Here is a 144179-nt window from a genome sequence, read left to right on the forward strand (position 1 = left end):
CACAGATGTTTCCGTAGATCTCACATCTACTTTGAGTAAAATTATCTATCTGGAAGAACTTAAGTCAAACTGTTTTTACGTCACTGACAAAATCCACTCATTCCTGAAACATGTAGACTGTTATAGGGGGGGTTGGAGGGTGTGGTCAACCTCAGGGCAGAAGTCACAGGACAATATGGATATAAACATAGATAAAAGCGAGTAAACTGATCTTTGTTTTGAGATCATTTCTGCCTGACAGCAGGTTAGAGACATGAGGCCAGAGGAGTGGAGAGTAAGTGTGAGGAAAGAATGGAGGTAAGAGAGAAAGGAAAGGATGGAAATCAAAGAGGAGAGAGGGGATGAGAGAGTGGAGGAAAACAGACAACGAGGGTAGGGGGGGGGGAGAGGAGATGATGGGAGATGTGGAAAGGGGAGAGGGAAGAGATGATGGAATATCTTGGGGAAAGGAGAACACATGAGATGAAGAGAGAGGAGAAAAACTAGAAGACAAAAAGGCCAGGTTGCTAGACAAGGAGAAGAAAAAAAAAGAAAGGAGAGATTGCAGCTGGCTCAGATAGAGGGGGGAGAAAAGGTGGAGGGGGTGGGGGAGAAAGGGGAGGAGACGCCCAGTCCGGCGCCCTCAGGGGTTATTGGGTCGTGGACAGCCAATCTCTCTCAGCTTAATCAACAGCAGCAGAGGTGATTGCAACACCGCAGGGGACTGCTGGGAAAAAAGATGGAGGGAAGGGGGGAGAAAGAGAGGTGAAAGGGGGATAGAACCAAATTGGAATGAATGGGAAGGTGTGGAGGGAAGAGGAGGGGGGGAAGAGAGCTGGAAGATGAGGAGAAGATTGGAAAAGGAGGAAAACGGGGGTGAGAAAGGGGGAGGAAACACGATGGGGGAAGATAAGAAGGAGGAAAGGGAGAAAAATAGGAGGGATACAGAGGGAAAAGGAAGAGGTGGGGAAAGTATGGGATGAGAGGAGGAGAAAAAGGGTGAGGGGGAAAAAGATTCACAATACACAAACAGCAGTAACACCCCTAGTGGCAAACAGGAGAATTGCATTTAATTAAACGTGAATAAATATACGAACATTTGGTGAAAAATAATAAGAACTACACTTGATTGCTGGCTCGATTTAAAGCCTGAATGCATGATTTGATTCTGTAAGGGTCATGGGGTCAATGACTGTGGTTTTAACAAGTTTCAATTAAGAAATGTTGGTCTTCTCATCCCCTCAAATCCCTTTACATAGTCCACCCATTCATACCTCATTCATGCAGAGCAGTACCACTTAGCTCTTAGTTCTAGGGAAGCTAACACACACACACACACACACCCCGTTAGCCATCGGGAGCAACTCAGGGTTCAGTATCTTGCCCAAGGATACATCCACATGTTAACCGCATTGTCTGGGATCGAACCCGCAACCTTCTGGTGGAAAGGCGACCGCACTCCCTTGCATCCACAGACACATTTTGGCTAAATTATTAGCTTATTAAGGCTCAACTTCCAAAACTCCAACAAGGGTTCAGATCACTATTTTTGAGATCCATGAATGTCGAAACAGGCTTTGCATGAAGAAACCAATCGAAAAAGATCTTACACAACTTTCTTTTTCAAATTGTATTTATTTGAAAGGAAGACTTGTTGTTATGCGTCGTCACACTGCTAATATTACACCTTCAGCATATAAAAAAACAAAAACACAGATGTTTTGTCACACAGCAGAGACAGAAGGATTTGTGCGGCTATAAACACAATCAAAGGAACAACATAAATCATTTTCAAAAAGTACTTTAGAGGTTACTACACAGCTGTAGCATCGTTGTGAAGTATTACGTACAACGCAATCACAGAAAACCACATAGCAAAACTCGACATCACACTGAATTGTCAAAATAAATACGCAAAAATAAATGAGATAACATGTTGGTTGAGAACAACCCCATTCATCAGACAATCATCCTGATGGGACCTGAAAATATTGCCATTTCTGCACAAATTAGCCACACGTTTGTGTCTTGACTGCAGCAACATTAGGTTAGTTAGCTCGTTGTCGCTGGGATAAGCTAGCAGCTCTGCAGAAAAGATGACCAATGGTTTCAAACATTTTCAATAAAGGGTTAGACATGCCGAGTGCTGGAAAGGAAGTCCACTTAATGCAAATGATCTAGATCAACTTTAATCCTTGGACTGCAGTTACACAAATTGATGAGCTAACTAGCAAGGAAGCAAGAACTAGTGTGCTAGTTAACAAGCCAGCAAGGGAGCCTTGTTGTTTGCACAGCATCTAAAATATTCAGATCCATCTACCGTCCTTTAATATCTATTCATATAAAACTCCTCGGGATGAAGACTTTTTCAGAAATGATGCTTTCTGTTTGCTGACACTTAGCTAGCTAGCCCTTCCTCATCAATTAGCTTGCTTTCTTCTTGCACATGTAGTTGGAAGAAATCCTGACCAAGATCACAGCAGGAGAAGTTCAAATTTGAGGAGGATTTTTACTCCATGTCAAAACATACAGAAAGCACAAGTCCAGTATTTCTTGTTAGCCAGCGAACAAGGCACCTTATCATGGCGTAACAGTAGAGCTGGAACAGGTCAGAGGTAAGGAGTGTTAGCCTGACGGAGACAGCAGACGAGATCAAACCTTTGAAGACATTTTTGGAGCTGCAGCAAAAACATCTAGATAACCTGAACTGTAAACACTTATCTGTGATTCTTCTCAACACAAAACTTGCTGCTCAAGGACAATTAAAGCGCCATCGTAGTTAAAGGTTCCTTAACGGTGTTCCTGCAGAGCATCAAAAAGGACTTCTTCACTTTTCGACTTGATATCTCAAAGTGAAACTGAACGAACGGCTTATAGAAGATATGATTTGATACTGAAGAACCAGAAAGTTTACGAGTAGTATTTTCACATAATTAGCTCAGGGTCTATTTCATCTTAAAGACATCTTAATACACAGCCTTCATTTACATCTGTTTCGGACATCAGCATCTAAAACTCAAGCCTGGTTTGTGCGTTTCCATCGGCAACATATCTGAGACGGCCTGTAAACTTTCGGAAAACAAAGTTTGGAAATGCCTTCATTTCTCTGTGGAAAATCAGGAGCCAGTAGCACTTCCTTCCATCATCATCAATCCATAGCACTTTTAAGCGCCTGATGCATATCCTGTCCTAGTTTTGTAGATGTGTCACCAGGGGACGCTAGATGCGAAGACTATTTCAGCAGGCCAAAAAATAACGAGTATATAAATAAACACTTTAATAAATGTGTATAATAGCTACATCTCACAGCTGGTAAAGCCTCTCTGAGCAGCACCAAGCTCCTCCAATCACATTGCAAGGAATGGTGATGTCTTCATGTCCTACTGTTATCCATTCAGCACCAGAGTGAAGGGAAACAGGGTCTCTGATGGAGTTGTGCAGGGGCTTGGCGAGAGGAATGTTACCAAGCGAGCAAAACATGAAAAACTAAAACAAAAATAGTGCTTTTTTTTTGTGTAACTTTGCGAAAAGCGAGCAGGTTATGCCAAGTGTCAGATTTACGATCAATGCAAATCCTTAAAGGGATGTTTGTTTTAATGCACGGTGCACCGGATCATTCTTGCTCTGAGGTGAGTGTTAAGGTAGATATTAGTCTTTACTGATACTATTCACACGTTTGGAAATCAGATGGTATTGTTTGTAATTTATTATATATATAACAGACTTCTTAAGGTTAAGGTACTTGCTGTGGTTTAACTCCTCCCGTCCAGCATGTAGGTACAATAAAACAAACGTCCATTGCTTCACGTTATTTTACTACAATTATTAACTGACACTGGCTGGAGACCGTGTGTGTTTTGATGCATGTTTGTGTGTGTGAGCTCTCTGTTATTGAAGAAGACTTTCAGTTTCTTTACAGGTACAATTGCAGCAGGATGGGCAACAGTGTGTGTGTGTGTGTGTGTGTGTGTGTGTGTGTTCTATGAGAGTGGCTGGTTGGCGAAGAAGGCCTTGGTTTCTCCGCAGGTGGGGTTGGTGCACATGGGGCAGCGGAGGGTCAGCTGACGGGAACAGGGCATGTTGGACTTCAGGTGGGAGTTGACCAGGTCTGCCAGAGCCTGGACAGGAAGAGAGATTTCATTTTTAAGAAAAGGTAAGAATGTCCTAATGAGGAGCAGCTTAATTAGTAGCTAATTGCACATATTAACGAGGCGATCAAAAAAATAAACCCGACAGTTTTGAGGATTTTTTTCTCCTTCCTGCAGCAGACTGATGCAGCTCACTGAGAAACTAAAACCACACCAAGGAAACCATCCTTCAGTAACTACCAACTAATCATCCTCTGGATATTGATTTACACACACGTGCACACACACACAGGCACACACACACACACACACTCAGAGACTTGGCGAGGGGTCTCTGAGCGCGGCGGGTTTGACCAGCCAGCCAGCCGGGCGGTTCAGTTCTACTGTAGTCAGCTCTAAAGGTTCCCATTGATCTGCCCCTTTCCTTTAATAACCCCCCCCCCCTACACACACACACACACATGCACACACACACATACAGGAGTTGACTGCTGTGAGAAAGGTTGCAGGGTTGAGGAAGGACGGGAAGCAGGGAGGTGGGACGGGAAAAGGAAGGATGGAAGAAAGAAAGGAGGTGAAGGAGAGGAGGAGGAGGAGGAGGGAAGGAAGGAAGGAAAGAAGGAAGTAGGGATCCATTTATTGACCATCTCCAGCCTGGAGTTCACTTACTGCACAGAGCCTTCTGCTGCCGTTTCCTTTTCTATTATTAGCGCCCTGCCTGCCGTCATCCTTTTTATTTCTCCCCTCTTACATCCTGTATCATTATCTTCCTTCTTCTTATCTTACTTTTACTTGATTCAAACCCTCCTTAAGCTGAAATGTGTTGGTAACATCTGTGCATTTGATATGTCCCTACTTCCTGTCTCTATTATCAGCACCTTTCATAACGTCAGTGTGTGTGTGTAACGTACCTGCATGAACAGAGGGTTTCCGTTCAGCGACTCTGCTCTCCTGATGTTCTCCACCCCACACTGAGGACACAACGGAGGGATGTCACGTTTATGTTACCAAACAATATGCACCACAGCTCAAATCCAACCAAATCCAACAGGTTAGGCGTAAATCCATACCTAGTTTATAGACACAAGACACGTAGATCAAATCCTCCTCACTTTGGACGGAGGGGCCATTTTTGGAGAGGAATGGCAAGGTTGAGAAAATCGCCACATTAAGAGTTACGTGTGTGTGTGTGTGTGTGTGTGTGTGTGTGTCTTTGTGGCACCAGTCACATTGATTGGTGGTCACCTCACTGGTGCCCACACACACACACACACACACACACACACACACACACACACACACACACACACACACACACACACACACACACACTTTGTCTTTCTTTAATGAAGTTCTACTTTTTTTTTCACACGTGTCGACATGTTTCTGGATTGCCCCCAGCTGATTCCCTTACCTCCTCCCCCAGCACCTGCCCGTACTCGATGTCCAGCTCGTGCAGAGTCTCGATGTGGTCCGAGGTGAAGGCGATGGGCACCAGCAGGATGTTCTTCTTCCCTCGCTCGCACAGGCCTTTTATCACATCGTCCGTCTGGGGGCCGAGCCACTGCATGGGCCCCACCTGGATGACCCGACAGGACAACACTTTGAGCATATTATGTTACTCTGTTGGCTTATTACAACAGTTTCCCTCCCTTTAAAATATGACAGATGGTTATAGACCCGAGAGGAGGGTCCGTTGTCCACTTAATGACCTCATTACTCCTCCTCTGCATCATACACTACGAACAGCTGAATCATCACGTTGATAGTGTGTGTGTATTGAACACTATGGGGCACTGGTAGAACCCTCTTAGGTTGTGTTTGAAAAGGCAAAAAACAAAACGACTTTCCGTGTATTTTTCGAACCCTTTTTCACTAGACCCTGATAGAAAAACATCATGGGGTCAAGAAAATATGTGAAAGGGAATTAACAAAGACAAGAGAATCCCACTGCACTCTGGTTCCTCACTTCTATATCCCGTTTCTTTTTAACAGCAAAGAACTGGGGGGGTCAGCGTTGTGTCCTTTCCTTCGGTAAAGGATGGTCCAGTGCACCCACGCTAAAGGACACAAGAAAAGGAACCATTGGCTCACCTTTCCTTCCCCCTGCTCTTATCGTGGCTGCCATGTGGAAACGGTGGTGTCACTTCTCTCAGTGAGGTCACTTCCTATCTAAAGCTTGTTCTACCTGAACTCAAATCTGCTTAAATCGTGCTTGTGTGTGTTGTCTCTCTGTTTCCAGGTGTCGCTACAACACACACAATAGTATAACACAAAAGAACATCTCTGGAATTGTCTCTTGTGATTTGCTTCATGCTCAAAAGGAAGCCAGCGACGCCTCTCAGTCCTCTTCTACTCTGAAAAGATGACTGGCTTAAAGAACTGCTCATGATGTGGGATTTTCTTACATGCTGTAAATTAGCTTCAGCTTTAGACGGACAGGTGGCTCCACCTGGTGGCGATCAAAGGAAGTCCTTATTCTGTGACCTCAGCATTAAACTGCACCTACAGCAAGCATCTGTGAATATCAGGGTTGGTATGAACTGTTCTTTCAACCCCTATTCATACCTTTACATGCTTTTTTTGGGATTTTCGGTAAAGTTGGAGTATCAGAATGAGGTTTTGCTGAATATTAGCTTGAAAAATACAGTGTCATTTATCACTGGCTTATATATTTTATTTTATTAGTGCTTTTTTTTACTTTATTATAATTGTTCCTGGTCCAACGATGATAACTTAGCATTTATATTATTTTCTGTACTATGTGTTTTTCAACAGCTAGTCCTAACTCGGTATCTTCATTATATTTTGGAGAGCGTAGCAATGAGGCGTTTCTGGTCGGAGATGCATATATTGCATGTTCAATAGCTTGTTTATCTGTTATAAAAGTGGCTGGATTGCCCCACACTACGTTAATGTACTGCTCTGTGACGATGCAACCTTCTCTTGTTCATTATTAAAAAGAGGGTGAATGAGACGGTGAGAGTCATACGCTCTCAACTATCTTAGAAATAAAAGAAAATCATCATTTCAAACTGGTTTCTCACCCTGGACTGCCACACCAGTCTGTAAGGGTTACAGTGTCCCAGTCTCTCCATGACTCTCTGAACTGTGGCACCGACCTCCTGGGGATATGGGTCGCCTCTGTTGACCACCTGCACACAGGACAAAGGAGAAGTGCTCCTTAGAATCATCACACCGTGACAGTACACGAGTAAAGGTAACGGAGAGTAGCAGCAGCAGGAGTACGGACGGCAGAGGGAGGGAAAGTACGTTTGTAGTTGCGATTTATTTGACTGATAACAGATTGAAGACGCTGCAGGGAATACATACAGCCATCGGGAGCGAGTGAGCAGAGAACAGGATGACCACGTCGTCCCTCTTCTCTTCTGGAAACTTCAGCAGCTCGTTTTTGACGTGTTCTGCAAAACACTACACACACACACACAGAGAACACATGTCTCTTCATTGACTATTGGAGACTGTTTTAAATGAGTTTCTATTTTGTACTGCCTTTTTATAACGACACTCGTTCAGAAAGCACGTATTTATTATTTGTCATTCTTTTGTCTTTATGTTTGTATTTATATCTTGCTGTTATCTTAATTCCTTTCATTTGTATTTAATGTTACTTGTTGCTCTCTCTGTGCTCAGGTCTCATGCGTAAAAGGATGTCAATGCGACTTCCTGATTAAATAAAGTATATATTTTGTATTTTAGGCACTTTTTCAGATATTTCTCTTGTTTTTAAATGGATTTCAGAGGCCTAAAAATACAGTGAGGCGTTTAAGATGCAATGAAAACAAAGTGTGTGTGTGTGTGTCTCACCTCCACCAGCAGAGGGTGTGTGGGCCAACGGTCGATGACACTCCAGCGCATCTTTGGCCTGTCGCCTCTGTTGCTGTAGTAACGGTAGATGGCGTTCAAGCTGCTGCCTGTCGATACAGAAACAAACCGTCAGATTATAAATCACACAACACGCACGCTCCTCAGTCAGTCCCTGGGAGGATGGACATAACGTGCCTTGCTTTACGGCACAAAGAGAGGAAATTAAAGGCGAGATAAGAAAGGAGGCAGCGTTTTATACAAAACTAAAAAGCTTTATATATTAAGGCAGCTTTTTAGGGGGCGTGGCCACTTTGAGTGACAGATGAGTGTCATCTTACTGCATGCTGCCTCATTAGCCACATGTGTGTGAGAGTTAAGTGTGTGTATTTATCAGGAGGGTCACAGGGTGGATGGCAGTTTGGGTGTGGGCACACTACGGGTCAAAAAAGTCACAAATCTTCATCTTTTTTTGCATCAATTACATGTGATAGTTACAGCACACTGTCTCCGCTGGGCGAGCTCTACCTGTGGTGGAGCAGCTGTACTGAGGATACTGCGTGAAGGCCACCGCTCTCTCCACTCCGTCTTTCTCCATCTCCTCGATGGCTTCCTCCGTCAGCGGCTGAACGTACCGGAAACCGATGTAGAACTTGTGAGGAGCTGAAGAGAGAGACAGTCATTACTGCTGATACTGCGGCTGACACGTTCATAGGCATTTGGAAATTAAGGGAAATATCTGAGTATTTAATAAATATAAACGGGTTCTTCTGTTCTGATGAGGTTAGTGATGTCACAGGGTTGGGTCCATTTTCTAACCGGGTGTTGTGTTGTTATCAGTGAGGTGTGTGTGCAGGCGTGACAAGACACTCCTCGCTGTGTCACTATCTTCACTTCACACACACCAGCAAAGACACACAACGGCTGTGTTAGGTTTGGACATTTTATAGCACCCTACAGACAACAGCAGCGCAGTCTGTAGGATTTGGTGCTGAAGGATCTCCGGTTCTAGTCCCAGAATGGACACTTAAAGAGTCAGAACTGAGACTAAAAGCTGCCAGGTCACTTTCTTCCTTCACTAGGAAGGAGGGACTGGATGTGCTGTTTTTCAAATCGTCCATTTCTATTTAAATTGAGTTGATCCTCATTAGCAAGTTAAGGCTCCATCAAGGAGACGACACGAAATAGTTGTGAGCTAAAAGTACTCAGGATGTCTGACGGTGGGGTCGTGGTGTCTCACCCGTCTCAGGACTCATGTCGTCCAGCAGCTTCACCATGCCCTCCCCCTGCATGGAGGTCCAGTGTTTGATGGGCGAGCCTCCCCCGATCTTACTGTACTGCTCCTGGATCTTCGGCGTGCGCCGCTTGGCGATTAACGGGCCGAGCTTACTGTGCAGCAGAGGACAGATGGAAGAGTTACAACTACACTTTATATCACAGAATATTTACTCATAGATTATATATTCATGAACACATAAAACACTAACACCTAAGAATATAAATGAGAGGGAGGTTAAGCAACGAAGAAACATGTATCAGCATGACCAAGCGTTGCTTCAATAATACCCACAAACAGTTTTGAACTGTTCATAGTGAATGTGTATGAGTGAGTGTGTGTGTGTGTGTGTGTGTGTGTGTGTGTGTGTGTGTGTGTGTCCATGGTGCGTACCTCTGTACAGGGAGCTTCATCAGGTCTGTGTCCAAGAAGAGCCGCCGCAGGAAGTCATGAACGTCTGACAGTTTCTCAGGTCCTCCCATGTTCAGCATCAAGATGCCAGTCTTAGGTTTCCTGCAGGCATGGATGACATATCAAACACATTCTGATTATTGAAGCCAAAGGCCAGACATGTTTTAACGATTGTTTGCATAGGCTATAATGGTAGTTAGTGCTAATCAACACACCTCATGCTTATTGTGCAACATATGAAGGTTAGCATCCGGCAGTTTCTATGTGCTGGGGACTGTACTATCCATTTAATAACATAGAGGGATTGGGGGTTCTTAACACACCCTTATCGCAATAGGACTCGACAGACTGTCTGTCGGCTGCAGATGCTCAACAATGTAAGCACTTCAGACCACAGATGGCTGAGTTTTGTCCTGAGTGTGTGAGTGTGTGTTTCACACCTGTTCTCCTGTGTGTCTGGAGTCTGGGCAAAAGCAGCCGCGGTGGAGCGTCTCCTCACACTCAGACTGACGCTGCTCCTGGCAACTGCAGCAGAAGAAGAAAACAGGTTCATCAATTAATCTGTAGTAAACAATATGGAGGACGCACATTGTTATCCATCACATTCATACACTTACTGCATTCACCCTCTGAAATGTTTGGCGTAAGATCAAACCGGTTGTTCGTTTTGTTCTTATTGCAGCAAATTAATAGTTATCATTTATTATAAATACGCAATTTATACCAAGAATACATTCCAACTAAATGTGTACAAAGTTCTGTTCCGTACAAAGTTTGAACAATGTCTAACAAGTTAAATAAGTATGTTAAATAAATATAGTAAAATAATGGGTTCATTATCCTATAATAAGGTAAGTGAACCTAAACATACCTTAATAAATAGTGGGCTGATATCAGAAGCAGTTTGTGGGGGAAAAAAACCAAAACAGATACAACAAGCTGCAGAAGATGCAATATATATAGTGATTTTTGCAAAAGCAGTGTATTAATCTCTCATTTTGTATATACTAACGCTGTATACTTTCATAACCCGAGCTGCAGTACCCCGAGGTGCCACCGGGGGCAGGATTCGATTATACAAGTTCACAACGCTGGAATTGTGTAACAACGTTTAAATGTTTAGTTGTTAAAATTCCCCGTTAAAATTCGGTTGACAACTACGTGCACTACATGGATCCTCTGGTGGATACTACAAGCAGATTGGGATAAGTCCATTCTGTAACATTGACATTTAACTGTAACCTACAGTACAGTTGGGCATGTCAAATCTACGGGCGTTAGCCTAGCTCCGGAAACAGCGCATTTTGTTTATAAAATAAAAGCACATCAACTGCAACCCTCCGGCAAATATTAAGATTTAAAGATTCCAGAATGGCAAACATGTAAAGGCAATACAACATTAGCTTGGTTAAAGCAGAACCACATGGATGTGGATTTGATAACTTCCAATAAAACTAAGAATTTCGCTTTAAATTCACAGCAATCATTTTATGTTGAAGGTTCCGATCGGAAGTTGTACTTCCACATCCTTGCTAGTTTTACGAAATGATGCCAATGTCAGCGTGTTGTTGAGTTTATACCATGTTAAATGAGGACAATCATGACTCGAAAGTTGAGTCTGAATGTATACAGAAAGAAAGCAACACTGACGCACAGTTCACTCTGTGGCAATACATTCTGAGCAATTTAGTAAAACTTGAAAGTATCCATGCACATATTTAACCTGGCTAACTTAGCTCACAGTCACACTCACATTGTATTAAACGACCGGCGCTGCCAAAGACCGCCATCATGATAGTTTCCTGTATCACTGGCAGTAAACGTCTCTATCCCCACTGTGGTGAAGGCCGGATTCTTAGTAACAGTCCACCAGTATTTCCCCACACTGCTGAACTAGCAGCCCGGTGTGTCAGACAGATTCCATCAGCTACTACCTGCTGGCTGTATGGAACCCCCCCATGTCAAGTTTGGTAACGATAGCTTTATTACTTCCGGTTAGAGTTTCAAAGTAAAACTAATAGTGACAAACGTGTGATGATGCAGAAGTTTGATGCATATTGTATCGTTTTCACACGCATTCACAATTATTATTTAATGGTTTTCTGCGTGTTATTGTCATTTCTGTTAATTTTATCAAGTAAGATTCCTACTGTTCAAAGAAATATTTGAATTTTGAAAAATAACCCAAATGTGAATAATTCCATGCTTTTATTTTGGATGTATGTTTGCCACACTTCCGGTCTGAAGCTATCTTAACTCTGGTTGTTTCGGCGCAGAGCCCTAATCTTTGCATGACGTCACATCTACGTTGTCTTTATTTTACCCAACGGCACTGGCCTGCGCGCGTGTGTGTGCGTGTGTGTTTGTGTGCGTGTGTGTGTGTTCTGACAGTTTTTCAGAATATTTAGCATTCACTTAAAAGAAGTGAATGCTAATAATCTTTTGGAGTACTACATGAGATCTGAAAGTGACCACTAATGCAGCTCTTACCTGTTAAACTGTCATCTCAAATAAGATAATGTTTGTGTTTTGAAACTGCTCTATTTTTTTCTAAGACTGAGGTTCCTTCCTCCTTTCAAAACCACACAGAAAACTAAGGAGGAACCAGGAACTGTAAATAAACACGGGGGTTATGGAACACATTACACGCAGCATTGTGAAGTATAATGGCGATTCATTTTCTAGTGCCACTATAAAATACATTTCATAATTAATAAGTTCTTATGTGACATTATAGTGATTTTAAAGTCAATTAAAGGTACGTTTACTTTAACTGGCCCTTTATGGACATTTTCAGTATGACTAGACATTTGTCACTTCATTACTGTGGATTTCTTTATAGAACTGGGTTTTTCACGAGTGTTTTGAATGGATAACGAAGAAAGTCAGTCGTGTTGATTTTAAAACATACATTTTTAGGCTATATTTATATAATACACACTATAAGTCGAAATAAAACCCATTCCTTCCGTTTTATTTCTTAAATTGTTCATACAAAATGTGATGTATAGATGAACTTGGTTGTCTTCACATGAACAGAGGGAGCATCAAAGTTAAATCTGATAATTACAGTAAATATTCAGCTAGTAAGTAGTGTTTTGCTCACTATTGGGAAACAAGTACAAGAGTTAAAAATATATCTACAAACACAGATGTGAAACAACCAAACCTAAAGAAAACCCTCATACAAGCATCCGTTTGAATCACATTTACTTCAGTGCAGTTTATTGAGGGGTATTTTAAATAAAGAGGCAGAGACACAAACATGAGACCTGACAGAGCATCACATTTATAAACCATCAATCCTGAGGCTGCTGCCCGGCTCTTTTTGCCCAAATACATGAAAAGTGCAGGAAAGCAGCGCAATGATGAGTGTGTGTACTTCAGAGGTTCCTACCTTTACTGTTTTTACACCACAACTAACACACATAGGAAACACCAAAATATTTGAGCCACTAAACAACTTATCCAGGTAATTTATTTCTGAACATCTCAAGGTCTGTAACAACTCCTGACATCCAAACAGTTGTTTTTCTACAGAAGCGCTTTGCATTTAAAAAAGACACAATTCAGACACTTTTTTCCAGCACTTGCACACAATCGCAGGAAACTGCAGTATTTATTATTTTTAATTATCCACCAATCAGAGCACGATCAGAAGAAGATCCCATTCAGGTTTCATGTCAGATCAAATTGGAAAAAAGCTTGAGGAGGAGCACAGCATGTGGCATCTCTGGTAAGGAAAAAAGAAAAACAGCCAAGGGACAAAAAAGTAGGATTTGATATCATAAGCAACACATTGCCAGGTCAAGATATCCTAACAGAATGTGTGTGTGTGTGTGTGTGTGTGTGTTCAGGGCCTGCAGCGCTGGATGAAGCGTGGGTACAGGCAGACGTCTCTGATGTGATGTCTGTTCAGCAGCCAGGTGAGGAAACGCTCCAGACCCAGACCGTATCCGCCGTGAGGACATGTGCCGTACTTCCTCTGAAACACACACACACACACACACACACACACACACACACACACGTTATGAACAATACCAGTAACAGACAAAATGAGTTTTATATTTTAACTTCTACCCCTCGCCGACTTATTTATGTTATCTAATCTAGAATCTTTTGTACTGCTCTATCAAAGTCATATCACCGTGAAACACAGTTTGACACACACAGGACCACAGAGGCAGCGCTGGTTTCTGTTACCTGGTCAGTGTACCAGTAGTAGGGGGTGGGGTCGATTCCCTCCCTCTTGTACCCCTCCAGCAGCTCCTCAGAGTCCCAGATACGCATGGAGCCTCCGACGATCTCGCCAACGTTCGGCATCAACACATCGACCTGCAGCGCACACACACACACACACACACACACACCATCAGAGAGAGAAAAATAACTGCAGGGCCTCCACTCACAATCTGTCTGCGCTTGTGGACATTTTTGGATCACACCATTTGAAAGACATGTCCACCACCACTTGTAGTTTGTTAAATAGTATGATACTCATACATGTGGGTGTAGCCCAATCTTTATCTACTTTATCTTTATAAACTTTGCAGAAATACCACTTTAAACGCTATCAAATAACATGAAAAAAAGAAAGCTGCAAATGTCAACGCCCCTCCCCCAGGTTCGTACCGACTCAGTGAGGCGCCTGTCTTCGGCGCAGCGTTGCATGTAGAAGGACTTGATCTCGGTGGGGAACCGGCAGAGGAGGATGGTCTCGTTGATGGCGTCCGTCATCAACCTCTCCGGAGCCTCTGGGATGTCCTGAGAGAGGGACACACACACACATCAAACATCACACAGAAGACAGACAAATACAAAGAGGCATTCTGAAGTGTGTGTGTGTGTGTGTGTGTGTGTGTGTGTGTTCAGCGGTCACCTCTCCAAACTCGTAGAAAGAGCCGTCGTCCTTCTTGATGTCGTGCTCTCGGAGCCACTCGATGGCTTCAGAGTAGTCCATCCTCTTGAACGGCCTCTTGGGGGGTTTGAAGTTCTGGGGGGGGGGGGGGAGATTACTATATTTACTTCCATGTGCTTATGAAGAGCATGTGATGAAACAACTCAGCTACTAAATGGAGTAGTCTGTCGTCAAACTTTAATACATTTTGGATTAACCATCAGATAAAATGCAAGCTGTGATTGAACACACTCCCAGATATTGAGAAAAGAAGCAACGTACGGGGTTGATGTCGTAGAGCAGCTGGGCGGCGGGGGATTTCAGCACTCGGTCCACCACATCACACACCAGATCCTCCAGTCTGTTCAGGAGGTCTTCAAAAGATATGAAGGGACACTCTGCCTCGATGTGAGTGTACCTGAACACAGACAATATTTATTAAATCAGAAGGCAGGAGGACTACAAACTTCTACTTGAAGTCCTACACGGGGCTTATCGAGTGTGTGTTGCTCACTCCGACAGGTGTCTGCGGGTGCGGGACTGCTCCGCCCGGTAGGACTGGGCGATGCAGAAGGTGTCCCCCAGGGCGGGTATGCAGGTCTCCAGGTAGAGCTGAGAGGACTGCGTCAGGTACGCCTGCTCGCCAAAGTAGTTGAGGTTGAACAGCGTGGAGCCGCCCTCTACCTGTGTCTGCACCAGGGTCGGAGGAGTGATCTACACCCAAGAAAACAAACACAAAGAATTATATAAACAGAGTGGGGGCTAAGGGCAGAGGTGGGAGGAAGTACTCAGATATTGTGCTTTAGTAAAACCAGAGTGTAGGAATACTCTGTTACGAGTAAAAGTAGAGCAGCATTATCATCAAAATCTACTTAAAGTACCAAAGGTACTCATTGTGCAGATTGTCCCATTTCGGTATAATACAGTCTGTGTTTTGATTATAAATATTGATAGCAAAGTATTGTATTTGGATCTACTAAATAGTCAATCTAAGATGCTGGGATCGATTGCTTTTGTCTCCACCCACATAGCCAGGGATTTCACGCTGAGGAAACACTCCTCTAACACTTTCTTTACTGATTCATTCTCCCCACTCCTTGGGGTTTGGGCGAGGCGCTCCTCACCTCGTAGTATCCGCGGTTGAAGAAGTGCTCCCTGAAGCACTGTGTGACGGTGGAGCGCACCCGGAGCACCTTGGACACGTTCTCTCCTCTGATCAGCATGTGTCGGTTGTTCAGCTGGACGTCCACTTCCGACTCCTCGTTCAGCAGGTTGTCGGCCCCGCCCGCCGGAGCCAAGCCAATCAGCTCCCAGAAGTCACAGTGCAGCTCGTGGCCCCCGGGCGCCTGGAGGAGGGAGACACAAAGTCACTGACAACATTCTTCCTTTTTTTTGTTTCCAAAACAAACTTTAAGATCCTAGCAGAAACAGAGGCATGGCTATCCCTTCAGTTGTTATTTTCTTTGAATTAAACAAGTAATTATGTGTTTATTCTCTTGTTTCAATATGTCATTTTGTTCAAGCACTAGGCCATCAAAAGGTACCACCAGCCTACTGATGGGATATTAAGACATACTATATCACAAATATTGGGTTCAAAAGGTTCAGTGTATTGAGTATTTGCTAAATGATGAACACCAACTAGCCTATACGAGTGGATCTGATAATTACCAGGTAAATATAGATCATGTAAGCATGTTTGATTTCCTACATAACCTCATTTCTCAAAGCAACACAAACATGTACTGCAGGTTGTGTGTGTTGTGCAGCAGGTGTGTTTACCTGCTTCCCCTCGGGCACTGGAGTGACGGTGCCGTACAGACCGACAGTGCTCTCCGTGGACAACACCAGGCCGTTGTAGCACTGACACTGAGGACAGGAAGGAGGAAACAAGTCAGTGTGAGGAAGCCTCGGAGGGGAGAATACGGCACATGTATTTACAGCATCATGACAACAAATATATCGGCAATTCAAATGAGTCTTACGTTGATATCGATCACTTGTGCTTGAAGTATTTACTCTGGTGATCAAATCAAGCGCTCCCAACAATAACCACAGTTTTTTTTTAAGCACACTAGATGTATTCTATCTCATTTGTGTCAGCTTCAATTATGAAATTACAACACAAAGGAAACAGTACAGCACTTTATTATTTAATATCAATCTAAAGCTGTGTATAAGCGTGTAAAATAAGAAGCTTGTACCAGTTTATCAGACAGGACACACTGGAGGAAACCAGTCCCGTCTCTCAGCACGATGAACATCAGGTTCTTCCCTGTAGGAGAAAACAAATACACGGTGAACAACACGCATCAAACTTTCCCCTCAATCACGTTTAAAAATAAGATGTGTGTGTGTGTCTCCTCACCCTGTCTCCTGAGGCGATGCACCCATCCAAACACTTTGACTCTCTGGCCTCTCTTGGCCTCCAGCTGATGGATTTTAACCTGAAAAACACAGTTTAGCTCATAAGCACAACGGGGTTGAACTGCATTTGGTAGGGTACTTCTTTGGTGCAGATGTGTAGTCTTTATGTATCATTTTTTATTTAGTGGTCGCTGAAGAATTCACTCTTAACAGAGGTAACAAGACGAGCCGGAAATGATTGTTGTTGCGGTGGGTTTTTATCATTATCCAAGTTACTTATCACTATGCTGGTGTCAAAAAGGACCCCCCAGCAACTGTATAGGGTTAATTGAGCAGTCTGAAAATGATTTCGTTATGGAGACGATTGTAATTAGCTAGCAGCGATTGTCAATTCCAGTGGGTGCACAGCAGCCATGTGTGGTTTGAGACACCACACGGTCAAAATTCTGAGAGCGTGACATAGCAGCGTACTAAAGGACGTGTCCGAGTAGAAAGACTATGGCGTACCGCTTCAGGCTCAGGCAGACTGGGGTCGTTGTCGATGGTGATCTTCTTGGCTTCCTCCATGTTCTTCTCTCTCCTCTCGGTGTCCTCCGCCTGCCACGACAGACATGGAGACACACTTCCTGATCGTGTACATGGGTAATAGTTTAAAGCTGTCGTAGGAGCGGATTTAAAGAGAACGCACCTCCTTCTTTTCTTTGGCGTCACACTTGACCTGCTCGCGGTTGAAGGCCTTCTTGGCGTTCTTCATCTGCGTCTTAGAGATCACCGCCCAACGCTGAGGAAGAGGAGAAAGATATATATGAAGAGACAGAAAAATAAATACATGCATCCTATGATGTGTCTCAGTTTCTTATTTGGCAGCGAGACATAGTCGATTACAAGCCACATTTCTTCATTATCTTTTCAAATGCAGTAGATCTAGTCCAGCTGATCTACTGTATGATTCGGACTCGTTCATTATAACTAAAATACTTTATTCCTCCAGGGGGAATTTGGGTTTCCTGACAGTTGCTGCATTTGAAATAAAACAGAAAAAAAGGAATAAACTTTAAAACTATTTAGAAAAAGTTCAATGTGAAATAAAAACATCAAATTAAACTGAATAAATATAAGAAGGTAAAACAAATATTTGTATTAAACATAAATAATAAGAGTAAAAATTGCAATAAAAAATAATTAAATTGAATAAAGAGCTTTAAATAAAATGTTGAATTAAATTAAATAGACATCCATCCATCCAGCTATCCATATATCACTATATTAACCTTCAGATGAAAGAGGATACACTTTTTTAATTAAAGCTAATTCAAAAGTGGAGAAAACAGCAAAAGTGAGGATTATTTTCCAATGTGAAATGAGACAGAATCAGTTCTGGGGTTTGTAGTCTGCAGCTTTGACGAAGATTAAATTCGTTTCGCTCTCGAACCAACCTCTCCCTCCTTCTGTGATTCTACGTAGATGGTCGGGAAGGGCTCCTTCCCCGCAGACATCAGAGCCTGTGAGGATTTAATAACAAACACAGATATATCAACCACTAGAGCCAATATACATTATTTCAGAACCAATTTTATTGCCGAGTTGGTTTCACTGAGCGGTGCAGAAATGTGCAAAATATACGGGAGACATTTCTAGGTTCAGAGCATTTGTTTACAGCTAACAATAAACCTTTTGACATGAAGCATTTCCCGACACATTAATTAAATGATATAACAGAGAAACTGCACGATCATTTACCCCGAGAGGAGTTTTGAAAGGTTTCGCCTCCGTGCCGTCCCCATCTTGGTCGTTGCCACATTTGTCCGACACGTACAGCTCTCCTGTGAAGCAGAGGCGGCATGAGGGTCAGTGGTTCGATTCCCACTCCCTCCATTGCATTTATAATGAAATTAAAAGACAATATCAACTGCTGGGAAGGTTTGCATGAGGAAAGCAGAGAGGGTGCAGATCTCAGGACCACTTCTACTCCACTACAATTCAGAGGTAAATTATGTACTTTTACCCCACTTCATATATTTAATGCCTTTAGTTGCTAGGCAGATTAGGATGAATGATGGTAAATATAATCTCCCTTAAATCAGACTGTAGTTCACCTGCAGTAAATCCAGCAGCTACCCTGCAGTATACAAAGCCATTCAAACTAGCTGCACCTTTACCAGCTCTGAGAACACTTTAATGATCAATCATTATAAAACATATCAGAGATATTATTCTGAAATGGACCAATCAGACAATGACTACTTTTACTGTCGCTACTTTAAGTACATTTAGAGGAGAGTACTTTCTACTTTCACTGGAGGAACATTTAGAATACTTTTACTGTGACAGAGTATTCCTACACTCTGGTACTTCTACTTTACTCAAGTACAAGACCTGAGTACTTCTACTTTACTAAAGTACAAGACCTGAGTACTTCTACTTTACTCAAGTACAAGACCTGAGTACTTCTACTTTTACTCAAGTACAAGACCTGAGTACTTCTACTTTACTCAAGTACAAGATCTGAGTACTTCTACTTTACTCAAGTACAAGATCTGAGTACTTCTACTTTACTCAAGTACAAGATCTGAGTACTTCTACTTTACTCAAGTACAAGATCTGAGTACTTCTACTTTACTCAAGTAAAAGATCTGAGTACTTCTACTTTACTCAAGTAGAAGTACTCAGGTCTTGCTACTTTTACTCAACTAAAATACACAGATCTTGTTCTTGAGTAAGTAGAAGTACTCAGGTCTTGTACTTGAGTAAAGTAGAAGTACTCAGGTCTTGTACTTGAGTAAAGTAGAAGTACCAGAGTGTAGGAATACTCTGTCAGTGAAACGTATTCTAAATGTTCCTCCAGTGAAAGTAGAAAGTACTCTCCTCTAAATGTACTTAAAGTAGCGACAGTAAAAGTAGTCATTGTCTGATTGGTCCATTTCAGAATAATATCTCTGATATGTTTTATAATGATTGATCATTAAAGTGTTCTCAGAGCTGGTAAAGGTGCAGCTAGTTTGAATGGCTTTGTATACTGCAGGGTAGCTGCTGGATTTACTGCAGGTGAACTGAAGTCTGATTTAAGGGAGATTATATTTACCATCATTCATCCAAATCTGTAAAGTAGCTGAAGGTATTTAATAAATATAGTGGAGTAAAGTACACAATTTACCTCGTAGTGGAGTAGAAGTACAAGGTAGCAAAACATTGAAATACTCCAGTAAAGAACAAGTAATTGAGTAAATGTGCTTAATTACTTTACACCACTGGCCGTGCATGTGGTGCCATACTAAAAGACGCAACTGAAACCATCACTAGCGAATCACATATGATTGAATCAACGTAATATGTATGAGGACAGGATCATGTTGATGTTTTACATGTCTGTTGATTAAAAGACATGACAAAAGAAGAACAAGGACCCCGGGTAACATTGATTGCCTGACGCAGCCTATAGCTGCCCGGCAAACTGACAGCTGTCATGGCTAAATATTATCCCAAAGTAGCCTCTATGTGGCTCAAATTCCAACTGCAAATTAATATGAAACCCGAACATAAGTTAAATTACTGTGTGAAACTGCACCATGTAAATTCATATTAAAACCAGAGACGTTTATGTTCAGAAATCAGCGTTAGCTTGAATGCTAACGGCTAGCATCACTGCAACTGATGCAATATGCCAGACACACACATGTCTTTGGGAGCTAGCTAGGTGACTAGCTCTTTTAATTCTTACCCACTGAAACGTTTTCCACACCTGTCGGTATCTCCGTTGCCATGTCTGTCTTACTCCAACGAAAGATAAATAATTGTGTATTGAATTAATGGAAATGAGAGCACAGATGCTATCGTGCGTCGGGGTCTGCTCCTCTGCTGAAATGCAACTTTACATCAGCACAGCCGCAGCTCGATGCAATCTGGTATCGACTGATAGACCTAGTCCGGAGCAGGAAGCGGTGACTTTCTTCGGTTTCAATGGCGGACTACAAACATGGATGTAGAACTACAAAGCATCGTAGAAGGAGCATACCGCCACTTAATTTACTTCCGGTGTAACACCACGACTTTAACACAACTTTTCATGTTACTTTTTAAGAAAACAAGTATTTAAACAGCTCTTATTGAAGAAGTGGTTGCAGCTGGACTTGTTTAAATATTTTTTATTATTATAGGGAGGAATTAGAGATGATATCAGTGTTGAAAAATACCCTAAAATATTGACTGATTCAGAAAAAGTTTTATTATTCATTTCATATTTGGTTTAAATGTTGTGATACAAAGAGGATCTGCACAAGAACAGAAAGAGATGAAATTGTTACAGCAACAATAACAACGTACATTCAACAGAAGAAGTTAGAGTTTCAATAATCCATATCAATCTATTAGGAATACTGGATTTATTCAGATCAGTTATTCATTGCCAAAGATAATGATTTTGATATCCCACACAGCTGATCTTCTATTTACATATCAGGTTTCACATAACCTCTTAGAAAATCAGTTATATACAGACAATAACATAACCACTTTCAGAATATAATCTTAGTACATACATGAAGGACATATCCCAAACCCATACCATATCCCATACTTGACTCTTTAAAATATTAGTTTGTAATATTTTCAGGAAAATGTCCCAAAATAATAATAAAATAAATGTGAAATAAAAGGAAGAAGAGGAAAACTCCCTTCTTGTGAGCAGTGATACCCACCATGGCTGCAAACACTACACCAAATGTGTCCAAACTACGGCCCGGTGGCCATTTTGAATCGGCCCTCAGCAAATTCTGAAAGTATAATGAATATGGCCCACAAATTAAACTTCTGCTTGTCTTATTTTGTACTTCTCAAATATATATGTTCAGATATATTAATGAGCCCAATTTAAATAAATTCAGTCATTTAGAATTTAAAACATTTTCTAACTAATCTTAGTTGATATAAAAAAAAACCCCAATAACTTATTTCTATAACCAGCTTGAAATGTAACCTTCATATTTACTCTTATTATCAGCAATCTGAGGCTTCTGTTTTAAGGAATGAGCTGCCAACAAAATAAATGAAACCCTAAAGACAGACGGGATGTAGGCTGTTCTTTCCTTAAAGCAAGTATTGCGCATTCTTTACCTACATTTGATTTGTTTTGCTAACTTATAACTTAACTTATGAGGCAATATTCACCTCTATAAGTGGCCCAGCTCTCCGTATATCTTTCTGTATGTGGCCCTCGCTGAAGAAAGTTTGGACATCCAGCACTACACGCTTCACTCTGTCCATCTTCAGCCATCGTTCAAGGCTAAAAAAAGCCCCAAATATAAAGTCTGAGAGGAAGAAAAGTTGTTGTTTGGGTTTTTCTCATTTTACGGTTCTGAGTTGTTGTTTTTTTTTATCTTGATAGATTCCAACAGAGTCTGTGTAATGATGCACACCAAACCCAGGACAGATAGGCTCAGTGAACGTGGTGTGGACTCTGTGGAGCAGAGTCATGGTTTCGGAGACGCTGTAGAAGGACAGAACGCCTGCACTGTGATCCAGGTACACCCCTACTCTGGAAGACTGAGGACCTGAGATGGATGTTCTGATTTTGTTATGTCTGAATTCATAACCAACATCTAAACACTCTAATGCCCAAGACTTGTCATTGTTTCCAAGTATACTTTCATCTCCTTTTCGGCTAATACTCTTGTATGCAACTGCTACAATAACTGTCCCTTCTACCTTCACCTCCCAGTAACAACATCCAGTCAGACTCTCTCCACACAACACCTGAGCCCAGTCAGCGAAACTGTCTGGGTGACCATAACAATCACATTCATTAAAGTTGAATTCTACCCCATTGTAGGAATGGATGATATGTTTGTTCTTTGTTCTCCAATCCACTGTAATGTCACATAAATATTTGAGGAATTCGGTCCTCTTCTTGGGCTCTGTCTGTGAGGACTCTGTTATTGACATCGTGGCCCATTCCTCACTAACAACCTCCTGTAGTTTGTCTCTGACCTCTGACACAGCTGCAGTCATGTCCTCAGTGTACCTCAGGGAACGAATAGTGATGCTGGATGAATCTGTAGCTTCACTCTGACGTGATAACCTGCTGTAGTTCTGTAGAAACTGGGTGTGGTCCTCTGTATGTGAAAGTCGATCCAGCTCGGTGTCTTTCCTGCTGAGCTCAGCGATCTCCTCCTGCAGCTTCTCCTGAAGCTGGTTGAGGTGAGCCACTTCAGATTCCTGACGAGATCTGATCTGCTGCTTCACTTCTGTGAAGATCTTCTCGCTGTCCCTCACTGCTTTATCAGCAGAGAGATTGATGGCCTCCAGCTCCTTCTGAAGCAGCTTCACATCTTTTTCTCTGTTCTGGATTCTCTGCTGGATGTTTTGCCGACTCACCACGAGCTCTCCCTGCTTCATGTTCATTTCTGCTGCAGCTGAAACTGTGTCGTGGCCTTTATGTTCATCCATGGAGCAGAGAAAACAGATACACTGCTGATCGGTGTGGCAGAAAATCTTCATCACCTCATTATGACGAGCACAGATGTTCTCCTGAATCTTGTTGGAGGGGTCGACCAGCTTGTGTTTTCCAAAGGCAGGGGATTCATAGTGAGGCTGGAGGTGCTGCTCACAGTAAGAGACCAGACACTGCAGACAGGACTTCAGAGCTCTCAGTTTTCTCCCAGTGCAGAAATCACATCCCACATCTCCAGGTCCAGCATAGCTGTGATCAACTGGACTCGCTTTGACGTCTGTCTTCTTATTCTTCACTTCCTCCACTAAATCTGCCAACATGGTGTTTTTCATCAGGACAGGCCTCGGATCAAAGCTCTGTCTGCACTGAGGACAGCTGTAACTACTCTTCTGATTCTCTTCATCCCAGTAGTTTTTAATACAGCTCAAACAGTAGCTGTGTCCACAGGGAATAGTCACCAGATCCTTCAGTGGATCCAAACAGATGGAACAGCAGAGTTTGTCCTTTTCCAGCTGACTTCCTTGCTGCGCCATTCTCCCTCTCAGAGACAGGACACTGAAAGGGCTGGCCTTGTTTGAGAGCAGGAAGAAGGAGGTCCTGTTAATGTTTAATTTGTTCCAGGAAGAGGAGGGATTTCAACTAGGCAACGTGTGTTCATAGGCTGTTTCTAAAGGCAGTGAATAATATGACACAAACAAGGTCGTCTTGTCAGCCCGTCAGAAATGGAGTTTTCAGTCAGTTGTGAAGGCAGTGTTTACGTTCTTCACAATGACTCTTTTTTTCCACTATTCTTGTGCAACTCTAACCCAATACACAAAGTCAAAGTCAGCAAACACCTTCTCATGGCCCACCTCTCTTTGTGTATTTTCAGATGCAGTTCTGAAAACAATCTTGCACAAAGATATTGCACATTTTTAGTTTGATCTCCTACAAATTACAAGCAACTTTTGCCACGTTCCTTCATTTCATGCACTCAGTCTTTTATAAATAAACTTCTATTCCACCGGAAGCAACTTGGAAAGGATCCAAGTTAGGGTTGCATAACTAAACGTGAAGTACTATGTGACACTAAGGCAGCAAAACTACTTTGTCCGGTTTAGGAGAAGGTTGTGTGATTTGGTCAACAGAAGAATAAAACATAGGTTGCGTAACTTATGTACGGAAATAAAGTGACAAATCAATTAATGCTGACATGAACAGCTGTTGCGTTTGTGTCGTACAACCCCTGAACTTTTATTGAGCTTGTGTCAACCCCAGACCTTATTTCAGATCAAAAACACTTTTACTTTAAGCCAAGGGAACAGGAAGGGGCAAAATGCTCACTAATTACAAGATTTAAGTAGATATTCTTTCACCTATTCGAGAAATTATTCAGAAACAAGGCACATGCCTTTGAAAAAGGATTGTGTTTTATTTACAGTGACTTTCATCAGAATTACAATACAAATCATTTATAGAACCAGTCTCCACATACGGAGAAATCATATCAGAGCTTGAGGAGGTGAGCTGGATGCTGTGTGTGTGTGTGTGTGTGTGTGTGGCAACTTTGGCAGAGGGAAAGTCCTTGGATGTATCTGCAGCCTCCTCTTCCTCTTCTTTTCAGTGACTCTCCCCTTTCTTTCCCACAACCTAGAAGGCAACAGAACAGAATAGAAAGGCCGTCAGCGATTACAACACACTCATGAACGCAGCTGAACAAAAACAAATCCAGTGAGCGCTAACGGGCACGTACCCTCTTAAAATCGCTCATGTTGGTGGCCTGCACTGGAGTCCCGATGAAGGTCAGATAGTTGATTTTTGTCGTCTCCTCGTCTCCTTGGTTTGATTTGATGAACAACTGGTAATGGGGGGAAAAAAAAACCCCATTAGTCAACACACCCTTTAGTACTGAGGTGTTTCCAGGGCCCGTTCGGAGCCGTTTGTTGTGTTTCCAGTATGGCGGCACTGGCTCTCAGCTCCTGAAAACTGGTCCTTACTCCGGCAACGACAATCTGCTCAGCCGGCACCTCAAGAGCCTCATACGTCAGTGGCTGGGACGGAGCAAGATTTTTGTTGCCGAAGCACCATGCATACATGTGACATCATTTTCATCATACTATGAATTCAGACCCATTTACCATCACTGTGTTAGCAAGTACACACATTTAAATGGGGTGTTCCAATATTGGAGGGCATGTTCTGTCCCACCTATTACCTTTTTTAAATAATCCTAACATTTTCAAACATGCTGACTTGTTTTGCTATTATATGTTGGTGTATACATCTGTTGGTAGTGCTCAAAGCAATTTGTTAAATCACAAACGTATTGTAAATAACAGTTATTTTACACGGAAGGCGTGTCCCACAACATGCTAGCGAAACCTTTGAAGCCTGGAAGAGGAAGTGAAAACGGTAAGTCACATGACAGAGGAAATTACACTTTCAAGCTACGTGCTACTGCCATGGGTCGACCACAGTTAAGCCCTCTTTAAGGCACTCGAAACAACCCTGTTACTCATACTATCAGAATAAGATGAGATGATCTGTCTTTAGTTAAATATCTACGTTTGTCCTTGCCTTGAAAGTAGTATTACATTTTGCTACGAGCATTAATTCAGGTAAAAGCTAACATTAGCATTGATTAGCAGCCCTGTTACTGTATTCAAAGCAGTGACCGTTACAGGGTTGCATTTCCTGCAGTTGAATTATTTTTGAGCAGCGCCGGCTACCAGTCCAGCCAATGTATTATTAGTATTAATAAACACAGAAATGTTTCAGTAATGTTGGTAATCCTCCCGTCCTCACCGTCACACTCTGTACATTCTGAAACTTGACGTAGCGCAGAGGAATCAAACCGTCTTCTTTGTAGTCTTCCTCCGACAGCTCCAGAGCCTGAGTGGCTTCGCTCCGCTCGGCGTCGTCGAAACTCATCGACCGAGGGAGGTTAATGAACACCTTCACCACCTTAGGGGCTTGGGCTGAAAGGGGCAAGGGAGTGGAAGGATAGGACGGAAGTTAGCGGGGAATTCTACATATAAATAAATAGAGTTTAGGAATATAAGTGTAAAGCATACTCACCAAAGTCTGAGGAGATTAGCTTCATAGAGAAGAGCTTCACCGGCTGGTTGAACGCGATAGTTATCAGCAGCTAGGTAAGAGTAAAGGACAAAAAGACATATAAGACAAAATACCATAACACTCAATTAACCAGAGGTGGAGTTTGAAGGGTGGAGTATTTTTTAAACCCTTCTGAAAGAGTGCAGCTCATACCTGTTCATCACAGTCAGACTCCATGTAGGAGGAGTCTTTGATTAGGCAGTTATCGAAGCCACAGTCGTCGCTCTCGTTGAGGCACTCGCAGCCCGCTTTGTTGACAAAAGGCATGAGGTCCATCTGATAAAACAAAGACTACAATAACTTCTGGGTTTTTGGTTCTTTTTTAACCAGGAAAATCTGTAGAAACATTGTTGTTGGTTCATTATAGTTTACATTTTACTAGGACTAACAAAATCACGTGTTTGTTACAACACATTGTTTTATTTAGCATGAATAATTGTCTTATTTTGGAGTTTAAGAACCAAGTAAGCAGTAAGCACGGACAAAGCATCGCTCCGGTTAAATGTCTATGCTGGTTTATGGATTTGAACATGGTAATAAGGCCTGTTTGTTTTTAAAGCGCGTTGCAACACAAAGCAATTCAAAGTGCTTTAAGAGCATTTATATAATACATACTCTTATAATTTCATTGTGAATTAACTTTTATAATGCTGCTACGTATTTCTATACCGTGGCTGTGTCCTTATTTGATTTTAATTTCGTTAACGTGTGCTTGTTTTTTTAAATATGATGGTCTGCACGTTTGATTTGCCTTTTATTTGAACTATCCTCTTTGCTGTAACGATGTAAATTTCACTGATTTGGGACGAATAAAGGATTTCTGATTCAGGATTTAAGGGAGGATGTGACTCTAGGTCGGTCTGCCTTTATTAAAAGTCCTTTCTGGGAAACTGACAGATCCAAAATCAATCCAGTTCACATAAACACTGTACGTATTGCCTTCTGCTGTTTCTAAATGTACATATATTGTGTGTTGACTTGATCTGTCTTTGATTTCTGACTCTGGGCTGACGCAGTTCATACCTGGATTGCTACAAAATAATGGCTTTTTCAAGAGTGGGAGTGGAGGAAATGTTGATGGCTTCTTATGAACGGTAATATTGATTCCTGCACACATACAACCAAAAGCCTTCAGGAAAAATCGCCATGACTTACGTATCCCTTTGGAATGTCGGAGTCCTCGCTGTTTCCGGGGTCGTTCTCTGTGTGCTGTTTGATCTTCTCCTCCAGACCTGCGGAGTCCGCCCCCTGGTACTGGTCCACCCGGACCCGGTTCCTGAAGAACAAGAATGTCGGCGTGGCTGAGATGCTGTTGGCTGCGGCTGTTGCCTGAGAGAAAGAAAAAAGGTTTAATAAAAATGTGCCTTGTATATATTCATGCGACAGCGTGCTGGATATCGTGGCGTGCAGCTTTTTTCCCCCCATGGTTCACAAGTCCAACAAGTTTAAATCTCTTTGTCATGATGCGCAGGAAAAACTCATTCTCACTTGAAGTGAAGTGTCTTGAATACAGCCTGAATACATGAGTCAGCACTGTTTTGTTACTGAGGCTTGAATTTTTAACGGCCTCCAAAGTGCTAATAAGTGATTTCAGCAACATCAATCCCAAGTGAGCCAAACAGCCCAAAGTATCTCTCTGCAGAAAACCATCAAACGTCTTTGACTTGAAGTCGACAGCCGCATGCTTTACTAACAGAGCCAGACAGCCTACATGCATTTTGGTTGGTCGGTTATTATTCTGTTTTATTGTATCTAAGATTATCTGAGAGAGGGAAAATCCCAAGAGTTAGGGTGTAGCTTTCATAAGATATATATTCATTGTTCAGCTCTGGTTTGTCACAGCTCAAATAATTATAAAATCATAACATAATAAATGTAAATCCCAACGCTACACCGGGGTTTTTAGGGGAAAGTGAGCGTTCCTCATGAATCATTACTCAACACAGCACTCTGTTGGATAGAAACCATGTGGGGGGTGCACAGATCAGACTTACCTGACAGACATGAACATCTACTTCGAGGAAGACGACTTGTGGGTGCTTGTTACTCAACATGTTGAAAGCCGGCGCTATTCTGACACAGGGCCGACACCTAAGTGGGGGCACGGGAAAGATTCAGTGATCTGATCTCTAAAGATTTGCTGAAGCGATGAGTCAGCTAATCAACAGGTCAACAATCAATAAGCTGTGAAAAAAACATTGGCTGGTTCCAGCTTTTTCTCTTAAGTTATGAATAATAATAATTCATGGCTTAAAAGGGTCTCTACGCTGTTGGTTTCTTTACTGGTTATTAGTTAAAAGATAAGTGACACAAATACAAATGTAATTACAGACACTACCTTTATTTATATAAAATAACTGGTTATAGCCTGACCAATTCTGGAATTTTAAGGAATATTATTACAAAATTGACACTTATATGTTGTCTGATGGTAACTTTATACATCACAACCGAACATAAACATTTCTAAAACAGAAACCTATGACCTAATCAGCTGACCAATACAATATACATCTGCAAATAGCATTGGTGTTTCAAGTTTTTCTTCCAAACTTCCCAAGACCCTATATTTTACATCTTTATTAATAGTGAAGGAAAACAGGACCTACATATTCATACACACAGCAGCTGTCGACACAGTAGGTCTTGCTACTGCGATTCTATTTTTAAATAAACATCCATCCCCCTTTTTTCAGAGCTTAGAAATACAAAGTGTGATTACCTTATTGTTCACACGAATGCCACATGGTATTTAATGTACTAACAGTAGAAACTGAAAAACGTCTCTATTATGTAAACAGAAAAGGGCTCGTTTTGTTTTACACAACTTTCAAAAACCGCCAATGTTTTGATTAACTTTTATATGACGTAAAACATTAACATTAAGACAGAGTTTATTTATACCATAGGACATTTCTTTGTGCCAGAGTTACACAAATAAAAATACACACAAGGATAATATAAAAGTGCTAATTCATAATACAACTGCACATTAATTGTAATGTAAAGAAAGCAAATTAAACAGCAAGCTACCAAACAATTATCTGGTCAAATGATGAATGTAAAAAGTTTGTAAACATTGCTCAGCCCTCCACCATCCAAGTTACAGTAATACTGCTATGTCATTGTAAGCAATAGAGCTAGTTAGCATGCTAACAATAGCATGCTAACCTTGCTTTCCTTGATATGAAACCAACGTTTCATAACGTAGCTGCCGAGGTGGTGTCAGCTTCATAAAACACTTAAACGACGAAGCTTTTAATGTTTTCCATTAAGTTGAAATGATAGACTACATGCTAAGCCTAGCTAGCCGCTTGGCATCGTACTAGTATGTTTAGCTTACCCAGCCATTGTGAACTTAACCACGGCGAGCCTGGAGCCGGCGGCCGCTAGCTCCGGTTGGAAGTCGGGGTCGCTACCAATCACTTTCACACCCACCATTGTAGAGTTTGCAGCTGTGTTGTTAGTGGGTGCGGGTGATGTTCAGGACAGAAAACTTGGTTATTAATTTAAAAAAGTGTTTTGTTTTTAGCTTTCTGTCAGTAAATTAGCTAACTAGCTGTTGTCGGAGCCACACGGCAGTGAGCTGATTCAGGATGTGGACTCCTGATTGGCCAATAGACAACCGGAAAGGTGGGGTTCTTTCTTCTTCTGTTGTTTTAATCGCAGTTGGAAAACAGCTTTTAGGTGCATTTACCGCCACCTTCTGGAGTGGAGAGTGGATCAGCACGGTATAACCCAAAAATCCTTAATACAGTCCTTTTAAAAAAACCTCAGTACTGCTTTGTAAACATGCCCTCGAACTCATTAGCAACATCTCTTTTATATTTAATTCTGATTGGTTTCTTTTAAGAGCTTCCTTCAGTAATAAACGGAACCTTGGCTGGTATATTGGACATTGCATAAAACCGTGCTCAACTGTTTTGTCAATACCACAATATTCACATTTGTCTGATGATTTTTTCGGTATGAATAATATGCTATTTATTACCGTGTGACCGTTTCTCATTCTGGAAATGATGTCTTCTTTTTGTCTTCTGTCGACTTCACCTGTTTCTCCAACTTTCCTTTGGATATTATAAAAATGTCTGCTCTTAACTCCTCTATCCCACTCATTGTGCCATTTCTTTTTCATTTCGGATTAGATTATGCTTTTGATGGGAAGGCAGGGGTTTCCTTCTTCTCCAATATTTGGCAGCTTCGACGATTCTAGCTTTATAGAAACAGTTTATGGTTTGTAGGTGTTTTACTGCCCCACAGGATTACATAAGAGGTCTTGAATTTGGAAAACTGGAAACTCCTAACCTTTGAGACAATAAGGAGTAGACTGGTGACCAATCACAACAGAGCAGGTCAGCTAACCAATCAGAGCAGACTGGGCTCTGGTTTCAGACAGAGGGTGAAAAGAGGTGCTGCAGCACAGGCAGTATGAGAAACATAAAGAGCTTTCTGAACATTAAAGCATGGGGACATGTCCCAGGAGAGACTCTACATACAAATATGAAAAGCATAATACATCATCTTTGGAGACCCCTTAAAAAAAGGCATTATAATAATATATATTACATTATAACATTATAATATCAGTGTCAGTTAAACTATTTCCTTATAAAAACGAATGTATCCTATTCACCTGTGAAATGTCTGCCCTAAACTTTGGATTATTCCTCCATTTGTGTGTGAAAAGTTTCATTTGGCTGTTGAAGTGAATGAAGCAGTCAGTGCAGTCCAGTGGTCATAATATAGGATGTTCTCTCCCTGATCTGTGAACCTTTACATAAACACACTTTTTGGGACCTTCCTCTAATCCCATAATGTGAAATTCTGCATAACACTTTTTTACATTTCTGCACAATACTAGGGCAAGGAGGGGTAACTTTAAAAATGTGTTTTATTCAAATATTTACATGTTATAAAATGTAATCAGTGAACGTATCTTAGTATATTAAATCATTAAGGCAATAAAACCTGATTACTGATTCCCTCAATGTGAATTATTACAAAAAATCTAAATAGAAGAAGAAACCAAGACATTTTTTAACTGAAAATGATTCCTATTCTCAGTGTAGTTTACCACAACAATAAAAATGTGTGCTTTTGTACATACAGACATATCATCATCATCAATTGAATTTAATGTAGCATGCCAATCCTACCAGTTATCCCCATTTTTTAAAATACCAGTAGTCTGGTATGTCTTTTAATGCAACTGTAAGGGAATCCAGTAACCTCATTTAAAAAAACCTGATTATGTAATTCCCATTACATGTAATCTAATACTCCATAAATATATATACTGTATATGATATACACAACTGCAATCAACATGCCGTTTTGTCCTTGGGCAAGACACGTCACCCTAAATTGCTCCTATGGGTATACAGTGGTATGCAAAAGTTTGGGCACCCCTCTGAGATTTCATGACAATTTGCTTTTCCTTTATAATAGAAGATCACAGCAACAACATTTGTTTTCCTACAAAGATGTAGACGTTTTAGTGTTTTCCAGACCAAAATTCTTAGGGTAGCATTACATAGTTTTATTATAATAAAATAAAATGCAAAAAATGGGATGTGCAAAAGTTTGGGCACCCTTATAAATAGCATTCATTTCAACACCTGTACGGATTTATAGCTGACAGGTTGCTGCACAAAATTGCTTTGATTAGCTCATTAGACCTTCAATTACAAAGACAGGTGGAACCAATCATGAAAAAGGCTATTTAACATAGGTAATAGCTGGCTGTGCCTGGCCTAGGTTCTTTCTTAGGGAGTGGCAAGATGGGGACCTCAAAACAACTCTCCACTGACCTGAAAGCTAAGATAATCCAACATTATAAATTAGGAGAAGGGTACAAAAAATTATCTGACAGGTTTAAACTGTCTGTCTCCACAGTCAGAAACGTAGTTGTGAAATGGAAGGCCACAGGAACAGTCCGTGTGAAGGAAAGATGTGGTAGGCCGACAAAAATAGGGGAAAGGCACAGGCGAAGGATGGTGAAAATGGTCACAGAGAAGCCACAGACCACCTCCAGAGAACTACAACAACATCTGGCTGCTGATGGTGTAGTTGTTCACCGTTCCACAATCCAGCGTACTTTGCACCAGGAAGAGCTCATTGGAAGGGTGATGTGCAAAAAGCCTTTCCTGAGTGTTAATCACAAGAAGAGTCGCATGAGGTATGCAAAAGCACATCTGGACAAGCCAGAAGCATTTTGGAACAAAATACTGTGGTCAGATGAGACCAAGATTGAGTTATTTGGTCATAACATGAACAGGTATGCATGGCGAAAAAAACACACTGCATTCAATGAAAAGAACTTGTTGCCCACTGTAAAATTTGGTGGAGGATCTATCATGTTATGGGGCTGTGTGGCTAGCACAGGTACTGGAAAACTTGTTAAAGTTGAGGGCCACATGAATTCCTTACAGTACCAGGAGATTCTTGACAAGAATGTTCTAGAGTCAGTCACAAAGTTGAAGCTACGCCGGGGTTGGATTTTTCAGCAGGACAATGATCCTAAGCACCGATCAAAATCCACCAAGGAATTCATGCAGAAGCACAGGTACAATGTTCTGGAATGGCCATCCCAGTCCCCAGACCTTAACATCATTGAAAATGTATGGATTTATTTGAAGAAGGCTGTCCATGCACGGAGGCCAAGAAACCTGACTGAACTGGAGACGTTTTGTGTGGAAGAATGGGCCAAAATACCACCTGCCAGGCTTAAGGGACTTGTCTGTGGCTACAGGAGGCGTCTACAGGCCGTTATTGCAGCAAAAGGAGGCAATACTAAATATTAATGGAATTATTTCTTAGGGGTGCCCAAATTTATGCACATGCCTATTTTTGTTTGAATGCACATAAACATGTTTCTGTTTGACCAATAAAAGTTATTTCACTACTGAGATGTTTCTGTTACCATAAGGTATAACGTATGTTAAAATGAAGTTGCTGCTTCAAAAGCTCAGCAAGTGACAAACTGATGCAGTGGTTTTCCTAAGGGGTGCCCAAACTTTTGCATACCACTGTATATAGAGTACTCTGGATGAATTTTAGAAATATTGTGGCCCCTGCATCACTGAGGGTAAAGAGTCTCACAGACAACTGGATGAATGTGAATTTAGTCCATTTTGTTAAAGCCCCAAATGCACAATTTAAAGTGAAATATTTTAATTTTACTCCACTACATTATTATTATTAAACATCTTAAGCTACTATTAACGTCTCTAAAAATTAAACGAACTCTTTAAGTCACAAAGAGTTCAAATTATTTAAATATTTTACAAAAATTCATTCAGAACTGTTTGTCTACAAAAGTGAAATGCTTCTTTAGGCAACATTATTATTTAGAAATGTCCCATCTATAAATGTAATTATATACAAACATAAAAGGCATTTTTTCTGCACAATGATGACTTTAAGAAAACATTTTGCTGATAAAACTTTTGTCCTTTAACCTAAAGTAAGATTTTGAATGCAGGCCTTTTTACTATAGTGCACACTTTTACTCAAGGAAAAGAATCTGAATACTTCTTCCACCACTGTTTTTAAGCAGCTAGGGGTCCTGCTTTGTGTGGGAATACATTGGATTTTCATCATTTGACTCACATCCCACACATTTTTAGTCAGTAACCAGCACTGTGAACCAGTACATGTTATTGTGTAACGACCGTGGTGGATCCTGGAAGAGTCAGAAATGGTTTAGACCCCACAACTGTCCAAATCAGTCAAGCAAATTAACTGTTGTAAACGTCAGCTACTTAATGCTAATAAACGCAACCTTAATTGTGCAAATTTCCCAACATATGAAAGAAAGCATCTGGCAGTTTCTACGTGTTTGGGACCCCTACAAAAATAACATATTGAAACTACCTCTGCGCATCCCAGTGAAATGTTCCACATTGTCCCACACAAACGTACTCTTTGTCCCACATGTGGCTTGTTGGCACCTGGTCACCGTACCAGGTGCAGCAGGTAGCATCCCTTTGACCACCTGGTTAAATTAAGGGTTCAATTACACGCCTTTACCTGCGCGTCACGTGACAAGAACACCTCCGCGCGCCCACTTCCGCTGCTGCAGCCTCCCTGAATGCCACGCGCTTGTTTTTTTTAACCTGCTATTTATTGTTCTATTGTCGCTCGGCTTGTCGGACCGGTCCGGCAGGTTTGTGCGGGGCAGAGCAGGTGAGGCAGCGGGGGAAGAAGGGCGGGGAGCGGCAGCCGGAGCTCTCTACAAGCAGGAAGGAGAGGGAAACATGGTGCGGTGACAAAACGCCTCGGACACCGACTGAGAACAGGATACAACTTCATTATACTGCCTAGGGACACGGGGTAAGTTCAGATAAACATATGAATGTACATGTGTGTGTTTTGCTTTGAAGTTTTGGGTTTAAAGGTGTAGAAAACACCGAGGGATGATGCATGCTTCACCTGGGCGGCTCAACCCCCTTTCCTCCCAGAAGAACTCGTTCTGTTCCTAATAATATTCACTTTATAGCTCCTGTTGGAGGCTAAATGCTAATTTCAGACTCTATAGTGGCTTGAAAATGTGTTTCTGAAGTAATTCCTTATTTAGTAGAATGATTATTAGTATCCGAATCGGTAATTGAGGGTAGAAAAAGTATTAGGAACACATCTCCTCCATTACAATCAAACAGCCTAACAACCTAGGTCATGGCCCACACACCGAGCATTATAGCCTTTAGGTTTTTCCTTTTATTATTTGGTTTTCTAAATGAGAGACTAGTTGTACTTCACTTGAGTATTTCCATGTTTTGCTTCTTTGTATGTCTCCCACCCCACTACAATTCAGAGGTAAATACAACCGTGTACTTTTGCTCCACTATATTTAGTAGCAGAATGATATGAAATGTAATCTTGAAAAAAACTCCCACAGTTTCCAGCTGTGATAAACGCATGATTGGATCAATAATTATAATCAAAACATTCTGTATATTTAATTATGCGTAGGGCCAATCTGCATAATGGGTACTTGAAGTATATTTTGATGCCTCTACTTTTACTTAGAGAGTATTCCTGCTCTTTGGTAGATCTATTTCCACTTAACTTAAAGATCTAAATACTTCTTTCACTTCTGGCTAAATGTGTCAGTGTCCAGTGCCTTGAAAGTGTGTTTCTAACATTACAACCGTTTTAGTAAAATGATTTCCATCACCGTAAAACTATTGAGACAAAGTATTATGGACCTACAGTTGAATCAGCAGCTTTTAATTTACAGCTTTCACATCGTACCATCCTTGCGTTGTATTCGACTGCACTCGGTTTATTCTTGTAGACTATAAACCTACGTACCGTACATTCCCAACAAAGTAGAGGTTACATGCATAGTGGGAATTTGTTCTCCTCCCTTTTTCTTCATCACCCCCATCTAAAAAAAATGTGTGAACTGATTCACGAAAAATGTGATCGAATTTCGGTTCAGGTTCATTTCTGTTTTCTTGTTAGTTCTTAAATCTTATTTTAATTTGCAGATTTTCGACACATTTAACTTCGTTCTTGTTGGCCTACGCCTGCTTAGCAACATTCAACACGCAACACCTTTTTTAAATGGAAAGAAACCTTTTCATTATTGAGAAAGTATTGAAGCCTGTTGAATTTGAGGTATCTTATAAGCACTGTTATCGAAAATGTGTTCACATAGGCGTACACTCCAGAACCACAGTCCCATGGTTGCTGCACCTGGCTCTATTTTCAGACTTTTAATAAATCTGTGTTTTTCCCATTTTAATGTGAAGGAAAACAACAGTTTTGATGCATTCTCTGACAAAACGTTGGCATAATCCCATGTCATTGATCAATGTCAAGATCTTTGAACACATTTATTAGCATTTTTGATAAATCCTGGCCTGAATATTGCAGTACACTTAGATCTGTGGCATGTTTATGATACTTCCATGATGTGTTCTTCTGGATGATCTCTACATAAATACGCCACTTTTATATATTTTCTAAAGCAATTGCAAGGAGTGAAAAACCTAGTGTTAGTCTTTAAACAAACCTCATCACAGTCACATGGATGCGCTTCGACGCCGCTAAGCTAAGTGTGGCTAAGGTTCTGTTTAATAGTCTCATTTAGTCACTTGTTAGCAACCGTGTAAAAGCTTCAGATACTCACAAGGCGGGTATTGACTGACATATTGTGTGTCCAAAAGCAAAATGTGAGGCCTCTAACTAAGAACTCATTCAACAAACCACTGACTTTGCGACGAGGGACCCTGGAAGTGTTAAAATGCTAACTCGTTTGAGCATTAACTCCTGCATCAGTGTGTTAGTATTGAATGCTAGAGTTCGTTTTAATTCAACATTAACCACAAACTTTGCACATTAACAACTTCGATCTGAGAAAGATGCATATTAAAAAGAGATATTTTAGCAGCAGCTGGTACGTTTATTTTTTATCACATCATCAACCTAAGGGAATAAGACTTCCAAGGAGTAGTAGTGAAACACACCCATGTGTTGTCTCTGAACACAGTGACCGCTCCTGGGCCGATGTGCCCGCCCGGCCCAGACTGTTTTCCATAAACAAGAAAGGAAGCGTTCCTTCTGCAGCCACAGCAAGCTTCAGTCCTTTGATTATGGAAATGTTTGACTCCTTATGGAAATGGTCAACCTTGAAACCAGGGACTGAGATTTGAAAAATTTGAATTGTGACTTGAGAGTCAAATGGATTGAAGGTTTAGCTCAGGTGAAGGTGTCTTACGTCTTCCCTTTTTTTCTTGCATAAACAAGGATCAAGTACCTGATCTGTTTGGGGCTGAATATGTTGTGGTCCTAATGGGATCAACTGGTATTCTTTCTACTATAATTAGTCATAAGTGTCTCAGTTTCAGAGTGGGATAACATGCAAAGGTGCAACTACATGCTATGCTAATTTGTTTCCCTCCAGGGGATGCTGGATTTAAGAGGTTTGTTTAAAGAAATTGACAAATTAATGAATCTCTGGTTGGATAAGGGAGTATTGTGCGGTTCCATTAGGTTTTACTCTGCTATTTTAGGAGGTGTTTGTTTCTTTGTGAGTAGAGCATGATGTCCGGTTGATCCGAAGCACCACTAAATAAAACGGCACTAAAAAAACATGCAGACGCTTATAAATACAACTAGTGCGGTCGGCAACGTTCTTCGCCTGAGGCTCTACAGGGATTTGTCATCCCTTTACAAACACTGTATGTAAAACTGGAGTCAAATACTATTTGGCGACAAAAGGGCATGACGCTGGTTAACCTTTTAGTCGTTGGCTAAAGCACGGCATGAATTCCCTTACGTTTGCTGGCTTTATAGGGACACTAAACAGTTGTTAATCTGGAAAACATCGTCATCATTCGGAGAGGAGAGGACCCTGCTAGTATTAGTTCCCTGTTCAGGGACCGCCTGTCTGTGCATGGATTCATTGTCTGGACTCCAGCTGTGAGTAAACTACTGAAGACTCAATTATACTCATTAACCTGCATTAAGCTCCACTTAAAACAAACACACACACACACACACACACACACACACACACACACACACACACACACACACACACACACACAGTGAAGAGGCTTATACTATAGATGTTTACTAGTCCTGAAGCCTAACTTAAATACAAGCCAGTTACATCCCTTATATGTTCTCTGCTAGGTCATTAAACATAATTCAAGTTAAACCTTAAAAAAAATATAATCTTGTTTGTTTGTTGTTGTTTTTCTTGCATTCTCAACCAATCTAATATTCAGGGTACTGTATTAACCTCATTAGTGTTGAGTTTTGTACCGAAAATAATGATGCAACTCCACTGTGAATGAGATGTGCCGTGAAGACAGTTTATTCATTTTATAATTTGTAATAAAACCTGTAATTTATTGCACTCTTGGGTTGTATTCCTAAATTCAAAGCAGCATTAAATTGGGCAAAGGAAAGTTAAATATTTATTTACCAACTGCGTACTCTGCTATGCAGACAGGGGGGTAATTGAGATTGCGCACAGCCTCACACTGGTGCTTTACACTTGTTTGCAAATGTAAAATGTTTCCTAAAGTTTGCTTTCCCGAGCAACTAAGAAGTAGAACAGGATGTTTATGTTTTTTGCAGAGTCACTGTGTTAAGTGACAGTCGAGCAGAGGACTCCTTTTTTGGTTTCCTGCCTGTTTGCTACAGCTCCAAGGGATTCCCCCCCAGGTGCTGCAGAAACCCGACTCTGCATTAATTAAGCTGATAGCATCAGTGCTCAGTCACACAATTACTGGACCTTTACATCAGGAACTCATCCTGATGTGTAAAAATACCTTTCCTTAATTTACCTGCTCTGGTTACCAAATAGGATCAATTCATATTAATTTAGGGGATATTTAAAAGTCTCTCACAGCTTCAATTACATTTAATTAAGCCAACGGTCAGAGCCCAACAGAGTCCCCATGAAGCTGTTTATGAAGCTCTTGGTATTTGTCTTTTTTTTGTTGTTGCATCCTTACCAAATTTGCTACAGGGATTATTTGGTACATTTGAGTAGCTTTCCGCAGACAAATTGAAGGGGCCAAACTATCGTGTTAAATGGAATGGCACATACAGGTATCTATAGATGGCACAAAAGCATGATGCGTTTTAAGGAGTTCTTGTCTTTGAACAGCTGGTCCCCTTTAGATAAAAACAACAAACAAATACAGAGGAATCTCAGAGGAAAGATGAATTATATTACTCTACCAGCCTACAAACGCTGCTGTTATCGATGACAGGAAAGATGAAACTCCAAAAGAGTTATCAGAAATGTGGAATATTTTATAGATAATAGACTTTTACAGAGTGTAAGAGATGAACCCCAGATTCACCCGCTGAGCAAAGACACAAGTCTCTCCTTACTGTATGTTATGTTGTTTCACGCTTCCTCCTCCTCCTCCTCCTCCTCCTCCTCTCAGCGGTTGGAGCGAGTGCCGCTCCTCCTCCCTCCTCTCAGGTTTCACTGTCGTCTCTCAGGTATGCTTTTCTTGGTTGCACTGTTTAATCCCCCCCCCCCCTCTTGGCGATGCCCTGGAACAAAACCAAAATTCCAAAACCTGTTTTCCAACACGGCGATGCTCGCAAACCCGCTGCTTCTGAACCTCCGGAGTAGATCTGAACAGATGATTTCAAAAAAAATGTATTTAGACTGTTTCTAAGTCTCCTGAGATATCCGTCTATTCGGTTTCACTTGGTGCCTTCTCAACTTCTCATTGTTTGTTTAGAGCTCTACAATAGACCGGTAAAAGCCTGCGTACATAAACCCTTTAAGGTAGAAACAACTCAACATTTTAACAAATTCAAACTGGTGGCCATGACATAAAAGCTTTATGAAAGTCCTGTGTTTCATTGTGAAGTTGATGGTTAAATGGAATACACTAAACTCCCAATGTTTTTGGATTATGACGAATGAATTTGACTTGTGAATGTTGATTTGATAAACATATCCTTGTTAAAAGTCCTTTTCATACCATGGAAATGCACTGCTTGAATAACTGGAAACCTTGACTGATAGCCTGCCTGCATCAGAACCTTGTTTGTTAGTTTGTTTGTTTGTTGTTCCCACACCTAGATCAGATTTCACATGTTCCCCCCTGGTGATAGTGGTAAATCCAAATGTCCCTTTTTGCTATTTCAAAGACAACACACTTTAAACTTCCAGCCTGGGGCAGTGCAATTATGAGACAGGTTATCTTTAGTGTTTCACAATCATGCATCGCTTTATTTAGAGCGGCGTGAGAGCCTTCCGTGATGACGTGCTTCTGAAAGAGTGTGTTGATGAATGCAGCCGTGACTCAGGGCTGTGTATTCCTTTGGTGTGGCACGCTGTTTGACTGGATCTAAAAGGGGTAGAAAAAGACAGCTACCTTCAGATGGAAACTTCTTCTGTGTTCCGTCTTGATTCAAACTGATTGTGTCAAGATGACTAGTGGTCCTAGTTTCGTTTCTTAAAACTAAAGCATAACATGTTAAGGGTTCGGCTTTGATCTTATACTCCAGGTTTCCCTCCTCTTGTAGTTTCTGATAGGTTCTTTATTTTCCTCCCCCCATCCTCAGCCCGTTTTCATGTGCAGGCTTGTGTGATAAGCCCGGGCTCTTTCAGTGTAAACACAGTTTCTTTAAATACAATGAGGCACTGTTTCAGCTGTGTCCAAGGGGCTGAAATGGTGGTTGTTCTGCTCACATTTGATATAATAATAATAATAATAATAAATAGGATTTATATATATAATGCTCAAAGACCCTGTACATACAATCAAAACAGAACAATATAGAAAACAATGAAAGTCCTAAATACGGAGTAAAATGGGGCGGAGGGGAGTGGATTATAGATTGAAAGCTAGAGGGAATAAGTGAGTTTTGAGAGATCTTTTGAAGGATTCCAGAGTGTTGGTCTTTCGGATGTGACTGGGAAGGGAGTTCCAGAGGGTGAGGGGGGAGGGGGGGCTGCAGCGAAGGCCCTGTCACCCCCAGGTCCGGAGCTTTGTCCTGATGGGCTGCAGTAGATTAGCGTCAGCAGACCTGAGGCAGGGTGTGCTGTTGGATGAGGTCACTGAGGTAGGGGTGGGGGGGACAAGGTTGTTGATGGCTTTGTTTGATATGAATTTTATGAAGAGTATAGTGCTTCATTAGAGCAGAGGTAGCAGGGTACATCATCTTGATTTACCATCAGGATTGAGATGTGTGATTGCAGTTCCTCCCATGACCTAATTGAATTTGTGGCATCTATTGCGAATCACATGCTTAGTCAGATTGGTTGGACACTACTTGTTTTTACAGCTTTCTATACTTTCCCCATCTTTCTGTCAGACATGCATCTGGTTTCTAATTTTTATAGTGGCTTTCTTCAATTGTGAGTTAATTAAGTCATTATCTTTTAGCCAATTCCTTGTTATTTGTTTAATGATTGCTATTCTTATCACAAGAAATAGGTATGAATCTTTTCTTCTTTGAATTGCCTCTGGTGTTTTCTCCAGTAATAGGGTTAATGGAGAATTGGCGGGTTACTTTGATGTGTAGAGAACCATGTATTTGTTGAGGAAATTAAAGTATTGCTTTGGTTTTGGCACACAAGTAACATTGTTTTTGCACAGGTATCAGGGTTCAAATGATGGCCATCATACTGATATGTCTACCACACCAGGAACACCTTTCACCTGTGGTCAGAGTTCCTGTACATTTATTTGGCTATGCTAAGTAGCTGGGACTAGATGCGAGTTCCAGATATATGCTAAGTAGCTGGGACTAGTTGTGAGTTCCAGATATATGCTAAGTAGCTGGGACTAGTTGTGAGTTCCAGATATATGCTAAGTAGCTGGGACTAGTTGTGAGTTCCAGATATATGCTCAGTAGCTGGGACTAGTTGTGAGTTCCAGATATTCTAAGTAGCTGGGACTAGTTGTGAGTTCCAGATATGCTCAGTAGCTGGGACTAGTTGTGAGTTCCAGATATATGCTCAGTAGCTGGGACTAGTTGTGAGTTCCAGATATATGCTCAGTAGCTGGGACTAGTTGTGAGTTCCAGATATATGCTAAGTAGCTGGGACTAGTTGTGAGTTCCAGATATATGCTAAGTAGCTGGGACTAGTTGTGAGTTCCAGATATTCTAAGTAGCTGGGACTAGTTGTGAGTTCCAGATATATGCTCAGTAGCTGGGACTAGTTGTGAGTTCCAGATATATGCTCAGTAGCTGGGACTAGTTGTGAGTTCCAGATACGTGCAGAGTTTGCCATCAATTTTGTGTTGTTGCATTAGAACAAGGATAACTGCTGAAGTAGGAGTTCAACACACTACCAAACAATCAAATTACAACCTGAAATGGATTATAGAAAAGCTCTCAATATATGTGCATTAGAGGAAACTCATATGAAGTAGTTTGACAGCAGCCAAACAATCAGTACCACTTCTCAAATCCTCCACTTGTGTGCTCCTGTATAGTAAAAATAAACCAATACCCTGGCATCTTTTATAATAAAATACACATTTCTGCATTTAAGAAATTGAGAGATCAGGAGGGGGAAAACTAGTGGCTCTGGACTGTAAACTCCCCCCTCTGAACTACTCCAATGTACTGGTCTGAGCCTCATCAGTGTTGAGGTGCATTTGTTTTTTGGAAACCGGACTAATGAACCTTATCAGATGTGCTAATGGACTCCTCCACATCATTAAACATTAAGAAACTTGGCACCTGCTAACCAGGAGCGGTTTTGTTAGGGTGGTGTCAGGATGGAGACTAGAGCTGTCACAATAGCAGACATGCAGTATTCGATTACGATACCTGTGAAATTCAACTAATCCCTATACTCTGTACCACAGTAAAAAAACATGTCAATATATACAACGGTCTTTTCCCGTTTCTTGCATTGATAGTGCACAAACGATGCACTTTACACTGACTTGTTGTTGTACAGTGTTTACTGAAAGCTCAACTCCATCTGAATGAAACCACAAACGACCTCAGCCATTTTTTCAAGAGTGAATGACGTGTTTAAAGGCTCCAACAGCAGCCCAATTTATCCTTGATTTTGAGTCTTTGTGGTCTCGATAAGTCCATCAACTGACCAAGAATAGGAGTCTTCTACAATGCTGGTGTCTCTCTGAAGTCGTACCCTCAGGCACAAAGTGGGTAAATGACTGATCAGCTATCAACTTCAGCTCATGGTTGCCCCCATATTTCTGAGGCAGTCCGTCTTCTTCCTGGGTGGATTTTGAATGTCTTTACTAAATGTTATGGCAAGGCAATTTTACTCTAGACGGATAGTTGAGAGATGTCCAGAGTCATTAGGACGCATCATCTGCTGGTCATTAATGTCTGCATCACATTTCTTTGTGCGTTTCGATCCAAAAGTTGTTGAGATATTTCAGTCTGGATCAACCAACAGAACAACATAACCATCCTTAGAGCTAAAGTGGGTGTGATCGTTAGCTTTGGAAAGTTGAAGAACTTGTTGGATGCCATACTTTCTTTCTACCGTTTGTTACGGGAATGCTTTTGGATAATGTCTTGTTGCATCATTAATCAATTTAAACTTTTTGTTTTCTCAGAGATATCTGAGGTGCAAAGATGAGTCGGCGGCGTGCAGAGTCCCAGGACTCTTTGGGGCCTGACGATGAGGTCATGCCGTACAGTGACGATGAGACGGATGACGAACTGGAAGTTAGCTCCGAAGAGGAACCGGATGAGACTCCGGGAGTCCCTCTACCCCAGGTGGAAGCTAAACCCAGCGGTGAGTCACTAAAGGCACTACTTTTTTTGGGGGGTGAAATCTATTGTGTGAGCCATCTTTTTTAGGGACCTATAAGATGATTCATATAGAGTCATAGTAGCCTAGCTTAGCATACAAGTTGGGAGAAGGTGCCTAGCTGTCTGATTTATTTGATTTATCTTTTTTATAGCAAACTCTTCCTCTAACTTTTTTGTTTTCTTTTTCAGAGATGGGATGGAAGGTGAAAGCCAACGACAGACCTTATCACCACTTGCCGGAGTTTCAGAAAAAAGTCTTCTTGTGTATCAAGAAGAGCAGATACTCCGTAAGTGCCGTCAGTTTACATACCACTTGCCCATTTATCCTCTCCCTGTTGGTTCTGGTAGAAACTAATGCTGAGTATATAGAGCTAGCAATCGCTGCCACACCCTCGCCAAAGAGCAGGGCTAGTTTGTGTTTGCATGTTTTTACATTAGCCATTTACTATGCTCACTGCTGTTCAAATTAGAAGAGAGGTAAATGGCCGGTCAACATTTCCTGGTTGTTTTTAATCTGTGCTATAGTGGGCAATGCTATGGCGCAGAAGTCTGATGGAAGTGGATCAAGGTACTGCGTTCATAAGTCGTACTGATAAAAATGTAAACCTGCATGACTGAGTAAAGTCTGATCCTCCTCTATTGCATGGCAGAGTTCAAAATACTTTAATGTACACACAAACTTTACTTGTAAATACATTATAACATGATGATACTGTAGCTTTGATTAAGGAAAGTGTCCTGTATTACACTGTGAGTTAGTTTGTACATTAAAAGCAAATGTGAGAAGTATTTCTGCCTGTAAAGAGTAAGTCAACCCACAACCTGACCGGTGATTTGGGGAAATTATCAGAAGTATTTGTTGTCAATAAGCAGACTAAACCGTTGGTTTGGCATAGAGGCCCAAACCAAGCCTTTACCCACATCTTTTACAACCAATTCTGACTATGGTGAGCTCCAAACATTACCTGAGAGGCCATGCACCTGCACAATGCAAAAGGTTATTCAGTATGCTAACATTAGCATTACAGTAGCACAAACCGATGAGTCATAGAGGCAGAAAAGTGACGAGCTAATGCGAGAAGCTAACGATCACAAAGTACTAGCTGAAGTCCTTAGCATGTAGAACCAAACAGAGACTTATTTCTTTCTTTTAAAGAGTCGGTCATGCTTTGAATTAAATAAATGTTATGCAAACTGGTTATAGACCTATCGCTTGTAACCAAAGTGAAAAGTTAGTGACAAGCTAATGCGAGTAACAAAGGAAAATCTATCTAACGTTAGCCATCATAAGCTAATCGTCACACCTGACAAAGCATTGCTCAACATGCTAAACATGTGTGCTAAACCAAGTGTGTTTTTTTTGGTCATGTTTTGTATTTATCAGATGAATAATCAGCTCTTTCTCTTCTTTAAAAGTTTCATAGTGCTACTGTAAATTAAAAAGCATGGTCTGTTGGCAATTTCTTCCCTATTTAAGCCTCTTTTCATAGCAAATAAAATGTAGATCTTAAGGCAAAAGGGAGAAATGAATGTATCTTCAACTGGAAAAACAAACTCAAACTTACCCAACATTGTACATGATGGATTTTGGCCAGGTGTAGTGTAATATTTAGTACAAGTCCCCCCAGAAATTAGTCACATTTATCCTAGTTAAATGCACGAAGAAGGAGGCCTGCTGTGTTAATTTGATAGTTTTCCCGTGTTGTTTCCTCCTCGCGTCACGTGTCTGTTTCTGCTGAGTCACTCCTGACTTCATCATGGTTCCTTTAGCTGTTGAAAGGCGATGCTTGAAATGCGTCAAAAGCTTTTCATGCTTGGGCAGTTCTCTTATTCTGTGTGGTACTTGATGTGAAGGATGTGATGAAGGGAAACATGTGATTGAAAGACAACCAGGCGAGGTGGTTTTTGTTTATCAGAGAGCTTTCATATCCACGATTGACATGGCTTTAATAATACTTGACTATTTGTTATCTAGCTGCTCGGTCAAATGCCAAGACCAGCTGCCGGGAGTTGTTTTTTTAGCAGCCAGTGAAGAGAAGAATGTTTTTGTGTCGTCGGCTTTTGTCCAAGCTGATACCTGATAGTCCGGCTGAGCAGACCTGTACCTCGCTTTATAGACACATCACACACTGCAAGACTGGGTTGACGAGAACGTATTTCTAAAAACCTCAACAATAGTCCTTGCTCTTGGTCAAGAGAAAAGTGTGTTTGTGTTTGTTTGTCCTGCTGCAGGATCAAGGCTGTAACTGGTCAGGTTTCATGACATCTCATCACTGACATTCCAACAAACTAGGGCACTGCCTGCTGTTGGAAACCCCCCTTTGTCATTGATCACGTACGTTTGGACTGGGCCTGTTGTGTCCTTGTTTAGGCAAGGCCCCTTAAGTTAAAAGAAGGGAGGTTTTTGCGTTGATAGATATAAGTATACCACTTTACAATAAGACTACCCTTATAAAGAGTTTACAAGTAGTTTGTAATTCATTTATTAATTAGGTTGTGAACTCTTTATAAATCATCAATCAGCTTTTATAAGACGAGAGATAAACAGGGGCACTGTCACTGGTTGCTTGCAAAATAGTGAGCCCACGTTTATCTGTACTGCTAAGCCTTATATTGGCTACTTAGCTTAAGAGATGCCAAGAAACATCAAGATGGATGAGGGGAGAATCAACTCGGTGAACAACAGATACCCAGGATGCTGGCTGATGAAGAAGAGGAAGGAAGCTAGGTAGCCAATAGAAGGCTTACTCATCTTGCCAAATAGTGAGCCTGTGTTGCTGTATGAAAACTATGTTAGAACTGGTTTATAAATGGTTCTTAATGATTAATAAAGTGTTAACAACCTAATTAATAACCTAATTATAAACACTTTTAACATACAGACCTTACAGTTGAGCTTATTCTGTGAAATCAATCATTCAGAGCAGACCTGGGACCCGTAGTGCTTCAGTGTCTGGCTCAGGGATGCTGTGGCAGAGGGCTTTGGTTGGAGAGGAAACTAGGCTGAAATGGACAGGTAGTTATCCTCGGCTGAAACGCAACACTACCTCGTTACTGCTGACACCAATACATGCAGAATCAGGACACATGGATGCCTTTGGTGGCAGTCTGTCTTCTTAAAGTGAGGACGATTTTATGCTTGGATGCTTTTCTTTTCTGTCCAAGAATTTGGGCTTCACATTGGGCTGAATACAACAGCTGTGGATAACCTGTACTGATTAAAATCAATGACCAAACGTTCCCTTTAAACTCTAAGATCTCCACTTAATTTTGAAGTGTTTTGAGAATGACTTCCTTGGCACATACACCCACAAAGTTAAGAGATACCAAAAGTTCTTCCTGGTTATTCTGTCCACTGAATGTGGCCAGTCGTGTTTCTGCCACTGGCCTCACCCTGGATTTGCCACCCATGGCTTTTATTGGCTCAAGGAAAATTTGACCTCCGTGTTTCAGATATTCTAATTGGAGAGTTGACCTTGTTTGAAGTCCAAAGTGCCCTCCAAGACTTTATAAATATGTCTTTTTAACAATAATGTTCTACGGAGAAAATGCTTTCATGGCGCAAGGAGAATATGATCACTGCAGTACCGCGATCGACCACTGGGTAACATATAAGCAACGGCAACATACATGCATCCATGGTGAGCTCCAATAAAATCCATCCTTCTGTTTTAAAATAAGTAACAACCAGGACAAAGTATGACATCATCAGGGTTATTATCTCAGTTATTATCTTTTTAAAGTCCCTGTGTGAACATTTTTTTGGCAGGATGAAACACTAACCCATTCTCTTCTCTGCAGGGAAACGCCATCAAGACGTACAAGTACAACGTCCTCACCTTCATCCCTCTGAACTTGTACGAGCAGTTTAAGAGAGTTGCCAACCTCTACTTCCTGGCGCTGCTCATCTTACAGGTACATCTAACCCCCCCCAGTCCTCTTGATAACCAGTGTAACACAAAAGGAGGAACAATAAACACCGTCAAATGTTTGTTTGTGTCTTTGTTTAGATTATTCCAGATATTACTACTCTGCCCTGGTACACCACACTGATTCCTCTGGTGGTGGTGCTGGGAATCACCGCCATAAAGGACCTGGTGGACGATCTGGTAAGACTTTGGAAAGATGGATACCATACTGAGCTAATACTGGATTTATTTTTATGGTTTTCATTCTCATTAATGGTATCTAGAATATTACACATACTATGTTGATGTATACGAGTTATATCTTCTGAGCTTCCTTCTCTGACCTTTTTTTTTGGTATTCCCTCAGGCGCGGCACAGGATGGACAAGGAGATCAACAACAGGAAGTCTGAAGTCCTGCTGGATGGCCGGTCAGAACCAAGCTCTTTTTTTTTAACTAGACTTCATTCATAAAAACAACCGTCTACTATCTCTAAAAAACAGACTACATTTTTGAGGAATTGTATTACATTTCCATCAAATTAAACAATTAGCATTTTTAATATATCTACTTTAACAGCTGTTGCATATCAAAGAACATTTAGTCTTCCATCTGAGGTGTGTTTTGGTTTAATGTGTGTAGTCGTTGCTGCCCATGTTTCGTGTGCTTTTTTAATATAATTTAAAAAAGGAAAACATGCAAACATAAAAACTGATATCGATCTCTGCTTCAGGTTTCAAGAGATAAAGTGGAGGAGCATCCAGGTCGGAGATGTGGTTCGCATGAAGAAGAACGACTTTATTCCGGTAAGATGATTTTAGTCTTTTTCTCTGGAGCTCGAGCTTTAGGGCCTTTTCTGGTGGACTGGCCTTCAAAACACCTTCCTGCATTGCCTTTAAATGCATTTCACCAGAGGCAGATTTGTTAACCATTCAAAATTCCTCCTTTTTTAATGTAATTATTTGTCATTCTCTTCAGGCTGACATCCTGCTGTTATCCAGCTCCAACCCAAACAGTCTGTGCTATGTAGAAACTGCTGAGCTCGATGGGTAAGACTCCATAATTCAACGTTTTTAGATTCAATTCAATACATTTTATTCATCCCAACTGTGGAAATTGTTTAGTTTCAGCAACAGAAAGTCAACAGGTATTTGACACAAGTGGAAAAAATATAAAGGGGGATAAAATACAGATTCAGCACATAATAAAAAAACTGAATAAGACCAAACTTTGCCAATTAGCTATTTAAATGTTGTACTGTATTGATTGCTATTGTAATTTACAAATTGACTCGTATATTTTGTACAAGTGCGACTGCTGGAGTCGAGTTGTTTGCTTGACCTGAAGTTTTCTCTCAAGAGTTTAGTCAACAAATGACTCCGATAAGGGAGAAAAGCAAATGTGTAAAGACCGTCTGCCAAGAGCGCCCATGTGACCACTCTGAGATTAAGTGGGGAGAAACGCCTTTTAGTCAAACACAGGAGAGGAACATGTTACAGTTAATGTCTACTCGCCTGAAACAAACACTTGTAGCACTGTTCTGTATATTACCATTATAGATGATGGTTTTAGTCATCTGTTAAGTTCAATCACCACTGCAGTCAGCATGCCGGGCAAGACCCTTCACCCCAAATTGCTTCTGTGAGGGGTAGTCCTCAGCACTGAGTGAATTGAAGTCGGGGTAAAAGTGTCCTAAAAAGTGACATGTAATATACTTAAGACTTTCCTAAATAGGGTTTATTAAACCTAATTCAGTTTAAGCCCTTAAATGAACAATACTCGGTATATTTAGAGGACTACTTATCATAGCATTAATGGAAGAATGGCTTGAAATATTTCCAATTACACCAACAAATATTATTATTTTGGTTAGGTGTATAACTAATAACCATTAAATTAATATGAAACCGTTGTCAAGTTGTATTCATGGACAGATTGTTAGGAAAGTAGTTTGAGATTGGAAAAGTATCGTCAATAAAAAAGAGAAAATATATATTAAAAAATAAATGATTTAATGCAATTAAATTGACAGAGCGAAAATGTATGACATTTACTATATTAAATAAATGTAAATATACAAGTAAAGGTTTAGAGATTTGATAGATTTGTTCTGGGGGTCTTAAAGGATGTACGTGATGCTTTCTGTGTGGGATTGAACCTGCTTTACAGAATCCATTTTGGTGGATAAGGCTGTCCTTAGAACACTTGCAGATACATTTGACTTATCCTAATTAAAGTTGAATGAACTTTAATGTTGAGTGTAATTTATATACCCCCCCCCCCTGCAGAGAGACCAACCTGAAGTTTAAGCTGGGACTCCGAGTGACGGATGAGCGGCTGCAGGGCGAGCGGCAGCTGGTCGACTTCAATGGTGAGCGCGGTTCAAAACCACAAGTTTATTCATGGTGTTTAATCACTCAAACCAAGAATCGCCTGCAAGCAAAACCTTTTTCCTATTAAAATGGAAATAATTGTACAATTTATTTTGGGAAAACAACAATTCTTGCTGCATTCAGAGGCGTGAACATCAGAGTTATTGGAAAGCTTGGACTGGAGAGCCAATTAATAAATAATAATCATGATGTGAATTTTGTCTCCTGCAATGTGTTTGGTATGTTAATTGATTGGTAACCTACTATATTTCTAATGCTGCTTGACTTAATTAATGTTCCAGTTCAGGGCTGGTATTTATATTGGGTTGTTTTTTTAATTAAACATGTAGTTTTAGGTATGGGATATAAGGGAACTTTCAGATGTTACTTACTGGAATTCTGCCATAAGTTAAATTTTACACATCTCACAATTTTGACTATGTGATTCATCAAATACAATTAAAACTGACATGTGACTAAGCCATAACCGCTGAAGAGAATTTTAGGTGAGAATTAATTGTTATTATACCTTACAAAATAATGTTAAATAAGTGATCAATCGTGGTAGTCCAGCAACCCCATGTTCTACAGGGTAAAATACCTGTGTCAGTCAGTGGAGTCTGGTGGCTTTTCAACATCTGCTGTAGTACGTCTTCATTCTGTTCGACCCCAGCTTTACATCCCAACTACCCTTGGTAGTTATTCCGGTTTATCCAGATTAAATATCCTGATGGTTGCTGAGTTGATTTGTGCAACTAAATCCACCCTCTTGTCTTTTTGTGTCTCCTTTTTAAAGCTCTGATTGAGTGCGAGGAGCCGAACAACCGCCTGGACAAGTTTGTGGGGACGATGATGTGGGACAGGGAGCGGTACCCTCTGGACCTGGACAACATGCTGCTCCGAGGCTGCACCATCCGGAACACGGAGGAGTGTCACGGCCTCGTCATCTTCGCAGGTGTGACTCGGGGGGGGGGGGGTGGGGGAGAGAATGTTGTTACTGATTTTCTACTTCACAGCTTTGTAGTATTTTGGAATGATAACCGATCCATAGCAAAGTCTAGTATTCACCATATCCGTACCTGTTGTTGTAGGAGCCGACACCAAAATCATGAGGAACAGCGGGAAGACGAGATTCAAAAGGACCAAGATTGACGAGCTGATGAACTACATGGTTTACACGGTGAGTTTAATCTGAATACTTTATTACTCTATTATGCTTTTTGGGGAGTTTTACCCCTTCCTTTCGTGTGTTTTATAGGTTTTTCTGCATGTAAATGGTCTGCAAAGGCTAAAATTCACAGTAGAAGTAAAAAAAAGAGCAAATTTCAACCTAAGAATTTGCAAAATAGGGCCCCTGTGTAACACTTTCTTGTCGTCCCTCCTGCAGATCTTCGTGCTGCTGCTCCTAGTGGCGGCGGGGCTGGCCATCGGTCACTCCTTCTGGTACGAAGAGATCGGCATCAATGCCTGGTATCTGTTCGATGGCAAGAACCAGGACGCCTCCCACCGAGGCTTCCTCAGCTTCTGGGGCTACATCATCGTCCTCAACACCATGGTGCCCATTTCACTATACGTCAGGTGGGTTTAAACACACACACACATTTGTGTCTTCAGGCTTTTGATGACCAACTGCAACGGTCGCCACACTAGCTATCTTCTTAAGTTCATAAGTTCCCAACAGAGAGGTTTTATAGTATTGTTTTCCTCCTGTATGAAGAGCAGCACCGCCTCCAAAAGACCTTGTCAAAATCAAACTTCTAAGTGTCCTCTCCTGTGTGTTTGGTGTTCAGTGTGGAGGTGATCCGCCTCGGCCAGAGTAAGTTCATCAACTGGGACCTGCAGATGTACTTCTCGGAGAAAGACACGCCGGCTAAGGTACACATCTGCTGCTCTTCTAATGACTTCAGTGACTTAATTCTGAATGTAACACACATTCAACCCTGTGCACAGAGGATGCATTACTTATTTCATGAAAGAGAGAAGCCAAAGAATCATTCCTTGCTTCTTTATTCGACAAAACAGCCGTAAAATGAGAAGGTTTGGGCGTCTTGGTTTTGGAATGACTGCAGATGGGTCACACACTTCGTTATTGTTCAGCTCAACAACACACACAATATGTTACCTTAAGAACAGGCGAATACCTTTTAACAGAATCCAATGACCAAAAAAGTCTAATTTGGCAGTCCAAACGCAACACATATGCAGTGATTGACATGTATTGCGTTAGAGACTCTTCAACTCAATTTGGATTTACTGTGGGTGCGCTGGTAGCTTCCAAATGCCATTAGGAGAAGGAAGAGGAACATGATTTTTCAAGCACTCTTTAGACAATTTTTACAGCCAATAATCGAAAATGACAAGCGCTTGTTATCACGTTCAATACTGATGTTACATCTGAGATTCTGAACTGCATTCGCTGCTAAAAAGCACGAGATTTAGTGGAAATTTTCAGTAAGAAGACATTGACTTGAAATGATTTGGTCAAACATATCTTTGGTTTCCTTTGCAGGCTCGAACCACCACCCTGAACGAGCAGCTGGGTCAGATCAGCTACATCTTCTCCGACAAGACGGGGACTCTCACACAGAACGTCATGCAGTTCAAGAAGTGCACCATCGCCGGACGCAGCTACGGTACTGACCTGTTCATTTCACCCAAACACAACAATACAGATCACATTTTAGGGATTTTGTGATGTGCATTCAGACTCTAACCACAGCCTTTACCTCCTGTTTGCTGGTTACTGATTACTGAAACAACCTGTGAGGATTTAAATAAAACCAATGCATTTCCTTCTCGACAACACTGTGGTATCAGAAAGACAGATAATAAGCCTTTAATCATTGATTTGGGAAACTTCTGCAGGAAGAAGTTGAATATAGATGAGAGCAGAGCAAACAGTAGGTTGAGTCACTTCTACATAGAGAGTAAGCAGAAGATTGCGCAACAGCGATATAATAATAGGGGTTATTGCGCAACAGTTTTATAGTCCATTACATGGCTTTAAAAAGGAGGCCATTAAAATACAAACCATGAATGTACAATGTTCTTTATCCTGTTGTTTTTTTAAAGTCATCATTTCCTGCTCTTGGCATTGCACATCTGCAGTTTTTCATTTAATATTTCTCGCTCTCCGTTCCACAGGTGATCCGACCACAGCAGAAGGAGTGGTGCTGGACCGTGGAAGGGTAAAATATAAAATAGATAATCTCTATTTATGTAGCACTTTCACACCGGTAAAGATACACATGAGATCAAATCAACCAAACGACAGTATTTGAAGATTAACGTACAGAGTAAATAACAAAACAAGAATAAATAAATGAGAAATAAAACACAAAGATGTCTCATTTGTAGAAATAAGTACGACTTAGACACATTATATTGAATTGACCAACTAGCGTGTTGATTAGACGGATTATAGAAATACATTTATAAAATAACAGCCGTCAATATGCCACTAAAACAAGAGTGCATAAGATTAAAATTGTTAGGAAAAAAAAACCCCTTTAACAATTGGACTGCTAGACTAAACAAGACGGAAATGAATTAAGTTCAGTTCAGCAATGTCTGAGTATTTCTACTAAAGTTTCCCCAACCTTTACCCGTTGTCCCGTCAGCCGGTGGACTGGAGCTGGAACCGGCAAGCGGACAGAAAGTTCGAGTTCATGGATAACTCCCTGGTGGCCTGTGTCCGATCGGGGAAAGATAAAGATGCTACGGAGTTCTTCAAGCTTCTCTCCCTTTGCCACACGGTCATGGTGGAGCACAAAGAAGGTAAGCCTCAAAACGTACATGCTTTACAGGAATTTCAGAGGCCCTTTTTGAGGTTTTAGTTCATGTAAATGATCTGGAAAGGCTATTTCCCAAAGTTCCTTCCATTGGGAGTTTCTCATATTTAAACTTGAAGCGTTATAAAACCCCTTTAAATTTAGATGGGAAGAGAGTTCCACAACTACGCTGTACATGTTCACATGACATTAAAGCTTTTGAATCTTGAACGTGTCTCTCTCAGGCGAACTGGTGTACCAGGCGGCCTCTCCCGACGAGGGCGCCCTGGTGACGGCAGCCAGGAACTTCGGCTTCGTGTTTCTGTCCCGTACGCAGGACACCATCACCATCAGGGAGATGGATCGGGAGACCACCTACGAAATGTTGGCGCTGCTCGACTTCAACTCTGACCGCAAGCGCATGTCTATCATCTGTAAGTACACACACACACACACACACACACACACACACACACACACACACTGTTTTCTGACTCATTCTTGCACCACTCATTCCTTACTAAAGTCTCAATCATTGACTCTGTCTGACTTCTGACCCTCTGTTTCCTCTCTCTCTCAGTGAAGTTCCCTGATGGTCGCATCCGCCTCTACTGCAAAGGAGCCGATACCGTCATCTACGAGCGCCTTTCCCCTCACTCCAAATACAAAGAGACTACCCAGAGTGATCTTGATGTGAGTTGGCTGTTCCAGTCCTCCATGAAGCATGCATGTCTGTGGAAGGAACCCTGATTTCTGACATTTGTGCTTCAGATCTTTGCCAACGCCACCCTGCGGACGCTGTGCTTGTGTTACAAAGACATCAGCACGGCAGACTATGAAGCCTGGTCTAGGAGACACAAGGAGGCGCAGGTGGCCATGTCGAACAGAGACGCCGAGCTAGACACCGTGTACGAGCAGATCGAGAGCAACCTGATGGTGAATGGACAACAACCACACTACAACCAATAAATAAGACCAGTTGCTGGAAAAATGTATAACGTTTTTAGGGAAAATCTGTAGAAGCCTCAGCCATATTTAACCAGCTGTGTTTGTTCCTCTGTCAAGCTCATCGGTGCGACGGCCATCGAGGACAAATTGCAGGATGGAGTCCCAGAGACCATCGCCAAACTGGCCAAAGCCGACATCAAGATCTGGGTCCTGACTGGAGATAAGAAAGGTACCATCACCTCTACACAGAGGATGCCGATCAGAACATCCTTCAGATTTATCAGCTGCAAGTGAAGAGCCATGACTTCTCCTCTGAGTGTAATGTGTTTCACCTTTCTCCATAGAAACGGCCGAGAATATTGGATTTTCTTGTTCCCTTTTGACCGAAGACATGCAGATCCACTACGGAGAAGACGTCAAGTGAGTTGAAATCTCAATAAATTATCCAATTAAAAGTCCTTGCTTGAACCTAACTCAAAATTGTTTTAATTGTATTTGTTCATATCAGCCTGCCTCAGGCTTCCCAATTTCTTTACCAAATCCCTTCCAAGCTTACCGTGAAGGATCTCAGTCCGTCTTGTTGACTTTGTTCCTCTGTTGTCTCCAGTGAGAAGCTGAGCGTCCGTCAGGCCAACCGGAGAAACGACCCTCAGAGTTCCCGTCGAGGCAAAAAGAAACCCGCCGAACCGTTCTTCCCTCAGCCGGGCAAAAACGCTCTCGTGATCACCGGAGGATGGCTGGTGAGTTCATAGAATTAAGACGTTTATAGGAAATGTTACTCTACATCATTTCATGGTAGACTGTTCTGATTTTGATTCTGTTTCTTTTTAATCAGAACGAAATCCTGTACGAGAAGAAGAAGAAACGCCGTCGCCTGCGTCTGCGTCGTCTGGGACGGCGGGCGCCTCCCACCAACCCGGCTGACGGACAGCCAATGGACGACTGGGAAAAGGAAATGAGACAGGTACAGTGGAGAGAATACAAATGTGAGCTATGATTGGCCAGTGCATCATTTATTCACACGATGATGAACGTGCTGAAAATTTCCCCCCCTCAGATCGACTTTGTGGACATGGCCTGTGAGTGCGAGGCGGTCGTCTGCTGCCGCGTCACACCGAAGCAGAAGGGCAACGTGGTGGGTTTGGTGAAGAAGTACAAGAAGGCCGTGACGCTGTCCATCGGAGACGGAGCCAATGACGTCAACATGATCAAGAGTAAGCGCACGAAGGAACTAAAGTTTATTGAGGAGGGGATGTGTGAAGGTGGTAGAGCCCGATTAGAAGACAAGCAACCGATTGAACAAAGAGAAACCCTAAAAACTCAGTTGAATCGGACGCTATATTTAGAATATTTTCTTGCTGTTGTTGACCTTTTCTACTTTCTACCATACCTTCTTCAGCATGTACCATTGACTCTCCTCTATCCTCTTTCCCTCCAGCCGCAGACATCGGTGTGGGCATCAGCGGTCAGGAGGGGATGCAGGCCGTCATGTCCAGCGACTACGCCTTCGCTCAGTTCCGATACCTGGAGCGCCTCCTGCTGGTGCACGGGCGCTGGTCCTACATCCGAATGTGCAAGTTCCTGCGGTACTTCTTCTTCAAGAACTTCGCCTACACGCTGGTCCACTTCTGGTACTCCTTCTTCAACGGATACTCTGCACAGGTCAGGATGATTGTCATTTCTCAAGTGTATCTGACCCGGGATTTTAAATCCAAGCGTCACAAAGTTAAATTGACATTACATTTGTACTTAATTGTTTCCCTTTCTGCAGGTCACCTTTGAAGACTGGTTCATCACTCTCTACAATCTCTGTTACAGCAGCTTACCTGTTCTACTAGTTGGACTTCTCGACCAGGTAAAACAGGCTTTGATGAAACAGAAAAGGGTAGATTATTGGTTTAGCGCGTAGAGTTTCTAAATCTTCTTCTTCCTCTTGTCGCTGCAGGATGTCACGGACAAAATGAGCCTGAAATTCCCCAAACTATATCTACCGGGACAGCAGGGGACGTTTTTCAACTACAAGAACTTCTTCATCAGCTTGTTCCACGGCATCTTCGTCTCGCTCATCATCTTCTTCATCCCCTACGGCGCCTTCCTTCAGACCATGGGGCAGGACGGAGAAGCCCCCTCCGACTACCAGTCCTTCGCCGTGGTCACCGCCTCCTCGCTCATTTTTGTCGTCAACCTGCAGGTTAGCAGTTAGCCTTGTAAATCTGAAATCCAGTCACTGTGGAGATAATGTTTTAGCCTCTAAGCTCAAGATATAGAATTTAATAGGAGTGTATTTAACATGAATGACCTGGTGACCTTTGCGATCTGCTTCCTGTCCCGTGTCAGATCTCCTTGGACACTTCCTACTGGACCTTTGTGAACTGCTTTGCTGTTTTGGGCAGCATAGCAATCTACTTCGGCATCATGTTCGACATCCACAGCGCCGGGATCCACGTCATCTTCCCCTCAGCGTTCACCTTCACCGGTCAGTCCCAAACCAAACCAATCACCCGCTGTGGCACATCTACTGCAAAACACTCTAAAGTAGCAGGACGGGCTGCAGATTCAGTCAAAACTTCTTGCTTCTAGAAGTGAACCATTTCAAAAGGGATGTATAAGAAAAATATGTTAGTTTAGTTGCTTCGTAGTGCTCTTGCTAGTAGCCCTAGCCTCCGGACTGCTAGCTGGCATGGTAATAGCAGGTTTTGAGGGCATTTGGTCAAAAGAATCCTTCCAAAAACTACATTTATCCTCCTAATACTAAAACAAGACAAGGATTTAATTAAGTTATAGGCAAGTTGTAGCTCAAAAATGTATGAAGTTGGCCCCTTGTTGTTTACACATTTGAATCTGAAGCGCCCCGTAGTGGTAACTCCTAACTGAAGCTGGAAAGTTCGATTTCCATCAAAGTGTTTTAAGAAAGTCGGGTTGATTATAGGAAGACTATTACTGTAAGTGCAATTTAGAAATCAGCCATATCCACTCCTCTCCTAACCTGTAAATATATGTTTTGTGTTTGTAGGCGTGGCGTCCAATGCTCTGCGGCAGCCCTACCTGTGGTTAACCATCATCCTGACTGTGGGCATCAGCCTGCTGCCGGTCATCTGCATCCAGTTCCTCCATAAAACCATCTGGCCCTCGATAGGAGATAAGGTGAGACCTCTAGGACTCAACCTGATGCTTGGCCTGTCTTAATAACCAGTAGATGTTTATATTTGAGTAGTACTTAGACACTTGGGGCTTCTTAAAGTAGTGAAGCAGTCTTGTGTTTTCCCCGATGTAACCTCCTTATTTCGCACCATTCTTTAGATCCAGAGAAACAGGAAGAAGTACGAGATGGAACTCCAAGAGGAGGAGAAGAAGAAAAAGCCATTCGTTTTCAAGCGTGGCGGTTCCCGCCGCTCGGCCTACGCCTTCTCTCACTCCCGGGGCTACGCCGACCTCATCTCGTCCGGGCGGAGCATCCGGCGCCCTGCAGGCCACCGCGGCATCCAGGAAAGCATCAGGGAGGTTCCTCAAAGAGAGGCGGAAAACATCTGAGCCGGAGAGACGTGAAATCTGTAGCCAGGTGGACTGTAAATATTTAAGAAAAGTTCGAGGAGCGATTGGTTTGTCTTCCCTTTTTATCTGTTGAGTCGCTGCTGATATGACCTGACAATCTGTTGGAGATCAAAGGTCATTTTTTTTCTTCTGGGTTATTTAAGTCTCTTAGAGGGAGAAAAGAAAAGTCCTCAAGTTAAAGGAAGCTTTTCTGAGTGTGTCTTTGCTCCAGTGTGTGCCTCCAAAGACAAATGAATGTCACCAAAGAGACAGCAGCCGTTTAACTTGACCTAGCGACAGCGTGACTGACAATGCTGTTTAACTCAGGATTTAAAACAATAAGAGCCTTATTTCTAGTCTGTTTGTCTGCTCACCAATCCTCTGACTGGATGAACTGGAGCACTTGATATGTCAGGGTTTTATTTGAGATGATGTCCAGCCAATTTGTCCATTAGCTTCATGAAATTACAACATCTTTTAAGTTTGGTTTTACTTCCATTCGTCGGGGATGCACATCCAATCCGATTGTCCTTCATAAAGAATGCGCTTCAGCTACAAGCTATCCGTTTTTAAAGTTTTATGATAAATAATGATGGGATGTAAATGTGAAAGACTATGCAGGGTGGTTGGATGTTTCTAAAGTGTGTCTTAATTTAAAAACGACTTGTAAATAGTGACCTGTTCTCCTGCTGCATCAAATATCCCTTATATGCATTTGTTATCGTCACTAAATTTAGGGAAATTCCACTTTTGTTTTGAGCCTTAAAACCAGACTGGAATCCTTTTATCTTTTTCTATACCTCAACTTGACCTCATCATACTCTGTAGGGAAACTGCAAGGGGGCTCCAACGTGTCTTCCTTTTTAACGGCTTCTTTTTAACGTGTCTCACTAGTTTGTTTTTTCTACGTTGAACTCAAATCACACATTTATGAGGTGGTTAAAAGTGAGGATTCTCGTGTGTCACTGGTTGTTGACAACAAACCCCAAGAACATTTTAGTTTTCCTGCAGTCCCGTAAACAGATGTAGTATATTTGCTTCACAGTGCTTAGCCAAAACTGCTACGTTCCTTCTCTATCTGTTACCGTTTCCCCTCATGCGAGTGCTGCTGATATATGTAGGAGGTCTTTTTATTACTGAATGAATGGAAGCAGTAGATAGCTGCAGAACCAGCAACCGTTTGATCTGTCATATGATGGTATTTTATCATGTGGTTGTTAATAAAAGCCAAGGGCACATTTAGCAATCTGAGGTCTTTCTCAATCTGTGTTTTATTTTGTGTCCATTTGGTGATTTATAATATAACATGAAGAGGTCAGGCCTGGATTTTTTAACTCAAGTCAACAAGTACGAACACAAATGACAACAATATAGTTATACAACTAGTGAAAAGACTAAGCAAATAATCAATACAATAGGATGAACATCATTTATACAATCTCACACAAATAAAGAGACACTTTCAGGGGTGCAATATAAATATATGAATAATCATAAAACAAAAACGTACATGGATATATCGGATCTAAGTAAATTAATTTTGACCATAGCAGAAACTCAATAGGAATGAATTACAATTACTTCATTTACTGTTTAATAATTCTATCATAGTGTATCTATAGGAAAGCACCCTAAATGATTATTTTATGTAAATGTATTCCTATTTTTTAATGGGTTTTAAATAACTGTCTAATTATTTTTATTTGTTCTAAATTATATTGTTATTCTAAATGGTTTAAATCCCCACAAACCATTTATGTGTCCCTTTTTTATTTGTATCTGCTAATGTACAATGATCTATATTGTCAGTGGCTACGTCGACCCGTGTTAATCCTGCTGTGTATTTTAATGGTGCAGTACCGCCTGCAGCCTCTGGGTGACGCTGCAGGACTGTCTCTGCAGCTGTGCTCTGATTGGTTTGCGTCTCCAGTGAAAAACCTGTGTGTGGTTCAGCTGCAGATACAGAGAGTGGCAGGATAACATCTGAACAGGTCTCGTAGATCATGAATCTCTACCTGAGTATACATTTAAAGCTCTGTTTTCCCACGCCAGACATAGCCATCACTTCCTCAATATCATAACTATTGAATTAATTTTACAGAATAACAAGTTTAGTTTTTGTGACAGAGGAGTACATCCAGTTGGACAAATTACATGACTCTTTATAGGTGTATTTTAATTCATCTGACCATCTCTTAATTGATATTCTGTACAAGCTTTGGCATATTTTAACGTGTGCTTATTTATATTACAGATACAGAAGGGTTAAATTAAAAGAGCCTTACATGATGAAACTTGAAGGCTAGACACCAACTAAGGACCCTTTCTTAGGGGAAAGAAAATGGAAAAATGTGATTATCTTAAGTATATAATAAGAGACAATCCACGTTGAAATTTAGGAGAAAATCCTTGTGTTTTTTTATGTTTTTGGATGTAAACAAGTTGTAAACACAACATTGCTTTTGTTTTTTCCTAAACAACTTTGCTTATTTACACATCAAGCAGGTACTGAGCTGTATCGCTCATTTGGAGTCATTACTCTGTCCACCTGATGATTTATTTTGTGGTGACGCGATGATTTAGTTGGTGAATGCTCGACCAAGTTAGCTAGTCTCTGACTCTCTGTCAGCAGGTATTGTACGGGGGCCTTTTGGAGCGTGTTCTCTGCAAAACAGCTGCGTGATGTGGCTAATGCCGACGCTATGAGAGTGAACCAAAAAAAACAGTAGAAGTCTGAAAGGTAAACAGCTAAAACTCAGAGACAGTTTTTGTTTAGAGAAAACGTCCAATAAAACCTCTGTGGTCCACGTTGGATAACAATTCCCATGACAGCCAACTCAAGAGAGACAGATATAGGCTTATAAATAATACAATATAAGTCTGATGTGTTTTTCTCTAGCTTCTGATTTTAGATTATATTTCTCTGTTGGTTCATGATTGTGATAATAACAAAACACTTAGTTTTAAAAGCTTTTTAAAAACTGAATAACGCAATAATTTCGGACTGTTTTTGTGTGGGTTTACTTGAAACTACCACACAGCTGTTATCAGAATTGCTGAATTGTGATTGGTTGATAGACATTTGTGTTATTTCCTTTTCCCCAAATGAGTCCTGCCCAAAACCAGTAAGAAAAACACAACTAGGAACCACAAATAATGTAAAATAACGAAATGTGAAGAGTAAAAACGTTAGGGGAATTTGGAGTCAAAAAACCACACAAAATCCCATCTGTATTAAATGCTTACTGTCCCTTGAAGGCACCAGACTCCATCGGGGTTTAAAAAGAAAGTAAAAGTGATATTGGATTCATCCCTACAGCCACTAAACCACTGGTGTAACACTGCTAACAGCATGTTAAATCCCGTCTTTTTTTTGGCTGCTATCTCTCAGTCTCTCTGTCAAATCTGCATCGGTTCCACATCGGAGGCCCGAGGGCGGACTCAGATAATGCTCTCCATATTTACAGTGGCAGGAGGATTGGGAGGTTTTTTGACTAGATCCCATTTGTGTGAACCTATTAGTGCTGAGCGCTCTGAGCCCCCTCTGATACGCCTCTCAGATTAGGGAATGGTATTACTGTAAGAGGATCGACTCGCCTCGAGGTTAGGGCCCAATATACGGAGAGAGGGAGAGAGGAACACACAGGAACGGGAACGTGCACGCTCAGATAGGACCACACACTCCCCAGGAAAAAGCAGGAGCTGGCAGTGAGAGCGGGAAAGAGATAGAGGGAGGAACACACACTCACACACTCTTCAAAACTGAAACCAAGGAGACATTTACATCATTACCAGTGTTTGTGTGTGAGAGAGAGGGACTGGTGAATCTGTTTCACTCTCCTGAACACAGATTAGGCCTTTCAAAGATTCAAAACTTAAGTCCCAGGCTCCTCCAACAATGCAACATAAATATATATTCAACATAAAACAATCCAAATATTGCAAAAAGAAATACAAATAACATTGTGCAAGAGAATGTTGCAGGTGACCGATGTGCAACCAAAGACTACTTCTATGGTCTTTAAATTCTACATGTCTCATTCTGGTTTGTGGTATTTATAATGTGTCTGTGTGTGTGTGTGACAGCGAAGCTTGTCAGTAGGAGGAAGATAGAGGAGGAAGTCACAGCCTCCCCCCCAGCAGAGAGAGAGGGAAGGCGCCGTGTCATAATTTATGTCTTAAAAAGCATGAATTTTTCAGCGCGCAGTGGCAGAGATGGCATTTCATGTTTACGACAATCATTTCTGTAGTGAATGATTCATGCGGATGTGGTGCTTATGAATCTTTCAGGGAACAAACAGAAACACTGATGCTCGGAGCATCAACTCCCTCACTGGGCGCTTCGGCTCCAGCGTCCCGGGAACGGATTGAGCAGAGAAGTGAGCGTGGGAATAATAACCTGTCTTTTTTATTACTCAAACTTTGAACTTTGTGGGTCACAGGAGTCTTATTTTAGCTCTACAGATGTTGATACTTTGACATTTCTTTCTACCTTGACATCTGTATACCTCTGATCTGACATCCCAGACCCTGAGCTATGGCTACGAGGTTCTGCTCCTTTGGGAATATAAATACAAATGCACGAAAGCAGCATAAACTCTGTCGGGTCTCAACCTTTTTTTCTGGACTCGTGTAGCAATCTGAAAGAAGTTGAAGCCAGCAAACCTGAAATGAAGAAGTTAAAAATGACTGGTATCTTGTAGCATCACCGTAGCATGAGGCCTGTTCACACCACCATTTACATTTTGACATTTTGCCGCAAAATTACTGGATTCCAATGAAATTGCTTGATACATTTGACCACTAAAAAGCCTTTGTAGTTTACTAACTGTGTTGGACTTTCGTTTGTTTATTGGGCAACTCTCAAAGTGTTTACTGTTCCAGAGGACCAATGATTTACAGACAGTAATGAGACAGGAGTTGATGAATCAAAAAGTTATTGTCTTGTTAGTGCCTAATAGAAGTTGAGGGGCTAATAAGTTGAATGGAAATGGGCTGCAAACTAGTTATTTTTTCTGGACCTGAGATGCATTTGGAACTTGTTTCATTTTCAAATCAGGTCAACCTATCCTAACAACATCATAAAGGGAACTTTTAGTAATTGAAATGTAATTGTAGGTAATGTAGGTGTGCCCGTCTCCCCACATATTGATTGGGACATTTGATCCATGTTGTATTTTTATTATTTTTCAAATCTTTTAACTGAGACTGTATTTAAGTAATTGGGGTTTTAGGTTAGGTTTGTGAATATAACATCAGTCCTGTGCTGTTGCTATTTTGTAGTGCATTTCCTCCTTGTGTTGAGGCATGAAATGCACCTCAAGCTCAACTTTAGGATCTGAAAAGTGGTGCAGTCTCTCTATTATCCAGCAGGGAGAGAATCAAGTAGATGCAAAAGAAGTCTGGATGTATAGAAGTCTATAACAAAATGAGTATAGTAAAGGTTAATGATTCCATTCAAATAAAATACACAAAACAGACAATGTTCCCGTCATTTAACTTCTGGTTACAAAAAAAACAAACAGATGGCCAAGACGGCAATGTTGTAGCTTCAAAACCGTAGTCCAAAACCAATGTGTGATGTGACTGTGAGCACGTCCATTCATAGTCTTCTACAGTCCACAGTCCAGACGGTTAGGCTTGTCGGCAAAATATGGCTAAAAACACAGGCTTTATTTCCAGGTCACATAAAATGTTGGACGCGCCACCGTCTCCCTGATATTCACTGTCACTCCTCTGCTCAGTAGAAGCATGTCCTCTTTTAAAAAATCCCATTTATCTGTTCCCTGGAAGCTGCAGTCGCCTGGTGAAAATCTTTCATCTTGCCTGTGTAGTGCCCTTCAGAGGGCCCTACCGGCTGTTTGGATTTTAGCCAAGGTTACTATAGAAACACACAGAGGGAGAAGTGCAGGAAACCTAGAAGGCCTGCTCGTGCCAACGGAAAACACACTTACTGAGTCCCGTAAAAAAACTGATATTTTAAAAAGTGACAAGAGGTAAACATGTAAGGTGTTAGGGATCCAACAGTTTGTGGAAAATCTTCTCATAAATTAGGAGGGATTTGATCAACCTGCATTGCACTGGTCGATTGTTTAAATCATTGTTTGTCTTTTTGAATGATTTGTTCCCTGAAGGCAGCAGCAGGTCGGGAGAGAAACTCCCTCTGGAGGGAACGTTGGGATTTTTGCCTTTGCAGACCATTTACATGCACACAAACCTACACTACAGGAAAGGGGCAATTTAAAAAGAGCATTTTAGGGCCTCTTTAAATAAACATAACTGTCTCGTTGAAACGGAACAGGTGACTGCAGCAGAGATGATATGAGTCGTGCACATTACGCAGAGGGTGATCGCAGCGGCTCTCCATCACAGTGTTGTCTCGGAAAATTGTCGAACTTTATGCCAATAATTCAGAAATCATCAAAGCCTTGCTAAGATGTAGTAAGAAGTAATAATGAATTAAAAAAACAACAATTTTTTAACCAGATTTTTTAAAGGCAGATGCTATTTGCACCCGGGCACAACAACACACATGTATACATAAATAAAAAATAGAATCCCAGAAAGAGACGACACATCCAGTGATTTCCAGTATTTAAACCTATGATTAATCATGACTCGATCGACACCACAAGTTATTTTCTTACTTGCTATTTGTCTCCTAGTTGATCAGATTAGTGTGATTGGATTGGACTCCATCGTATCATAGGCTGAGATAGTTTGTGTGTGTGTGTGTGTGTGTGTGTCCTCAGAGGAGGGATATTCTATTCTCTTTGAGGTGAGTTTGATAGTTATGTCAGACACCTGCACAGATCACGGCTGAAAGATTTAAATCGCGTTGACTTGGAGGGTATGGAACCGACGAGCGAACGAACGAGCAGATGAATTCATTAAACTGCTGATCAAACGCGTTTAATTAAAATGTTTGATTGAAGTCAACCACACCGAATGCACTCAACATGCATATTAAAGGAAAACAACATTAACATGAATAAATGCAATGAGAGAGAGAGAGAGAGAGAGAGAGAGAGAGGGAGGTAATGAATGGATGAACAAATGAGAGTGAATGAGTCACATAAATGAGTGAGGGAATGAAGGAAGTGAATGATGTTTTATTGATCGGCCTCAAAGTAAAAGTGATGTGAGACAAGTCTGTTCCCAGTGACACCTTCCCAGTGACATCACACCTTGATGGCTATGATTGGTTGGGGACCAGCATGTTGTCCGTCATGTCTTTCAATCACTGCCATGATCAATGACTGTTTATGACTTTATGCTGAGTTTAATTATGTAGCCTGTTTCACTCAGACTTTCAAAGTAAAAGTCTGTTTGTGGAATATTTTGGTGGTTTATAGTCCTTGTGTTTTATGACCCTGGGCTCTACTTTTTTGCAACTGCACTTATACAAGCTGTCCAACTGTCCCCAACAGCCTTGGTTGTTTGAGCAAAAATCAACAAGCATTGAAGTGACAGCACCTTGTACTGGCTTTAGCAATGATCGCTCTTGTCCATTGTGAGAGAGAAGTCTGGTGAAATTAAAAAAAGAATTCGGTGAGGAGGTCAGGGTGGGTCGGATAAACTTTTGAGTTTCACACGAAAAATCTCATTTTGCTTCCTGTTATACTAACTTTACCAAGAAACCCAAACCATCATCTTTCCAGGGACCTTACCAAACATCACCCATCGTTTATTTAGTGTATACTTTTAAGAGCATGTATCAAATAACAGTTATGTAAGGCACTGACAGATAATAATAAATGAATGTCTGGTAAATGAAGTTGTCCTACTTTTCTAGTAGGCTAACCCAAAAGTTAGCATCTCAAGGGCTCCTTCGACAAATAAGCTCTGTGGCAAACACACGTTTATGATACTGATACTACGATATTAACATCACTTTTAAAGCGTAAATGCAATTGTCAGAAGCGGAAACTTCACATTAAGCTCTAAAAGGAACAACATCACGGTCGCATAGTTGAGCGTCAACACTGCTAAGCTAAAGGCGGCTATCGTTCGGTGCGATGGCCTCAATTAATCAGCAACCATCGTTTTTAAAATAGAAGCTGGCTCATTTCCAACCTTTAGGACTCATTCCTTTACCACATTACATGTTTTGCATCCCACCTGAAAAAAGGAATATTAGGATTAGTGTGTACATAATCTATAGAATTAGTATCTCATATACAATTGGGACACGCGGGTTTCTCCAGCTGCTTCCTTTCACCTGCCATTAGCATCTCACAAACAGTGTCACCCCCTGTTCGTATGGATTCATAACTTGAAGCGCGACAGATGTGCTGCTCTGCAGTTAGTTTGATTTTGGAATCATTAAATGATTTGCTTATATTAGATTTCTGGAGCAGCACAGGATATGCCATCCAAAGCTGCTCTGAAGACTTCGTATTTAAATGCTTTTCTTCTTTAACCTAATTCTTCATACATGTCCAACTCCCTGTGGGCCCTTCATCCCCCGAGGGGCCCTATAAAAATATTATTATTAAACATTTATAATATTTTGTCCCATTTAGCTGGACAGTTAAGGCTCCTTTTCAGAATGTGTGGCCCCGCAGGGAATCGAACTCTCACCCTTGGTGCCTTGCTCCCTCTATTAAGGACAGCGGATAAGTAAACTGCTACTCCCAGGGGATTACAGGAAAAAAACAACATACAAATTGCAGGGATGCGGATTGGAAGCGATAAATCAAACTTATAGAGGAGCGTTATGTAAATGTTAACCTTGGAGGGCAGTTTCACTTAGTACTGACACACACACACACACACACACACACACACACACACACACACACACACACTGTACTCTGCCAGCTGACACCCAAACAATACAATTCTAGAACTCTTCTGCCTCTCTCTTATTCCTCCAGGACACACAATCCCTCTTTCGGACTGTCTTTACGACGACTCAGATGTCAAACAGTCACAGTACAAGTGCTTTTTCATTTATGGACATCTCTCTTTCTGCCACTAGCGGCGACCTCTGTGAAAAAGGTCGCCACCGAGTTGTTCCTGATAGCAAACAAGGAGGCGTAAGTAGACCAATTGTATAGAAGTCTATGAAAAACTGTGCCTACCTTTTACTTGATTTGTAACGACAGTAAACCTGTTGCTGATGAGTTTTGTGTCTCAATGGCTAATTTAAAGTTAAATGCAGCTTGACATTTATTTAGTATATGATGCTCTATTCAGAGTCAAGTAAATGGTAAAACAGGGGTGGCTACCAAAGTGTTTTCAGGTGTAGGTCAATCAATCAGTCACAGTTTTTAGGAAAGGCAAAAATATCACACATTAGAAATCTGTGTTTTTCCACGTATTATCCATTATACCTTTGCTTGTGTCCTGCTCATATGCAATATATTCCTGAACATTGTTTTATAAAATGACAACATACAGCAATATCAATGAAGCTCAGCTGTTTCCACAATCTCCAATGATTGTGCTGCAAACTTTTCGCCTGTAAACCACATTAAGCTCAATTATTTTCAAAGAAAGAAAAGGAAGAGAAACAACCAAAACGTATAAAGATATCTAATGGCTGAATCATCTTTAGGACCAAATATATTAAGGATATTTTGCCGTCTAAATCTCATCTGTTTATATTGCCATGTTTGGATAAATCTTATTGTTTTCTATGTGGTTTTTTTTGGGATGCTTTTGACAGAAGAGAGACAGGGAGAGAGGGGGGGGGAGATATTGCTGTAACCTAATAAAGGACACATAATGTGCAAAGACTGATGGTTCTCATCAACGGTAATATTTCTGTTAAACTCATCAGGCTGACAGAATGATACAAATACAGATTCAGTTTCCGCTTCCCTCCGTTTGTTTCCTCTCCATCATTCTCTGGGCGAGAATCCTAATGTCTGTGGTATTATTTTGTGTCTGGTTGTGCCAAATACAAGATTATTTTACCCATGCTGCCGTAGGTGCCTGACTCTGTCAATGGCAAAGTCCATTGGATTTCAATGTATACAACATTTAGGACAGACATTGATTCTCGGACCTTTCCTTAAACAGTCGGTTGACATATTTGTTTTTTAGTCAAACGATTGGATTCATTGCCAAGAAATACACCCTACATTCTTCTATCTTTTAGGAAGTATTGTGATCACCCTGTGTCCAAATAGCTCAGTTGTTTCCAATAATGGTGGATATCTTGAGGAATAAGAGGCGCACCCGGCAACTTCTTTCCTCTACCTTTTTTGTATGGCCACCTGAAAATATTTAAACTCTTCCGAAAAGCGCTGGTGCAAATATTGGAAGAGAAGCTTGTTTTCGATGGTGGTTTTTCAGACTGAAATGATTCTAACCAAGACAGAAAAGCTAATTTGTTAGAGCAGATTACCCGGATGGATGCTGAATGTTGCTGAGGTGTGTGTTGAACTATTATCGACGTACTCTGTCAAATTATAACTGATAGAAATTACGATGAGAGAAGTTGTGTGAAACCGGATTTTTGCAAACAAAGTGACAATCTACTTTGCTGTTTTCATGATGACCGTGATCATTTCCATCCCAGACACTCACACACACACACACACACACACACACACACACACACACACACACACACACACACGATCAGTGAAGGATGCAGAGACATGAAGCTCCTCTCGTTCCCTCTTCCGCACGTCAGAAGCATTTTGCCGGGTGATTAATCGCCGCAGCGAGCGTTCGAGCCCCGCAGTCGGCCCAGGGGCTTTGCCGCGATCCCTGCACCTGCCACTCTGATCCACTGACCCCCCCCCCCCTCACACACACACACACACACACACACACACACACACACACACACACACACACACACACACACACACACACACACACACACACACACACACACACACACACACACACACACACACACACATTCTTACACAAACAGAAAGCCACAGATAAATGGATAAATGGAAAAATAAACTGGATATGCAGGAATTTACCATGAAGGAGATGCATATACACATTTTGCAGCTTCATAATGCAGACTGAATTCAATAAAAAGGCAAAATATATACCTGATTTATAAACATTTTGAAAAAAACATATATTTAATGGATGAATTAAAACATTAAAACCCAAACAGGCACATTTAAACAAATCACACCTGCCTTAAGACAGATGAAACCTATACACAGCGATAACGGATGGTGCACAGAGGAATTCTGGGAGAACATGCAAACTCCAGACGATAGCTACCCTAAAATATTCCTAAAACACCCAATAATCAAAATGAGATTACCTTCTGTTCAAGATGGATGTTTGAAGTGGTTTTATATCCATCCGAAGATACAAAATCCTTAGGCCTACTAACTCGAGAAAACAAACACCATTTGGTTGCTCAAGTGCATATTTAAAATACATATTTTCAACTTGATCCTCTTGTTGGTTGTGTTTTGAGCCTAGCTGCGTTTTACAACCACATAAATAAATGTATGTGTTTAATTTCTTCTTAACCGTCCTTTTGTGTCTGGCTGTCTTTTGGGTAAAAACACACATTTTCTGGGGACTCGTTTCAGCAAAATTTGTAAATTTGATCTGTAAATTCAAAAGGTTTTAAGCACAACACATCGATTTAGAAATAAAATAAGTAAATAAAAAAAGTTTGCAAGTTCTAAATATTATCAGACAATGTGGCTATTGTATATAATCTAAATGATTCACCCTCCATGCATCACTCTTCATATTTCATTAGAACTTCTCACACAATAAAAGACATCTTTATTTAGGGGATGAGTTTCTCTCCGGGTGACTTCCTCTGCTCTCTCAGCACCTGACTGGAGGAGGGCGAGCATGTGTCTCAGGCCCACACTACATCTGCTCCGACGTGTGTGTCTGTGTGTGTGTGTGTGTGTGTCTGTGTGTGTGTGTGTGTGTGTGTGTGTGTGTGTGTGTGTGTGTGTGTGTGTGTGTGTGTGTGTGTGTGTGTGTGTGTGTGTGTGTGTGTCTGTGTGTGTGTGTGTGTGTGTGTCACACCACCAGTTAGCATGTGTGTTTGTATATACTCTTGGTGGTGGTGGTGGTTTGGTGGTGTGTGTGTGTGTGTGTGTGTGTGTGTGTGTGGAGAAGCAGATGTCATTTGTTCTGAAATCAGCAGCTGGATCCTAAGTTCCCAGTGGGACCTTAAATGTCTACACACACACACACACACACACACACACACACACACACACACACACACACACACACACACACACACACACACACACACACACACACACACACACACAACCACAACCCTTACCTGTGGACTATACGCTCACATGCAGGGAGATATCGTGTTGGACAGTGTGTGTGTTTGTGTGTGTGTGTGTGTGTGTGTGTGTGTGTGTGTTTGTGACCAACAGGTTGTATTCCCTGATGATTTAGGAGGTGACGCCATGGTGTGTGTGTGTGTTTGTGTGTGTGTGTGTGTGGAGATATTGGCATAGCTGAACTCCCGACCCGTCACATGAGGAGCAGATTACATGCATGCATTAAAAAAATAGGTAGAACAGATTTTGTATTTTCTCACAAACCTTAGAAATAACTTCTCCAGAGTTCAGAGGAAAAGTTTTCTTCTTTTTCTTCAGCAAAATCGAACAGATGCTTGGAGCTTGAACCATGAAAAATGAAAAAAGACAAGTTTAACCATTAATACTTGTTAGAGCATAAACTCTGAGCTAGGTTTTTATATCATATTTTTAAAGACAAAAATCCTTTATCTCTGAAGTAACAAAAAACTAATAATTACAATGTTTTATTTTAGCCCTTTAGCAGGTTAGCATGAGCTCAGGCATTCCTGTGAGAAATATCATTAATTGTTGACTTACTTTGAACACTTGTTGGTCAGATAGCTAAATGGATATGTTTTGTAAAGGATCTAGAGGAGATTTAAAAAAAAAAAACAAACATACAAATTGCAGGGATGCGGATTGGAAGCGATAAATCAAACTTATAGAGGAGCGTTATGTAAATGTTAACCTTGGAGGGCAGTTTCACTTAGTACTGATACACACACACACACACACACACACACACACACACACACACACACACACACACACACACACACACACACACACACACACACACACACACACACACACACACACACACACACTGTACTCTGCCAGCTGACACCCAAACAATACAATTCTAGAACTCTTCTGCCTCTCTCTTATTCCTCCAGGACACACAATCCCTCTTTTGGACTGTCTTTACGACGACTCAGATGTCAAACAGTCACAGTACAAGTGAAAAGGTCGCCACCGAGTTGTTCCTGATAGCAAACAAGGAGACGTAAGTAGACCAATTGTATAGAAGTCACATTGTGTTTATTTCTAGTCATATTGTGAGTCTTTTTGTTCAATTTTAATCATTTATGTCATTTTTAGTCGTTGTTAAGCCTGTTTTCAAACTCAGTCTGCAGCTTGTTTGCTTTCTTTGTAGGCGTTTTGTGTTTCTTGGGGTCATATTTTGCAGGGGAAAGGCAAAATCAGGTGACCTTGTAGGCCCATCTAGTAATCCATCCATGTTTACTTCGACTGCAAATGTATGAGTCCAAGTGAACTTCATGTATGCAGCATATATTTATAGAAATGTTCTTTTTGCACAACATTCACCTTAAAATGCCTGGGGAGATTCACCCTGTAGCCAGGCGGCACCATATGGCTGTCTCATACAGGATCTAGCCTCGTCCTGACAATTAGGACCACGGGCTAAAACCCTGCTGGATCTGGAGCACAGCCAGATGAGAGGAGGACACAGAGGAGCTGAGAGATCGCAAAAAAAGAGAGCAGATTCAACATGAAAAACCCAAGGAAAAAGCGGTCAAAATGTACAAAAGACAGATAATATACGAAGATGGAAAATAATCTGAAGAAAGAAGGATGACCAAGGGAGGACGGGGGATAATGGGGGAGTGATATTGATAATAATATTAATACAAATAATAAAAGTAGAGAAGGAAAAACTAAGTGGGATAAACAATGTTTAGCCAATTAAGCGTTGCAGAGGAATCCATGCGCACAATGAGCCACCCATGACTGAACGCAGAGACAGAGGCAGAGCGGCTTAATTACAGCCTGAAGAGATGGGAGTCTTCATCAGAGCGGAAGGAGAGGAAGGGAGGAAGGAAGGAAGGAAGGACAGACAGAAGGAAGGAAGGAAGGACATTTTGACTTATTTTGAGTGCCTAAGTGTGTCTAAAAGTATGTCAAAATATACCAAGACTGCCCGGATGGTGTTCTAATAACCACCAAATTCAAAGTCAGTGTCGACCTCTGAGTTCACATGGGACATTGTTTAACCTATACCATTACAACCTTCTCCATACATTACATTTTATACGCCTTGACCTGGCTTCCTGTTACGCTCCGATCATAACCACTACTAGAGGTCTAGAAAGTGATGGAAATAATAAACTGTACCAAAACCCAACTAATGAACCTGACTGGGTACCACTTTACAATAAGACTAACCCTATAATAGAGTTTATTGACCATTAAGAAACCATTTATAAACCAGTTCCAACATAGCTTTCATAACAGCAACACCGGCTCACTATTTGGCAAGATGACTAAGACTTATATTGGCTACCTAGCTTCCTTCCTCTTCTTCATCAGCCAGCATCCTCGGTATCCCCCCCCATCCAATTTGATGTTTCTGGGTATCTCTTAAGCTAAGTAGCCAATATAAGGCTTAGCAGTACAGATAAATATGGGCTCACTATTTGGCAAGCAACCGGTCACAGTGGCCCTGTTTATCTCTCGTCTTATAAAAGCTGATTGATGATTTATAAAGTGTTCACAACCTAATTAATAAATGAATTACAGACCATTCATAAACCCTTTATAGGGGTAGTGTTCTTGTAAAGCGGTACCAACTGTCTTTTCTTTTAATTGATGCTTTGCTACTTCAACTTCTTCCTGTTGTTACTTGAACACTTGATTAATTTACTTTTTAACCTTTTACGAATGTTATCAGAGAATTTATAAAAGGGATCCTTCTAGATAGAGACAGAAGGGGCCGGTTACACCACTGAAAGAAGGAATAACGAGAACAGAATAACAGCCTTTAGTGACTGTAGTCATTCAGGCCTTGAGCAGAGGCTGAAGTCAGACTTAAAGAGCAAGAAGTCCATAAAGGCTGGAGGTTAGGGTTGATGGATGGGACGCAAATACACAGGAATGTCACCCAGTAGAGCAGTGTTAGCATCCTGTTTGAAAAGTACTTTAAACTTCCATTTATACTTTTTTTTTGTGGGCCAGATTAGCTAGGGTGACCAGATTTGAGGTGGCGAAAAAGAGGACACTTGCAATTGTTGGGGGGGAAGTCTAAGTACAGTAGACTTCTGTGCAAAGCGCCATTCAATTTAAGTACACGCTTAATGGTCCCATGAAAAACGGTGAAAACCGGACGTTTGATGAATTTATAAAACCCCCCCGGACGCTCCGGACAGGACATAAAAAGAGGACATGTCCGGGCAAAAGAGGACGTCTGGTCACCCTTAGCCTTTATGAAAAGTGTCAGTGGTGAAAGGCGGAGGGGTATTGTGTAAGAATAATCAATATATTGTGACGGAACGTTAAAGGACATAATCCACTGTTGCCCAACGTACCGGTTGGTGGGTGTTTTTGGCCTCAAGTAGCATGTAGCTAATAGTATATCGTGTATGTGAGTATAAGGAATTACATACTAAACACACCGCTTCCAACTCTCACTCATTGATGCTGCAATAGTATTATTATGTGTTGAAAGACCAACAAACATCGGAAGAATTGTATAATAAAATAGCATAAAAGATTCCTCGTGACGTCATCAGGGGGCGACAGAAGAAGATGACTTAGCAGAATGTGCCGTGGACCCGCCCCATCAATGTCAGCCAATGGAAGAAGACTAACTAGAGTCTTAAAGAGACACTGAAACATCCTTCCAGTTGAAAGCAGTTTGAACCGGCTTTACACATTTAATGCAAAACGAGTTGCTTCACTTTACATGTCCGTGCATACGCTGCTTAAAGAGGCGAAATTAATAATACCGAACATGTAAATTGTTATGGTATGTATCCCTGTCCACCTGATGTATGAGGGTTATATTACGGCCCACTGCAGCGGGGGGGGGGGGGGAGAGAGGAACTTTTCGTCATTTATTTTCTGCTGTGTTGCCTGGCACACATGTTTAGCCCGGGGTGGCGGCGAGCAGGAAGTATCCCCCCCCCCCCACCACACACACACACCCCCCCTCGATGTCTTTGGCTGGGTCATTGCATAATTTAGTAATCAACTAAATTAAGGTACGGAGAAATGAACTTGCAGCTTGTGAGCATTCGTGTCAAGTTCATCGGCTTTAGCGGGAAAATGGCGTCAATTTTCATCTGCAGCGAGTACAGAGGGAACTTGCTGTGGCCCCTGCACTCTCTCTCTCACACACACACACACACACACACACACACACACACACACACACACACACACACACACACACACACACACACACACACACACACACACACACACACACAGGAAGCAGGCACCATTTGGTGTTTATGTAAATGTGCAAAAAACAAAATGGCTGACTGCCAAATCCTGTCAGTAAACAAAGCTGGTTTGAGTGCCAGGCAGAGTGCTGTTAAGGTGGACTGATGGGATGGCGGCTGAGCAGAAGGGGGCCCCGTGAGGCCCGGACACCTTAAACCGGGCTGCCGGTGACCATGTAAAACAGCCATTAACTTGTAATCGGATGGAGGAAGCGTTGCTCTGCATCTCTATCACAGAAACATTGTTCCCGGGCCTCCTGGTTTGGGGAGGGGGGGATGGTTAGTTGTCATGGCAGCCGAACAGCCAATAATCATTCAGAGCAGAACAGTGGATCAGAGCTGCATCAGCTTCTAGGTTCTGACTTCAGGTCCATTCAAATCATGACGTCTGAGAGTCACAGTGATCACTTTAAAGGACGTGGACAGAGGGGTTTTTTTGGCTCAATATCGGGCGTCCACTTTTTAAGCAGCTTCGGCTCCAGAAGTGATTTCCCTTTAAGTCCCTCTATTGACATTTCGCCAAGCCAACACACTTCAAACACTTCAACAAGGGGTCGTCTTAAAGCTCAATTGGTAGAGTTGGCGGCCCATGTACGAAGACCCGGGTTCGAATGCAGAGGCACGAGACTGAAGGATTATTTTAAGAACGAAAGACCCATCCCGAGATTAATTGCAAATTCACGCCATTTGAAACTCAAGCGTTTAAACGTACCGCCAATAAAAGATGAGACTGATTCAGAAACTGTAGGCTTGCCTGAAAGATATTTGACTCACTTACATTTCAAGTGCCAGTTTAACTAATTTCAGTGCCGCCTCTTTAACTCTGACTTTAGCTCCTTCATTATTTTGTATTTACTACAAATCCCCCGTAATGGTAAAGGTTAAAAAAGTGGCCATTACATCCTACACTGCAGCATCTTTCAAACGTATTGTCAGAAGGCCAGTTTAGCCCCTTGACGAAGATATCAAAACACACAATCCCTTTTATGTTTCAACATCTTTTTATGCCTGGGATTTGTCCCTTTCACGCCTCTCTTCCACTTCAACCCCAGCTCCATCTTCTTTCTTCTCAAGACGAGCAAACAAAACATAGGATTTCTTACAGGAAAATGTTGTATCTTTAAGAGTTAGGGATACAAAGGAGTAGACTTCAAATGAGTTTACTGTACTAGGCCTTTGTGTTCATTAAACAACTAAATCAGGGATCAGATTTTGAAAGTGTTTCCCTGAAAGCCTTCGCAGGTATTTTCTCCACTTCAGAAACAATGAAGTGTGTTCAGAGGATTAAAGGATCACGCTCACCTTTTCATATTTCAGGAAGGAGATAACATCTTCCGTATGAAGTACACACATATTAATTGGCCCTTGTTGTTCGGATTAATGACAGTTTTTGAATGTGATATTAACCAAATGTGAAATATGTTGGAGGAAGCAAACAGCTGATCGGACCAAAAGACCGAATGAAAGAAGGTATAATTTATTCAATAAAAATGAATAATCTGTAATATTTTTGATATATTTTAATATTAAATTCCTGAAAATTCTGTTTCTTTTAAGTACATCTTTAAATGTTATTTTCTGATGTATCTGAAATTAAAAATGTTTGTCCTTCCTTTCCTTCCGTCGTTCCTCCTTCCTCCTTTTGGAGACAGCAGCTGTTGTTGACTTCAAGAACGTTGTTCCCTTTTCAATTATTCATCTCAAGTCCTCTTTGAAATTAATATTTCCAAAATGGCTCTAAAATATTTTACTTTTCCATTTTTAAATACTCAAAGGAAACTTTCTCTCTCATCACTTCTTCCTTACGATATGTATCTAATCTTCATTTCATATTTTACCCCACTTCTTTCTCATGTGCACACTCACATCTTCCCTTTTCTAATTCGTTTGTCAAAATGATGATACCCCCTTTACTCCCTCCATCCATGTTTGTGTCCCTTTCCTTCCATACCCCTTGCTCATGTCCTTTTCCGCTTCACTGCCAATATTTCCACCTTTTACCTGTTTACCTACATTCCTTTTAGGGGGTTTTCTCCCTCCTGAAGTCGTATAGGTTTAAGTGCATGTAAATGGTCTGCAAAGTCTAAAATCCCAAAGTTGAATTCCTTTGTTCTTTGTCAAAATTATTAGACGTCCTAACCTCCTTCCTAAACTTGTCCCCTTTAATGCATCCTTCCTCTTTCTCAATCCTCTCTTTCTCCTTTCTTATTTAATTTGAATTCGGTTTCACTTCGAGACTTTTGATGATGATGCTTAAGTTAATATTATTGTGTCCTTCCTGTACTCAACTACTTAACAACCTACCTCTCCATCCTTCCTTTCCTTCCTCCCTCCTTTCCTTCCCTTCTTGTTTCACTACAAATACTTTTCGACAAAGGTAAGACAGAAGGATTACATTTCCGTTTGTTTCCCCCTGTCTCTCAGTTAGTGTAACCGCACAGCAGAACTGATAATAATTAGCAAACGGGGACTGGATTAATATGGTGGAATTGCACCCCCCCTCCCCCCCCCCACCCCAGCAGCACGGCGCTGTTTGCTCAGCTCGTGCTCGGACAAGAGTGCGAGAAAAATACACTTGCTAATTATTTCAGATAATGCAATTAAGATATGCATATTTAGCATAAATTCCACAATGGAAATGTAGAAGTCAGCAGATACAGAGTGTGTGTGTGTGTGTGTGTGTGTGTGTGTGTGTGTGTGTGTGTGTGTGTGTGTGTGTGTGTGTGTGTGTGTGTGTGTGTGTGTGTGTGTGTTTGTGTTTCCTGTGCGTGGCGGGGTGTGCAGGAGTCTCTGGTGGCAGGTAGCAACATCAATCTCGCCCCATTTTGGTCTCTTAACTACACAGAGGTTACAGCCTGTGTCTGAACATGCATATGTGTGCATGTGTGTAACAGCCTGTGTGTGTGTGTGTGTGTGTGTGTGTGTGTGTGTGTGTGTGTGTGTGTGTGTGTGTGTGTGTGTGTGTGTGTGTTTGCCTAAAAATAAGCACATTTGAAATGTTTTTATACAAATGTTTATTTATCTCTGTCATCCTCGCCTCTGCATACTCATTCTTACTCGCACACCGTACGCAATAGGCCAGGTGCAGCAGTGTGTCTGTCCGCAGTGTGTGTGTGTCTGCGTGCGTAGAGTGGTTGGTGTGTGTGTGTGTGTGTGTGTGTAAGTGTGTGTGTGTGTATCTACCTGCTACACTAATGATTTGCAGCTGTCAGCAACACACACACACACACATAATGGAGAGGAGGAGGAGGGGTGGAGATGGATGGATGAGAAAAATAGAATGAAACCTAGAACAGGAAAAGATGAGATTGAAAAATAGAAATAAGTTGATCAGACAGGAATGGAAAAGTAGACATAGGAACAATGAAAAAGAAGGGGATAAAGTGTGTGAAAGACATGGAAGAAACTGTAAGGTATCTATAAAATTACACTGAGAAATGAAAGGAAGAGCGTGCAGAAGGAAGGAGGAAACAGGAAAGAAGGAAAGGAGAGACATGGTAAAGGGAAGGTAGAGGTTAAGGATGATGGGAGGGAAGGACACGTGATGTAAAGGTAAGACAAAAAATGAGGAGAGACAAAGGAGAGGAGGAAGAGAAGGAGAGCTGTTGGCACCTGTCCAAATCACAGCCTCTTCCTCTCCCGGTTTGAATACCGCTGCATGTCATTAGAGCTGCCAATCAGCAGCTGCTGCCGCTCTGCTGCAGCGAGCAGCGCCATGCAGGAGGACAGCTGCAGCCACGCTTCAGCTCTCCAAACAGGCTTCACCCACAGACTGTATCACCTGTCTGAGGAGGTCAGAAGGTCAACGTTAGGATGACTATAGAGGGGTGCAGGAATGAGTCCCCAAAACCCGTAAAGACTTCGGAATTTTACTTCCCTTCAAGGTTTTTTGGAATGAGTTTTGGGTCAGATTCGATTTGACACTTTATTCCACAACATAATAAAGGTCACTGGTAAATGTGACTCAATTAGACTACATAAAGATCACAATGCAATCCATTTTATTGAGCTGACATTTTATTGAAACCAGTTTAAATGATTGATCCATAGACATGCCTATGGGAGCAATTCAGAGGTAAGTACTGTACTGTAAAGGCCAGTTGGTGGTACTACAACGTCCTGTCAGTCACTTCTATGACCCAAACATACGTTTTCCCATTGACTTACATTGGGAAAGAGATGACAATGATGTTGTTTATTTATCTGCAAATCAGCTACCAAGTATGAACACCTTTATTTAAAACATTAGGTAACATTTTAAAATGCACTGATTTCAGTCAAGAATGGACGTGAAGATGTGTTGATGCAACGGATTGGAGGCGGGGCTTAAGGAAGTGCACATGCTCTATAGGCCGGGAAGATCCCCGATTGACCCGGGGATATTTGTACTCGAGAGTCAGACCACGTTCCGCCACTGAGCGACTCAAACTAGTGTGACACGTATCAGGTTGCTTTACTTGACGGGTGGACCACAGGACAGAGTGCAGGACTCCAGTGAGACCAGAGAAGAAGGGCAGTCTGAAATAAATAAAGAAAAAGGGAGAGTAATGTTTCCCAAACACCTCATCCATTCTACTATTTCCCTTCTGTCCCATTACCATCCTGTTCCATTGAGTTTCCTTTAGTCCTATTATCGTACACCAATATGTGATTAAAGTGTAATTGTGTTATCCTAGATATGGAATTTCTTGAATATCATATTAAATGTAATAAGTTCTTTATGAAACCCAGAGGATATCTGGAGATTATCCATGCACCTCACAGACCCAAGAGACACTGAGTTGCTGACTACTTTTAGATTTTCACTGCGTCGGATGGAACAATTCAGGCTGCTCAACTTCAATTTTAAGCAACTTAGACACCATGAGAGACTTCTAAAACCCAGTCCTAAAATAAATCACTATTATTTTCCCTCTTACTGTAAGATGAGCTTTCATTAGAGTCGGCTAATAGTTATTCCGTACCCTATTGATAAAAGTAAATAGTCTTGTACTGCGGTAAAGAAGGGAATTTGCAAGTTCAACTTAAGTTAGAGAATTAAATCTGTGTTCAAAGCATGAGCAAATAAATAAATTGACCTGGTGTCCAAAAAGGGACATTCCCAAGTGAGGGATTAGGGTTCACTTTCTGGCTGAAACTGCCATTTTGTATCCTTAAAATGTCAGAAATTAATTCAGCATCTTCAATAACCACCATGCTCCATAACCACTCCAATTGGGTTCAATTTCGCCAAACCATTTTTGAAGTATCAGGTAAAAACGTTAAATCAAGCTGTGACTGGAAACAGTTTTCAGTAGAGTCTCCTTGGGGTTTAAATTCTTATGATTGGCATTTATTTATTTCTTGTTTTTCCTCATTTGTTTCTACAATATTGAGTATACTCTTAAGTCTCTCTCAGGTCCGACTGGATCAGCTGCGTCTCTTCAATTAGACACTATATTAGGATCTGCTATAAATGCAGTCTCCGCTACACATCACTCACCTTCCTTATCAACACTCGCTGCTAATGAGAGTATCACACACACACACACACACACACACACACACACACACACACACACACACACACACACACACACACACACACACACACACACACACACACACACACACACACACACACACACGAGATAACTTGACATTGATTCAAGCACTCTCTTGTGAATACATACTGTGATCACAAGTGCACAGACGGTAAAAGAAAAGCGCCACAAAGGCTCTTCCTCACTCACCTCCTCTTGTCTGTATCTATCTCTACTTCATAGTTTGTTTTTAGCTTAAATATTGAAAGGAATATTTAATAAAATATAGATTGAAACAACAATATGTGCCTTATATTCAGCATAAACTGTGACTGTGAGGCAGTTATTCAAACACTGCTGACCAAACGGGATACATTAAAAGGACATTTTATCCTTATCTAACACATAGAAGTGCAGAATAAGATCTGACATATATACTGCAACATGAATATTAAAGGACAGATATAACACCACGAATTACACGTAACATAGGTGTTACTGGAAAACACTTCAGCATTTGAAAATCGTTTAGTTCGTTAGTTTGTTTTTTTATCCAGATGCTTCAAAATGATTTGTATGGAAAAGACCTTAAACGTTAAACGCCTGTCTGGTTTTTGAAGATCACCAGGTAAATGGATGTTTCATTTAATTGTAATATGAGGGGCATCCACATGGGCTGTTTTAAAGGATATTCTGAAGGACAAATAACATGACTGATATAAAATCTGTTGACATGAGGCAGATCGTTCACCTATCAAGCTTTCTTTAAGAGGACAGTCTTCCTTACTGACTTGCTCAGACTGGAGGGATTAAAGAAAACATAGAAAGGTAGACAAAAATATTGCGTCACCAGCGGTCAGATGTTCATCTGATAACCTCATTGTTCACAGCAGTGTTTTTCCAGACAGGGAAACCCAAACGTCAAAATACTGGAACAGGAGTTATGTCTGTTGTCCTGGCGACCGAGTCAATATTTATGGGATGTGAGGAGTTTATTCAACTGATGGCTGAGGGCTCTGTCTCACCCTCCTGACATCTGCCCGTCTTTGTGTTCATGTCTAGCTGTTATAAAGTGGACTTTCTGTATCTCTTCTTTCTCCATCCATCTGTTTGACTTCATCTCAGTTTTGTGAGTTCAGAGTTAAGACAGCAAACATCCACAAAATGAAACTTTAGTTCCTTTGACGTCTGATCTCGTGCCAAAGAAATCTGATATTTATCAACGTAGCTTTTTAAAGATGCTGGTTCTTCTGTTGGACCTTTAGCTTGAGTGTCATTATTGTTAGCACCAATACGTCATTGAACTATAACATCATCAATATAGAGTGAAACCCAAATGATTGATGGCTACAGAGTTCCACATTAAGCTGGACTCAAGGTGAATTTGCTTGGTAACTTTAGCTCGTCAAAGGTGGCAGTGAGGAACTTCCAATCAGGAGAAGAAATAAAAAAAACTGGTCAACAATAATATTCTCAACCGGGTGTAAGTAGCCAAGAATGCTATTTGCACCCGGGTGTAAATGGTTCACCATTCAAATAAATGTCTGCAGTGGCCAAATTGTGGTACTACAACTTCTGTGCCAGTCATAGTACCCCATTGGGCTGAAAAATGACTTGCCATTGACTTACATTAGGAAAGAGATGTTTGTAAAGCAGCGTATCATTTTCTTTGCATACTTAAATAGCCCTTATTTAATCACTAGGTCTGAAAAGTTCCCTAATAGGTTTATTACCCTCTCTATTCATTTGCGCCGGGACAGGATGTGATGTAGTTGTTGGGCGGCAGGTTTTGGTAAAAAATGCAAGTTCCTATTCTCTACGGGCTTAATGGATGTGAAAGATCGCCTGAAGATCCCGGGAAGACCCAGGTTATTTCATGCACCATGCACTTTTTACAGGAATGGACACGGCCCCATCTCCAAAGCTGTATCTAGCTCTTTATACACCCATGACTAAAGCGCACACCGTTAGCTACAGTGCTAATGTTGCTAACAGTAGATCCCTATGTCTCGGAACCTCAAACTGGGTTTTTGTTTTGTTCTTCTTAGACGGTATATTGTAAGTCAAAATCTCTTTAACGTGTTTGGTTGTAGGCCTATTTGGCTCAACCCTGTCATGTGACTTCTGGCTGTAAACACTGAATGGTGGGTGAGTGACGTCACAGTAACTAAGTCCACTTCTCATATACAGTGGTGGTCAATTTAAAAAACAATTCAGTCCTGCACTTATTGAACGCGTGTCGTAAAAGCAATTGCTTTTTTTTTTTCATGTCTAAATAAAGTAAGGATAACACATTTGAAAATGAGAAGAAATATTACCCTCAGTGACGGATGGACACCAACACCATCTGTCTCTCTGTGATTATATCTACTGTATGTGTCTCTTTCTCTGTCCTTAGCAGCTGCTTTAAATCACCACTCCAGTGTGTGTGTGTGTGTGTGTGTGTGAGAGAGTGTGTGAAGGATCAGATAGCAGAGCATATTTTCTCACCAGCTGACTGTATGGGAAATGGATTATCCTAAAACCTACAGGTTTACATTTCATTACATTTCCGCCTTAAAGCTCTCCTGATATATCGCAATACCAGACTGACGGGTCACTTCGGGCTAAAGGCCACGGGCAGGTCATGTGCTGTAGGTAATGACACAAAAATAAAGAAAGAGATCCATTAAGTACCTTCAGAAATCTAGGATGTTTTTGGCCTGAGTCTTAGTTATTATGCTTTTGATATTTATGCTTTCCAGAGGATGATTCATGTAGTCTCTTCTTGACTCCAAATATCCAAAACCAAACATGGACCTGATTTCATCCCCACATCTTTTCTCCTTCACCCCTTTGGGCAAACGTTGCATGTTAAGGTCCTCAGTAGGTCCGGCTATCTGGCTTAATAAACCACATGCTGAAGTTAGCAGCTCTTTAGAAAGTTTATTTAACTAAGAAAGAAACGAGGAGAAAACTAAATGTAGACCCTGGTGTGATGCTACTGCGATGGCAGCTGGAGGTCAGATGTCAGAGAAGGGACACATAAGCACACACACACGCACGAACGCACGCACGCACACACACCTTTGTCACACTGCAGGTGCTGTTGAGCTTGGTGCTGTGGACTAAAGTGTGTGTGTGTGTGTGTGTGTGTGTGTGTGTGTGTGTGTGTGTGTGTGTGTGTGTGTGTGTGTGTGTGTGTGTAATGGGATTTCTGAAAGCGGGAAAGTAATAGGAACACGAGGACAACAATACAAGTGCATTAGTGAAAGTGGCTAAACACACACGCACACGCACACGCACAGCACACACACGCACACACACACACACACACACACACACACACACACACACACACACACACACACACACACACACACACACACACACACACACACATACACACGCAGGCCAGCTTAAAGTTTACCTACAAGTTAAAAAAATCGTTGGTCTTTCGGAAAATATTGGCTCTTGATCATATTTTGGCAAGCTGATACAAAAAGGGAATAAATTACATTGATCGTATAACATAAATACAACAAAGGCAGCAACATCTCTGAGTTTATTCTTGTTTTATTGATTAGTTATGGGTGCGTGTGTATGTGTGTGTGAGAGAGAGCTCGTATTTGTCAATCATGGGGACCACTGACACGTCTAACACTGATACCAATTTGAATCCATATAACCAAACGCACAGAATAACAGAAATGCATTTCTACAATGTTTAATTTATATTTCCGGCTCTGTGGATGTGTGGTTGAACCCTCGGTAATATCTCGTCTGCTGAACTGTTATCCACTGTTCTGCAGATCAAGAGGTCAAAGGGCCTGCTCCACTTTCACTAATGAAATTAATTAAACTCAAATCTGTGGAGTTAATATGAATGAAAGGAAATTAACTGAAGCCAGAGCAGAGGAACAATCTGGAGCCGTCTCTGTGGGGGATTAAAGGTTTTTAACGCTGATTATGTGATGTCATAATGAACGAGTACCCGGGTTTGAGTCTCTGTCCGAACCCTGTATGTCCGGTGTCCTGATCAGAAGGTTTTGTTCCATTTTACTTTTTCAGTCGTGGCACAAAACTTCTAAACGTACTGTTTAATAATCCTCTTTTTTCCCTTCTGTGAACTGTCTCGAGAAACTAAAACGATCACAAAGACTGAATCTTTTAATCCGATCAATGTTCAGGTGGGTTTTTGTCACTTTTGCGACGGCCCATGAAACTTCCCCTCTCTTATCCTCCTCTTTCGTTCCCTCCGATGGACTAATTATTGTCGTTGTTCTGCCGCTCGCGCTGCTGGCTGCCAAATGGAATTAAAAACCAATTATTGATAAATGAAGAGTGGCTTTAGCTGTGTGTGTGTGTGTGTGTGTGTGTGTGTGTGTGTGTGTGTGTGTGTGTGTGTGTGTATGTCTGGAACTGAGCCTAGACCAGAGTATTACATCTGTCATCCAAACGCCGTGACAACCACTCATGTGCAGCGTTGCATCCTGTGCATTCAACACACACATCTGCACTGCAACGCCTTAGCTGCAGGAGTGTGTGTGTGTGTGTGTGTGTGTGTGTGTGTGTGTGTGTTTGACTGGGCATCTGTGCTTTCACATGTGTGTTCAGATGGTTACTATCTGTGACATTTTAGCATGTGCTTATGTACATGTGTGCAGATGTGTGCTATCTTTAGCTGTGTGTATGTTGTGTGTGTGTGTGTGAAGTGTGTGTACGACAGATTGACGTGTGCACAGATGGTGGATGATGGATATATGAATTCCAATTCACACTTAACACGTTGACATGATAACAGTTTAGAAGCCTGTATGACAGGAATAATAATAATCAAAACAAACTTTATTGATCCGTGTAGAGTTGATCAGGAAATGCACAGGACAAATCAGTAGGACATCACCCAAAAAATGACATGTTATGTTCATTTATCCTGAACGAAGCCCCACCTCTTTCTTGGAAGTTCTCCATCTCTTATTTTCTGAACAGTTGGTAGACTCAAACAAATCAAAATAATATGACGAAGAAGAAACCGGGTGAACAGAGTAGGCCCTACCTGTAAAACATAACGGTACTACAAAGTGGTTTTGGGAACCTTTTTATAAAACAAAATCATGAAAAATGTTTAACACAAGATTAAAAATATGGATCACATCTTAAAAAATAAATAAAAACCAAGGCTCAACGTAGTTTAGTTTTCAAGTAAAGCTAGGGTGTTAAAGTGCGGTCTTCAGACTCATTGAAGCAGGTGTGATGGTGAGGTGAACAGAAAGGGCTCGGTGAGACCACTTCCTTTTTCATTTGCTCTAAAGTGAACCGCATTTAACCTCCGCCATTTATTTCACATTCAACTTTGACCGAGCTGAGAACATAGTGTTTAAAATAGTACTTTACATGCTAATGTTGTCAACCTGCTAGCAACCTTAAGCTGCTGCAGGTTGTGCTTTCAATCTGGCCAACAATATATCCTGTTATGTTTGCTGAGTAAAAGCAAGCCCCCAGGAAGTACGACAGGCAATTTTTTGTAGCGGCTAAACAGTGGTCAACAACTTCTGTGTCAGTTCAAGAAGTCACTAGTACCAACAATATTTCCCCCCATTGACTCACAGCAGGTATGTTTTTATTAGCTAAATCAACTACCACTTTTTTGGGTCTCGGTAGCTTGATTTCCCCTCCTTGGTTGTCCCTCCCCTTGACCTGATTAACTGCCCCGCCCTTATTGTTTACACCTGTGTTCACCTTGTATATTTAAGCTGTGTTTGTCTCTGTGCTGCAGTGCCAGATCGTTTTGAGTTGTCACCACGCTAGTGTGCGTTATGCTTAGACTTTTGTGACTATGGAATATTACCAAAAACCTTTTCTTGGAAACTCCTTTTGTGTTGAGTCGTGCATTTGGGTTGTATCATTTTATTGTGCCCCAGACGTAACACACTTGAAAAGTCCTTCAATCATTAGCGACTCAAACTGGTAAAATGTTCCTTCCCTGTTAGTTAAAGAACATTTATTCCTGTGGTAGCAATTCTCAGCAACGGAGAGAAACATTTAGTAGAGACAGATATTCTGCGTTATAAGACAGCCTCTTCTAGAAAGACATCCATGGAAATGATGACCCTGAGATCATGGTTTGTTCACAGACAGAAAACACACACAGTAAATCATTTTAAATCCAAATGAAAATGGAAATGGCAACTCTATGAATCCTTCAACTGATCTATATCTGTAAAGACCAGGCTATTTTTAGAATGGCTGCAAGGGAAAGTGTGTGTGTGTGTGTGTTCTCACATGTATATGTTTTTATATCTGTCTGTGTGTGTGTGTGTGTGTGTGTGTGTGTGTGTGTGTGTGTGTGTGTGTGTGTGTGTGTGTGTGTGTGTGTGTGTTTTAGTGGGGGTCGTAGGACGAGAGTTGTTTTTCCCAGAAAATAGTTTTGTAATTACATCTGCGAGGGGGGAAACTCGTTATCTGCGTTAGCGAGCGGCCCACGGCGAACGCTTTGAAATATGACTCCTCTTCAGCACGGCGACGCCAAAATACTGGTAATAGCTGCTGATAAACAAGGCGAGTGTAATTGCATCTATTTGCATTTTTAAATAATGCTGCTGAAAAATAAACGTGTTTGCTGTTGACAGTGGCTGCTGGGTGGAGTCGCTCGCTCACTCAGAGATGTTGCCTGTCTTCATTTTAGATTATCATTCCAGCTTTTTAATAAAACTGATATTTTATCTCATCAGGATTAATATTAGGTATTTCTTTCAGAGGTTTGAGGGACGCTGCTGCCCTAACCCTGACCCTTTAAATTACAGAACACATTTGGGCTTGTTTATTTTCTTTGTGCTTTCAATGAAGCCCCTTTTCTTTATCTGGAAAATAGCACTGTCTACCTTTAACAATTCAAACCTTTAGTAACAGACAAAAGACACATATTTTATCTGGATGCTTTTTATATTTTAGGGAATGATCTCTATTGTCATTTTTCTTTGATGCAATGCATTTTATTTCTATTGTTCTTCCATAAAAATCCAATACATCATCCAAAAATACACATTATTTCACTAACTTTTGTCTATTTCTGTCTGTAGATTTGTCTCAAATTTTCCAAAATATAACATTAGAATAAGCATCAGGTTTATTCGCCAACTAGGTTTACACATACAGTACAAGGAATTTGCTTTGGTGTTAAATGGTGTACAAATAAACACAGTTAAAGGAATAAAACTAAAAATGTAAATATTAAAAAATTCTATTTATAAAAATCAATATTTACAACAAATGTAAATAAAAAGTAGGTACTCTAATAATGTGACCATTGACTCTCAGAATGTATTGAAAATGTGCAGTGTATCGGAATTAAAAGAGGACTCGATTGGATATTTAAACGTATACTTCTAGTTTCGTGCTGATATCTTTTTTATTCCCTGTCACCTTTCTATAATATTCATGAAAAAAGGCCTGTAGTTTTTCCATAATCTTGCTGACAAACAGACCAACAAGAAAACAATCTACCAATTGGCAGAGGTTATACATTTAATAACTCATCACTGGCCTTCCTTCTTGACTTGAAATATGAATATTATCAATAAACCAAAGTACTACTGTGGTGTATTAAATCTGATCATACATACAGTGAGTTAAATCTGATCATATATACAGTGAGTTAAATCTGATCATATATACAGTGAGTTAAATCTGATCATATAGTGAGTTAAATCTGATCATACAGTGAGTTAAATCTGATCATATATACAGTGAGTTAAATCTGATCATATAGTGAGTTAAATCTGATCATATAGTGAGTTAAATCTGATCATACAGTGAGTTAAATCTGATCATATATACAGTGAGTTAAATCTGATCATACAGTGAGTTAAATCTGATCATATATACAGTGAGTTAAATCTGATCATACAGTGAGTTACTCTCTGAGGTCATAGAGGGTGCAGGTAGTGATGTTGGGCAACAGGGTCTTGTATAACAAACCTCTGGAATACGTCAGAGGGCCTCCATGGATGAGTAAGAAAAGGCATGTAGGACAAACATACAGCTCACATTATTTGGGTACACATTCTCATAGTTCACCTCCACACACACATTGGAGACACACACACATGTCTCCTATAAATTGCATGCACAAAGAGATTTCGGGGGGACTTCCACAACTGGCTCTGGGAACCTCACATTGTTGGTGTGTGATACTCTGCTGTTCGTAATAAACCTTATTATATACAAGCTGGTGTCTTCTTCATCATCTTCACAAACATCGCTACAAGATATACCTCACTACAAAGTAAAGATCTGTACCTGTTGATTGTTCTTCTTTGAATGCATCAAACAGACCAGACATCCCCCAAAATCCAGCTGTGTTCTGGTAGATATAAAGTTAAGGGGTATCCCAAATATCATTGGGATCCATCATGCTGTAAACCATGAATATCTGTAATATATTTTTTGCCAATACTTACAGGTAATGTTGAAATATTTCTCCCGGTTTATTATCTGGGCTCCATGGAAATCCAAATTTCATGGCAATCCATCAAATGATTGTAGGGATATTTTCGGTCAAAGTGGAACTGATTAACGTTGGTGAGGGCTGAATTCCATTTAGCTGCTTTGATGGACACCTGGTTTTGTAGTTGTCTTATATTTTAAGGTGAATGAGAATATAAGTAAATGTCATTGAGATGTCTGGACTTTGCTTTGGACCCATTCCTCACTTATCTAAAGAATACTGCGCACATGATGAATGAACAATTCGACATATCCTGCAACTCCTGCTCATGATCTCATATGTTTTCGTGGCTAACGTGACCTTGCAAACACAGAAACTAGATTTACGCAAAAACCCAGAGTGCAAGTTTACAGGATAAGGGTTATTTATCTGAGCAGCGAGGTGCTGATTTTATTATTAGCAAAGACATACTCACACCAAACAGAAGCAACCTCTGCATGGTTGCAGGGGGGCATTCATTCATCCACATTATCCCTGCTTCCCTGTCCGTAACTATATCCATTCCCTCTGTTCTCTCTCCATTTAACTTGCTTTCTCTTTCAATATTTCCATGGTTATTGCTTTCTGAACATCCGTTTTGATCTTTCTCCCGTTCATTTCCTCTCTGTTTATGTTTAAAACCTCTTCTAATGTATATATTTCCATCTTTCTATCCTGATTAACTTACTCCAAGCTTGTTTACATTCCCCATCTCTATATGCTTTTCATTTTGTGTCGTTCCACTTCTTTCTCATTACCCATCCTTGTCTTTCTCTTGTCACTTTCCTTCCATCTTCCTGCTTCTTTTTTCTCCTTAAATCTCTCTCTATCTCTATCCCTCCTTCATATGTATAACAGGGGCGGGGTGGGGGGGAGGGTGTTAGGCTTGGTTTAATTAATACCACAGCATCTCCCTGCTCTGCTCCCTTCTCTCCGGCTCCGAACATTAATCAGAAGTATTTTCGGGGGAAGCGAGGCGGCACAGGTGCAGATTGTCGGGGCAGAGAGAGAGAGAGCCGGATGATGTATGGAAATACACGGCAGACCCTGATCCGGCCGGCCAATCATCATCCATCACCATGCGGTCGCCAGGTGGAACAACTTATTCCCACCAATGGAAAAAAAGGGAGGCGGCGGATTTGCGTCTGGCCCATCACGACAAACAAGGTGGACGGTCTGTAAGTGGAAAGCAGGGATGAGGTTCCTCCAGGTCCTTCCTCTTTCTCTGACCACACTTCAAGAGTTCCTCAAAGTATTCCTTATCTTTCCCATTCATGGCTCAACATCAGGGTATGGTTAATTCGATACCATCCCCAATATCACTTCAGCAAATTTCAGATTAGCCAACGACAAATGCTTGAAGACTCTTCAACGCTCCTTCCTTCTCTTCTTATCCTTTAAATATCTCACGTTGATTGGAGTTGACACAGTCAGATTAAACACCAGCGGCTCAGATCAGTGTTTGGGACACTAATTAAAGATTATGTACGGTTAATTATTTGTCGATATTACTAACCAGCATGTAAAGGATGATGATGAAGATGATAGTCATGATTACAGGAACAATGGAAGGACAATAATGAGCAGCAGGCGGCGGATAACTGGAGTGGTAATTGCTACACCAATAATGTCGTTGTTATCTGATTAATTATGATAATGTTATTAAACCAGGAGAACACACTCCCTTCTAAATCCTGCTCTCATCTTCGTTCTCTCTTCAGAAGTATAACTCGGGAATGCCACAGAAATCCATGGTTTTACAAAATATCTATCGGAGTCATTTTTATTTTGAATCTGGCATTCACTTCTTTACCATAGCACAGATAGTATGTCCCGTCTCTCTTTACTTCTCACTCTTTAATACACACACACACACATACACACACACCCTTATGCAGACATGCTTACAGAGGAATGTGTGTGTGTGCTTGTGTGTGTGTGTGTGTGTGTGTGTGTGTGGTGTGTGTGTGTGTGTGTGTGTGTGTGTGTGTGTGTGTGTTGGGTAAGGCCTCGTTTATGTAGATCAAATATTTATGGATAATTGGGAGCTTTAATTCAGTGTCATGCCCCCCAACACACACGCACACACGCACACACACACACACACACACACACACACACACACACACACACACACACACACACACACACACACACACACACACACACACACACACACACACACACACACACACACACACACACAGAATTCTGAGTCTATTTAGTCTAGTCATTATTAGAGCCTAATACCTTTCATGATTAACAGTAAAAGCTCATTTCTCATAACACGCAAACACAAAGGTAATCCTCTCATTTCAATATTCATGTGCACCAGACAGGGAGTATGGGAATTATTTTTTTATCTAATCTTTATTTATTCAAGCAGTCTCTCTCACATTAGAATCCCCTTTACTTTAACCAAGAGAAATAACACAACATACTGCAGAATAACAGAGAGTCAAAACGGTTACAAGACTCATAGAATACATTAAACCATGCAAATGATCGTTGTTTAACACTTCCCCCTTTTTCACAAAGCTATTTCCTTTAATTAGGCATAATGATAACCAGATACATAACTAAAACGTGCTCTTAGACCTCGGGGAAGGTGACAGGTCAATGAGAAGCGATGAGATGATCTGTAATCATGGAACCCTTTTTGCACGATGCAGTCCTATAATTCTTGAACCGGAACTTGTGCTTTCTTTGCACACAAGCACTGATACACACTCTTATACCATTCCTAAGTTGACATGGTGTCTGCATACACTTTGACACAAGTTGTTGCCAACTGAGCTTGATTAATCAGACTAGCGTGCCGTGAAGTCACCCGATTTCTGAGATGATAACCAGATTTATTTCCAGTTTGGCTGTTTACATCACCAACATTTCATATGATGTGGAATAAAAAAAGGAGGACATTCAAGGTGTAGGATTTTGGACCATGAGGCAACCTCTGAGGCTCGGTAGGGAGGCCCAAAGCTGCAGTTCATCAAATGGCCACTTGGGGCATAAACCCCCTTTAAATTCCAAACTTTACTCCAGAAATGTTTTGGTCCCAATACTTTTCTTATACCTACATCGTTACGGTTGGTCGCTTTTTATATCACTCACATATTTTAGTAGTCTGCTCTGTTGCCTTAATCCAGCCTGCCTCAACTTCATTTCTACATTACCCAGGAGTTAGATAGCGCCAAGATGGCGACAACGAGAGGCCAAAACTTGGAGATTTGCTCTTCTGAAACCAATGGATAAGTAAATACTTTCTGCTATCTCTGATTTTGACCATGGCAACTCTCCCTTAATAAACTAGGGTGAAGGGCATCTGATAGAAGTGGTCACTAACTGAGTAACTTTGTAAACTGTACGTGGATTTCATGCCCATCGACTGAATTTAGCTACCTAGCTAACTCTGGGACAACTGTCAACTGTCCCTGAAATAAAATGTACATCAGTTTTCTTGTTCCCTCTACAGAAGAGTGAAATAAAGTCCCCAGTTTACGATAACTGCCCGATGCTGTGGCGGTTTTCTTTTCCTTGTTGTGTATTACATCCTCACACGAATGACATTAATCTGCTCCTAGTCCTTTTCAGCAATGCCGACACAAATAACAAAAACAGAACATAAAAGGGACGATGAACAATGATCAATAAGGGAGGAGTCATTTCTCTGCAGAGTTACGAATCTGTGAAAACTAAATCAGGCCTATGGGGCATTACATAGTGAGTCCACTTTTCCCAGTATGAAGTCAATTCTAAATGTCCACCGTGATGTCATCCATCCATTCAGAGTCGGGCTATCCTTCGATTACCATCTCCTGATTAGTGCATTTTTAGCAGCAACCAGCAGAATGTTTGATAAATACTTGGGTACCACTTTACAATAAGAATACCCTTATAAAGGGGTTAGTTTGTAAGTCATTTATTAATTAGGTTGTGAACTCTTTATAAATCATCAATAAGCTTTTATAAGTTTAGAGATAAACAGGGCCACTGTGACCGGTTGCTTGCCAAACAGTGAGCCCACATTTATCTGTACTGCTAAGCCTTATATTGGCTACTTAGCTTACTTGGTCTTCTTCATCTACCAGCATCCTTGGTATCCGTTGTTCACTGAGTTGATTCTCCCCCCTTGGATGTTGGCTGATGAAGAAGAGGGAGGAAGCTAGGTAGCCAATATAAGGCTTAGTCATCTTGCCAAATAGTGAGCCAGTGTTGATGTATGAAAACTAAGTTAGAACTGGTTTATAAATGGTTCTTAATGATTCATAAAGTGTTTACAACCTAATTATGAATCCTGTATGAGGGTAGTCTTATTGTAAAGTGGTACCAATATTCTCAACCATTCCTGTGGCAAAATCCCAAAGTAAAGCTATTCAATTTCCAAGAGGGCGTTGTGCTTCCGTGTTGAAGACTCAACAATGGATGGAACTACCTGTGGATCCAGCATGAGAGTGCCACCTTTTATTGAGAATCTTTATCAGGGAAAACCCGTTGAACTATGATACATTTTTGTGTGATATGCTTGTAGCTGCCCTAGTTAATTTGTCTGTGTACACACTCATTACGAGCATCAGTGTGTGTGTGACAGCAGAGCGGCTAAGCTTATGCCCTGCTATTCATTATGGGGGGAGGTTATCCTCCTAAGGTTGTTCTGACATGGCCGCTAATCTCACTGCTGACTCCCCTTTTAATTTAATTACAGTAAACTGTGTTAATATTTCATTAAAGTATTAGATAGACGAACGTGTGTTTTAATCAGACTGATGTGGCTGCAGCAGTGTGTCGCGCTCCGTCCCTCCCTCGCCATCATCCGCTGTGTGCTCATCCGTTTGTTCTCTCGGGACTTCCTCATCCTTTCATCCCCTCTTCTGACAGAAGCTGGCGTCTACACACACACACACACACACACACACACACACACACACACACACACACACACAAAACTATGCACGCATACAACAATTCGGAAACACACTTGTGAAAACCTGCACACATGCCCAGGAATAAATGTAAATTTGAAGTTTTCTGTGCACAAACAAACACAAGCACACACACACACACACACACACACACACACACACACACACACACACACACACACACACACACACACACACACACACACACTCACTCAGCTCCTTCTCTCCACAGGCCGGGGCAGATGTCTCTTGTCAATGTGCACAAGCGTCAAACGACCAGCCTGTCATATTTTCATATTTAACTATTCATCTCATTCTAATTTATGGAGTTTGAACACACACACACACACACACACACACACACACACACACACACACACACACACACACACACACACACACACACACACACACACACACACACACACACACACACACACACCGTCAAATATGTAACATCCAGCGTGAAAGTTTTCTTGCAGGACACTTGAAGTATTTGCATTTTCTTATGACCTTTAGTGTCACATCTTCCACACTCGAGTGACTCTCAAACCAAACTGTCCAGGTCTCTTTGACTGTCATCACACATGTATGCCTTTATACCACAATAATATTTCAATGCTGTCTTAAGTCTAAAATGTGTATGTGGTACACTTCATTTTTGTGCACACGTTTCAAAAGTGTAGTCTCAAATTCTATTCAAAAACTCAGATCTAGCTAGCGTTAGCATTACAGTTAGCAGCACCGAAATAATGATACTGATGGCGTCCATCAAACAAAGGAGCACTTTATGAAGTACATATATTAAGGTTAGTGTGATTTTACCTTGGTGATGAACCAGAGGTAAGGACACCATGAAAAACTGGGACTTTGAGCAGAAAGTTTTTTCTCATGAAAGTTCTGATGATTGCTTTTAGTCTTGAACGTAGAGTTTATGGGATCTGGCCTTCAGATGTCTCAAGAGCCCTGAAAAGTCTTTGTGAGTCTCCTGTTCCAAATGAAAGTATTTGTTTCTCAGTTTTGATGTCCACAACAACAGGCTTGGGAAAATGAAAGTACAACATGTTAGCTGTATCGTTGTACATTTAGTTTATAAGCCAGTCAATCCTGCTGACAACACCTGTTGCATGTGGCATAAAGACAGTATATAAGAAGTGGACATACTCACTGTGACAGAATTGGATTGCGGACTACTGTTGTAATGTCATGGTCCTTGTTTTGTGTCTGTTGTTTCCTGTTGTATTTTGAAATGTATCTTGTTTTGTCACTTCCTGTCTTTAGTTTCCCTCCTGTCTGATTGTCTGATCATGCTCACCTGTTGCCCTTGTGTTTCACCTCCCCCTTCCCAGCTGTGTCTAGCCCTGTGATTACCCTGGTGTATTTAGTCCTGTCTTCCCTTTGTGTTCCTGGTGGTGTCGTCGTCATTATATGATCGTCATTCCTGTATGTTCCAGTCCTGTGATCCCCAGTCTGTCCCGCCTGTCTGCCTCCCATGACCCGGTTTGTTCTGTTATTTGTTGCTTTTGTTCTCTGGCCTGCCCTTGCAGTGTTCCTTGTTTTTTATGTACAGCTTTTAATAAAGCGCGTTGGAGTTGGAGTTGGAACCCCGCCCTTGCCTGTCCTGCTTACACTGTTGCACTTGGGTCCTGTTACCGACCTTGACAGAACCGTGACATTTAAAGCCTCGAGTAAAGCATCAATGGGTATTTTGGAAGCAGAAGTGACCTGAGAAGCTTGGGGAAAACAGCAAAATATGGAGAGAGACAATGTTAGGCGACCAAAATCTTAGTCCTGTTGATGCAAACTTTCATGTAACATAAAAACACAATGAAAAGGTTCAAGTTTTTAGACAGAAACACAGAAAACACCCAAACTAGACACTGTTGTTGCAACCTGTCTATCAAATCTAGCCCCACCCTCAAGCACACACAGTTTTATGGTTTATTTTACTCTTAATTGGACCATCACTCACAAAATTAACATCATGCTCAGTTGAAGAAGACTTGAAACTAGCAATTGATCCATTGAGTCCTTTGCCAAATGTAGGGTAATCTTTTCATAGACTTCCATACAATTTATCTAAACTCTTTATGCAACCATTTTGGTTGAGCCCCCTGCTGGGCATTACAAATAAAATAGGTTCAAGGCACAACACCCGTTGCTAACCCCTGACAGTTCAGCACTCAGCACCAAATAAAGTCCAACACAAGCCGATCTTTTTCTCCATCCGTCTGCTATCACTAGCCAATGGATTCAATGCATTTTGAAAGGACTGCCTCATTTATTAAGTATGTTGTTTGTGTTGTTTTTTTGGATGCTTGGGAAAAGTTGTGTTGCCTAACCGCATACAGTATAAGCTGCAGACTTGGCTGTTGTTTAATGGCAGAGTAAATACTGAAGGACATTTTCTAAAGGTTTCTCGATCTGTAGCAAGAAGAACCAAATTGTTCATTGTCAGAGAAATCCTGAACTTTTCCCCCTGTATTTGACACACACGCACACACACACACACACACAGTCGCTTGTTGACAGTAATGTATGTTGATTTATGAAGATACACACACAATCCCCATTATCAGTCAGTCACACATGTTTTTAAAGTAGGGTAAACCCGGCGCACCTACCTACATGTAGACACGCTCAAACAGAACGCCAACAGAACTGATCCATAGGATTTTGCTTACGTATATCACTTTTCCGCACACACACACCTATATTAAAATGTGTGTGTGTCAGTAGTAATATTTGACGCTTTGATACACAGATGGTGGTGCTGTCTACACCTGCCCTCCATTGGGACCTGAGTGTGTGTGTGTGTGTGTGTGTGTGTGTGTGTGTGTGTGTGTGTGTGTTTGTTGGGCTCCAACACTTGAAAGAGACTTGTCAGCATTCCTCTTCGAACAACCTCTGTCGTCTATTCATCTCTCTCTTCCATTCTGTCATCCCTCTCTCTCGCTCACTCCTCTCCTCTCCTCTCTCGATCCCCCTTATCCTCTTTCTCCCCCTCTTCCTCTCACCCATATATATATATTCATCCCTCTCATGCCTCCTCCTTCCAGTTCTCTCACTTCCTTGCTCTCTTCCTCTTCCTTCCTCACACTCAATCACTTCCCCTTTATCCCCCTTTGTCTCCTTTATTTTAAAACAAACATCATCTCAGTAAGGATAATGCCTAAAAATGACATGACTCTGAAACTAAAAGTCATTTTTAAGACCCAAACCAACTAACTATAACCAATTTACATCTAGATCTTCATTAGACATATTCATTGCATGAAAAGCAAATGTTTTGATAGGATTTAAGAGGCCCTATTATGCTTTTTGGGGGGTTTTCCCTTTCCTGTAGTGTGTGTTATAGGTTTGGTGCATGTAAATGGTCTGCAAATGCTGTGTGAAACGCCTCGATTTGACTCCTTTTTCTACTTCCGTAACATAAAGACATCACTATGTAACACTCAGGTTTCTATTGGCTAGCTCTCCAACACATTGTACGAGATATAGGCTAAGAGGCGGGACATCTCTATCAATCAGAGCAGAGCCGGCCAGCTAGCCCATCAGAGCAGACAGGGCTCTGGTTTCAGACAGAGGGTGAAAAATAAAGAGCTTTCTGAACATTAAAGCACGGAGACATGTCACAGAGACGCATTCAGTCCAATCCAGGGTTTCCAAATTGGATTTTTGAACTCTAACTTAAAGCCACAAGTGACATATTATTCAAACCATCAGGGAAAAATACTTTTGACTATAATATATATTGTTGTTTATTCCAATGCATGCTGCTCAGAGTAATTGCAGTCCCGGCTCTTCTGCCAAAAGAGAAACCTCCTCTCCTCTTCAGTCAGTGGGCGTGTAGCAGGAAGGAAGACGTGCAGAGGGGGGAGTGTAGCTGTCTATACGTTGACCATCTGGCTCGGAAACTTTAGCTGGTGTTGGAATCTTTCCAAGTGGTGTGCTATGTCCTAGTGTGAGCACCACCATTTTTGCAAACAAATCAACAATGATGCCAATCAGCGTGTGACGTAATCTGGTAGCATCTCTCTAGCTCGTGCGAGCTCCTTTAATTGCAAAAGATTGGGCAACACTAGTCCACACTGTAACTGCATCTAAGTTCCCAGTGAAAGCCTCCGTAAATAATCATTCAAATTGATAAATCCTGGAATTAGTAATGCCAGTAACACTTATATGAACGACAAAACAAAAATAAACAGGAAAACAAAGTATTTCAGAAAGACAATGGACACCCCACTGTGTGTGTGTGTGTGTGTGTGTGTGTGTGTGTGTGTGTGTGTGTGTGTAGTAACCATGCTGAGAATGACTGTACACGACACAAACATATTGCTTATTTCCCGTGTCAAAACAAACGCCTTTACATAAAGCACACACACACACACACACACACACACACACACACACACACACACACACACACACACACACACACACACACACACACACACACACAAAGACGTGTCATTGCCAAGTGGAAGTCACTAGTTTGCTGTGATGGTGATTAAAATATGTCTTCTTGGCCGTCAGAAACACGGAGAAATTCACTTATGTTACAGTGCAGGCAAACGTGTGGAGGGGAGAAAATGCAAAAAGGCTCCTATCACATTTCTGGTCTCCTTGATCCTCAAGCTTGTGTTCCGAAAAGTCCATAGGGGCGTTGGCCTGGGAACTGGAAGGTCACCAGTTCAAGTCCCCGAAAGACCAAGTGCCACCGTGGTGTCCCTGAGCAAGACACTGGTTACCTACACTGCTCCCCGGGCGCCGTACATAATGGCAGCCCACTGCTCCTAACACTAGCATGGGTCAAATGCAGAGACCGCATTTCGTTGTCCTAGTACTTGTACTCTGTGCAATGACAATAAAGTTGAATCTTCTTCATCTTCATCTTCTTCTATCTATCTATCTATCTATCTATCTATCTATCTATCTATCTATCTATCTATCTATCTATCTATCTATCTATCTATCTATCTATCTATCTATCTATCTATCTATCTATCTATCTATCTATCTATCAATCTATCTATCCATCTATCTATCTATCTATCTATCTATCTATCTATCTATCCATCTATCCATCTATCCATCTATCCATCTATCTATCTATCCATCCATCCATCCATCTATCCATCTATCGACTGTGTGTGTGTGTGTGTGTGTGTGTGTGTGTGTGTGTGTGTGTGTGTGTGTGTGTGTGTGTGTGTGTGTGTGTGTGTGTGTTTGAGACAATATGAACTGTCTGGCGCTCAGCAGCCAATTTCAACAAAATAAAATCAAGAACTAAGCATTTCCCACACAAGCGCCCCCGCCATTTCCACCATAAATCTGCACCTGTTGAATGGTTGGCAGAGTGTGTGTGTGTGTGTGTGCGTACTACAGACACATTCTCAAGTGTTCATCCCTTATGCTGGGATACATAAGCCTGTACTACTTTACTTTAGAGTAACATCTGAGCGCCACACATATTAGGACATTATTGTTATCGACAGCATTGGAGACAACGAACACATTGATCAACACATTGAGTTACAGAAGGAAATGGAAAGAGAGAAGTGTGTGTGAGAGAAGCCTCTGCAGACCATTGACATGCACAAACCTATATAACACTCTACAGGAAAGAGGAAATCCCCACAAATCTCAATAGGGCATCTTTTAATGCCTGAAAACTCAAATTTTCACAAGGCTTTTTTTTGCCTTGGCGTCCCGTGTGTGTCTGTGTGCCATTAAAGGGTAGAAGTGACTGTGGGGCAGAATTACAATGAAGCCGGTGTGCACCATGTTGACATGTAATAGTGACTGTGAGTGTGTGTGTGTGTTGTTGCAGGCGATGTGCGTGTGTGTGTTTAATGTGTGTGACAGCAGGTCTGAGGTCGTAAAGCTCCTATAAACCCAAACCTGAAATCATCAAGAAGGCGTCACGCTGGGACGGAGAGACGTGGGCACACTAAAGCAGAAGGAGAGTTTGAACATCATCAACACCGGGACAACTTCAGCTCAGTTATTACACCGCCAGAGTGTCCTCCGCTCTGTCACACACTTCAGTGTATCAAGAACAAGTGTTGGGTTTTCATTAGCAACCTTCATTTGGAGTCCATGTCCTTTAAGCAATATTCACACAGGTATGAAACAAAATACTTCACGTCGTTCCTCCAGGTGTGGAGTATGTATCCTTTCTTATCGAAATGAACCCAACATTATTTCTAATGGATCCCAATACTTACTGGTAACTCCTACTGTAGTTAATGCTCTCAAATATCCTTCCTTTGAATGGCAGAGTCCAAAAATCTCTTGGAGAATGTCTTCCAAGTGGTATACATTCACAGGGAACAAAGGGTCAGTAGATTCCACTGGTAATTAATCAATGAATCACTTTATACCCTCGTTACGTATCTTTATGTTGATGCACTGCTGCTGGTTAACATTAAAGGCATTGATGTAGGATGTGAACATGCAATTCAAATAATAAGAACGCTATTTTTCAAGAGGGGGGCTTAAAGAAACAGGAGCCTAAATTGAGCATTTTACATATCATTGCAGTTATCAATGTGTTAGTTCAGTATTTAAGTAACGCACCACGATACTGCTGTTGAAAATAAGCCACGGTGAAATTCATGGAAGGGAAATAAGTGAAGTGTCCGAACTGAGTTACAGTTTAGACCAAGGGCGTCCAAACTTTTTTCACCGAGGGCCACATGGAGAAAAACATACGAAGGTCTGGGCCCCTCCCTAGAGGTGAGTCAACTGCCTCATAAGTTAAGTTATAAGTTAGCAGGTAGATTATGCTTGATAATTGAACATGCTTTAGGCAGCCTGCATCACAGCTCTCCATTGGGTTTCATTTATTTTGGTACAAAAAGTGTTTGCAGCTCATTCCTTGAAACATAAGATCATGTAAATACGTTTCGGGCTTTTATCATCAACTCAGATTGACTGAATGTATTTGGAAAACTAATTAACACATGAATGCTGCGTAATATAATTTAACATTTTTATTTAACAACTACAACATGAGACAGTTTCATGAGTGGGCCGTATTTCATCGTACTGTTAGAATTTGCTGAGGGCCAATAAAAAACGGACAACGGGCCGCAGTTGGACACCCCTGGTTTAGGACCATCATCTTTTCTTTACTAGAGTTTCCGTTCAGTTTGTTCAAAGCTGCTGCTGAAATTAAATCAGGAAAGATTTCATTTTCAGTTTCCAGAACATTTATTGAAACATGCATGATATGAAAGACTGTTAAAGGTCTTTGAGGATTCGTCTCCAATCCCGATTTTGTCTTCAGGGGGAAGTGCAGCCGTGAGTAGAAGAGGACAGCAGCTACGCAGGGTTGTAGTAGTTCTTAAGGGACCACCTTCACATGACTGGATTTCATTTATTGACTCGCTAACGCTTTAAAAGATAGTATATTATGTTTGTTTCAGTTCTAAATCTCAGCAGTTTTTGTCGCCTTAAAGACTATCATGAAGTGTCACACACACACACACACACACACACACACACACACACACACACACACACACACACACACACACACACACACACACACACACACACACACCACACACACACATATACGTACACACACAGTCACACCTGTTCCAGTGAAACCCTGGCACAGTTCTGTTGTGTCGTCTGCTTGCCAATTCGAAGCGTCCCTCGTACGTCTCCACTAATAGACTTTGTTACCAAGCCAGAGGTTCAGCGCGTCTTAAATCACTCCGCCAGTCCAACTCTGACAGTGTGTTCTGTGATGTTTAATTAGGAATAATGGTTTCTAATATTCCACCAATTAGGGCCTGTCTCCCGTTCAGTCGGGGGAGTTGTGTGGTGAAAAAAGAGGCGGGAAAAAAAAAGAAAAGGAGAAAGCTCGAATAAAATCACTGTATAGGTATTGCCAGGTTGGTGCACCCCTGGGGTTTCAATTCAGTATAAATCTGGCAGTGCTGACGGATTTCTGACTAATGATTCATTTAAGCTCTTCTGGAAGGAAATCTCTAATTAAAACGAGGCTGAAAGTGCAAACGTTCAAACCAGTAAAAGATGTAAATAGAGGGAATTAAAAAAGGGTGCTGGTACCTGTGTGAGGAGGTGTTGCTTTAGGCAGACATGTACAAAGGCTGCTGGTGAACTACATAAAGTGAAATCATTCAGCCAGGAAGAAAATTCTGCCTGTGTGATGCTGCCTAAGCCATCTTTAAAGAGACTATTTAAAGACATTTTTGGAAAGTTTTGTACATTTTTATGGGACTTTATTCACTCAATTTCAGTCTAAAAAAATCCCCTTTATATTTGGATTTTTTGTTGTAAATAATATAAATACATATCCAAACTTTCGAGACACCAGACAGGAAACTAAGAACATGAAGTATGCTTCACTTTTTGAGTTGTGCTGAAATATGATTGATTGCTTTGGTGGGCACTGATTAACCAGACCAGAACCAGCTGTGTTCTGATTGATTTTCGGTTTAGATTTATTTTGAAACCCCTTTTTTTTTATCCACAGCATCAGATATTAAGAAACAGGAAAGAGGAAAACCGTTGAACTTGTATTAAATGCAATATTTGTACTCATAATTATGTTTTACTTTGAAGTTCAATATGCATGAAATATTTATTGAGTAATTCCTGTTGGTTTTAAACAGTGTTTGTTGATGAAAGCAGCAAAGCTGTCTCACAATAAAACGCTCTGATTTAGTTTCCCTTATTGGGTCACTGAAGGCTTTGTCCCATAAATAGGTCCACACACACACACACACACACACACACACACACACACACACACACACACACACACACACACACACACACACACACACACACACACACACACACCATGTCGACTGCTGTTTAAAGCAACAACAGATGAACAAACAAACAAATAAAAAAAAGAATCACGCAGAACGGATTTATCAACCTACTGAGAGAAAGAAGAAATGTTGTGTTTTAGGATGTCCGTTCAGTAAAAGTAGGTCACACACACACACACACACACACACACACACACACACACACACACACACACACACACACACACACACACACACACACACAGAAATACACGGTGTCTGACCTGGACAAAAAAACATAGCCTTCTTTCTAGATTATTAAAATATTTTTGGGCAAAACAAGCTTGTGCTTCAAACTTATGAGTGTGTGTGTGTGTGTGTGTGTGTGTGTGTGTGTGTGTGTGTGTGTGTGTGTGTGTGTGTGTGTGTGTGTGTGTGTGTGTGTGTGTGTGTGTGTGTGTGATTGGTTTTGTTTGTTTGTGTTTGGTCTATCTGTGTGTTTCTGTGTTCTGTGTGTTATTTCTGTTTGTCTGGAACATTTTGAGCTTTGCAATGTTTGAGTGGGGACACACAAAACTCACGAGACACTACATGAGGAGGATGCATAAACAAACACACCTCTGTAAAGCCACATGTAGACAGGAAATAGCGGCCATTTTTAGGGTGCGCTTGATTAATGTTTTATTTTTATTTGCCAACGCCGAATAAAAGGTTCAAACCATCTGTTTCTCTTCCCCCTGACGCCTTGCCCAAAGTTCCATCCATCCATCCATCCATCCATCCATCCATCCATCCATGTCTCCTCCCCTACCTTTCGTTCCTTACTTCCTCTTTCCTCACTTCTTTTCATTTCCTCATCCCTTCTGTCTTCTTCCATCCTTGTTTCCTCCCTTTTTCTCTCTCATCCTCCTTCGTCATCCTTTCCCAGTCCTTACGCTTCCCTTTTTTCCATCATCTCGTCACATTTCTATACCCTCTTCATCTTTTCTTCTTCATCACTTGGTCATCACCTCTTTGTCTCCTTTTGTGGTTCTCCTCTTCATACCCCCACTCCCTTACTTCCCTCCTCCCTTTTCTTAATCTGTTTTTTCGACAGTTTAACTTCCAGTTCCATCTTTTCTTCCTCTTCATCCTTACCCTCTTCTGTCTTTCTATCCAAACTCATCACTTCTTCTCCTCTTCCTTTCCTCCCTTCTCCCTCCTCACCCCCATGTGTACTTCCTCTCTCCCTTCCTCAATCTATCCCTCTTTCTTTCCTCCTCTCAATTCCTCATTCTTTCTTCATTTTTCCCCCATCCCTATATTCTTTCTCCCTCTTTTTTCTCATGCTCATCCTTCATTCCCACCCCTCCATCTCTTCCTCCACCTCATCCATCCCTCTATATTTTCCTTTCTCACCCATTTAAATGTGTTTCGCCCAATATGCATATTCATAACCCTAGAAATATTCCGTCCAATAGCGTTTAATCCCTCTCTGTATTAGTGTGTGTGTGTGTGTGTGTTTTCCCCTTAACACACACACACACACACACACACACACACACACATACACCTCCCCTCCCAAACATCTAGCAGCTGGCCGACAGATGGGGCCCGCAGCCAAAAAAGCAGCGGCGGCAGCGACACAAAAATAAAATTTACAAGACGCCAGTGGAATTTATTTAAAGGCACGGGGGGGGGGGCACCTCTCTTCACTTCCTCTTCCTCTCTCTTCTTGTTCACCTCACCTCCTTCTATCACTGCTTCTCTCTCTGTGATCATTGTATGCATGGAGAATTACACCGAGGTGCATCAAATGAAAGGAAATCTAGTGAAAGAATTAAATAAATGAAGATTGATTTGAACAGTTAAAAATCAAATGGATATTTTTCCTTCTTCACAGACAGATTGTTATTGTGTTGAAGTTGTCATGTCTGTATAAGACTCAATAAAAAGATGTGGAAAAGTGAAATATTTTACCCATTATTTGAATCTATCTGTCAAGTTGTAAATGTAGTTTTCTTGCTTTTCCCCCTCCATGTCTTCATTTCTTTCCCTCTTCTGGTATGTTCAGATGTTTTTAATGAGAATGTGTGGTGTGTGTGTGTGTGTGTGTGTGTGTGTGTGTGTGTGTGTGTGTGTGTGTGTGTGTGTGTGTGTGCGTGTGTGATATATTAGATATTAGAACCAATGTCAATTTCTGGGGGACATTTCCTCAGCCCTCCCTTCCTTCTTTATTGCAAATTTACTCCATTAACATCCACACCTGTAACTGTACACACACACACACACACACACACACACACACACACACACACACACACACACACACACACACACACACACACACACACACACACACACACACACACACACACACACACACACACACACACACACACTAAATTAATAGTAGCAGGAGGACAGAGAGAGGGAGTGAAAGTGTGGAAATCGGAGTAGAGTAAAAATAAGAAGGGTGGAGTGAGGTGCTGCTTTCAGTCTGCTGAGGCTGCAGGTGGATTCTATTTGGCCAGATGACCTCTACACCCCCCCCCCCTCCATTGCAAACACACTAATAAAAAAAGGGCAAGAGGTAAAAATAGAATGGCAGTGGAGATGAGTGATGGAGAAAAAGGATGATAAAAAAGGAGAAAGTTGGAAGAATGAGAAAAAGGGGAAGGAGAGGAGAAGGAGAATCATCCCCAGGGGGCACTGTTTGTCCTTGTGGCAAAACTAACCCCCCCCCCCACACACACACACACACACACACACACACACACACACACACACACACACACACACACACACACACACACACAATGACAGATAACTGGTCAAGAATAAACCAGCTACACCTCAAGATGTTTACTCACACAGGAAAAAGAAGCAGTGCAAAGAGATAGGACACTATGCACATTATGCCATTACTATGTTTACAGTAGTAAATAAATAGCAGATGTTGTAAATCCTATTGTTGTCCCGTGTTTATATCTATATAGAATATCATTTTTACTAACAATATTAAAAGTGAGATGTATTTCATGTAAAGATACTCTTGCTGTTAAAGGAAGTTATATTTGCAATAATTAAAAGATCTAAATATTTATGTATATTTTTTTCCTGGAAATTTAAGAATCATCAGAGTGAGCAGGATGGAAGCACTGGAGGAGGCCATGTGAGTAAAACAAACACCAATGACTGATATGCAATAATTATTTGGATATTTTAATCCAAACCCAGGTTATATTTAATGATAAAAATAAAGAATTTCACCAGAATTTGGTTTTAAATACGACGATTAAATAAATACTAGTGACCCCATGACACGTCCTTGAGTACCACCATCCAGACCAAGGTTTTATTTCTAGCTTTAGAAAAGAAATCAAATCATCGGCACATTGTCTGTTCTGTCCGACACCTTCATAGTGCGCCATCGATGAACAATGCAGTTGTCAGTAGACGGGAAAATGTATCCGTTGTGTCATTTCTTTTACTGAGAGAATGATCCTCAAAGCAGGACTGCAGTTAGACGTTCTGTTACGCGTCCGATGACATCAGGTGTGTTTATTTTGTAGACCTTTTCATCCCTTCCCCCTGCTGCCCACCTGCGCTGCACCTGATGCCACCCCCACTGAGAAGCACACTCATGTTCAACGCAACACACACACACGAAACACCCCCTAGCTAGACTGTAAAGTACATCATCATCATCATCATCATCCTCTCTGTCTCCCATTTGAATTCCTTTCAAAGCATTTACTCTTTCAAAGAGACATGCATGGCAACTTCAACTTGTGGCCCACACACACACACACACACACACACACCGTCACGCACACATTTTTGTCCCCATCTGGTCACCATTCAGCAGGATGTGTGCTCTCTCTGTAGCTGTGTGTTGAGGTGAACGCTCTCACAACCCTCTGTCAGCTCGGTTCTGCAAAGGTTCACCTATTGACCTTTGACCTTTAACAACCTGTATTGGTGGCTTTCTGGAAATGCAACGAGATTTATAAATGGAACCATTGAACTGTACTGAAGCAATTACACAATGAGCACGAGAGTCACATTACGTCTGGAAACAAAACACAAAATTATAATCAGGCATGCTTTTCCTTGACTCAGGTGGGACAATGGATCGGTTACATCATTGTGCATTTGGGACAAAGATAGGTTTAGGATGTTTAAGGCCAGAGGAGCACAAGACAGCCACAAAGACACAAAAAATGACCACAGAAAGACACCAAACCACTCCTAAAACACAGAAGATGACCAACAATAGAGACAAATGACCCCAAGAGACCAACCAACCATAAAGAAACACAAAATTCCCACAAAAATACAGAATGTAGTATCACGAATCCCACAAAGGGTTTTGTTACGTTGACAAATGAGAGAATTGAAAACGTGAAATAATGTTTTTGGTGTTGAAGGAAGAAGGAAAGTCCCAAGTCATTTGTTCCTTCTTTTATTCGGCTTTTCTGAACATACTGTAAGACAGATGCCTTTTTTCTGGTTCCATGTGCCACCTGTGGACACCACTGTGTGTGTGTGGAACACGCATGTGTGTTTACCAGCGTGTGTTTTCATTGGATGACTCACTGTGGCTTGTGTGTTTCATGCATACTTTTGAGGGGTTTTAATGTCCTGCTTGTACAGTTGTGAGTGCTTTAGTGCATGTTCTCTTAGTTGGTCCCCACTCCGTCTGGTTTCCCTTATTTGGGACTGGTGGGTTTCTGGTCATCCAGCTCTCCAGATGTTCTTACCAACTGAGCTATTCCACATGCACAATCCAAACCTAAACCAGTGGTGGATGAGACTCCCCAAAATACTTTTCCAATGGGGCTGAAGAAAAGTGAAAACCAGTCAGTCCGAGCAGAGATTTATAGGCACAGGAATACAGAAGGATATCTTACCTAAATGCTGTTTGAAACAAAAATAATGTAACCACTCTATTGAATAGTGTGTGTGTGTGTGTGTGTGTGTGTGTGTGTGTGTGTGTGTGTGTGTGTGTGTGTTGATGAAGTGCCTAGGTAGACCTCACCCTTTCTCAACCCCCTCTCTGCCATCTCCCTGCGTGTTGATGTCAGAGCCCTTTGATCCCACACTCCACACACACACGCACGCGCACGCACACACACACACACACACACACACACACACACACACACACACACACACACACACACACACACACACACACACACACACAGATGGTCTGTAGCCTGTAATTTGTGTCTGTGGTTTAATAAACTGCTGACGGATTGATGAACTGATCCGCTGGTAGGACAAAATCTTTACCCATAAAACAAGTTTAGAAACATTCATCTCCGTGGATCAGAAAATGGATTAAACACACACTTCACGACCGGAGGCTTGTTGAGAGAATCTGTTTGTCTGTGTACAAGGTGTCGTATTCTTATTAGAGACGAATAAACAATTTTCCACTCAGGTGAGCAGCGCTGACTATTGTTCTCTAAACTCAGGATAAGAAGGAATAAATGCTTCCCAGATAGAGATCAAACCAGCAGCTTTTTTATTCCTCATAATCTTCACATTTTCATGCATCTCTTCCTCTCTTGTTGAGCTTTTCTTTTCTCACCTCGCTCCCTCATCAGAGGTGAAAATGTACCCAAAGGGAGTCTCTCTCTCTCTCCTCCCCTCTCGTCTTCACACCTTCCTCATCAGTTCTGCCAAGTTTCCCCCAAAGGTGTGCTGCGGCTCGCTGACTCGCGGCAGGAAATAATAACGAGATGGCGATAACAAAGATGATTTTATCACCTATTTTCCACTGTTTATTTTCCGACTTGGAGGCTAACAGGCTTTGTTTAAGGAAAATAAACCCACATTTTGCTTTCATTGTTTTGCAGCTCTTTCTTTAATTCTCTAACACTTTGTAATTGTTTTAATTGTTCTCGTATCAGAAGTTTAGATTTCTGCAAAGGCAAACTTTTGTGGAATGCATTAACAATCTACATGTCTCATTTCTTCAGCTATCTACTCACCTGCTCCTGATACTAAAGAACTTCCACAGAGTTTTGTATGATCAGTTGAAGTTTGAACGAGTGCTAAACGTGTGATTTCTCTTTTGTTAGAAAGATGCCTCACTTTCACAGCTTTTGTCTCCTCTCGCTGCTCATCCTCTCACGCTGCTGTCGCTCTTTGCCGTCGTTAACGTAATTAATATATCAGTGGGAGTTCATCCGAACCTCCGAAGTTAGAATGTGTTTTCTGTACTTCTCTGTGAAATGGATTGTTCCTGTAATTACCTATTATGCCCTCGGGTGTGCTGCGTGTTAGTGTGTCAAAAGGACTTAATGAAATGGAATTGAATCACAGCTAAGTAACATGGTTTAGGGCGAGGAGCAAGAGGGAGGATAAGGAGGCAAAAGGCTGGCTGTGTTCTCCATGTGAAGCCTTACTCCTATAGTTGGAGGTGTCGGAAGCAGTATGGGACTCAATCAGAAGCAGAATTCTTCATTTATCCCGAGGGAAATTAGGTTTCTGCGAGATATACCCGGTAACAAGACCGATTATCATTCCTGCGCTATTCGGGAAAAAGTTGGGGTCTGTTCTGGACCTAAAAGTGCCTTTAGTGATGTCACCTGAGTCAGCGTTGGTCCAAGTGTAAAACTCATATAAACCTGGGATTGTTACAAAGAAGTCAGCTGATCCAACTTATGTTTTCCACTCTGCAACATAGATGGTTGCGTCGACATTACCTGGGACCAGCATAACACTCAAAATGTCCAACGATTGGCCAATTGCATTGTGGGTAATGTTGGTGCCATGTTTTGATTAGATTAAGAACTTGCGGAATAGAAAAGGCCATATTTCTGGTTTTGCTGCATCAAATCTGACTATGTTACAGGACTGCAATACTACACGGGTGGTTACTCTTAAACATACCATAATTGCTGGCAGGAAATGACACTTTACAGCTGAGAGTTTACCTTTACTATCTGTTCTATACCTGCTCTTAATCCTGCCATTGCCTTTTGTTCTTTCCCTTTTCTACTATTTCCTACTGTCCGTTGGCTTGGATTTCCCATCATCTTCTAACTGTCCCTTGTTTCTCCTCTTCCTCATAGATGAAGGACTGTTTATGTATCCTAGGGGATTGGTTTTTCCAAAGCTGCTTGCTATAGTTTATGATATCAACCCAAAGCACCTGACAGGAGATTATGGATATTAGACTACGCTGAACCAGCAGGATTTATGATATTTCTGATACTTTTACTTTGAAAGCTGATGTTGTGCATGGCAATTACTAATGTCGGTGCCATGTTTTGGTTAGTAGTATGAATTTGGAATGGAAAGGAACTGCAATACTACATTGGTGGTTTCTCTGCACATATACATATAATAATACAATAATTTATAAACTATTAGCTTTCGAAGTAACAGAAACATCAGAAATCCTGCAGCTTCAGCATAGTCCAATATCCACAATCTCCTGTCAGGTGCTTTGGGTTGATAAAATACACTGTACATACTAAGCAGCTTTGGCAAAACCAATCCTCTAGGATACATAAACAGTCCTTTATATATGAAGAAGAGGAGAAACCAGGAACAGTTAGAAGATGATGGGAAATCAAAGCAAACGGACAGTACAGGAACATGTAGGAGAAGGCTTTAGAGGAAGGAAAGAAAGGAGGGAAGGTACAGAGGTATAGAAACAGAGAATATAAGCTGAAAACTCACCTGTGTGTGTTATTTCCTGCAGCGCAGAAAAAAGGCACAAATGTTGTCAACCCCCCCCCCCCCGACAGAACCAGCTCTGTGAACGCACACCTCAAAATAAGTCTTAATTGACTGTGTTGACTTTTAATTATACTGCTTTGTTCCCCGCTGAAAGGCGGAGTGTGAAAGGAGACATACATGTCTACACAGAGAAGAGGTGTGTGTGTGTGTGTGTGGGGGGGGTGAATCCAAGAGATGCTCATTACCTGTTTCCTGACAAGGAGTCTCGTGTACTCGGAAGAAAAGGCTACAATTTAACAAGGTCACTAATAACACAACTGATGTAAGTGAATCCCTTTTCCCTACACAATGTTCCAGTGTTCACTTCACCCGTTATCTCTCTCTGTGTTCATCCTCTCTCATACCTGTGTTTATTATGGGATATGTTTGCTCTGTCTATCTTTCATCCAACTTATCTTCTGGAAATGTTGTTTTACCTACTGATATGTTTCAATGTAACATGTTCTGTTCTAAAGACTCATCATTGGTGTGTGTGTGTGTGTGTGTGTGTGTGTGTGTGTGTGTGTGTGTGTGTGTGTGTGTCCAGGCCGAAGCAGGTTGAAGGAATCTGTATTTCATTAACTGGTTTAGCTTCGTACCCAGCGCTCCTCTCACCCTGCACTGATGCTTACAACCTGCCACACAGCCACATCTGGTTGTTCAAAGGACCCAGTGTGTGTGTGTGTGTGTGTGTGTGTGTGTGTGTGTGTGTGTGTGTGTGTTTTCCCAGCAGCTGCCTGCAATCTCTGCAAAGTGCTTTGGCGTCTCTCTTACACACCGTCTCCTACAAACACAACAACATTATTAAAACCATTAGTCGCTGTGATACAAGGCTTTTCTCAGGCCCTACAGGAGTAATATATCTGTGAGTGTGTGTGTGTGTGTGTGTGGGTGTGTGTGTGAGATAAAAGGTTAATGAGGAGCAGACATTGTGGCCATGTTCTGTTGCACATTTGGGGTAAAACAACTTTATATTTAAGATATCAAAACTCAATCTACACCTTAAAGTGGCTCCAAAATATGTACTGTTACTTTTGAGCGGCTCTAGAGATGGCCTTATTCCAAACCGACCCCTACACTGTACCCCTACCCACTTCTTCACCGATTGCACGTTCGTGTGGATAGTCCCTACATTAAGTAAAAAGTGGGAGTGGGTGATCCAGCCATCCAACAGTGAGTCAGCTCGGCCCTGACTAGTCCGATAACCCTATCTAGATTCCTTTCGCTATAAGGTCCGGCTCGCTGCATAAGATCCCGTTTACGACATAAATACTTACATAAAAAGGACTCTTCTTATTTTCCTTACTGGGGACAGTTTAGCCATAATGAATCTAAAGTGTGCTCTCCACAAATAGATAAACGAAGTAGCCACAGCTGACGTTAAATCGACCGGACTTCTTTCTGCGGATCGATATGGTCAGCGTCCTTGAGCATGCAATCAAAAGAGCAGACTCTGACCAATTGACCAATCAGAGACAAGTATTTAACTAGGGCGTATAAAACATTGTTTAAAAATGTATTTTAAGGACACATTGTGGAGAGAAGTCTCCTTTTTGTTGTGGTGATAAGTTCCTCTTCAGGTTAGCATTAGCTTTGGGTTGCATTTTATCGACTGACAGCATGCTGGGGTTTCTAACTTTGAAGGAATGGAAAGAAAAGGAGTGGACGAGTTGATCTCCACTAGTAATCCAATATTACATCATACATATAACGTCATTAAACGCATTTGGAAGTGGCTACGCTTTTCTTGTTTCACAGATTTTCACAGAGGGTGTTCACATCTAGCCGGATGAAACGGGGCGACCCTGATAAATATGAAAAAAGTCTAAATGTAATTAATGAAAATTATTTCAGTGTGGGAACTGATGGTCAGAGAACAGGATCAACAGGAGATTATGCTGCAATCTGCTCAATGCTCTATATCTGCACACACACACACACACACACACACACACACACACACACACACACACACACACACACACACACACACACACACACACACACACACACACACACACACACACACACACACACACACACACACACACACACACACACACACACACACACGTATTCTGATTAGATTTTGGAAGCTGAGCTTTCCAACAATAAATGACCTTTTGTTTAAATATCAGCTCACAGAAGGTGCTCAGGCTCACAGCTGCCATAATTTGGAGTTTGTCCATTAAGATGTGTGTTCAGTATAAGAGGGATGGAATTTAGTAATATATACATATTTCCTTTGGTGGTCCAACAGCGGAAGGTTCAAACTAAACCCAATCCAAACTGCGCAACACAACACAGCTGCTGTGATTTATTACATTGTGGCACCTGAACAGAAATGAAAGTGAAAGGCAGGAAAGAAGAGAGCAGTTCATTAGAAATACCTTGACTTTATTTCCACAAATGTAAAAATGTGAATATTTCTACCACTGTTGACCAGCGTGTTTCCTCAGGATAGGGACAGCAGTGTGTGTGTGTGTGTGTGTGTTTGTGTGTGTGTACGTACTTGTGATCCGACTTTAAACACACACCACTTGTATCAACTAAAGCATTTGTGCCCGAGCATCGCGACTGAAGTGGTTCTGTTCTTTTTATACAGCAACTGAGCAGACCACAGCTCCACACACACACACACACACACACACACACACACACACACAGTCACCACAAAGAGCAGACCTCAGCGGCACTCGTTGCTGGGTTGCATGTGTTGGCAAAATGAAGCAGCCTCTCTTCATCTATCTGAGGGTGTGTGTGTGTGTGTTTATGTGTGTGTGTGTGTGTGTGTGTGTGTGTGTGTTGATTTGAGTTTGGTAGAAAAACCAACAAATCCCTGGTTTTAGCCCGCTCCCCATCTTCCTCTCTTAACCCTCCCTCTTCTTCTTCTCTATTTTTACTTTTCCTTCTTTCCTCCCTCCCCTCCCTCCCTCCCTCTCTCTTTCTTTCTGTAGGTCAATCTTTAACTCGCTCTCTCCCAGAATATCTCTCAACTTTACCCTCTCTCCTTGCTTTTTGCTGACTCGGCAACTCTGCCTTCCTTTTAAACCTCTCAACACAACACAACCACATGTGAGCTCTCACTCTCTCTCACACACACACACACACACACACACACACACACACACACACACACACACACACACACACACACACACACACACACACACACACACACACACACACACACACACACACACACACACACACACACACACACACACACACACACACACACACACACACACTCCCCTTAACGCTGCACTTAAGCACAATAGTAATATTCAGATGTGCTCCCACACGGCTGCTGTGAGTCGTCAGCAGAAGTTGGACTCGAACACGGCAACCTACATTCATGGTTAATAAATCAAACCACGGTAAAAATAATAAATCGTTTGTTAACATCTTATTTATTTTATGACCATACCTGCTTTATAGGAGTGGATTCAGGAGATAGGAACGTTTGGAGAGGCATCTATTCATTTAGTAATTCATATAAACAATGATTTACAGGGATATGATGAGGGTGATGATTTAGAAGTTGAGTGACATCGATTTAGAATATTTTAAGGCCTGATGAAAATAGTTTTATTCACATAGGCAGGGAAATTCCTACTCATCTCTAAGCAGGTTGACTAATCACAACAGAGCCGGCCAGCTGACCAATCAGAGCAGACTGGGCTCTGGTTTCAGACAGAGGGTGAAAAGAGGTGTTGCAGCACAGGCAGTATGAGAAACATAAAGAGCTTTCTGAACATTAAAGCATGGTGAATGATAGAACTGACGGGGAAAAAGATGGAAAGATTGTCAAATAATGTCAATATTTCCCACTTTTATCCTGCTACAATATAAACATATGAAATGCCAGCAGGGTAAAAAAAGTACAACTCCTCAAGTATTTTACCTCATTAAACTTTGAGTAGTTCCAGTTCTGCCACATATACTTCTACTCCACACCGAGGCAAATATTGTCAATAAATGAATTTAACACTCGTAGTTTATTCATATACAAACACATGATATGCTGTATAAAACATTGCAGTAAATAGTAACTGAAATTGGCAAACGACAACATTTAAAAAGTGATCAAATCCTAATAAATAATGTAGTATAATTCTGTGAAATGGTTTTGCTGATGATACCTACTTTTATTTACATAAACCTTTTTGCTTCGAATTTGAATTTGAATGACGCTTTTTAAGACCATTTTATCTTGACTTTTACTTAAGACCAACAGTGGGTTCTATTCATCGAAATTTAGACGGCAGTCCAAGTAAGACGTTATATTTTTTAGGATTTATAAACTTTTTCTAGCACCGAAGATGACGTTTTATTGGCAAATTCAACATGCACATAAACTGTACCGAGAGAACAACTTTTCCTGTAAACTTTACTATAAACAGAAGGAAGTGGCCTAACCCTGACCCCAGCTGACTCTCTCAAGTCCTCCCTCTCTTTCTTCCTTTCTGCCCCTCACACACACACACACACACACACACACACACACACACACACACACACACACACACACACACACACACACACACACACACACACACACACACACACACACAGTACACACACACTGGAGACACCTGTGTAAACCATCTGCTTGGCACCCGCCTCCTTATCCCAAAAAAACAGCCAGGCCAAGGATAACACACACACACACACACACACACACACACACACACACACACACACACACACACACACACACACACACACACACACACACACACACACACACACACACACACACACACACACCAACCCAGAATTCAAAAAGAGAAGCGTAAGATTTGACACCTGCTGAGAAGAGCTTCAGTTACTGCTCGGGTCTTCAACTGTTAATGATCGTCACTTTTACCTGAGTGAACAGGTGTGGTCTCTCTGCCTCATGCCACTCAGTTCTGGAGACTGAAATGTGTAGCTTACTGCTTAAACATGGTGTAGCACTGCGTCAACTATAGGAATCCAGCTTCATAGAAGACGAATGCCTGCCACTTAGACCATTGAAACGCATTAATTACTGTTCACCATGTTAGGGTCAGTGGTGTTAGAGCAGTGTTTCTCAAACGTTTTCAGTCCAAGGACCACTCTTTGAGAAAGACTGTGTTAGAGGTACTCAGATGTTTTACTAAGGGGTTAAAATACTACAAAAAGACTTTTTGGCCAATAAAAGTCCTGCTTATTTAAGTAAATGTACTTAAGTAAGTAACAACATTAAACTATACTTCAAGGAAGGAAAAGTACTTGCATTGTGCATAATAGCCCATTTTAGATGATGATTAATGATTGATTAATGAATAATTAACAAGTTGTGCTAGCTTATAATCTCAATATATAAAGTAACTGATGTTCCCCAATATTGTTCATAGAATACTCTGGAAGCCAAACTCTTAACTTCAGAAATCTATCAAACGATACTCATCTGCCCACCACCAGAAGTCCTATTCTTACCTTATGTAGTTGGCAGTAACTTGTTAGCTCCCTCCAACTATACCACAACACTTTGGTACAGCGCCTGTTGGTTTGTTTTACTGTTGCGTGTAAAATAGGCACACCGAATTTGTGCACCGCTTCATTGGCAAACTGCACTGTGCACTCATTGACAATAACGTTGCAATGGTTTATGGGATTGGTTGATTTTATCGTCAGTCTGACTCAAACCTGCCGTGAACCACAGCACTACTCCGCAAGAGAGCCCTGTAACCGAGACATGCTCCTGTGCAATGGATTATGGATCGGTCGACTCAAACAACCTGCACTCAACAAACCGATTCATTTCTTGTCACCACCCGGTCTGACCGGCTCAGAGGAATAACTCGGTTCGACAAACGGACTCTTCGGCCAGACCGTCATTTCTACATCATGGGACACGTAAGATCACTCGCTAACGGACAAGCTAACGGGCAAGCTAACTGACAAGCTAACGGGCAAGCTAACGGGCAAGCTAACGGACAAGCTAACGGGCAAGCTAACGGACAAGCTAACGGGCAAGCTAACGGACAAGCTAACGGGCAAGCTAATGGCGTTAGCTAAGAGTCAGACGGGATATCGGGAGTGTGGTTTAATGTGCTCTTTGGAAACTAAAAGCGCAACATAAACGAAATGCTTCAAATACACAACGCTTGGATGTTTATATATACAGTATATGAATATTTCTTTTAAAGCTATACTGACAAAAAAGTACAATTATGAAGCAGACTTAGAGTGACATTAGGCCCACTTTCTGCTCCACGAATGTCAACACAAGGCTCGCTTTTTAGTGTCTCCGTTTCCATTGTGTTTTTGGTTTATTTGCAGCGTTAGTTTATGAACTTGTAAACACTGTGCATGTTTCATCAAGTCGGTTTCTTCATTTGCACCTTTGTGTTTTTATATTTGCAGCACGTTTTCTCCTAATGGCCTCCTTAGTTTCTGGCTAAAAACAAACAGAAGGTGACAGCAGCTTCGTCCGCTGTGGTGGATGGTCGGACTGTTAGGAAGAGGGCGCTCGATGAGTTCAGCTGGCGGAGGATTCAGGAATTTTCCGGAATGCTGATACCGCGGACAGATTATCACACACACACACACACACACACACACACACACACACACACACACACACACACACACACACACACACACACACACATCCCAAAAAAACACAAAACAAACTTCAGCCAGCTCTCATCCACTCTCTCACTCTTCCTCCCTCCCTCCCTCTCTTTCTCTTCAATCTCCAAGAGCACTCACACTGTTACACACACACACACACTCGGTGATCCGGGTGGAATCAAAGGGTATTAGCTGTGCAGTGCTCAGTTCCCCCGGTCCTTTCCCAGCATTCTCCACAGCTGTACGATTACACAGGTGTTTGGCAAAAACACACTGTTTGAGACCGCAGAGGGCTGAGTGTGTGTGTGGGTGCGTGGGTGTGTGTGTGTGTCTCTGAGTGAGACAGAAAAAAAATGAATATGCAAGTGTGGTTGAATGCGGTGTGTGTGTGTGTGTGTGTGTGTGTGTGTGTGTGTTTATACCATTAATTCCTCCCAGTGACTCAGTCCTGCCATTTCCTTGACCGCAACGATCACATTCTAGATTCTCTCTAAGGTTTTTCTCTCCTCTTGACTCTGTCTTTATTCATTCAGATGTCTTTCTTAGAAATATCCTTAGTGTCCAGCTTTTACATAACTTTTTAAATCTAATACTTAACTAAACAGCTTCTAGAAAAGTTGCCAGAAGTTGTAAGTCTTTTATTTTGAAGAGTGACATGTAACATAAATAACAGGAATAACATTTACCATATCAACATTTTTTAGTTTTACTCTTTAACATACTAAACATTTCAACAAAACACACTGTATAGCTGAGGCTGATGGCGTGTCATTTTCATGGAGTGATCTGCTAACAAACCAAATACTTGGATGCATTGAATTAAACCCAATGGTGGTGGTAAAAGAAAGTTGTGCAGGCCTCTAGGGGGAGCTTTCATGGTGACAGCTCAACTTTAAAGACACAAATGTAAAGAGAATGTTACATGAAATCTCCTCTTCTTTGCACTTTTACTAACCCACTTCAAAAACACACCAACGCTCTCGTCTGGTCTCTCTTTCTCGGGGTCGATAATCAAGCTTTTTTACTCAGCGCTCCCCCTAGAGGACTGGAGAACTTTGACTGTATTGCATTTGTTTTCAGGGTTTGTAATGTTTTGCATATGTGTTTGCGTCCTGCATCGTCTATTTTCATTTGCAAAACAATCCAGTTACGGTATTTATAGGTTTATTCCAATTTGCATTGGTTCTGACCAAGCAGCATGTTCTCAAATAATGGCCCTGACTGGAGAATTAGCTCCACAATCTGATAACAGTGATGCAGCCAACTCCTCATATTCTCTTCTCGTGGAGTGGATTGCACATTTATTTGCTGATTTTCTGGAAATGTGTTAGAATTTTAACCTTCATTATGTCTTTAACCTTTTTGCCCACCTCCTTTTTTAAGATACGGCAAGAAAATGTCCTTAAAAACCTTCTTTGTTTCCTATAAATGTGATCTATAAGTTGTACAGTAAGTAGTCCAGAAGTAAGCACAAAGACAAATGGTATTCCCTAAATCACCACTAACAGTTGCATGTTTTAGTCTTTTTCCCCGTGATATTTTCTTACAGACTCAAAATGACCCATTTATTCCAATACCTGAGTCACACCAGGCAATTGCCCACCTCCCTCTTCCCTGCTCATCATGTAATAACCTCCACTGTGGAGGATGGGTTTTGCAGCTCAGGTTTGACCCAGATGTGACAGACGTTCTGTGTTCTGTGTCGGAGCGTTACTGTGCATTCCTGCTCCGTTTCAAGGTTAAATCCCTCAGACTAAACCCCACGATGTGTTTGGATGTTATGTAACTCTTCCCTGGGTTCACATGGTGATAATGAAAGAAACACGGTGAGAGGTGAACAGCTCAGTGTGGATCTCTGTTGAATCAAAGGTGAGTTAAGGTCATAGAGTACCAGGAGAGAGTAGGCCATGTCAACTATGAGGAATAGCCACTTTTTTTCACAAGATTTTTTCTTCCTCTTAATCACTTTCTCTTTCATGTAACAGGTCGGCCAGTGGAAGAAGCTCTGAACACATCATCGATTTATTTTCAAGAGATGGCTTTTCACACGTCCAACAAACATTACCTTCCCTTTTGAGTCATTTCTGTGTCCTTCTTTTAGCTTTGGTTTGGTCTTAACCAACTCCTGAGAAAGATATCTGGCTCTGCAGCTGCTAGATGTTTCTTCTTCTTCTTGCTTACCTTGTTTTTGACATAAAACTGGCTTAAAGCGCCCTAGATACTGCGAGGGAACGAGCTCAAAAGAATCAATTATCCATCTAAAGTCGTTTATAGGAAACTAGCTTTTTATTTACCAAAAATACAAAGTGTTCTGATTCAAAATGTATTATTTTATTCTACATTTTTAATCAGAAAACTTAATATAAAGTTACTATGTAATGACTTGACCAAAACCAAATAACACACAAGGGCTCACTAAGATGGACAGAGCTACTGAATGAGTTTAACCCCCCCCCCCCCCCTGAAATGGCACCAGATGGTTTGGCCCAATTTGCTGCTTCCAGGAGTTGAGAGTTCTCAGCCTGTGGCCACACCTTGCCACCAGGAAGGAACCGCCCCAAACAATCAGGTAACTCAAAGAGCAAACGATAAGAAAGTAAACGGGGTTTTTCTGCTCTAAGTGCTCGATAACTTCAAGGAGTTCATGTTGGTTTCTTTAAACCGTGAACATGTATTTGCTCCAACGTTAAACAAGTCGTTTTAGTTGCATACATTCTAAAACAGTGCTGCTCTATTTCATGTAAGGCCAGAAAACCGCTCTTATCAACACATCTTTCAGGGACTTATTGCATGTTGTTCATCAACTCTATCTTTTGATTACTTTACAACACGTTTAGATTGATCTCCTTTCAGAGACAGCTAGTGGTTTTAATTGTTCGCCCACGTACCGACTTTTGTCTACTGCCTGAACAACTTTCAGAAAGAGGAACAACCAACACAAATAATGTATCTGCACAGAATCCATGTTACTTTATTTTCTTGACATGACAACCTAGAGTGTTTTTCTGTGGTTGGTTTGTGACTCGCACTGACACTTCTCCCTCAATATATATCTTTTGTCAGTGGAAACAAGGTGTGGTGTGATGGGTTTTTGGTGGACATGGGCTGGCAAGACTGTCAAAAAAGTGTTGTTGGGCCCCTGTTGGACATTTTGACAAGAGAGGGCCGCTCTATAACCTACACAGGACCTGCTGTAGTTTACGTTGTACATTCAAAGTGACTTTATTAGTCACTTTGGGGGGGGGGGGGGGGGGTCTAGGATCTGGGGCCTGCTTTGCCTGCATCAATCATTATAAAACATATCAGAGATATTATTCTGAAATGGACCAATCTGCACCATGACTACTTTTACTGGAGGAACATTTAGAATACTTTTACTGTGACAGAGTATTCCTACACTCTGGTACTTCTACTTTTACTCAAGATCTGAGTACTTCTCCCCCCCTCAGTTCAGGAACAGATTAAAACATGCTTGCTCTTGTGTATTTTTAACAACAACCAGTGGGTCTGTGCTGTGTTCTTTATGGGGCTGTTACACAGCTTTTAGTTAGTTTGGGAGGGAAAGGCAGTGAAGGGCCAGCAGGCAGGACCACTTTGCACTGCAACAAATAAGCCTTTATGTCGTCCCTGCACCTGTGTGTTTTCTCTCACAGAGACCCGCACATACTGGGTGTAATTTGCAGAAATAGGCCAGTCATTTCATACCTGCAGGCACAGGGGGAAAAAAGCACCAAAAAAAAGTGCTGCAAAGTATTTCCAGAGGTGGGTTTTTGGCGCTGTTGTGGTTTAAGTGGTGACCCATGGGGGAGGGGAGAGGGGGGGTACCGTGCAGGTTGAGCACTTGTTTAATGCACTTGTTGGTCTAACCAATAAAAAAGCAATAGGTAAGCTGAGGAACAGAGAGAGAGAGAGATGCATCCATACATAGTCAAATTAAATATATAGGAAACTGTATGAACATATGAAATAAACACATTGAAAACAAGTTGTGTTTACTTTATTTTTAAACCACATTACGGTTCTGTAAATTCCACTTGTTGGTCTCAACACAAAAAAAGCAATAGAAAAGCAATCACATGAAACAGGGAGAGATGCATATAGAAAGCATATGGAAATCAATGAAAATATGAAATAAACGCATTGAAAAAGTTGCATTTGGTTTATTTTTCGAAGCCTAATAACGATTCTCTACATTCCAGAGGGGAAACAGAATCACCTTTCCCTGCCCCAATTAACCCGATCCAAAATGAAAGCAGCCAATCACCGCAGCAAATCATCCAATCAATCAAAGCAACAATTTTTCTTTAATATCTATTTATTTTTTTCTACAGATTTCCGTGTCTTTGCTGTATGAGTGGCGGTGCTGGGTGAGAGTGTAAGCTAGGTGGCCGCACGAACACATTTATTACACCGAGGCTGTGCCAGACGCACATGGGATCCGTCCTGCGTACCCGGGGATCTTCAGCAACCCGCAGCCGAGCGGAGGGGACCTGAGCCCGGCGTGGAGCAGCACTCACCCTGCCTGGACTCTTCCTCTGACCCGACACTGGAGAACATCTCCACATTTCCGAGGTGATCTTTTCTCTCGGCATCTTATTTATTTATATCCAGACCCTGACAGTCATCCGCGGCGGACGAACTGCGTCTTAACGCGGAGAGGTCGGACTTGTTTGGCTGGGGAACACACACCAAAACACACGCGGAAACACTCCGGTCCTGTCGCCCCTCTTTTTCTTTTTTTATTTCCTGCCAGCTTTTTCTCGACATTTTCTATCGAACCAGGAGCTCGCAGGATGAACTAGACTTGCGATCGTTTGTGTTTCACTGGATTTATTTCGCGGTGGAGGAAAAAAGAGATCCCGGAGCGGAGCGGTGCGCAAAAAGACGAGGTGTTCCTCTTCTCTTCTCTCCTCTCCCTCCCTCTTTATCTCCATCTATCAATCTGTCTACCTGTCCTCTTCTGTCCATCTATCTCTTCATTTGTTTCCCCTGTTTTTAGGTCCGTGCGATTTTGCTAAAATGCATCATCAACAGCGGATGGCAGCTTTGGGAACGGACAAGGAACTCAGTGACTTACTGGATTTCAGCGCGGTAAGGACGTTGATGTTTTTACTTCTTGTTGATAAGAATATAATGAGTAGTATCATGGCAGTACAAGCCGTAGAAGAGCATTCAACGCGTCCTTACAGCGACCAGTTTACATTGTTAATGTTGCACGGTAACCTGCATATTTTCTAGTCCTTTTAACTAATTGCACATGTAAAGAGTAAAGTTGCAGAAAGTCAGTGCATATTGTTGTTTTTGTAATTTTTTCATTTTTGTTTCTGTGTGTGTGTGCAGAGATTTGTGATGCTGCATTGGTAATTTTGTTGTCTTATAGATGCGAAACAGCGATTTGAAAATGTTCCCAACATCCATGGTAGTATATCTCATTTTAAGTCCTTTTTTTCATTCATATGTCTACTTCTTTTTCTGCCCATGATTTTAGAAAGGATTTTAGAATACATATTGAAATGTGTTTGTGGGTTGATCCATATACGCACCGGGGAGCTTTCAGATGCAAAAGGCTTGATCATTAACCTGCATGGCAGAGAGGAGAGGAGAGTGTCCCTCTTTCTCTACGCAGTTTAATGTGCAGGAAAAGTTTGTGTCTTTCAAAAAATAAATAAGGGGAAAGAGACAGTGTGTGTTGAGAACTTGACGGACAGGAAACAGTGTCCCGGCTCTCGGCCATGTTTTCTGTGCGCCTCTCCTCCTCTGGGAGCAACTTTGGCCCGAAGAGGAGGAGGGGGGGAAAAATGTCAAACATCCTAAAATGAAAGAAAAAACCCAGACTGACATTACTATTGAAATCTAAAGAAAATTTCAGCACTGCAGGAATCCTGCTGGGTGAGAAATAGCAAATTTGGGAGGAAAATTGTCACATTTCTGCTGCATTATCTGAAGTTCATAATGCCATAAATACATAAGAGAAGGCCTGCAATTACAATGTAGCTGACTGGAGTGATCTAGGAAAATCCTTGTAGACACTATTAATAAAAAAGGTCTTTATAAGAGGGATCAGTCTAATAATGCTGCACAAAATGCACAAAAAAATGAAGTAAAATCCCCATTTATGTAGCTTTAAATCCACATTGAAACAGTGCTGTGATAAATAGATTTGACACGATCACAGCTGAGGCCTTCAGACAACACACTGCACTTTAACTGACCCTGGAAGCATCATAGAAACAAATCAAAGAATTAAAACAACACATCCTACACAGTAACCTCCTATAGCTTTACTATATTGATTTTTAAATACCCACTACAGGTCGTACAGTATTGATCAATTAACATAAAACTTGCTAATGTCTGATCATGAGGAGAATAATGTGGGATTCTTTTATAATATTCTTTCATTTTCATGTCAAAATTGAGAACCACAGGCATGTAATATCCCTTTATAGCAATATTTTAATATAATATGTGCTTTGTTTGCCTGTGTTTATCTCATAAATACATGAAGTACTTATGGGAATATTAAAGCCTCATTTTCTTTTAACAAAATCCTTCAGTGGTACACACATTCTCTCCAGTCGGTGTACCAAATATTATAGGATTGTACAGAGGTAATTCAATTTAAAAAAATTCAAATATACCAATTAAATTCATAGTTGAGAAGCAAAGGACATCTCAAATCTCTAAGGGAATATTGTAAAGCTATTGATAGACTGGCAGCAGGCATGTGGATATAATAAATAATGTAAAAGGCGCTTTATTAATATTACTGGTGACAAATATCTCACTAAATCACCATAAATCTTATTATTAGTGGGAGATTTCTGCTTTAAAGTCTCTTATATGATTATAATTATGGACAAAAGTTCAAAACAAAACCTCACAATATGATCATTTAGCAGCAGTAGAGCTGTTTGACTTGAATATTACACATTTAACCTGTGTTTGAATTTAAACGGGATTCTAAAAAATGTCAATCAGCCTGTCGTCAATTAAATGTCTTGAAAAAAAATATTCAAACAAAGGAGGGCAGCAGCAGCAGCAGCAGCAGCAGCAGCAGCAGCTAGAACGTGTCTCCTCTCATTATAAACGCAGGCCGGTCGCATTAATTTATGCGATCATCTGTCTCCACACGCCCACAAGCTGACACCCGCAGCTCAGAGAGCTTCGACTGGGATATCGATAGACCTGCTAATAATCCCAACTCCCATCTTTTATCTCCCAAGCATTTGTTTTTCTCATTACTGCCGCGAGGGAGCAACCTCAGTATCCAAACGTGCACACTTACAGGCCCCGCAGGCTGCATTAGGAACAATGACGGATCGTGCGTTCATTGTTGTAGTCGGGGTTTTAATTACCTATATTGTGTTTATTTCCAAAGACAAGAACAAAATCCTGAAAAGCTTTTTTATTTAGCATCTGAAAGTGGGAGATCGCTGAGATTTCACCATCAAACACAGCGGCACACAGGCCTGGTGTTTTCCCTTCTCAGAGGTTATCCATCGGGGTCACGTGTTTCACTTTGAACTGCTTCTCCTGGGTTGCTCTACAGTAGCTCGTACAGTAGCAACAACAGGATTCAGTATTCACTGTCTGTCGTCACGTGGGCTTATTTTCCTGTAGATGTGCAGAACAGATGGTCACTAGTGCTGATGATGATTTCATATGTTTAAGTCCGATATGAAGAAGATATGAAGAGTTTCATTCCAACAATCAGTCGTGCAACACTCGGCGAAAATGACACTTTTTTTATAGTCAAATTGAGCAGGTGATTTAAAGTGAGCCTGTTTTTTAATTTTTCACAGATGTTGAGTTATTTATTTTATTCTGTTCCCCAAAAATGTTCCCCCAGTGTTTTGGAAATTGAACGCTTCATATCTGTGTTGTGATCATTAGGGCTGGGTACGGATTTTGAGTTACAGACAAACAGTCTAGTATGGAAAGCAAGTCAGAGTCAGACTTAAGTCATGATCTGATTACTTAAAACCTAACTTAAAAAACTATAAAGCCCCTTGCAACTCAACCTCTACTGTCCCCACAATGGCGACTGTTTTGCTAAATGTTTTTGTTAAGCAAAATATGAAACATAATTTAGTGTAAGTAAATCATTTTGGATCAACCTGACAGCAGACTGGTAGACAACAGTCGACACAGCTTCAGAAATAATGCTTTTGTCAAATAATAAAATCCCAAACCAAAACTAAAAAACCTGCATAAAATACAGTGTTTGATCAGTCATTGGATTAAATCTGTAAGTGTATGTAACTGACTGTTGCTGTTATTTATATAGGATGAGACACTGACATGTTTAAGAAGGCAAATGAATAGGAGTTGGACCTGACACTGACTTTGGACTCAACTTATCTCCTTTCACATGTGACTTGACTTGGGTATTTCTGGTACCTGGATATGGGATTGACCTGTTTTACACATGTCACTATAGAGTGTCGCCTCTCTTGACTGTGGACTTGTTGGTCTTGATTTAGGACTTGATGTGTTATGTAACCATCCTGACCTGCACCTTAAGTCTGGACCTGTCGGCCTTGATATGGGGCTCGATTAAGGTCTTGTTCGACTTCTCTTAGGACTTTACTCTGGACTTACCTGTCCTGACTCAACACCTGACTTGTTGGGTTTAATCTGGGATATAAATCAGGCCTTTATTGTTCTTGATTTGTGACTTGATTAAGGACTTATTCTTTGATCAGTCAGTCCTAAAATATCAATCATAAATGTGCCGGCTAGACTACGGTATTCACACAACATCTTTTGCTTAAAAAAAACATGCACAAGTCGAAGAGTTTGGCTTTTTCAAACTATAAGTAAAACCTAGGGGAGAAAAGTGTTAGTGCTGCAGTGACACCCAGCCCTAGTGAGGCTCGACCGTTTGTTTCGTTGGTTCCATGAAGAGTTTCCTTCCAAAACGAGATATCGACTGTTGTAGAAAGCAAAGAAATGCTCTGATTAGATCAAATTTGGCTTTGGTTTATTATATTCAAGACATTTCCGGGGATTGTAATGTGACGAGCAGTATTGTTCAGCCAAATGCTGCCCTGTGTTTTGGAATGAAGCTCTTCTTATCCTCTGATAATGTGTAGAGATGTGTCTTGCTGTCTGCAGTGTCAGTGCTCTCGGAGGTAATGTGCGCTCTGTTTGTCTTGTAGATGTTTTCCCCTCCTGTTAGCAGTGGAAAGAACGGACCGACGTCCCTGGGGAGCGGACATTTCTCCGGCTCAAGTACGTCAGCTTTTTCTTTATTCCTCTTTTTCTTCCAATCCTCTCTCAGCCTCCTCCCGTGCTTCCTCTTACACCTGCTCTCTGCTGCTTCACTTGCTGTTTAAATGTTCCTGTGTGGGAAACCATGTTCTGCACAGATGCAGATTTGGGGTTTTATGCTGTTTTGCTTTGTAGAGGACTTTTTCTTTTGACGAGACATTTTGATTAATATTCTGTATTTTCCTCATGTTTTCTTTGACTTCTGTTTGGTCTTCTTGTTAAGCTGGTTCTGGTTATTTGTACTGAAGTGATCTCATTAAATGGCTTGATTATTGGAAAGCCTGTCACTTAATACTTACCTGTCCGTGGCACCCAATCCCAAAACCAATTGATTCCCAATGAAGATGTACATCTCTACAGACAGAACACAAATTGATGGTTTTATTCCCTCAAAAAAGTTCAGTAATTTCCTTAAAAAGCTTAGCAATCGCTGCTGCAGATTGGCAGTTTACATGTGTCAGTTCCTGCTTTAGGAAAGGACGTTATGTCAGGGTGCAAAATAGAGCCATGAGTCGGTGATGTCATGTTTATTTACTTTAGGGCAACAATTGGGATTTCAGTATCTCAAATTCAATCCTGAAGGAGACTTCCTGTTTTTCTAAATTGGCTGCCCTCATTATTTCCTGCCAATGTGTGTGTGCGATTGTGTGTGATCATCAGTTAACTGTGTTTGTCTACAGACTGCTGTTGTTGTGGTCAAGTTATGGTCCAAACCATGGATGAATGTGGTTACTTTCACTTTGAAATGCTTGTTTGAATAAAACAAACTATTAATGAAAACTATTAATGTTGGTGAAGGTGCTTCATGTCAGTGAGCCATTATTTTACTCAAACACCAAGGCCTGCATTTAGTCATTCATTAATCAATTAATCTATTCATTCATCCAGTCGGGCTGTAACTAATCAGTGTGCCTGAACATGGCCTAAATGACTGGCTGGCTTTATCAATCAGACTTTCGCCCGGTGTTGAATCACACATCCATTTGAATGAAGCTAGTTGAACAGTGCTAACGTAGCTTCAGCAAAAAACGGCAAGTTTTCACTGCAAGGTTAACTGGCAGAAAGACTGAATGAGACATCAAAGTGGTGTTTATGTAAAAAGGGCAAGCTTGCCTTTCTTTATCAATGAGTTGATAATGATGGAGCTAGAGTTCAGTCGAGTTCCAGTTTTCCTGATTCCATTATCGCTAACTTTGCTTGAACAGCATTTGTCTTTATGATGCCTTCTGGCAAATAGAAGTAGTCACTCCAACCTGTATCGTATCAAACTGTATTTGACGTAATGGTATGTCTGACTGTAAAGGGATTAACAATAGTGTTGTGCGCATTCTACGGCCACTTTAGGACGGCAACAAGTGGGAGAAAACAGAACAGTAGAGGGGAGAGGAGGAAGAAGATAAGGATGTTGTGTTTGTTTACTTAGAAGTTCAATCGCTTTTGGGTCATAAAGAATATTAAATGGCAACACTTTCAAACTGAAGATGCTGAAAGACGTAAGCCACGAGCCCAGAGCCAAGTACACGTAGATATCGGAGGACTTCTATGATATGATAACCTCTTTGCTGTGACTGTATATCAGGTTGTAGACCATGCTGCATTTCCCTCATTTACGATCAAGCCTTTTATTATTCTGTCTGTCCTTATGTTTCCTCACATCATCAGTCTGAATGCAACGATCCCAAGCACTGAAGCATTCTGTCTTAAAAGCTCTTCCCTTTATCAGCCGGGTCATTTCTTGTTCTCCCGCTCGTGTCGTTTGCCTCTAAACGTCGTTGGGAAGCCATTTTGTTCGTTGGCTGCAGAAACAGAGAGATGCCACAGACGTCTTCTTTGTTAACTGCTCTGTCGTGTGGTTGTTGTTGTTTGTTCCCGTGCCGTGCATACAAATGGGAGGAAGGGGCGACAAATGTCCCGATGTCGAAACACAGAAAAAAAGGGTCCAGTCCAGTCGCGGTTGTTGGGACCCGGTTTTCGGATACGATGTGTGTCTCTTATTTTGTGATTGTTTTTTTCTTTTTGTTCTTCAGATGCAGCATTTCACACTGGTGTCACATGCACTCATCCCTGTTCACAAATCACATTCTTGTTGCTCACACACACGCACACGCACAAACACTCTGCTCTGCTCACCCCTGCTGTGGCTTTCTGCAGGCCTCGGCATTTTGATGAGCCCGCCGCTGTTTGTGAATGCAGCTAATTAGAACTCTATAGACCTACACAACCATGAGAGCAGCGGCTTCCAAAGGCTGGGGAGAGGCGAGAGGCTGGGACATACCGACACTGAGCCGCGTACACACACACACACACACACGCACTGTGTATTTACGTCTGCAACAGCCATGACTTTGGTTTGGAGAAGTTAAAAACATACATTATTGGTTCAGAACATTATACAGTATACATATTCACTCCTGTTGAGTGTTTTTCTCCATGTTCTTTGTTCAATATCTTAATTTCCTGCATGGGATTCATTTATTGTAGCATGTATCATCAGTCAAGACCAACTTAGCATCTGCTCAGGGGCCACCAAGAGACGATAGGGGGAATAAAGCACATCCATGATGTTCACATTTTGTTCAAATGGATTTGAGAAGGAATTATGAACTTAAGGGTTCAAAAAGTGTCCTGACTTGAGAGCACTGGCACAAATGATGTTGTTAGTACATTTGTATAGTTTCATGAGCTGCCTCTTGTCCTTTAATGCATTGGGGTGGCTACTCACAACCCTTCTAAGGTGCAACCCCCCACACATTTGCAACCTTTTTCTAACTATTGCTTTTTCTTTTGTATGAAGCTAATGTCATATTTAGGACGATATTAGGGTAGGTTGTCCTGATGTACGGTATTTTAATGTAGGTAGTTGCAGCCTTACTTGTTACTGGAGAGACAGCGGGACAAGACTTTGACTTACTGTTTGCTAAAATTGGAAAACAGACCAGTAAACGCTCATCAGAATCAAGTTTATTGCCAGGTATGTTTACACATACTGTACAAGGACTTTGATTTGGTGTCTTGTGGTTGCAAACATTAACAATATAAGAAAAGAAGTTGTAAAAAACGATAGTCATGCCAGTTCATGCCACTTGGTTTAATTGGAGTAAGCATTGGTTTTGTTGGGTTGTAATAATTTTGGCTGGTTTTTCATCCCAAATGTTAGGCTTTATTCTAAGGAATCAGCCTCTCATCTCATTGGTAATAATGATTGCCTTTGATGGTGCACCAAGTTTGGTAGTTACAGCTCGACATGCAATAAAGTGCATTTCTATCCACCTGTTTTTATGTGCATTGGACATTAAAAAAGTCTGAGTTTTTTCTTTGGTATGGTGGAAAAGTCAACGTTTTGCCCCACACAAAAGTAGAAACAAGTCAAAAAGCAACGGTAAAAGGATCTGCGACTAAATCATGGCGTACATGAAGCATGTGAACTAAACATCCTAAGCATCACGTCTTTATGGAGCGTTGAGGAGGCTGTCACATCCCTCAAATTAATGCATCAAACCAACAGAAATGCCACGAGGTTTGACTAACAATATCAATATAGTAAGACATCTTTTGAGCGTACTGGAATGATTGTTGAGTTTTGGTACACATGACGAAACGATACAATTCTTAAGTCTGTAAAACTGATTGAAAAGTAAGTATGGAGGTTTGTACCCAGCCCTTCTTTACAGCAGAGAGATTTACATTTTATTAACAGCTCTTTTGCAACAACGCAGACTTTTCTCCAACAGGAAATAGGCGTAGTTTGCGAAACGAGGCTAAAGAAGACAACATCAAATCCAAATTAGAACATAAAGGAGACACGAGGCTGGAGCATGAGACACGGCAGTGTGTAAAAATAACATGTCACTCAGAATGAAAACAGGTTTTAGGATTTGCTTCATCTGATGCTTATGAGGATAGGTAGTGACATCCCTCCAAACATGTCGAATTTCAAAATGACATCCTTCGCACAATGCTGTGAATAAATGCAGGTTTTTAAAATTTGAAGCCCTCTTCTCAATCCTCGTATTTTGGCTGATGTAAATTCACCTTAAAAAAACCCACAAAAGCGTCTAAACATAAACGCGGCACAATCCCCACGAGTCCCGACTGACACGCTCAGCCCACGGTCATCACCAACCAGGAAGTGGATTAGGCGTTTTAATTATTGGGAGATTTGACTATTGTTGTTGTTGTTGTTTTTTTATTTTGGGATCATCCCTGGAAACATAATGCACACTTCAAACTCTGTGTGTGTTTCTAATCTCCTTTCTGGATGAAGCCGTTCAGATCCACTCTGCCTGTCAAACCCGCCACCGCCGCTCGTCTATTTCGGGCCTTGGCTGGTTGTGCGGCTTTTCATTTCAACGCATAACCTCTCAGATCTGCCGTTTGTCTCCCTGTCAATGGTGTTGGAAAGGGACGGAGGTGTGTGTGTGTGTGTGTGTGTGTGTGTGTGTGAGAGAGAGAGAGAGAGAGTGCATGTTCAGGGGAGAATGAGTGTTGAGCTTAAAAATGTGTGTATGTAGTTCTGGAGTGTGTGCGTGAGTGTGATTTGTATTTGTGGTTTTCTAAAGACATGGGAGGGCTTTGGGGGCGGGAGGGCAAACCATCATCCCAGTTGCCATGGAACAAAAAGTTGGCAAGGAGAGGTGACGGAAATGTTTCCTCACGTGTCAGCAGGAAAGACACAAAGAAAAGGATGGAGGAAAGAGAGAAAGGAAACAGATAGGAGGGAACATTTGAGGTTAAGAAGGAACTGAAGAAGGGAGAAAAGAACAAAAGGAAGGAAAGGTAAGAAGGGAACTGAGAGAGGAAAGGAAACGGAAAAGAACGAAAAGAAGGAAAGGTAAGAAGGTCTAATTGATGAAAGGAATGAAGGAACTAAAGAAGGAAGGAGAGGAAACAGGAAAGGTTAGAAGGATGAATTGAGGAAATAATGAAAGGAAAGAGGAAAGGGAGAAGGAGTAGGAAGAGAAGAAGGAAAGGAGGAATTGAGGAAAGGAAATAAGGAAAAGAAGAAAAGGAAACTGGTTTAATAGAAAAGGAGTGGAGAAACAAAAAGAGGAAAGGAAGAAGACAATGAAGTCACTGAGATACGGATAGCTGCAATATCTATACCCTTATGTTACCCTTACCCTAAAAGTACACAGTCTGTTTTAAGTGCTGCTGAGTTTCTGCATGAGAAGAACAAGGATATCACCAGCCTTCAACAAAATCTACTTTCAGAACACTGTCAATAAGCTACATCCTCTTTTTATTTGACTTTTGCTCCATCTTCCTCCGTTTCCTCCTTTTCTTTCCCCTGTCAAATCCGAACAGAGGAACACAGCGGCGCTGCCAGACAGCTTCACGCATTAGCAGAGAAATTTGGGCAAGGATAGACACAGCCCCGATGGCATGCCCGATTTTTGTTCCCCTAATTGGCATAGCTTATTAAGTCACAGTTCATAGCAGAGAAAAAAAAGGGGGTAGCTTTAATAATACCCCCTCTCCCGTTTGATTTGATGCACTTGTACGAGACAGATAACGCGCTTCAACGCGGCGAGCGACGCCCCCACCGACGCCCTCTTGTTTCTATCCAGTCAAATCTGTCCCGCGTTACGCCTGTCAATCAAGAACACCCCGGCTGATCGCTTTCAAAATAGAGATGGAGAGCAGGAGCCAGTCGCTTTATTCCTCGCCCTCCCACCCCCTCTGCCTCCGAGGCTCTTAAATTGTTTCATTTCCTTGGAAAGAACATGCAGAACGACTCACAAAAACATCCAACCATGCTCCTAATTGTGGTGCGGATTAGGGATTAATATGCGTTTTTAGCCATAATGGCGAATATTATTAGCCCCATTTGCTTTTCTAATGCTAATAATGACTCCGCTAATAATGGCGGTGATTTCAAGGTTAGCGTCTGTGAGAACTCGATGTGGGTTTGGGATTTTTTTTTAAAGCTCAGGAGATTGACGTGCGGCTTGCTTCGGCGGGCCGGCGCTATACCGAGTCGGAGCTCCATATGTTTTCCCCGAAGACCGTGCGGAGATGTGCTGAGTTGTTGAGTTTATATTGGTTTGTATTTAGTTCTCTTTGGTTGTTTTGACTTCTAATTGTTTGAGTTGAGTTGGTAAGTTGTCTTAAGGTTTTTTTCTGTGTTTTTCATTGAGTCAAAAAAGGTCTTGGCCCCCATGGACCTCTCGTTTGGTTTGGTTAAACATTAACCGTGCATGCTTTGACAGTGTGTGGCTCCACATGCAGTCCACATGTCATAATGCAGGACCTGCGCTCGACCCTCAAAAGTCATTATGATATAACTTCCATCTTTTATCCTCGAGGCACCACAACCAGTCAGTATACACACTTACAAAACACTATCATCTTGAGAAACCCCAAAACTCTGGGTTCGGTTTACCGCACACCTGTATATCCCAACAGCCTCAGCTTTACACTCTGAGCTTTCATTTTGTATAGTGCTACTCGTTAGCATGCTAACACACTAACTAAAGTGGTGAGCAAGGTTCACACTACACCTGCTAAACATCGGCAAGTGCTTTGTCATAGAGTTGTGCAGGAATGAGTCCTTAAACCCAGAAAAAAGTTAGCATTTTATCCTCCTCCTCAACAGGTTTTTTGTTAGATGCATCAAATATGGTCTGTAGATAAAACAAGCATGTTTCAAACAAAAACTAATAACGCCTTCATGATAAAAAGTAGCCGCCTTTAGCTTAGCGGTGGTGACGCCCAGCGACTGACCGTGATGTAGTGATGCAGGTCAAAATGTCAAAGCAACACTCCTAAATCAGTTATTAGCAACATTCAAACGTGTCTTTTCGTTTCCTGCTCAGTCGCACAATCTGCTAATTTCTTCTTTTCCAATCATCTAAAGCTGACTGAATACCTGAGGCCCCCCCCACCACCACCTGTAGTGAACATGGTTTCATTCCTCAGTTTCATTCCGTTAATCCTCATCGCCCCGGGCCTCCTCGTCACTCTCTTTAAACAGCTCTTCTCTCGTCTCCGCGGTCGGTCTGTGACGTCGGCTAGGTGTCGTGTGTTTTTGCCGCTCACTCCCACACCTGTTCGCTCGTACCGGCGGTGATGGAGGCACCATCGCAACCACAGAGCCTAATTACCCAGTCCTTAAAAAATAAAGAGACGGGGAACGTCAACCAGCCTGCCTGGCAATTACAGCGGCGCTCAACACCTCTCTGCAACAAACACCACTCCAATTAGAGGCAGCCAACTTATTCTGGGAGGCGGCAGTCTGTGTGTGTTTGTGTGTGTGTGTGTGTGTGTGTGTGTGTGTGTGTGTTTATGCCTGTAAGTGTGTTACAAGCAAAAATTGTTTGGGGAGTTTAATGTTGGCATCAAAACGTGTGTGTGTGTGTGTGTGTGTGTGTGTGTGTGTGTGTGTGTGTGTGTGTGTGTGTGTGTGTGTGTGTGTGTGTGTGTGTGTGTGTGTGTGTGTGTGTGTGTGTGTGTGTGTGTGTGTGTGTGTGTGTGTGTGTGTGTGTGTGTGTGTGTGTGTGTGTGTGTGTGTGTGTGTGTGTGTGTGTGTGTGTGTGTGTTCGGCAAATGAGGGGTGAATGTGTGTTTGTTTAAGTGGCTAAAGTGAAGGCAGAAGTGGTGTGTTATGTGAAAATGGCGGCAGTTAATTGAGAAGACGAAGGTCTGGGAATCAAATGTGACACAGCTGATTCCACCCACGTCTTCTTCCTCTTACCCTCCTCTTTCTTTCCTCGTTGTTCTTACCCCGTCACTACTCGTCTTCCTTCTTCTGGCCATCATGCTAATCCTTCTTTTCCTTCCTTCACTTCCTCCTTCTTCATCTTAACCGTCCTACTAATTGCTTGCCTTGTATGCGTCTTCATCTTATCGCTCCTTCATTTTTACCGCTTTGTCTCCCTTTTTGTACGCCTCTGCTCTCCTTTTCTTCCTCACTCATTCCATTTGCCCTTACGAGCGTATAGTAGGGCAAATAGCGTTAGCAGCTAACGCTAGTGCCAGCTTACAAGCTTTGTTTGCAGACAAATTCAGAACTTTAATTGTAATAAAACAGCTAATGCTAATTACAAATTCCCATTCCCTAAAGCATACACTTCTTTACCATCTATTTAACTTTGACTAAATTAGCATCAATCTGTACTAAATGATGCTTTAACCTAGCTAGCTCTTTAGATCATTGGTATGGTAATTTTCTCATAGACTCCCATACAATCGGCCATCTTTTTGCAAACCAGTGCAGTCGCCCCCTGCAAGCCAGTAGAAAGAAAGTGGGTTTAAAGCCCTTCCTCATCGGCTTCACTTTCCCAAAACGGACGTTGCCCCTTGACTTTGGCAAGAGGTTTTTATGCAACTAAACACAAACTGCAAAGAGTTTAAAGGTTTTATTTTTCTGCATCCTCTGAGAGATGGATTTGCAAAAGGAAGAGCCAATAAAGAGCAGGAAGAAATGGAGTGAGGATGTGATGGAGATGGAAAGGAAATCACACATCACATGGATGACAATAAAGGTCACATGGAGTGTATTTTTCTTACGTTTCTTTTACCCCAAAGATCTAAAATAAGAAATGAATATAATATAACACGTTCTTCGCTATGAGGATATTCCAAATGAACATTACATGCCAGTTGTGCATATATTATCTCTGTTGTCGGGGTCTCTTTGTTAAAGGTGTTTAATGTAGAAGTGTGATGTGAGTTGACTTGCCAAAGACACACTGAACCTTCAATCCGCAGAGATCAGGGGGTTAAACCATCTGTTTCAGAGTTAGGGGTTGGATGAAGGGGAGAAGCAGCACAATGGTTCATCCCAGCTTTTGTTTTATTCTCAGTCTTTGGCAGAGCTGGCATCAGAGTGGCACTGCCAAGTCCCTGTGTGTGTGTGTGAGTGTGTGTGTGTGTGTGTAGAGGAGATATATTTTCCAACCAAACCCCCCTTTACCTCACACACTCGCGCACAATTACTGACATACGTGCACAACCACACACACACAGACTGTAAATTGTCTGGAACACCCCTAGTGCCATCTGGTCGTGTGACGGGCCAGACATAGTGTATGGGTGTGTGTGTGTGTGTGTGTGTGTGTGTGTGTGTGTGTGTGTGTGTGTGTACTGTAAATGTGTGTTTCTTGAGGGGGAAAATGGAGTGCAAAAGAGAGAAGTGTGCATGCATGTTATGTTGCATGTTCTTCCATGTAACCCAAAGAAATGCACTCTTAAACACACACACACACACACACACACACACACACACACACACACACACACACACACACACACACACACACACTATAAGCAGTACATTTATGTGACCGTCTCTGGCTGTGTTTTCATTCATTTGGATCTCCTTTTCCCTGAAGTGTAGTTGGTGATTTCAGTCCAGTGTGAAACCAGTTTGCTTTGCCTTCATGTAGATATGTTCCTGGAAGACCCTCGAACCAGAATAAAAAGCGTTACGTAGTGATGAGATGTGACGGAAGTAAACAAAGGAGTCCAGAGGATGCGTGGGAGAGAAACTCTTTGGTCTTGGGAGGACTCGAACCCCTAACCTTGGTGGTGTTAGTCCCTTGCTCATGGGAATCAAACATCTATATCTTGCATTGTGTTTGCCTTGCCCAGAGGGATTGAACCTCCAGCTGTGGCAGAGTTGCTGACGAGCACATGGGCTCCAAACTGTGAACCGTTCATTGATAAAATTCGCCCACAGTGAATGTATGAAGGAAGGAAAGCCGATGAGAGGACGACTGGCCTGAGCTTGACTGTGATCTACTGTGTGTGTGTGTGTGTGTGTGTGTGTGTGTGTGTGTGTGTGTGTGTGTGTGTGTGTGTGTGTGTGTGTGTGTGTGTGTGTGTGTGTGTGTGTGTGTGTGTGTGTGTGTGTGTGTGTGTGTGTGTGTGTGTGTGTGTGTGTGTGTGTGTGTGTGTGTGTGTGTGTGTGTGTGTGTGTGTGTGTGTGTGTGTGTGTGTGTGTGTGTGTGTGTGTGTGTGTGTGTGTGTGTGTGTGTGTCACATGAGGGTTGACCTCAGGAGACCAGAACGCTTCTTCCTCATTGGCTGGAGGACATCTGGCAGTCTCAGTGTGTGTGTGTGTGTGTGTGTGTGTGTGTGTGTGTTTTTGAGATACCACATTGATCTCCCCCCTCACATTCCACGCTGTCAGGACCCTGAATAGCGAGAACTCCTCACTCCAAACATTCCTCTCCCTCCCTGACTTTCTCACTCCCTCACTTTTTCCTCTTTTGATTCTGAGTTTTTTCACCTCCTCGTTTACTCGAAATTACACTTGATAACAAGCGGCTTTCTCTGTCTTATCATGTTTGCTATTAGAGGGAATATCAACTTGGACTTGAACTCCAGCCACACAGATATTAGATATTGACCATCAGACGTGTGCTTGAAGGACTTTTGTCTCAGTGATTTAAAATAACACGTGTAATTCAGCGTTTTAAGAATGCCATTTGACTATTTTGTTTTGGACAGCATCTAAAGACTGGGAAAGGTTGTATCCTGGCGTGTCATTTGATCATGTAAACGAAAGACTTGACTTCAAAAACTGTATACCTTTTGGTTCTGATAAACACAAGCTGACTTGTATAAAGATCTTCAGAGACTTGACTCGGACCAACCCAACAGGACTTGCTAACTAGAGCTGGGCTAACGTATCTTAAGACTTGACTTGGACTTACCCCAAATAACTTCTCTTGGTTTTGTTTCATATTATTTGAGACTTGACTTTAACCCACCGTAAAGGTTCATATCTGACTCAGACTTGACTGCACTAACTTGTCAGACTCAACCTGACAATTGCAGAAACATAGCACTGGTTGTGGACTAGTTTCAAATCCCTTGAGACGTAACTTGGACCGGTCTTGAACACCTTAAGAATTTTTCTGGCAGACTTGAGACCTACATACCCTAAAGGACTCGCTTACTGACTACAACGACCTTGTTTTATAAACATTTGCAAATACACTCAGACTTCACTACCGACTTTACTTGGACTGGTTTCAAAATGACTCAACCTGAGGCTTGTTTTGGAAATGTGTTGAATATCTCAAGACTTGACTTCGACTTACCCCGAATAACTTCATCGGTGTCTTGTCTCGTATCATTCGAGACTTGGCTTGACTCGCCCTAAAGGTTGATTAATGACTTGTCCTGACACTTGCAAAAACAGAGGACTTCATTTACACTGGTTTCAAATCCCTTGGGACTAAACTTAGACTGGTCTTTAAGATCTTTATAGCTGGTTTTTGTGCATGTAAATGGTCTGCAGAGGCTAAAATCTTCCAAATCCTTGCAAAACACTTGGTTTTCTATTGGCCAACACATTGTACATGATAGGCTTAGGGGTGGGACATCTTTAGGCGGTGGACCAATCACAGCAGAGCTAACAAAACAGTGCAGACTGAACTCTGGTTTCAGACAGTGGGGTGAAAAGATCATTTACTTGGAAGTGTCTAATGTCATTTGAGACTTGACTTGGTCTTTTCTTGAATGACTTGTGGTTTTTTTCTTAAACGCCTTATACTTGACTTGGACTCGCTTTTATATCTCTTTGTCTTTGCCACTAAAAGACTTGATTCAAAGTCAAAATAATGTTTCCTTAATCTTCTACACTGGCGGCACCTTGCTGAATTATCCATGCATCGCCATGAATTGTTAATTGAAAAAGTTGAGGATTAGTGTTTTGTATTTTAGGCTGTTTTTCTTATTTGACAGCTTTGTGTCTGCAATAACTTCAGGGTGAAACCCCTCACTTCCACGCAGTGTGTTTAGCCTTTGGTTATGAGAATGTTAAAGAGGACATTAGTTTTTTTTTCTCCCCCAAGTCTTTCCTCTTTCCTTCCATTTTCCGGCCTGCTGCCTGTTGGATGGCCACCCTCCGACAGCTTGAAGCCATTCGAAGGACCAATTATCCAATAAATGCAGCTTTATGAAGTTGTTTCCCTGCTGCTGTGTTCTTGGAAGGCAGAGGTGTATATCAAAAAGATTTACAGCACTGGAGCTTTAAAAGAAATAACAGCCATTTGGTAAAATGTGACACGTCCTTCTGCACAACAAACATAAACAGATTTGCATTATCGTGCTTTATTGTCTCGGGTGCCAAATCAAAAGTCAGCAGTTGGGGGGGGGGGGGGGAAATGTAAACAAAGTCTTGAGCTATAAAATGTTAGAGAAATGTTCAATTGTATGAAGACACCTTAACAATACCCCCATGTGTGATGATTAATCGTTTCCTCCCAAAACCACAGACATTAATCTGCCTTCTCTCTTCAGGAAAGGCCTTCGATCAGACGCCAGCCCTGCTGCACTGGTGTTGCTTTTAAGGTCTGGCTCATGGTTGGTGTTCAAGTTCATTGGCCCTGTGTCCACATAGCCTCTTTGTCTGGCAGAAAGGCGTTTAAATATTTGTAAGTGTTCAGTAGTAGCCGCACAGAAAGAAAGAAGCTGGCCGTAGCGCTTTTTCTTGAGGCAGCCGCTTGAGGTGGCATGCTGGCGCTCAGAAAAAGGCGCAATGTGGTCATGTGCCTTTAAGGTGTTGGATTGGGTTACTGTAAGTCAGGGATAACCCCACCCAACACCTCCAGTGGTTGTCCAAACTGGGCAAAACATGCCTTAAAAAACCTGTCTTTCTTCTTTGGGGCATTGTCATGTTACATAGGCAAAGCCAAGACTACCAGTGTTTCCGTGTCGGAGGAACCTCAAGTAATATATAAATATAAAACCACTTCTCTTGGAAACATGAGCTGATAAAACATACAGCAGGATGTACAGAGGAGGTAGGATTTTTCCACTGGCTTAACTCTTTCAGACAGAAGGCCCTGGGTGCGGCCAGAGGTTTTAGAGGTCTGTCACTGCAGCATGTGTGTGTGTGTCAGATTATAGATAGGGAAGGTCTGTGGGTGTAACCTAAGTCTGTATCTGTGAGTTTTTGAACAGTGAAATTAAATATCAATTATCAGTACATCTAAAAAAGGTGTCATCTGAGGTTTGGGAGCAGGAATCAGAAATATTTGGTAAATCTTCACTATGAGGCACATCAATACTTAGAAAACAGCACCACTTTCTGTAAACTGTTTCCTTTAACAAGTGTTTCGGCTCTGAGCGTTGTGGAGTCACTACCTTTTCTGGTGAACAGGATGTACCCTGAACTACTGCTAATTTGGACACAGTGTGGATGAAGACATTGAGCTTGGTATAGAGTAAAGCAAAACGTGCATACAACAACTTTAATACGGTCTGATTTAGCAGTATCAAAAGCTGTGTAGTAGAACTGCAAAAGGAAACATTGTGGTTGTAGAAGCAGTTAGCATTCGAGCTATTACAGGATTGTCCTTACTTTGTCTGTCAGCAGAGCAGTAGCTGGATTGATTGGTGGTTAGCTTGTTCGCTAATAAGACTCTTGCGGTACCCAGTCATGATTGTTCAGTGGTTGTTGGTCATCAGATGCAATAATAGTGGCCCTTTCCTTCGTCTCCAGTCTTTGTGCTAAGCTAGGTCCTGGATGTTGTTCGCTACTCTGTGTTAGCTTAAATATTAACGATATCTTGATTTTTGACTCCAATTTCCTAAATGTTCCACTTAGCCAAAAATATGTGGATAACCAAACCATCATGGACGCTTTTCTAGAGAAGACTTCTGGGCAAGAAGCTCACAATTTGTGCTGGGAAGTCACAGACTTACACAGTATGTCTACACATGCAAAACCACCTAATGAAAGAAGCAAAATTACCAGAAAGTGATGCAAAAAAACCCAAGATGAGACACAAATTGACCAAAAAAGGTTTCTCTTTATATGGTTAGCTGTTTCTTTTTACTGGTTTGTACAAGAAGGTTGTGGTTCTTTATATGTTTGTGACAAGGGAGCAATTCTCAAATAATCCATAGATGCAAACAATACACACATATAGAATTATGCTGGAACATTAAGACTCCCCTTTACTTGGCTCTAATGTCCACAAACCATTAATAGCAACCCCTGATCCACCCCGGAGGTAACAGTTTGTGAAGAGGGTGTCCACATACTTTTGGCCACTTGTTGTTATTACTTGAGGTGCGTTCAAGTGCCAATGCAGAACCAAATACCTTTCTCAAGCTACTATGCTATGTAGACGTAGCGTGAGACCTGCATGTGCACAGACGGTCTCCTTTTGCAGCCTGTCTGAAAAAATGTAACCTGAGACACACACACACACACACACACACACACACACACACACACACACACACACACACACACACACACACACACACACACACACACACACACACACACACACACAGGCTTTTCCCACACTACCTCTTTCTCCTTCCCTCAGATGTGAGCCTTTTGTCTGCCCTCGACCAACTCATTGCAGGTGTTCATCATGAAGCGATAAAACAAGTAGTGACTGTTCTCCATCTCAAACACAGGCGGCTGCAGACCCCTTCTACCCCAGCCCTGCTCCACACTTACTCAGCTCTTTTTCATATGCAGCTCTGCATGTATGAAATGTGCCCGTTAAAAGGCTCATAAAAAGGTTAAATTAGCCTTTTTGACAGGAGTGTGTTGAGGTGACATGCAGTGTGTTGTGTCTGTACTGGACCACACTGGCGTACTATGTGCCTCTCCTGGGACATGTCTCCATGCTTTGATGTTCAGAAAGCTCTTTATTTGTCTCATACTGCCTGTGCTGCAGCCCCTCTTTTCACCCTCTGTGTGAAACCAGAGCCCAGTCTGCTCTGATTGGATAGCTGGGCCGGCTGTGTTTTGATTGGTCAGCCGATTAGAGATGTCCCGCCCCCTTACCCTATCACGTACAATGTGTCGGAGCGATAGCCAAGCAGGGGGGTAGAGGAAAATGAAAGAAAAACTGTGTGTGTGTGTGTGTGTGTGTGTGTGTGTGTGTGTGTGTGTGTGTGTGTGTGTGTGTGTGTGTGTGTGTGTGTGTGTGTGTGTGTGTGTGTGTGTGTGTGTGTGTGTGTGTGTGTGTGTGTGTGTGTGTGTGTGTGTGTGTGTGTGTGTGTGTGTGTGTGTGTGTGTGTGTGTGTGTGTGTGTGTGTGTGTGTGTGTGTGTGTGTGTGTTCTCTTAACAGTAATAACGTCAAATGTAAAGCTGGTCTGGTCTCTGTTGACATAATGGCTGCAGTTATAGAGTCTGACAGCCACACACACACACACACACACACACACACACACACACACACACACACACACCAGAGTTTACCATCCGTTATATAAACAGACACATCCTTTTATCAACAGAAAGTTAAAGACATTACATTTCCACTAACAGCAGATTTTCTTACCCTTTATTTGCATTATTAACACATTTGTGAAACCCAAACATTTACATGTCACAGGATTAATTGCAATAAATGAATCAGTAGTATGCCAGACTAACAACATAATGAAGCTGATTTGTTAAAAGTCAGTCATGTTTTATCCGGTCTGACTTCTAAACCACCAACAACTCATTAAATGCTATTTGACTTTTTCTTGATCACCGCTAACAAGTCAGCTAGACCACTCACATGTATTCTTAACACACTGTAAGGATATGAATGATACAAATAGGAGAAACTTCCAACGTTTAGGATGTTGCTTATTGATGACGCTTCACATTTACCTTCATCACGTTGAATCTCAATACTTTTTGCAAATTTCAAGTGTGGCGCAAATCGCATCTGTTCAACATGAACCACTCAATGTATGTTGTACATGTTTGTTTTGAAGGCTGTTTAAGAGCTTAAGCCGAGTTGAAAATCTTCAGTAAGATCAGCGTATACACACACACACACACACACACACACACACACACACACACACACACACACACACACACACACACACACACACACACACACATGGACGTGCTTTAATGTGTTTAGAGCGAGCAGCAGAGCTCTCCATCGTGCGTGCCCGGACATGTATTGTGTGGTTTTCAAAGGGGAAGCCTTCACTTTAGTGTGTGTGTGTGGGTGTGGGTGTGTGTGTGTGTGTGTGTTTGCTTGCCAGTGGGTGTGGGTGTTTTCTTGAGATCAATGAAGTTATAGTGTGCAGCCGCTTTTGACTCCCCACACGCACTCCAGCGAGGCCTGTTCTTAGTCAAGTGTCACGCTCTGCCCTTCTGACATCTGGTCCCCGAAACCTCTGGAGTCCCTGTTTGTGTGTGTGTGTGTGTGTGTGTGTGTGTTTTTGTTACGAGTCTGTTGAAGTCTGTGTGCACGTCTGTGTTTGATTAACCAGCCATTTCCCTGTTTGTACAAACCCCTGCCAATCGACTTGTACTTATTGTAAACCAACCTCCGTAGAGTGAGTGGTGCAGGAATGAGTCCTGAATCCCGGGAATGAATTAGCATTTCATAACTTCCGGTAGAATTCAACATGCTTATAGTTGGAGGTCTCTGATTAACACATGCTGAAGAGATATTCACGTTTTGTTCTACGGCAGAACAAATATGTCAAATACCCCCCTGGTGAATGTCCAAAGTTTTGATTTGTCATAAAAACGACTATAGATTTAAGTATTGCTAAGTCATGCTAACGTGATATTTCTATGCATTCACAAAGCAAATGTTGAGTTTCAGTTATGTGCTTTTGTAAGTTAGGTAACGTCACATATCTAATTCATGTTGCGTACTGTGTGTTGCGTGCTTAGTGACAAAAAAGCAACCTTTTCTTCAAATGAGCAAAGAGGCTTTGTCGTGTAAACCTGAACCTTTTACACTTGTGTCTTTTTTTTCAAGACTTGATTTTAAGTATTCGTTGAGTTTTTGCTCATTGTAGTTACATTATATTTCTCAAGTAACGTAAGGTAATACACCTTTGTTGGAGTTATTTTAACGTGCGTTCTTAAAAAAGGGAACGTAACATACCTTATTTATGTAGCGTCTGTTTAATTTTATAAGTCAATTTGTTGAAACCCAACGAAATTGTTTCCTGTAAACATAAAAAGTGTATTTTTCAAAGGCAATGCATGTATAAAAGAAAGGGTTTTGTGGCGCATTTGCAAAAAAGAGGGTATATTGCAGATGATTATCTTCAGTTAGCTTTCAATATCAACTATTCAAATTCTTTTTGTCCCAAAGTGTGTTTTATTTCAACTTTAAAGACGTAAACCCTGCTGAACCTGGGACTGTGGCTGTGTTTTTACTCACTGTTTTACTTGCCACCACGCAGGAAAACGTCCCCCTGAGGATTTATCTCTGTGGCTGTTTTCTCACTGTGGATATTTATAAAAGTCACCGCAGCCCAGTGAAGAAACAGCAGGCCCTCAGAGGTTGTAAAGCTCTCTCACACACATGTGTATATAGCATGTTAAGTGTGAATTAATTGGATTGCTGCTGTTGTCAGCCACACTTTTATATACATCTCGTCTGTGGTGGGATGTGGAGTTTGCAATCATACCGATTGCCCCGATGGCAAACATACTGGAGCAAATTAGCACTTAAAGTTTTTACCTGTTTCCTTAACAAGCTGCCGTCTCACTGCTGAGGGGGCCACGGCTTCTCCCCACAGAGCAGACTGTGGGGGTGTTTAACCTTTCACAACACTGCAACAGCTTCTCATAAGGTGTGTGTGTGTGAAGGGTAAACAGTTTTGTATGAGTTGGAACAAATACGAGTAGATGTTCTTGTCCATGTAGAATATATATCTATACATCAATTGATATACTCTACTACCGTTGAATCTTTCACGATCAATTTGTATATATTTGACTTTTTAGTTCTGTTTTATTTTCTATTTTAATATGTTTACATTTAATGTTTGTATTAAGCCTTGTTTTAACATATGATGAAAAAATGTCCCAATTTGGGATCAATAAAATCAATGATTTGCACCCCTCCCCGATAAAGCCGGGCGATAAATCATAACACCCAATATTTTTCCTTTATACCTCATTATTGCTATTTGACAATTTTGTACGGAGGCCCATTGATGCTTATACAACATTTAACATACTGAGATTTTTGATAAATAATTATAATTTATGTCGATTTAATGACTTAGTTGTCAAAGAGAAACAATGGAAAAGCTATAACAGTCTGTTAAATCACAAAACAATGCCATAACTAAACTGAAATACAGCTTTTAAAACCAGGGAAAGAAGACACTAACACACTTTCCTATCAGGATGTCGATATGATAACGATATTTGCCCGGCTAAACAATAAATACACTACCTATGATATTTATATTCCTTATGTTTTTGACTTCTCTGATT

At 41.4% G+C, this 144179-nt stretch overlaps 6 protein-coding genes across 10 annotated transcripts in view; 2 read left to right on the plus strand and 4 right to left on the minus strand.

Annotated features, from left to right (window-relative positions):
* Nucleotides 1-1594: 1594 nt before the first annotated feature.
* fech (ferrochelatase) lies at nt 1595-11533 on the minus strand. Of its 3 annotated transcripts, XM_063889752.1 has the most exons (11): nt 11333-11533; nt 10020-10104; nt 9562-9681; nt 9133-9281; nt 8421-8555; nt 7896-8002; nt 7401-7499; nt 7115-7222; nt 5482-5646; nt 4979-5038; nt 1595-4097 (listed from the first exon to the last, which is right to left on the minus strand). In XM_063889752.1, exons 1-11 carry the CDS (start codon nt 11370-11372, stop codon nt 3960-3962), a joined length of 1206 nt encoding a protein of 401 aa, XP_063745822.1. In that variant the 5' UTR covers nt 11373-11533; the 3' UTR covers nt 1595-3959. The 3 variants fall into 3 exon arrangements, with proteins under 3 accessions (XP_063745822.1, XP_063745823.1, XP_063745824.1); XM_063889753.1 differs by lacking the exons at nt 1595-4097; nt 4979-5038 and adding an exon at nt 5044-5137; XM_063889754.1 differs by lacking the exons at nt 1595-4097; nt 4979-5038 and adding an exon at nt 5148-5178.
* A 1239-nt stretch (nt 11534-12772) lies between these two features.
* nars1 (asparaginyl-tRNA synthetase 1) lies at nt 12773-20776 on the minus strand. 2 transcript variants are annotated; one of them, XM_063890344.1, is made up of 15 exons: nt 20565-20776; nt 18587-18669; nt 18283-18348; nt 17535-17627; nt 17354-17443; nt 16848-16926; nt 16684-16754; nt 16262-16348; nt 15604-15825; nt 14994-15193; nt 14762-14897; nt 14462-14575; nt 14215-14346; nt 13786-13917; nt 12773-13564 (listed from the first exon to the last, which is right to left on the minus strand). In XM_063890344.1, exons 1-15 carry the CDS (start codon nt 20605-20607, stop codon nt 13433-13435), a joined length of 1680 nt encoding a protein of 559 aa, XP_063746414.1. In that variant the 5' UTR covers nt 20608-20776; the 3' UTR covers nt 12773-13432. The 2 variants fall into 2 exon arrangements, with proteins under 2 accessions (XP_063746414.1, XP_063746415.1); XM_063890345.1 differs by having other exon boundaries at nt 20586-20754.
* Nucleotides 20777-21045: 269 nt separating this feature from the next.
* LOC134868939 (tripartite motif-containing protein 16-like) lies at nt 21046-23867 on the minus strand. Its single transcript, XM_063890346.1, has one exon. It carries the CDS (start codon nt 23822-23824, stop codon nt 22184-22186), a length of 1641 nt encoding a protein of 546 aa, XP_063746416.1. The 5' UTR covers nt 23825-23867; the 3' UTR covers nt 21046-22183.
* An 811-nt stretch (nt 23868-24678) lies between these two features.
* txnl1 (thioredoxin-like 1) lies at nt 24679-30009 on the minus strand. Its single transcript, XM_063890298.1, has 8 exons — nt 29731-30009; nt 28382-28478; nt 27543-27716; nt 26541-26663; nt 26349-26418; nt 26076-26248; nt 25024-25128; nt 24679-24920 (listed from the first exon to the last, which is right to left on the minus strand). Exons 1-8 carry the CDS (start codon nt 29826-29828, stop codon nt 24891-24893), a joined length of 870 nt encoding a protein of 289 aa, XP_063746368.1. The 5' UTR covers nt 29829-30009; the 3' UTR covers nt 24679-24890.
* A 4463-nt stretch (nt 30010-34472) lies between these two features.
* atp8b1 (ATPase phospholipid transporting 8B1) lies at nt 34473-59407 on the plus strand. Of its 2 annotated transcripts, none has more exons than XM_063889826.1 (30): nt 34473-34721; nt 43430-43611; nt 43818-43915; nt 47430-47543; nt 47639-47737; nt 47904-47965; nt 48269-48341; nt 48514-48584; nt 49824-49906; nt 50704-50862; nt 50999-51087; nt 51295-51485; nt 51698-51782; nt 52417-52540; nt 53052-53095; nt 53528-53684; nt 53923-54111; nt 54258-54370; nt 54449-54613; nt 54743-54854; nt 54970-55045; nt 55233-55365; nt 55461-55589; nt 55683-55839; nt 56064-56287; nt 56397-56480; nt 56571-56816; nt 56963-57101; nt 57639-57769; nt 57926-59407. In XM_063889826.1, the coding sequence occupies exons 2-30, from the start codon at nt 43449-43451 to the stop codon at nt 58154-58156; spliced, it is 3741 nt and encodes a 1246-aa protein (XP_063745896.1). In that variant the 5' UTR covers nt 34473-34721; nt 43430-43448; the 3' UTR covers nt 58157-59407. The 2 variants fall into 2 exon arrangements, with proteins under 2 accessions (XP_063745896.1, XP_063745898.1); XM_063889828.1 differs by lacking the exon at nt 34473-34721 and adding an exon at nt 37796-37817.
* A 59823-nt stretch (nt 59408-119230) lies between these two features.
* Nucleotides 119231-144179, plus strand: part of tcf4 (transcription factor 4) — a 178543-nt gene continuing 153594 nt past the window's right edge. Inside the window, exons 1-5 of the mRNA XM_063890231.1 lie at nt 119231-119290; nt 121053-121610; nt 121721-121812; nt 122102-122140; nt 125886-125958. Of these exons, the coding sequence (XP_063746301.1) occupies nt 121741-121812; nt 122102-122140; nt 125886-125958 (184 nt within the window). The 5' untranslated portion in view covers nt 119231-119290; nt 121053-121610; nt 121721-121740. The remainder of the gene's footprint in view (nt 119291-121052; nt 121611-121720; nt 121813-122101; nt 122141-125885; nt 125959-144179) is intronic.

This window comes from Eleginops maclovinus, chromosome 8 (genome assembly GCF_036324505.1).
Source record: "Eleginops maclovinus isolate JMC-PN-2008 ecotype Puerto Natales chromosome 8, JC_Emac_rtc_rv5, whole genome shotgun sequence".
Taxonomy (NCBI): Eukaryota; Metazoa; Chordata; class Actinopteri; order Perciformes; family Eleginopidae; genus Eleginops; species Eleginops maclovinus.

Coding starts and splice junctions, on each gene's coding strand:
- LOC134868939 (XM_063890346.1), bottom strand. CDS start 23,824: ATGGCGCAGCAAGGAAGTCAGCTGGAAAAGGACAAACTCTGCTGTTCC.
- atp8b1 (XM_063889826.1), top strand. CDS start 43,449: ATGAGTCGGCGGCGTGCAGAGTCCCAGGACTCTTTGGGGCCTGACGAT. Junction 55,366..55,460: donor TGATCACCGGAGGATGGCTG/GTGAGTTCATAG, acceptor CTTTTTAATCAG/AACGAAATCCTGTACGAGAA. Junction 56,817..56,962: donor TTTTTGTCGTCAACCTGCAG/GTTAGCAGTTAG, acceptor GTCCCGTGTCAG/ATCTCCTTGGACACTTCCTA.
- fech (XM_063889752.1), bottom strand. CDS start 11,372: ATGATGGCGGTCTTTGGCAGCGCCGGTCGTTTAATACAAT. Junction 8,556..9,132: donor CGACATGAGTCCTGAGACGG/GTGAGACACCAC, acceptor CTCTCTCTTCAG/CTCCTCACAAGTTCTACATC. Junction 8,003..8,420: donor GTACAGCTGCTCCACCACAG/GTAGAGCTCGCC, acceptor CTGTATCGACAG/GCAGCAGCTTGAACGCCATC.
- txnl1 (XM_063890298.1), bottom strand. CDS start 29,828: ATGGTGGGTGTGAAAGTGATTGGTAGCGACCCCGACTTCCAACCGGAG. Junction 28,479..29,730: donor GTTAAGTTCACAATGGCTGG/GTAAGCTAAACA, acceptor GCCCCCACTTAG/GTGTCGGCCCTGTGTCAGAA. Junction 26,419..26,540: donor AGTCTGACTGTGATGAACAG/GTATGAGCTGCA, acceptor ACTCTTACCTAG/CTGCTGATAACTATCGCGTT.
- nars1 (XM_063890344.1), bottom strand. CDS start 20,607: ATGGCAACGGAGATACCGACAGGTGTGGAAAACGTTTCAGTGG. Junction 15,826..16,261: donor CAGTGCCCGAGGGGAAGCAG/GTAAACACACCT, acceptor TCCCTCCTCCAG/GCGCCCGGGGGCCACGAGCT. Junction 14,576..14,761: donor TGCTCTACGACATCAACCCC/GTACGTTGCTTC, acceptor CCCCCCCCCCAG/AACTTCAAACCCCCCAAGAG.